Below are 144,179 nucleotides of genomic sequence, written 5' to 3'. Positions count from 1 at the left end.
TTGTGATGACCCGTCCTAATCCTCCTGGACGAAGTCATCAACATTTGGTCCCATTGCGATGATCGACTCCAAGTAATGTCCTTAAATTGAGCAAATGCACAGCGGAATACTTAATTCGTACCTGAGAATAAACATGCTTTAAAGTGTCAACCAAAAGGTTGGTGAGTTCATAGGTTTATCATAACAATCATTTCAATATTTTAATAGACCACAAGATTTCATAATCATAAACATAATACACTCGCAAGTGTATGTAAAGCATTCTAAGTGGTTGAGCACTTGGTAACCATACTTAACATTTAATCACGTCGCATATTCCCTTTATTATGAAATCTCACTACACCGTACCAAGTGTAGTCACCGAAATGAAGTACTGTGCAACCGTTGAATACTGGTCGTCCAGTCCGGTTGGGGTTGTCAGGCCCGATAGATCTATCAACAGAATTCGCGTTTACAATACCCATGTAAATAGTAGTTACCAAGCTACAGGGAAATATGCCAGTGGTACAACTCAACGTAGAATATATTTTTAAGTACTTGTGTCTATTTTGTAAACATTTATAAAAGCAGCGCATGTATTCTCAGCCCAAAAATATATATTGCAAGAGCAATTAAAAAGGGAGCAAATGAAACTCACGCAAAATCAGTTTTAGTGTTTGTATTCATTTCATAAAACATTTATAAAACAGTGCTTGTATTCTCAGCCCAAAAATGTAAATTGCAAAGCAATTAAAAAGGGAGCAAATGAAACTCACCATACTGTATTTTATAGTAAAAATACATATGACGTCATTGAACAAATATAGGGTTGGTCTCGGATTCACGAACCTATATCATTTATATATATTAACACATATAATTGTAGTCGAACGAATTTACATAGTGATATAATTGTTATTTGACAAAATAATATTGATAATAATAATAATTAAAAGTTATTTTATTTTACAATAATAATAATATTAGTTATTATGATAATAATATTGATAATATGAAAATAATAATATTAGTTTCAAGGTAATAATAATAATAATAATAATAATAATAATAATAATAATAATAATAATAATAATAATAATAATAATAATTTTGATAAATATGATAATCTTTCTAATAATGATAATAATAATAGTAATGATGATACTTTTAATATAAATGATAGTTTTTAATAAAAATGATACTAATAATATTAATGATATTTTTTTTTATATATAATCATTTTAATAGTAATAATAATAATAATAATAATAATAATAATAATAATAATAATAATAATAATAATAATAATAATAATAATAATAATAATAATAATAATTAGATAAATAACTACCTTAAAGAAGTCGCCCTAAAAATAATGCCCAAGTCCGGGTTTGAACCCACGACGTCCCGCTAAACCGTTAACACCTATCGTTATATCATTATTTGTAATGACCCGGAATTTTCCGACCAAATTATACTTATGAGATTAATATTTACATAAATTAAACCATACCAACATGATAAGCAATCCAAATTGTTGAGACTTGTGTTTTTGAAAAGAGCTTTACACAACGTTTGACCGTCCAATATGACCGATGATATCACGAACTATATAACATACGATAATTATACGTTTGTGTATATATATGTATTTATATATATTTAACATGATCTAAGGATTGTTTAACATCTCATTGTGTACTAATGACAATGAGTTATAAGTATATTTTGAAACTACTAACTTAAGTTTTCAAAACGATAACTATACGTAATATTCTTTGATATATATACTTATAATATATAATGCTTATACACGTATCGTATATATAAAGTATTTAATCACTTTTTAAGGACTTATATACATAAAACAATATAAGTATATTCACAAAAGATAGCTATATTTGAATTCTCGTTCCATTTCCTCAAGATTTCTATACGTATATCTAGGGTATATGTACCCATATCATACCCAGCTTCTATACGTATTTACTATTGGTATATACACATCAAATCAACATCCTAATCAACATTATTACTGCCCTAGATATGAGGTAACTAGGATTTGTCAAGTAGTATGAATTATTAGTAAGAAAATAAAATTAGGTATCCTTTTCTTTCTTTATAAACTAAAAACGTTTTTATAAATGAACACCATTTCTTCACTCCATTTTCTCATACCTACACCCTCATTTCTCTCTAAAAATACTCCTAACTTCATACTTGATCATCTCTAAGCATTTTCCCCATCATTTAGCTTCAATTACAAGCCTTAAACACCATAAGAAAACTCTTTCAAGAACATATCAAAATAACCACCCATTTGAAGAAGTTTACTTCCAACCTTTTGATCTAACTTTACCACTCTTTGATTCCAAGATTATTTCTTATCTTTTGCAGTAACTTTGTCCAAGTAACTTGAGGTAGTAACCTTGTTCATAATCTTATTCAATTCATATTCATATAGCCATCTTATTTTGTGGTATAAAATTTTAACAACAAGAACATAGTTTGAATGATTTCAAACTTGTTCGAAAACTAAATAGATCCTTCTAACTTGACTTTTAAAACACTTCAAGACCTGTAATATATCATAATGATATGCTAACCTAACAAGATATAACTTGGTTTTACAAAGAACATCTTAAAAACTGAATCTACGTCGTCGGAGTGCAACTGGAGGCTGTTTTGGGTTGGATAATTAAAAACCATCTTGAACTTTGAATTGGAAGTTCATGTTCTGGAAAAATGATATTTCTTATGAATATGTTAACACATAAAAATTTCATGGTTTAACTCAAAGTGTAAGTATTTTTAGAAAAATGATCATTAAATGTTGTTTTTATGATGGAAAATGATCACTTTCATAAGTTTCACCAAAGTTTGACCTATAACCTATGATTTCGAATACAAACTAAGGTATTTTTAGTTCATATTCTTAAAATTTGACTCGATCCAAGGAAGTGGCAAGTTGAACCAACAAAAACGGAGTTGTAATGAAGAAACTACGACTAAAACAAGATTGGGTATCCGAAGCTAGTTTAGCTACGAAAATATTTGGAGAAAAAGTAAATTAATCATATCTTTTCTAATTATTATGATATTTTATATATAATTACTTATGATTTGATTTTATATATTTCAGGACCACCCGTAAACAACACGAGAAGATTAATCATAAGACCTCATGATTGTACGCAACACGTCATTTGACAACACGGTACTTTATGTACGCAACACGTCATTTGACAACATGGTACCATGGGTCGAGATTAATTCTGATCAATACGAATACGATGGGGTCTTTATTTATTTTATTTAAGCAACTAATTGTGGACCACTAACATCGGACTGCTAACTACGGACTAAGAAAATATTAAAAGTATTAATAGTATATATATATGTAACGATTACTTAAAAAAGAAAATATGTTGATATATTATATATATGGTTAGGTTCGTGATATCTATCGGAGACCAAGTCGAATTAAATACCTTCAAAGCAAAAGTGAGTTTCATTTGCTCCCTTTTATATATATTTTTGGGACTGAGAATACATGCGCTGTTGTTATAAATGTTTTACGAAATAGGCACAAGTACTAAAACTAATTCTACGTGGGTTTAAACCAGAAATATACCCTTAGCTTGGTAACATTAAACTACTTGTCTATGTACGGTAGGCGCGAATCCTAAAGATAGATCTATTGGGCCTGACAAACCCCATCCTGACTATGGGATGCTTTAGTACTAAGAGGTTATTTTAAACACACCTGATCTGGTGTACTTCAGAGGGTAAAACATGAACGTTAAGGCTTGTTACCGGGTGCCTACAACTTATAGAATACTTTTATACACTTGCGAGTGTACATATATTTATAAACGGAAATCTTGTGGTCTATTAATATATTGAAATGATTGTTATGATAAACCTATGAACTCACCAACCTTTTGGTTGACACTTTAAAGCATGTTTATTCTCAGGTATTAAAGAAATCTTCCGTTGTGCATTAGCTCACTTTAAGGATATTACTTGGAGTCATTCATGGCATATTTTGAAAGACGTTGCATTCGAGTCATTGAGTTCATCAAGATTATTATTAAGTCAATTATAGTTGGATATATTATGAAATGGTGTGCATACCGTCAATTTTCGTTGTAAAGAAAGTTTGTCTTTTAAAAACGAATGCAATGTTTGTAAAATGTATCATATAGAGGTCAAATACCTCGCGATGTAATCAACTATTGTGAATCGTTTATAATGTATATGAACGGGTCCTTTCAGTTGGTATCAGAGCGGTGGTCGTAGCGAACCAGGTCTTGCATTAGTGTGTCTAACTAGTAGTTGTTAGGATGCATTAATGAGTCTGGACTTTGACCGTGTCTACATGTCAAAAGTTTTGCTTATCATTTCTAGTCGGAAATCATCTGCTTATCATCCTTAGGAAATTACCTGCTTATCATTCATAAGTCTAGACACGTTTTACTGCATTTACTGCATTGATAGTGTATAGACAAATTCTTATCTTAGCATATATGTTATTGCGAACTTTGACTGATATCTTTTCAAAGATTCTTCGTAATTTACGGGATTTTGGTATTATATATACATATGTAAATTATGTATTGAAGAGTACCAAATCTAACTCCTATAATCTATTCCATACCAAAAATTCATTTTCCCCATTATACAAGATGGATTCCGCATCTAGTTCGAATTCTTCAGATTCCGACAGTTATGCCGATATGGATTTCCATTCGGGCTCCGAAAGCAGCGTCACCGGAATGGATCAACCAATTTCCCATCATCTATTCTGGATGAATTGGGGATGGGTTCGTAATATACTAAATCACTGGAGACAAGAAGAAGGTGATCCATTCCATCCACCAAATTGCCCTCTTGGCGATGAACCTGAAGCACTTACTGGCGAACCTATTCGAAATACCATTTTCTCTCTCATTTCTAGAGTATCTCGTCACGATTATATACTATCCCATATTACAAATCTTTTTCATTCGCTCGCTCCAACCGCCAATCATCCTGGTGTACTAGCAGAAGTTAACGAACTTCGCGCTCGCGTGACGGCTTTGGAGAACATGGTGCGAAGGTTGCAAACACCAGCAGCAGTACCAAGAGCATAATCAGCACCACCATCAATAACATCAACAATACCATCATCACCACTAACAAACAACATCCGCATCACACGTCTCGACATCATAATCTGTCCCACAAACATCAACATCATACGCACCATAGATACCAAGGAGTACCAACAATAATGAACGATGAAGTATTGATCCATAACTTCATTGATGTTCTGCGAAGAATATGTGGTTTCAAAAAGTTTTAGAGATTTCTTATTTTAGCTCAAACCGAAAAGCAAATGAGATTAATATCATATTAACTCATTAAATTCATGATTTCATCTGAAGAAAATATATATGTATATATGTTTTCATAAAGATTGTAATTAAAAGTTCTTTTATACAAAATATTAATGGTGAAATTTTTTTTTAACTGGTAGGTAATACCCGAGGAATAATTAGATTTCATCTTAATAAGTTACATTGTACATTCGTCGAAGCTGATTCAACAGTCATTTACTATCCTACTTACAATCACCGATATACGTATCCGTTCACCGCAGAATAACCATTTTCATTCAATTTCATATTTGGATTTTGACTTCCCAGAATCCAACAAGTGGCATATGAAGAAAACATATGACAAAATAAAATCTGTTAGAAACAAACAAATTAACTATGAAAAATTTTGTTAAGAATCCACGCTAACTGTTCCAGCTAACTGTTCCTAGCTAACTGATTACATTTTATTTATCGCAGTTTATTTATCGCAATTTAATTATCGTACTTTTATTTATCGTCATTTAATTTTTGTAATTATTTTACGCACTTTAAATATCGGGACACGTATACAATGTTTTGACATATCATATCGACGCATCTATATATATTATTTGGAATCACCATAGACACTCTATATGCAGTAATGATCGAGTTCTCTATACAGGGTTGAGGTTGATTCTAAAATAATATATATAGTTTGAGTTGTGATCGAGTCTGAGACGTATACGGGTCACGACACGTATTAATTAATTCGCATATTATATATTAAACTATATATGAATTATTGGACTGTTACTGTGGACTATCGACTGTGGACTAATGACATTGGACAATTAAAATGAATTAAAATATTGATTATAACATATGAAACTAAACATTTCTTCAAGATTGCCACTTGATTTCATCTTAAACCTCATTGTATCTCGAAGATTACAATCAGCGTTCAAATCTATCATGATTCTTAAAAACACCTCAATCGAGAGGATAAACCAACCACACTTCATCTACGGAAGAAAAGATTGATGTATATAGTTATGCACCTGAAAAATCCTCGGAAACTGAGTAAACGTTTGACACGTATCTGTTCTAGTTCCTTTGACATTGTTATTACCGAAGATCGTTTTGCAATCCCTTTCTAAAGTAGCTAATTTTGTCACAGCTCCAGCAAGTCAACTCCGACTTTTCATCCGAAACAACTTTATTATAACCGCGATATATATGCGTACTCTTTATTGTTACTGGGGAACCTTTTATATTCCACAATATTACCATCAGCGATTAATCATTCTAAAAACACAATTCTCCTGAAACTACCTCGGTTTGATAACCGATGACCCAGATCAGTTAACTTTGAAAATGCTGACGAAGCAGCATGTTGTAGATGATCTTAATGGCCAAAAGTTTGATGATAAAGAAAGGAGTGTTAGGAACGCTCGATAGAAAATTTAGTACCGAAAAGATTATGCGAAACTATGAAGAAAGCCGTGGACAAATCACAAAGAATAAGTTTGCCTTCAAAGAATTCAAATGATTCTGTGCCTGCTGAAATCGTTAGCAAACATCTTATTTCTCATTCTAAACCTTCACAGACAAATATTCTTCATCATCCATTGATATTAGAAATTCTAAGATATTCTCGTATGTTCTATTATAAATATCCTCCATATTTCTGGCGATATTTTCACAACTATTCTTATCTGAGATCATTTATCTCTCTGTAATATCTGCAACATAAAAGAAACTGTGTTAGTTTCTAAATTCTGAAACCTTCGAGTTTAAAATATGAATGTTTTGAAGTAGTGTTGGGAACTGAAGCATGGATTAGTATAATATAATGACACTTGATCAACGTCATTATATTACAGTAAGTCATGCTGAGTTTCTAATGAAGCATGATGATTCATAGTACCGTCATCATGTGCCATTTACACGACTCTTACATTCTATCTAATCTCTGAACATATCAAGAGAATATTTTTCTGGATGACTCGGTCTTCTCCAGGGTATTATGGTAATTTAACGAATCAAAATCGTTCTATTACCATTTTCTTCTTAGAGCATTAGCTATGTTCATTCTGAATTTCATATCTACGAATTCTGGACCATTACTCGCTTGACTCGAAGTCAGGAAGAGAAAACGAAAGCATGAAGCTCCGAAAAATAATGAAGAATATAAACTCTGATAATAACCTCGAAATTACAAACCTTGTATATCGATGCAGATAGCAATATAGAGACACGGGAGAATTAGAAACACTATAAACACAATAGTATAGTAGAAGTAAATAGATTCTTCTGGTGGTAGATGAAAAAGAAGAATGACAGATATAAAAGTTAGGAGTATATCAAAAATCAGGACTGGATGGAGCATATTGATGAATGCTTTAAAGTAAGAATCAAGGGAGAAAGAATAGAAGGTGTGAGTCGTGGAAAATAAGGAAACGAAGGGGTGAATTTATAGTGAAATATCTGACAGAGCAATCGAAACAGATTATTGTATATAATCAAAGAAGATCCTGATTTCCTTAATCACCAAAGAACCAAATCTTGTTACGTAATATTCTCTTTAAATCCCTTAAATCCCTGAAATCAATCATAACTACGTCATCGGTTAAGACGAATATATTTTACTCATCTCACTTTTTTACGATAGTCTCATTTATATTCTTCGCATAATCGAATCATTTTATCTACATTACTCAATGATGATAAAACTCCATTATCACCTTATATTTGTCATGAAAACCTTCTTATTGTTATCCATAACAACCTCTATCAAATTTCGGGGACGAAATTTCTTTAACGGGTAGGTACTGTAATGACCCGGAATTTTCCGACCAAATTATACTTATGAGATTAATATTTACATAAATTAAACCATACCAACATGATAAGCAATCCAAATTGTTGAGACTTGTGTTTTTGAAAAGAGCTTTACACAACGTTTGACCGTCCAATATGACCGATGATATCACGAACTATATAACATACGATAATTATACGTTTGTGTATATATATGTATTTATATATATTTAACATGATCTAAGGATTGTTTAACATCTCATTGTGTACTAATGACAATGAGTAATAAGTATATTTTGAAACTACTAACTTAAGTTTTCAAAACGATAACTATACGTAACATTCTTTGATATATATACTTATAATATATAATGCTTATACACGTATCGTATATATAAAGTATTTAATCACTTTTTAAGGACTTATATACATAAAACAATATAAGTATATTCACAAAAGATAGCTATATTTGAATTCTCGTTCCATTTCCTCAAGATTTCTATACGTATATCTAGGGTATATGTACCCATATCATACCCAGCTTCTATACGTATTTACTATTGGTATATACACATCAAATCAACATCCTAATCAACATTATTACTGCCCTAGATATGAGGTAACTAGGATTTGTCAAGTAGTATGAATTATTAGTAAGAAAACAAAATTAGGTATCCTTTTCTTTCTTTATAAACTAAAAACGTTTTTATAAATGAACACCATTTCTTCACTCCATTTTCTCATACCTACACCCTCATTTCTCTCTCAAAATACTCCTAACTTCATACTTGATCATATCTAAGCATTTTCCCCATCATTTAGCTTCAATTACAAGCCTTAAACACCATAAGAAAACTCTTTCAAGAACATATCAAAATAACCACCCATTTGAAGAAGTTTACTTCCAACCTTTTGATCTAACTTTACCACTCTTTGATTCCAAGATTATTTTTTATCTTTTGCAGTAACTTTGTCCAAGTAACTTGAGGTAGTAACCTTGTTCATAATCTTATTCAATTCATATTCATATAGCCATCTTATTTTGTGGTATAAAATTTTAACAACAAGAACATAGTTTGAATGATTTCAAACTTGTTCGAAAACTAAATAGATCCTTCTAACTTGAATTTTAAAACACTTCAAGACCTGTAATATATCATAATCATATGCTAACCTAACAAGATATAACTTGGTTTTACAAAGAACATCTTAAAAACTGAATCTACGTCGTCGGAGTGCAACTGGAGGCTGTTTTGGGTTGGATAATTAAAAACCATCTTGAACTTTGAATTGGAAGTTCATGTTCTGAAAAAATGATATTTCTTATGAATATGTTAACACATAAAAATTTCATGGTTTAACTCAAAGTGTAAGTATTTTTAGAAAAATGATCATTAAATGTTGTTTTTATGATGGAAAATGATCACTTTCATAAGTTTCACCAAAGTTTGACCTATAACCTATGATTTCGAATACAAACTAAGGTATTTTCAGTTCATATTCTTAAAATTTGACTCGATCCAAGGAAGTGGCAAGTTGAACCAACAAAAACGGAGTTGTAATGAAGAAACTACGACTAAAACAAGATTGGGTATCCGAAGCTAGTTTAGCTACGAAAATATTTGGAGAAAAAGTAAATTAATCATATCTTTTCTAATTATTATGATATTTTATATATAATTACTTATGATTTGATTTTATATATTTCAGGACCACCCGTAAACAACACGAGAAGATTAATCATAAGACCTCATGATTGTACGCAACACGTCATTTGACAACACGGTACTTTATGTACGCAACACGTCATTTGACAACATGGTACCATGGGTCGAGATTAATTCTGATCAATACGAATACGATGGGGTCTTTATTTATTTTATTTAAGCAACTAATTGTGGACCACTAACATCGGACTGCTAACTACGGACTAAGAAAATATTAAAAGTATTAATAGTATATATATATATGTCACGATTACTTAAAAAAGAAAATATGTTGATATATTATATATATGGTTAGGTTCGTGATATCTATCGGAGACCAAGTCGAATTAAATACCTTCAAAGCAAAAGTGAGTTTCATTTGCTCCCTTTTATATATATTTTTGGGACTGAGAATACATGCGCTGTTGTTATAAATGTTTTACGAAATAGGCACAAGTACTAAAACTAATTCTACGTGGGTTTAAACCAGAAATATACCCTTAGCTTGGTAACATTAAACTACTTGTCTATGTACGGTAGGCGCGAATCCTAAAGATAGATCTATTGGGCCTGACAAACCCCATCCTGACTATGGGATGCTTTAGTACTTCGAGGTTATTTTAAACACACCTGATCTGGTGTACTTCAGAGGGTAAAACATGAACGTTAAGGCTTGTTACCGGGTGCCTACAACTTATAGAATACTTTTATACACTTGCCAGTGTACATATATTTATAAACGGAAATCTTGTGGTCTATTAATATATTGAAATGATTGTTATGATAAACCTATGAACTCACCAACCTTTTGGTTGACACTTTAAAGCATGTTTATTCTCAGGTATTAAAGAAATCTTCCGTTGTGCATTAGCTCACTTTAAGGATATTACTTGGAGTCATTCATGGCATATTTTGAAAGACGTTGCATTCGAGTCATTGAGTTCATCAAGATTATTATTAAGTCAATTATAGTTGGATATATTATGAAATGGTGTGCATACCGTCAATTTTCGTTGTAAAGAAAGTTTGTCTTTTAAAAACGAATGCAATGTTTGTAAAATGTATCATATAGAGGTCAAATACCTCGCGATGTAATCAACTATTGTGAATCGTTTATAATGTATATGAACGGGTCCTTTCAGTTGGTATCAGAGCGGTGGTCGTAGCGAACCAGGTCTTGCATTAGTGTGTCTAACTAGTAGTTGTTAGGATGCATTAATGAGTCTGGACTTTGACCGTGTCTACATGTCAAAAGTTTTGCTTATCATTTCTAGTCGGAAATCATCTGCTTATCATCCTTAGGAAATTACCTGCTTATCATTCATAAGTCTAGACACGTTTTACTGCATTTACTGCATTGATAGTGTATAGACAAATTCTTATCTTAGCATATATGTTATTGCGAACTTTGACTGATATCTTTTCAAAGATTCTTCGTAATTTACGGGATTTTGGTATTATATATACATATGTAAATTATGTATTGAAGAGTACCAAATCTAACTCCTATAATCTATTCCATACCAAAAATTCATTTTCCCCATTATACAAGATGGATTCCGCATCTAGTTCGAATTCTTCAGATTCCGACAGTTATGCCGATATGGATTTCCATTCGGGCTCCGAAAGCAGCGTCACCGGAATGGATCAATCAATTTCCCATCATCTATTCTGGATGAATTGGGGATGGGTTCGTAATATACTAAATCACTGGAGACAAGAAGAAGGTGATCCATTCCATCCACCAAATTGCCCTCTTGGCGATGAACCTGAAGCACTTACTGGCGAACCTATTCAAAATACCATTTTCTCTCTCATTTCTAGAGTATCTCGTCACGATTATATACTATCCCATATTACAAATCTTTTTCATTCGCTCGCTCCAACCGCCAATCATCCTGGTGTACTAGCAGAAGTTAACGAACTTCGCGCTCGCGTGACGGCTTTGGAGAACATGGTGCGAAGGTTGCAAACACCAGCAGCAGTACCAAGAGCATAATCAGCACCACCATCAATAACATCAACAATACCATCATCACCACTAACAAACAACATCCGCATCACACGTCTCGACATCATAATCTGTCCCACAAACATCAACATCATACGCACCATAGATACCAAGGAGTACCAACAATAATGAACGATGAAGTATTGATCCATAACTTCATTGATGTTCTGCGAAGAATATGTGGTTTCAAAAAGTTTTAGAGATTTCTTATTTTAGCTCAAACCGAAAAGCAAATGAGATTAATATCATATTAACTCATTAAATTCATGATTTCATCTGAAGAAAATATATATGTATATATGTTTTCATAAAGATTGTAATTAAAAGTTCTTTTATACAAAATATTAATGGTGAAATTTTTTTTTAACGGGTAGGTAATACCCGAGGAATAATTAGATTTCATCTTAATAAGTTACATTGTACATTCGTCGAAGCTGATTCAACAGTCATTTACTATCCTACTTACAATCACCGATATACGTATCCGTTCACCGCAGAATAACCATTTTCATTCAATTTCATATTTGGATTTTGACTTCCCAGAATCCAACAAGTGGCATATGAAGAAAACATATGACAAAATAAAATCTGTTAGAATCAAACAAATTAACTATGAAAAATTTTGTTAAGAATTGATATTGCTCAATAACATCATATATATCTATCGCAATATCACTAAAAACGCTCTAGAATCGAAGATAATGAAGGTGATCTACAAGTGATAAGCCAAGATGCGCGAATTTGTATTGGAAGAATGATTTGCAAAGAATTTTGATGATTTATGACATTGGTCAATCCCGATACGAGTTAGGGTCAAGATAGCACTCTAAAATGATAAAACAAGGCTTCCGATATGTTAGGGTTCGTCCAAATGAAGTAATATTGAAAAGAAAACGTAACAGTCAAAATTGGCACAACAGGACGCCGTCCTGGAAGGTGGGACGACGTCCTGCCCTTTGTTCTGGGATGCCGTCTAGGTTTATCGGGACGCCGTCTAGCTCTGTTTAGTGGGACGCCGTCCTGAATTTTGGGACGACGTCCCGTAGTAGGTGTAGCCGACTTTTTGGCTTTTTACCTACTCTCTCCACTTTAAAACTTCAGTTTTTGAGGGACTGTTTAATCAGAATACGAACCAGAGAGTTTAGAGGCGATTTTCAGGAGCAAATTGGAGAACTCCAACCTCTTTGAAGAGGCTCAACATCAAGGCATCATCCATCAGAACCTTCTTCATCCAAGAACTCTTGTTCTTGTAGGTTATTTACTTGTTCTCAGCAATGATTTCAGTTAATAATTTGATTGTATTGTTGTCTGTTACCATGATTGTTGGCTAGTTTCTATAATGTTTGTCTAGATTAATAACCAAGGTATTGGATGTAATCTTATTGATTGAATGTATTATGCGTGATAGATTGAAGCTTGAATTAAGAACCATGCTTATTGTTGTTAAAATCATTTGTATCTAGTTAATTGATATGTTGTTGATAAAGAGAACTCTTGTTGATGTATCATATTGATTTACAATCAACTTGTCTTAGATTGATTGTTTGCTAAACCGGACCAAGGGGGTAAACTAGATTAAAACGGTTAAACAAAATAGGAATGAATTGTGTAGAGCGAACGCAAAGACAATTGTTATTCAAGTCTTTGATCTTGTTGATCAACTAGTCACAAACGAAAAGGTCTAAGTAATAGGGAACCCTCGCTTAGTAATTCTAGTTTGAGTACTTGCTAAAGAGAACTCTTGGCGAGTCGATTTAGGTGATTAGCATGCTTATAATTATTTGATTACAAATACAAGAACCATAGTGAAAAGGGAACCCTTGATCTTGTTATTGTATTTGCGTGTTTATCCGAGAGAACTCTTAGTGAACCTATTAGATAACTACACACATAATTATTCAATCAGGACTTAATATCTAAAAATACATCCAATACCGAGGGTAAAATATCTAGATAAACATTTCATCTCTTTGATTTAATTCAAAACTATCTTACTTGCTTTATTTGCATTTATTATCATTTCATAAACTTAAAAGACAAAAATATTGTTTTTACATTTAACCTTCTTTGATTTGGCTAAATCGTTAAATAGCCACCAAAACATAAAACTTGTACTTTTAACTTTCATTCACTTAGTTAATCATAATATAGTTTCTAATTTTAGTTTGACTGATATAACTGTCCTTGGAACGATACACGGAACTAAACCAGTTACTATACTACTACACGATCGGGTACACTGCCCGTTAGTGTGTAGCAATCTCTAAAACCGGTATTTTCCATACGATAATTCATATACCACTTTTCGCACATCAAGTTTTTGGCGCCGCTGCCGGGGACAGTTTTGTGTCAAAATAGAATTATTAACTGATTTGTGATTAAGTAGTTTCTTAACTATTTTAAATTTTTAATAATCTTTGATTTTTAAACTTATAGAATCGGTATGTTTAATAATTTTTATTAGTTGTGTGATTGACAGTTTATAGGTCGCATATGCCACATACCCGAAGTTCAGAATCTCCATTACTTACACCGTTTACAGAACCTGATAGAAAGCTTGGTAGGATTTCAAAAGAAGTACTTGAAATTTTTGAATCTTCATCAAAGCAAGAAACCTTTGATTCAGAATCAAGTACGACCAAGCCTCGATATTCAGACTTTGGTAAACCCGTTCAACCCCCAAATTTTGAAATGGAAGGAGAAAGACCGTTGGTACCACGACAATCAATGGCAGCAAAGATGAAAGCAACCCGGACCGGACAAGGTAGTGCTATTACTCCACCTACTGGTGAGGTAACTTTTGAAATAAAAGGACCTATTCTTCAAATGATTAATAACAGGTGTCAATTTGGTGGTGGTCCGAATGAAGATGCAAACGAACATATTCGTCTCTTTCAAGAGATATGTCTTCTATTTAAACTTAAACCAGAAACTGACCAGGCCATATTATTAAGACTTTTCCCTTGGACACTCCAAGGGGAAGCACGAAGTTGGTTAGATTCATTGGCCGAGGCTACGATAGAAACGTGGGATGGTATGTTGGAAAAATTTCTTGAGAAATATTTTCCAGCATCCAAGTCCGCGAGACTCCAACACGAAATTACCCAATTCTGTCAAAAGCCGATGGAAACCCTGTACGAAGCATGGAATCGATTTTCCAAAATGCTAAGAGGTTGTCCAAACCATGGTTTGGATACCTTTCAAAAGGTCCAAATCTTTTACAAAGGTTGTGATGTAGCAACCCGAATTTCAATTGACCAAGCGGCCGGTGGTTCTCTTATGGACAAAACCGAGCAAGAGGCTTATGAGATAATCGAGAAACTAGCCGATTATTCTCATGAGTGGCATCAAGAACGCCCAATTACTCGAAATGCTCAAGTCCAAAGCGCCGGTGCTTATGATGACTTAAGCTCCCTAGGTGTAAAAATAGATGGTGTTGTCCGAAACATGGACAAAATCACCAAGGAAATCCATAGTATGAAAGTAGGTTGTGAATACTGTGGAGGTCTCCACTTAGGAAAAGATTGTGATGCCGGGTTAACCATGGCTCAAAAAGAAGAAGTGGCTTTCATAAGCCAAAGAAATAATAACCAGTTTTAGGGAAGAGCCCAATTTAACCGGAACTTTAACAACCCCTACAACCCTCAAGGTCAAACTTCCAATTTTCAACAAGGGTCAAATAGTGGGTTCCAACAACAAACTCCGGGTTTTTACCAAAAACCCCAACAGGAAGAGAAAAAGTCAAATTTAGAGAGTATGTTGGAAAAGTTAATTACATCACAAACTCAGCTTGTCACAAATATAAACCAAACCAACGAGAAAAACGAACATCAATTTAGAAACCAACAAGCATCAATTCAAAATTTAGAAAAACAAATGAGTGGTTTAGCCAATTTACTGAGCGAGAGGAAACCAGGTAGTTTACCGGGCGATACCAGTAAAAACCCACGAAATGAGCACGCAAATGTTATCACCACAAGGAGTGGTCTAGCATACGATGCTCCAAAAATGCCCGAAAATTCTGATTTCAGGGTTCCATTGAACCAAAATGATGAACCGATTAAGGAGCCGGAAAAAGTGGTTGAAAAGGAAGAACGGGAAAAACCCGTAGTGAAACCATATCAACCACCGCTCCCATACCCAAGAAAACAACAACAAGAGAGGCTAGAGGCCGAAAGGTCGAAATTCCTAGATATGTTTAAACAAATTAACATAAACATGCCTTTCATTGATGTAATCTCAGGTATGCCCAAGTATGCTAAGTTTTTAAAAGACTTACTTACTAATCGGAAGAAAATGGAGGAACTTTCATCCGTCACCATGAATGCTAATTGTTCAGCAATTTTGATGAACAAAATACCGAAAAAGTTAGCTGATCCTGGAAGTTTTACCATACCATGTCTCCTGGGAGATTTGGAATGCATTAAAGCATTAGCGGATTTAGGGGCTAGCATAAATTTAATGCCTTATTCATTATATGTTAAGCTAAACCCCGGGGAATTGAAACCAACTCGAATGGCAATCCAACTAGCAGACCGCTCTGTTAAATTCCCTCGTGGAATTTTAGAGAATATGTTAGTAAAAGTAGGTACCCTAGTATTTCCGGCTGACTTTGTAATTCTAGACATGGAGGAGGACACACGTGTGCCTCTTATATTAGGTCGACCTTTCCTCAATACCGCTAGAGCTATGATAGATGTTCATGGGCAGAAATTGACCCTTAGTATTGAGGATATGAAGGTTACCTTTTCCGTTGACCATGCCTTGCAATACCCCGAGTCTACTGATGATCAATGTTATTATTTGCAAACCGTAGACACGTATTCGGAGTTATTGCAGGAATTTCCAGAATTGCAAGGTACAGGAGAATGCATTTTTGCGGAAGGTGATGATGAAACAATGGTGGAAGAAGTGGAGATGTTGACCACTTTGATGGCTAACGGGTATGAGCCAAATGATGAAGAGTACAGAAAGTTGGATTTAGGGAATGAATACCGATGTAAAACATCGATTGAAGAACCTCCCATTTTGGAACTAAAGCCACTTCCAAATCACTTGGAATATGCTTACCTACAAGAAGGTTCTACTCTCCCGGTGATCATTTCATCCGAACTCTCTGTAAGTGAGAAATCTAAGCTTGTTTCCATGTTAAAAGCCCATAAAACGGCTCTAGCATGGAAAATTCATGACATCAAGGGTATAAGTCCCTCTTATTGTACACATAAGATATTAATGGAAGATAACTATAAGCCGTGTGTACAAAGACAAAGGCGACTCAACCCCAATATGCAAGAAGTTGTTAAGAAGGAGATTGTAAAACTCCTAGATGCGGGTCTTATTTATCCAATTTCGGATAGTCCTTGGGTGAGTCCGGTCCAATGCGTGCCCAAAAAGGGTGGCATGACCGTTGTCACAAATGAAAACGACCAATTAATTTCTACCAGGACTATCACGGGTTGAAGGGTTTGCATTGACTACAGGAAATTAAATGATGCTACCCGAAAAGACCATTTTCCCCTTCCTTACATTGATCAAATGTTGGAAAGATTAGCGGGAAAGAATTTTTATTGTTTTCTTGACGGTTTTTCTGGATATTTCCAAATCCCTATAGCACCCGAGGACCAAGAGAAAACGACCTTTACATGTCCTTATGGTACTTTCTCCTATCGGCGTATGCCTTTTGGCTTATGCAATGCTCCTGCTACCTTTCAAAGGTGTATGGTAGCTATTTTTCATGACATGATTGAAGACTTTATGGAAGTATTCATGGATGACTTCTCAGTCTTCGGTGATTCTTTTGACTCATGTCTTAAAAATCTTGAGCTTATGTTGATTAGGTGTGAAGAATCAAATCTTGTACTAAACTGGGAAAAATGCCATTTTATGGTAAAAGAGGGAATTGTATTGGGTCATAAAATTTCTTGTGCAGGTCTTGAGGTGGATCGGGCTAAAGTGGAAGTAATAGCCAAATTACCACCACCAACGAATGTGAAAGGTGTTAGAAGTTTTTTGGGGCACGCCGGTTTTTACCGGCGGTTCATTAAATATTTTTCCAAAATTGCAACCCCCATGAACAAACTTCTTGAGAAGGACGCTCCATTTGTCTTTACGGACGAGTGTCTTACCGCCTTTAATCTTCTTAAAGCAAAGCTCACGCAGTCACCGATTCTCATATCGCCGAATTGGTCAATACCATTCGAACTTATGTGTGACGCCAGTGACTTTGCTATTGGTGCCGTCTTGGGGCAAAGAATAGAAAAACATTTCAAGCCCATTTACTATGCTAGTAAGACACTGCAAGGAGCCCAACTTAATTACACTACCACCGAGAAGGAACTCCTTGCAATCGTCTTTTCGTTTGACAAATTCCGATCCTATTTAGTGCTAGCAAAGACGGTTGTCTACACAGACCACTCGGCATTAAAGTACTTGCTTTCTAAGCAATATGCTAAACCCCGTTTAATACGTTGGGTCTTGCTTTTGCAAGAATTCGACATCGATATAAAAGATAAAAAGGGTGCCGAAAACCTAGCTGCCGATCACCTTTCTCGACTTGAGAACCCGAATCTTGGGGTTCTACATGAGACAGTTATCCAAGATAATTTTCCTGATGAAAATCTCATGAGAGTTGAGAAAATTGATGATCCATGGTTTGTAGACATTGCCAACTATCTTGCGGGTGGATTCCTAGAAACCGGTATGTCACACCAGAAAAGAAAGAAATTCTTTAGTGACTTAAAATACTATTTTTGGGAACACCCATATCTCTTTAAACAGTGTCCCGATGGGATAATCCGTCGGTGTGTTTCGGGGAAGGAATGCACCGAAATTCTGCTTGACTGTCACCTTGGTCCAACAGGTGGGCACTTTGGTCCCCAAATCACGGGGAAGAAAGTTTACGAGGCCTGTTTCTATTGGCCTACCATATTCAAAGATGTCTACGCTGTCTGTAAAGCTTGTGACGCGTGCCAACGGGCCGGTCAAATAACTAAACGGGATGAAATGCCTCAACAAAGCATCCAAGTATGCGAGGTGTTCGATGTTTGGGGAATTGACTTTATGGGCCCCTTTCCAAAATCTCATTCTTACCTCTACATACTTGTCGCCATAGATTATGTTTCTAAATGGGCGGAGGCAAAACCTCTACCAACAAATGATGGCCGAGTAGTGGTAAACTTTTTGATGGAACTTTTCTCTAGGTTCGGCACACCAAAAGCTCTTATAAGTGACCGGGGCACCCACTTTTGCAATAAGCAATTGGAAAAGGTGTTGAAAAGATATGGAGTAATCCATAAAATTTCGACATCTTATCATCCCCAAACGAGTGGGCAAGTAGAAAACACCAACCGGTCATTAAAACGCATACTTGAAAAGACCGTTGGTGCCAATCCAAAAGAGTGGTCAACCAAGTTAAACGATGCATTGTGGGCCTTTCGCACGGCCTACAAAACACCGATTGGAACAACTCCTTTCCGTATGGTATACGGAAAAGCATGTCATCTCCCGTTGGAGATTGAACATAAAGCACATTGGGCACTAAGGGCATGCAATTTGGATTACCAAGAAGCGGGTCGGTTACGTTTGACCCAACTAAATGAATTAGACAAGTTGAGGCTTGAAGCCTATGACAACTCTCTAATTTACAAGAAAAAAACCAAACAATGGCACGACAAAAGATTGAAACGTCCAAAGGAATTCATGGAAGGCGATCGTGTCCTTGTTTATAATTCCCGTTTCAAGTTATCAGCCGGAAAGCTTAAGTCCCGATGGACGGGACCGTTTGTTGTTAGAAAGGTGTACCCTTATGGTACAGTCGAAATGGAGAACGGGAAGGGTGATATTTTTAAAGTGAATGGCCACCGGGTCAAACACTATGTTGATGGTCCCCTAGAAATTGAGGATGAGGTTAGCCTCAACTTCAAGAAAAACGCCTAAATCTAAATGGGGACGAGTTTGGTGAACGACTCGTAAAAAAAAAAAAAAAAAACTGGTTCACAATTGTAATTAGGTTTGTATTGTGTGCACGATAAATTTTAGTTTGGTACAAAATGATTAACGTATGACCTCTAAACACGCGCGACTCAGAAAATCTGATCAGTGAGTTTTAGTGAAACAGGACGCCGTCCCAAAACCCTAGACGCCGTCCCACTTAAAGAATCGAGACGCCGTCCCAAAACGCTAGACGCCGTCCCACATTACTGTAGTGACCCGAACTTTTCCATGTTTATATATATTAATTGAGATTTATATTTACATGATTAAATGTTTCCAACATGTTAAGCAATCAAACTTGTTAAGACTTGATTAATTGAAATATGTTTCATATAGACAATTGACCACCCAAGTTGATCGGTGATTCACGAACGTTAAAACTTGTAAAAACTATATGATGACATATATATGGATATATATATATAGTTAACATGATACTATGATAAGAAAACATATCATAAAGTATATTAACAATGAACTACATATGTAAAAACAAGACTACTAACTTAATGATTTTTAAACGAGACATATATGTAACGATTATCGTTGTAAAGACATTTAATGTATATATATCATATTAAGAGATATTCATACATGATAATATCATGATAATATAATAATTTAAAATCTCATTTGATATTATAAACATTGGGTTAACAACATTTAACAAGATCGTTAACCTAAAGGTTTCAAAACAACACTTACATGTAACGACTAACGATGACTTAACGACTCAGTTAAAATGTATATACATGTAGTGTTTTAATATGTATTTATACACTTTTGAAAGACTTCAATACACTTATCAAAATACTTATACTTAACAAAAATGCTTACAATTACATCCTCGTTCAGTTTCATCAACAATTCTACTCGTATGCACCCGTATTCGTACTCGTACAATACACAGCTTTTAGATGTATGTACTATTGGTATATACACTCCAATGATCAGCTCTTAGTAGCCCATGTGAGTCACCTAACACATGTGGGAACCATCATTTGGCAACTAGCATGAAATATCTCATAAAATTACAAAAATATGAGTAATCATTCATGACTTATTTACATCTTAATATTCGGGAAGACGGAACCCGGTATAGGGCTGAAAGGATTTGGGTACCAAAATTTGGAGATATGAGAGAAATGGTACTTAGAGAAGCTCATAAAACCAGATACTCAATACATCCTGGAACGGGGAAGATGTACAAGGATCTCAAGAAACATTTTTGGTGGCCGGGTATGAAAGCCGATGTTGCTAAATACGTAGGAGAATGTTTGACGTGTTCTAAGGTCAAAGCTGAGCATCAGAAACCATCAGGTCTACTTCAACAACCCGAAATCCCGGAATGGAAATGGGAAAACATTACCATGGATTTCATCACTAAATTGCCAAGGACTGCAAGTGGTTTTGATACTATTTGGGTAATAGTTGATCGTCTCACCAAATCAGCACACTTCCTACCAATAAGAGAAGATGACAAGATGGAGAAGTTAGCACGACTGTATTTGAAGGAAGTCGTCTCCAGACATGGAATACCAATCTCTATTATCTCTGATAGGGATGGCAGATTTATTTCAAGATTCTGGCAGACATTACAGCAAGCATTAGGAACTCGTCTAGACATGAGTACTGCCTATCATCCACAAACTGATGGGCAGAGCGAAAGGACGATACAAACGCTTGAAGACATGCTACGAGCATGTGTTATTGATTTCGGAAACAGTTGGGATCGACATCTACCGTTAGCAGAATTTTCCTACAACAACAGCTACCATTCAAGCATTGAGATGGCGTCGTTTGAAGCACTTTATGGTAGAAAGTGCAGGTCTCCGATTTGTTGGAGTGAAGTGGGGGATAGACAGATTACGGGTCCGGAGATTATACAAGAAACTACCGAGAAGATCATCCAAATTCAACAACGGTTGAAAACCGCCCAAAGTCGACAAAAGAGCTACGCTGACATTAAAAGAAAAGATATAGAATTTGAAATTGGAGAGATGGTCATGCTTAAAGTTGCACCTTGGAAAGGTGTTGTTCGATTTGGTAAACGAGGGAAATTAAATCCAAGGTATATTGGACCATTCAAGATTATTGATCGTGTCGGACCAGTAGCTTACCGACTAGAGTTACCTCAACAACTCGCGGCTGTACATAACACTTTCCACGTCTCGAATTTAAAGAAATGTTTTGCTAAAGAAGATCTCACTATTCCGTTAGATGAAATCCAAATCAACGAAAAACTTCAATTCATCGAAGAACCCGTCGAAATAATGGATCGTGAGGTTAAAAGACTTAAGCAAAACAAGATACCAATTGTTAAGGTTCGATGGAATGCTCGTAGAGGACCTGAGTTCACCTGGGAGCGTGAAGATCAGATGAAGAAGAAATACCCGCATCTATTTCCAGAAGATTCGTCAACACCTTCAACAGCTTAAAATTTCGGGACGAAATTTATTTAACGGGTAGGTACTGTAGTGACCCGAACTTTTCCATGTTTATATATATTAATTGAGATTTATATTTACATGATTAAATGTTTCCAACATGTTAAGCAATCAAACTTGTTAAGACTTGATTAATTGAAATATGTTTCATATAGACAATTGACCACCCAAGTTGATCGGTGATTCACGAACGTTAAAACTTGTAAAAACTATATGATGACATATATATGGATATATATATATATAGTTAACATTATACTATGATAAGAAAACATATCATAAAGTATATTAACAATGAACTACATATGTAAAAACAAGACTACTAACTTAATGATTTTTAAACGAGACATATATGTAACGATTATCGTTGTAAAGACATTTAATGTATATATATCATATTAAGAGATATTCATACATGATAATATCATGATAATATAATAATTTAAAATCTCATTTGATATTATAAACATTGGGTTAACAACATTTAACAAGATCGTTAACCTAAAGGTTTCAAAACAACACTTACATGTAACGACTAACGATGACTTAACGACTCAGTTAAAATGTATATACATGTAGTGTTTTAATATGTATTTATACACTTTTGAAAGACTTCAATACACTTATCAAAATACTTCTACTTAACAAAAATGCTTACAATTACATCCTCGTTCAGTTTCATCAACAATTCTACTCGTATGCACCCGTATTCGTACTCGTACAATACACAGCTTTTAGATGTATGTACTATTGGTATATACACTCCAATGATCAGCTCTTAGCAGCCCATGTGAGTCACCTAACACATGTGGGAACCATCATTTGGCAACTAGCATGAAATATCTCATAAAATTACAAAAATATGAGTAATCATTCATGACTTATTTACATGAAAACAAAATTACATATCCTTTATATCTAATCCATACACCAACGACCAAAAACACCTACAAACACTTTCATTCTTCAATTTTCTTCATCTAATTGATCTCTCTCAAGTTCTATCTTCAAGTTCTAAGTGTTCTTCATAAATTCCAAAAGTTCTAGTTTCATAAAATCAAGAATACTTTCAAGTTTGCTAGCTCACTTCCAATCTTGTAAGGTGATCATCCAACCTCAAGAAATCTTTGTTTCTTACAGTAGGTTATCATTCTAATACAAGGTAATAATCATATTCAAACTTTGGTTCAATTTCTATAACTATAACAATCTTATTTCAAGTGATGATCTTACTTGAACTTGTTTTCGTGTCATGATTCTGCTTCAAGAACTTCGAGCCATCCAAGGATCCATTGAAGCTAGATCCATTTTTCTCTTTTCCAGTAGGTTTATCCAAGGAAATTAAGGTAGTAATGATGTTCATAACATCATTCGATTCATACATATAAAGCTATCTTATTCGAAGGTTTAAACTTGTAATCACTAGAACATAGTTTAGTTAATTCTAAACTTGTTCGCAAACAAAAGTTAATCCTTCTAACTTGACTTTTAAAATCAACTAAACACATGTTCTATATCTATATGATATGCTAACTTAATGACTTAAAACCTGGAAACACGAAAAACACCGTAAAACCGGATTTACGCCGTCGTAGTAACACCGCGGGCTGTTTTGGGTTAGTTAATTAAAAACTATGATAAACTTTGATTTAAAAGTTGTTATTCTGAGAAAATGATTTTTATTATGAACATGAAACTATATCCAAAAATTATGGTTAAACTCAAAGTGGAAGTATGTTTTCTAAAATGGTCATCTAGACGTCGTTCTTTCGACTGAAATAACTACCTTTACAAAAACGACTTGTAACTTATTTTTCCGACTATAAACCTATACTTTTTCTGTTTAGATTCATAAAATAGAGTTCAATATGAAACCATAGCAATTTGATTCACTCAAAACGGATTTAAAATGAAGAAGTTATGGGTAAAACAAGATTGGATAATTTTTCTCATTTTAGCTACGTGAAAATTGGTAACAAATCTATTCCAACCATAACTTAATCAACTTGTATTGTATATTATGTAATCTTGAGATACCATAGACACGTATACAATGTTTCGACCTATCATGTCGACACATCTATATATATTTCGGAACAACCATAGACACTCTATATGTGAATGTTGGAGTTAGCTATACAGGGTTGAGGTTGATTCCAAAATATATATAGTTTGAGTTGTGATCAATACTGAGATACGTATACACTGGGTCGTGGATTGATTCAAGATAATATTTATCGATTTATTTCTGTACATCTAACTGTGGACAACTAGTTATAGGTTACTAACGAGGACAGCTGACTTAATAAACTTAAAACATCAAAATATATTAAAAGTGTTGTAAATATATTTTGAACATACTTTAATATATATGTATATATTGTTATAGGTTCGTGAATCAACAGTGGCCAAGTCTTACTTCCCGACGAAGTAAAAATCTGTGAAAGTAAGTTATAGTCCCACTTTTAAAATCTAATATTTTTGGGATGAGAATACATGCAGGTTTTATAAATGATTTACAAAATAGACACAAGTACGTGAAACTACATTCTATGGTTGAATTATCGAAATCGAATATGCCCCTTTTTATTAAGTCTGGTAATCTAAGAATTAGGGAACAGACACCCTAATTGACGCGAATCCTAAAGATAGATCTATTGGGCCTAACAAACCCCATCCAAAGTACCGGATGCTTTAGTACTTCGAAATTTATATCATATCCGAAGGGTGTCCCGGAATGATGGGGATATTCTTATATATGCATCTTGTTATTGTCGGTTACCAGGTGTTCACCATATGAATGATTTTTTTCTCTATGTATGGGATGTGTATTGAAATATGAAATCTTGTGGTCTATTGTTACGATTTGATATATATAGGTTAAACCTATAACTCACCAACATTTTTGTTGACGTTTAAAGCATGTTTATTCTCAGGTGAATATTAAGAGCTTCCGCTGTTGCATACTAAAATAAGGACAAGATTTGGAGTCCATGTTTGTATGATATTGTGTAAAAACTGCATTCAAGAAACTGATTTCGATGTAACATATTTGTATTGTAAACCATTATGTAATGGTCGTGTGTAAACAGGATATTTTAGATTATCATTATTTGATAATCTACGTAAAGCTTTTTAAACCTTTATTTATGAAATAAAGGTTATGGTTTGTTTTAAAAATGAATGCAGTCTTTGAAAAACGTCTCATATAGAGGTCAAAACCTCGCAACGAAATCAATTAATATGGAACGTTTTTAATCAATAAGAACGGGACATTTCAGTTGGTATCCGAGCGTTGGTCTTAGAGAACCAGAAAATTTGCATTAGTGTGTCTTATCGAGTTTGTTAGGATGCATTAGTGAGTCTGGACTTCGACCGTGTTTTCTTTAAAAATGATTGCTTAACATTTTTGTTGGAAACTATATATTTTTTTAACATATGAATATTATGTGATATATTAATCTCTTAACGTGTTTGATATTATGTGATAGATGTCTACCTCTAGAACAAGTCCCATTGACTCACCTAATAATAATGAAGAGTCAAATGTAAATTGGAATGATTTGTGGACTGATTCACAAGTTCCCGAAGAGGAACCGGAAGAAGAGTCGGAACCGGAAGAAGAATCGGAACCGGAAGAAGAATCGGAACAGGATGAAGAAATAGAACCGGTGGGGGAAATAATAAAACGGTTAAGTAAAAGAAAATCCTCAACCAACCGACCAAAGTTAATTATGGTCAATGGTGTTTCCGCCAAGGAAGCAAAATATTGGGAGGATTACCAATTCTCCGATGAATCGGATTCCGACGAGAATTCCGATGATGTTATAGAAATTACCCCAACTGAATTTAAAAAGGCAAAAGAAAATAATAAGGGAAAGGGCATAAAAATAGAGAAATCTAATTCCAACCCCGATGAACTTTATATGTATCGTCAACCCCCGAAGTCCTTAAGTTGTAACAATGACCCGGGAACCTCTAAACCACCAGGTTTTTCTAAACCAATGTGGACAACGACGGCTCGTATTAGGGGAACATCATATATCCCTATAAACTTGGCAAAACGAACCAAAACCGAAGAAGAAGAAACGAGCGAGTCGGAATAAGATAGTTGTATTCGTGTGGTGTAATATATGTAATATAGTGTTCTTATGCTTTATGATATATGTAAAAATTGCTTGTATTAATAAGTATTTTTTTTATGAATCTAACTCTTGTCTATTTTACAGTTTAAAAACACAAAATGGATAGACAACCCAATATTTTAAGAGACCTACCCGGAGACATGATTGATGAAATCTTGTCTAGAGTCGGCCAGAATTCTTCGGCACAACTATTTAAGGCGAGATCAGTTTGTAAGACATTCGAAGAACGTTCCAAGAATGTCTTGGTTTATAAGAGACTTTCGTTTGAAAGATGGGGGATATCACATTGGAAAACCCATAAGTTACGATGTGTTTACTTTGACGCATATATTGCGGGGAACCCAAATGCTATTTTACGCAACGGGTTAAGAAATTATTTTGACTCAATATATCCGAATATTGGACTTCGTGATTTAGAAAAAGCGGCTAACATGCAACATAAAGAAGCATGTTATGCTTACGGATTAGTAATGTTCGCTTCTCACCAAAGTGAGAACAAGAACATCGGGCTACAACTATTAAACAAAACGTTTCCACAAGTGACGGAGTCGGTAATTGGGGTAAGAAATGAGGTTTTTAGATTATTACGGGACTGTTGGACATTACGTAACCCTCGTCCCTTTGATGACGTTACAACACGCTGTCTTATCAACGGCCATAACGGTTATGTTGCACAAGACCAAGGATGGGAAGTAGTCCTAGTAAAACCAGAATGCATGACTTGTTTCTGGACGTATGAATTACGTGTCTTTATTGCCTTTGCTGAACGACTTGTGTACTAGCTAGAATTGTCTTCACAACTATGTTGTATCAAAGTTATTGTGTGCTATATTTCATGCTTTATGTAAAATAAGCGGTATTGTAAGTTTGTAAAATATTGTATAAAAGTTTGAACGCGAAATATTATTATAATCAGTTTTTCATATAGAATTGTAGTAGTTGAATTGTATATTAGCTACTAAGTATGAACTTAACGGGTAGGTACTACCCGAATTTAAACTTATAAAACGCTAATATGAAGAAAAAGCTTTTATAAATGAGTTCATATTATGCTACGAAATACTATTAACTACTCTTAATATTCTGTACGATTAACTTGTTCCATTTAACTATTTTGAAGGAAATGGCACCGACTACTCGACACACCGTGAATATGAATGAAGAGGAATTCCGTACTTTTCTAGCTTCAAACATAGCCGCAGTACAGGCTGCGCTACATACCAACCATAACCTTGGATCTAGCAGTACAGGAAATCGTGTAGGATGCACCTACAAAGAATTCACTGCCTGCAAACCTTTGGAATTTGATGGAACCGAAGGACCGATCGGATTGAAACGGTGGACCGAGAAGGTTGAATCGGTGTTTGCCATAAGTAAGTGTACTAAAGAGGACAAAGTGAAGTACGCTACGCATACCTTCACAGGTTCTGCGTTAACATGGTGGAATACCTATCTAGAGCAAGTGGGACAAGATGATGCGTACGCACTACCGTGGTTAGCATTCAAGCACTTGATGAACGAGAAGTACCGTCCCAGAACCGAGGTCAATAAGCTCAAGACAGAACTTAGAGGGTTACGAACCCAAGGATTTGATATTACCACGTACGAAAGACGATTCACAGAATTGTGCCTATTGTGTCCGGGAGTATTCGAAGATGAGGAAGAGAAGATCAACGCGTTTGTGAAAGGATTACCGGAAAGAATTCAAGAAGATATAAGTTCACACGAGCCCGCCTCCATACAACAGGCATGTAGAATGGCTCACAAACTAGTGAACCAGATTGAAGAAAGAATTAAAGAACAGACTGCTGAAGAGGCCAATGTGAAGCAATTCAAAAGAAAGTGGGAGGAAAACGGTGATAAGAATCACCAATACAACAACAACAGCAATTACAACAATAATCGCAACAATTATCCCAACAATCGCAACATCAATCGCAACTACAACAAACGGCCCAACAACAACAACAACAACAACAACAACAACAGCAACTACAACAATCATCCCAACAACAATAATAACCGCAACAACAACAACAATCAGAAGCAGCTATGCCAAAGGTGTGAAAAGAATCACTCGGGGTTCTGCACCAAATTTTGCAACAAGTGTAAAAGAAATGGTCATAGCGCGGCGAAGTGTGAGGTCTACGGACCAGGGGTTAATAGAACGAAAGGAACAATTGGTGTCGGAACGAGTAATGGCGGAGCAAGTAGTGTCGGAGCAAGTTATGCCAATGTAGTTTGTTATAAATGTGGAAAACCAGGCCACATTATTAGAAATTGCCCGAACCAGGAGAACACGAATGGACAAGGCCGTGGAAGAGTTTTCAATATTAATGCGGTAGAGGCACAGGAAGACCCGGAGCTTGTTACGGGTACGTTTCTTATTGACAATAAATCTGCTTACGTTTTATTTGATTCGGGTGCGGATAGAAGCTATATGAGTAGAGATTTTTGTGCTAAATTAAGTTGTCCATTGACGCCTTTGGATAGTAAATTTTTACTCGAATTAGCAAATGGTAAATTAATTTCAGCAGATAATATATGTCGGAATCGAGAAATTAAACTGGTTAGCAAAACATTTAAGATTGATTTGATACCAGTAGAGTTAGGGAGTTTTGATGTGATAATCGGTATGGACTGGTTGAAAGAAGTGAAAGCGGAGATCGTTTGTTACAAAAATGCAATTCGCATTATACGAGAAAAAGGAAAACCCTTAATGGTGTACGGAGAAAAGGGCAACACGAAGCTACATCTTATTAGTAATTTGAAGGCACAAAAACTAATAAGAAAAGGTTGCTATGCTGTTCTAGCACACGTCGAGAAAGTACAAACTGAAGAAAAGAGCATCAATGATGTTCCCATTGCAAAAGAATTTCCCGATGTATTTCCGAAAGAATTACCGAGATTACCCCCACATCGATCCGTTGAATTTCAAATAGATCTTGTACCAGGAGCTGCACCAATAGCTCGTGCTCCTTACAGACTCGCACCCAGCGAGATGAAAGAACTGCAAAGCCAATTACAAGAACTTTTAGAGCGTGGTTTCATTCGACCAAGCACATCACCGTGGGGAGCTCCTGTTTTGTTTGTCAAGAAGAAAGATGGTACATTCAGGTTGTGTATCGACTACCGAGAGTTGAACAAACTTACCATCAAGAACCGCTACCCACTACCGAGAATCGACGACTTATTTGATCAACTACAAGGCTCGTCTGTTTATTCAAAGATTGACTTACGTTCCGGGTATCATCAAATGCGGGTGAAAGAAGATGATATTCCAAAGACTGCTTTCAGAACACGTTACGGTCATTACGAGTTTATGGTCATGCCGTTTGGTTTAACTAATGCACCAGCTGTGTTCATGGACCTTATGAACCGAGTGTGTGGACCATACCTTGACAAGTTTGTCATTGTTTTCATTGATGACATACTTATTTACTCAAAGAATGACCAAGAACACGGTGAACATTTGAGAAAGGTGTTAGAAGTATTGAGGAAGGAAGAATTGTACGCTAAGTTTTCAAAGTGTGCATTTTGGTTGGAAGAAGTTCAATTCCTCGGTCACATAGTGAACAAAGAAGGTATTAAGGTGGATCCGGCAAAGATAGAAACTGTTGAAAAGTGGGAAACCCCGAAAACTCCGAAACACATACGCCAGTTTTTAGGACTAGCTGGTTACTACAGAAGGTTCATCCAAGACTTTTCCAGAATAGCAAAACCCTTGACTGCATTAACGCATAAAGGGAAGAAATTTGAATGGAATGATGAACAAGAGAAAGCGTTTCAGTTATTGAAGAAAAAGCTAACTACGGCACCTATATTGTCATTGCCTGAAGGGAATGATGATTTTGTGATTTATTGTGATGCATCAAAGCAAGGTCTCGGTTGTGTATTAATGCAACGAACGAAGGTGATTGCTTATGCGTCTAGACAATTGAAGATTCACGAACAAAATTATACGACGCATGATTTGGAATTAGGCGCGGTTGTTTTTGCATTAAAGACTTGGAGGCACTACTTATATGGGGTCAAAAGTATTATATATACCGACCACAAAAGTCTTCAACACATATTTAATCAGAAACAACTGAATATGAGGCAGCGTAGGTGGATTGAATTATTGAATGATTACGACTTTGAGATTCGTTACCACCCGGGGAAGGCAAATGTGGTAGCCGATGCCTTGAGCAGGAAGGACAGAGAACCCATTCGAGTAAAATCTATGAATATAATGATTCATAATAACATTACTACTCAAATAAAGGAGGCGCAACAAGGAGTTTTAAAAGAGGGAAATTTAAAGGATGAAATACCCAAAGGATCGGAGAAGCATCTTAATATTCGGGAAGACGGAACCCGGTATAGGGCTGAAAGGATTTGGGTACCAAAATTTGGAGATATGAGAGAAATGGTACTTAGAGAAGCTCATAAAACCAGATACTCAATACATCCTGGAACGGGGAAGATGTACAAGGATCTTAAGAAACATTTTTGGTGGCCGGGTATGAAAGCCGATGTTGCTAAATACGTAGGAGAATGTTTGACGTGTTCTAAGGTCAAAGCTGAGCATCAGAAACCATCAGGTCTACTTCAACAACCCGAAATCCCGAAATGGAAATGGGAAAACATTACAATGGATTTCATCACTAAATTGCCAAGGACTGCAAGTGGTTTTGATACTATTTGGGTAATAGTTGATCGTCTCACCAAATCAGCACACTTCCTACCAATAAGAGAAGATGACAAGATGGAGAAGTTAGCACGACTGTATTTGAAGGAAGTCGTCTCCAGACATGGAATACCAATCTCTATTATCTCTGATAGGGATGGCAGATTTATTTCAAGATTCTGGCAGACATTACAGCAAGCATTAGGAACTCGTCTAGACATGAGTACTGCCTATCATCCACAAACTGATGGGCAGAGCGAAAGGACGATACAAACGCTTGAAGACATGCTACGAGCATGTGTTATTGATTTCGGAAACAGTTGGGATCGACATCTACCGTTAGCAGAATTTTCCTACAACAACAGCTACCATTCAAGCATTGAGATGGCGCCGTTTGAAGCACTTTATGGTAGAAAGTGCAGGTCTCCGATTTGTTGGAGTGAAGTGGGGGATAGACAGATTACGGGTCCGGAGATTATACAAGAAACTACCGAGAAGATCATCCAAATTCAACAACGGTTGAAAACCGCCCAAAGTCGACAAAAGAGCTACGCTGACATTAAAAGAAAAGATATAGAATTTGAAATTGGAGAGATGGTCATGCTTAAAGTTGCACCTTGGAAAGGCGTTGTTCGATTTGGTAAACGAGGGAAATTAAATCCAAGGTATATTGGACCATTCAAGATTATTGATCGTGTCGGACCAGTAGCTTACCGACTAGAGTTACCTCAACAACTCGCGGCTGTACATAACACTTTCCACGTCTCGAATTTAAAAAAATGTTTTGCTAAAGAAGATCTCACTATTCCGTTAGATGAAATCCAAATCAACGAAAAACTTCAATTCATCGAAGAACCCGTCGAAATAATGGATCGTGAGGTTAAAAGACTTAAGCAAAACAAGATACCAATTGTTAAGGTTCGATGGAATGCTCGTAGAGGACCTGAGTTCACCTGGGAGCGTGAAGATCAGATGAAGAAGAAATACCCGCATCTATTTCCAGAAGATTCGTCAACACCTTCAACAGCTTAAAATTTCGGGACGAAATTTATTTAACGGGTAGGTACTGTAGTGACCCGAACTTTTCCATGTTTGTATATATTAATTGAGATTTATATTTACATGATTAAATGTTTCCAACATGTTAAGCAATCAAACTTGTTAAGACTTGATTAATTGAAATATGTTTCATATAGACAATTGACCACCCAAGTTGATCGGTGATTCACGAACGTTAAAACTTGTAAAAACTATATGATGACATATATATGGATATATATATATATAGTTAACATGATACTATGATAAGAAAACATATCATAAAGTATATTAACAATGAACTACATATGTAAAAACAAGACTACTAACTTAATGATTTTTAAACGAGACATATATGTAACGATTATCGTTGTAAAGACATTTAATGTATATATATCATATTAAGAGATATTCATACATGATAATATCATGATAATATAATAATTTAAAATCTCATTTGATATTATAAACATTGGGTTAACAACATTTAACAAGATCGTTAACCTAAAGGTTTCAAAACAACACTTACATGTAACGACTAACGATGACTTAACGACTCAGTTAAAATGTATATACATGTAGTGTTTTAATATGTATTTATACACTTTTGAAAGACTTCAATACACTTATCAAAATACTTCTACTTAACAAAAATTCTTACAATTACATCCTCGTTCAGTTTCATCAACAATTCTACTCGTATGCACCCGTATTCATACTCGTACAATACACAGCTTTTAGATGTATGTACTATTGGTATATACACTCCAATGATCAGCTCTTAGCAGCCCATGTGAGTCACCTAACACATGTGGGAACCATCATTTGGCAACTAGCATGAAATATCTCATAAAATTACAAAAATATGAGTAATCATTCATGACTTATTTACATGAAAACAAAATTACATATCCTTTATATCTAATCCATACACCAACGACCAAAAACACCTACAAACACTTTCATTCTTCAATTTTCTTCATCTAATTGATCTCTCTCAAGTTCTATCTTCAAGTTCTAAGTGTTCTTCATAAATTCCAAAAGTTCTAGTTTCATAAAATCAAGAATACTTTCAAGTTTGCTAGCTCACTTCCAATCTTGTAAGGTGATCATCCAACCTCAAGAAATCTTTGTTTCTTACAGTAGGTTATCATTCTAATACAAGGTAATAATCATATTCAAACTTTGGTTCAATTTCTATAACTATAACAATCTTATTTCAAGTGATGATCTTACTTGAACTTGTTTTCGTGTCATGATTCTGCTTCAAGAACTTCGAGCCATCCAAGGATCCATTGAAGCTAGATCCATTTTTCTCTTTTCCAGTAGGTTTATCCAAGGAAATTAAGGTAGTAATGATGTTCATAACATCATTCGATTCATACATATAAAGCTATCTTATTCGAAGGTTTAAACTTGTAATCACTAGAACATAGTTTAGTTAATTCTAAACTTGTTCGCAAACAAAAGTTAATCCTTCTAACTTGACTTTTAAAATCAACTAAACACATGTTCTATATCTATATGATATGCTAACTTAATGACTTAAAACCTGGAAACACGAAAAACACCGTAAAACCGGATTTACGCCGTCGTAGTAACACCGCGGGCTGTTTTGGGTTAGTTAATTAAAACCTATGATAAACTTTGATTTAAAAGTTGTTATTCTGAGAAAATGATTTTTATTATGAACATGAAACTATATCCAAAAATTATGGTTAAACTCAAAGTGGAAGTATGTTTTCTAAAATGGTCATCTAGACGTCGTTCTTTCGACTGAAATGACTACCTTTACAAAAACGACTTGTAACTTATTTTTCCGACTATAAACCTATACTTTTTCTGTTTAGATTCATAAAATAGAGTTCAATATGAAACCATAGCAATTTGATTCACTCAAAACGGATTTAAAATGAAGAAGTTATGGGTAAAACAAGATTGGATAATTTTTCTCATTTTAGCTACGTGAAAATTGGTAACAAATCTATTCCAACCATAACTTAATCAACTTGTATTGTATATTATGTAATCTTGAGATACCATAGACACGTATACAATGTTTCGACCTATCATGTCGACACATCTATATATATTTCGGAACAACCATAGACACTCTATATGTGAATGTTGGAGTTAGTTATACAGGGTTGAGGTTGATTCCAAAATATATATAGTTTGAGTTGTGATCAATACTGAGATACGTATACACTGGGTCGTGGATTGATTCAAGATAATATTTATCGATTTATTTCTGTACATCTAACTGTGGACAACTAGTTATAGGTTACTAACGAGGACAGCTGACTTAATAAACTTAAAACATCAAAATATATTAAAAGTGTTGTAAATATATTTTGAACATACTTTAATATATATGTATATATTGTTATAGGTTCGTGAATCAACAGTGGCCAAGTCTTACTTCCCGACGAAGTAAAAATCTGTGAAAGTGAGTTATAGTCCCACTTTTAAAATCTAATATTTTTGGGATGAGAATACATGCAGGTTTTATAAATGATTTACAAAATAGACACAAGTACGTGAAACTACATTCTATGGTTGAATTATCGAAATCGAATATGCCCCTTTTTATTAAGTCTGGTAATCTAAGAATTAGGGAATAGACACCCTAATTGACGCGAATCCTAAAGATAGATCTATTGGGCCTAACAAACCCCATCCAAAGTACCGGATGCTTTAGTACTTCGAAATTTATATCATATTCGAAGGGTGTCCCGGAATGATGGGGATATTCTTATATATGCATCTTGTTATTGTCGGTTACCAGGTGTTCACCATATGAATGATTTTTATCTCTATGTATGGGATGTGTATTGAAATATGAAATCTTGTGGTCTATTGTTACGATTTGATATATATAGGTTAAACCTATAACTCACCAACATTTTTGTTGACGTTTAAAGCATGTTTATTCTCAGGTGAATATTAAGAGCTTCCGCTGTTGCATACTAAAATAAGGACAAGATTTGGAGTCCATGTTTGTATGATATTGTGTAAAAACTGCATTCAAGAAACTGATTTCGATGTAACATATTTGTATTGTAAACCATTATGTAATGGTCGTGTGTAAACAGGATATTTTAGATTATCATTATTTGATAATCTACGTAAAGCTTTTTAAACCTTTATTTATGAAATAAAGGTTATGGTTTGTTTTAAAAATGAATGCAGTCTTTGAAAAACGTCTCATATAGAGGTCAAAACCTCGCAACGAAATCAATTAATATGGAACGTTTTTAATCAATAAGAACGGGACATTTCAATTACAAACCGGGACGCCGTCCCAAAACGCTAGACGCCGTCCCAACTCTTAAACCGAGACGCCGTCCTGTTGGCCGAGACGTCGTCCTGAACCCCTGATTCAGAAAATAATACGCGTTTTATACACCTACCCACTCATTTCTTATCCACAAAACACACTCTTCTCTATTTTTCTCTGCCCTAACACGAACCACTCTCCAAAAACCCTAATCTCTACCTCAAATTCGCGATTTCTTCTTCAAATTCAAGCTTCAAATCATGAACTTTTTGGTATGGATACTCCATTTTTACACTTTTCTTTATCAATTACTTGAATTGTATGTCTATATCTATAAATTGGTGAAGGATAAGTGTGGGGTGTTTGATTTGCATGATTATTGTTAAGATTAACATACCTTAGTAGTTTAATTGCCCTTAATGTGTTTATTTTGCAAAGATTACATGTTTTTAAGGGTTTGATCATGATTCTAGGGTTTGTAGAAATTAAATCCGAATTTGGGATGCTTAATTTATGATGTTGAGTTTATGTATGATGTTTATGATTCTTGTGAAGTATATGATTGTGTTGGTAATGTTGATGTCAACTTGGCCGGGTCATTTTTGAATGTTAGTGAATTTCTAAGCATATTGTTGAATTGTAATGAATTTATGAAATGTGTATGCTTGTTTTTCATTTGTAAGGGCCTGTTGAATCAAATTAATGGAATGGAATGCCATAATGTATGATGTTAAGATGGTCATTTGAGCTAAAAATTGTGAAAATTGTATTATGATTTGTGATGAATATGATTAGAATGCAAAGTTAAATATTATGACCTATGACACAACATACTTGAATCTTTGAGTCCTAAGTTTGTGCTACATTGTGAAGTTATGATTTTCATTTTTTTTGAAGGTGTATTAACGAATTCATGTTGACTTTGGTTGACTTTGGTTTAAAATTGTGAACATGCACTTTCGTTTAAATGAATCATAATGCTTTTGAACTAGGAATTGAATGATGAAGTTCTCCTGCTACTCGGTTATGTTTTTAGCTAACATTAACACAACGGTTTCTATGTTCTTTTGGTTTGGTGTATAATGTTTTGCAGGGACAATCAAGCAGAGGAGGACCGACAAAAAGAGGAAGGACAGCAGGTTTGGCTCCTCCACGACAACCACCACCACCACAACAACAACATCATTCATCATCGTCTTCCGGAGAAGAAGAGGAGGAGGATCTAAACGATCCTCGAGTTTGGTTAACACAGGTTCAGAACGACGAAGACTACACCGAAACGTTTGAGAGAATAAACCGCAGGCCGATTAATGCCACTTGGTATTTTTTCTGGGGGCCATTGGAAGAAGCGGGCATGCGCCGACATGTTTCTAATTTACTCGCCATTCCTTACGGTAGAGTAGTCACCCACGTTTGGGAACAGGTTTTTAGCATCAATGAACCAATCTATCCGGTGCTGCTTAAAGAATTTTACTCTACCATGCGGTTTAACAATGTCAGCGATTATTTATCGAATGAGTTTCTACGGTTTCGTCTCGGGGGCCAAGATAGGGGTATAAGCAGTTTACAGCTTTGTAGAGTTCTGGGAATTTTTGAGGAATTCACCGATAATCAGTTAGGTGAATATTTGCGGGCTTCTGATTACGTTGGCCGGCATGTTTTTGATGACACCTCTTATTTGCGCAGAATTTGTAAGCCAAATATTGCGCCTGCACATTTTAGATCAAGCAAGCACAGGTACAACGAAATCGCAGCCCGGGATGATAAGCTGCTTCATCGACTCATCGCATGCACGTTTAATGCGAGGATTGAGGGTAATGAGAAGGTGAAAACATTAGATTTGTGGATTATGGATCAAATCAAGCGGGGTTCCTATACCGACATTCCTGGGCTAATCGGTAATTATTTCCTTGCCATTGCGACTGAGACACGGCTACAGAAGCCACTTCTGGGAGGCCACTACATCACCCGAATTGCCCGACATTTTAACATTGATTTCAGTAGATTACAGGAGTACACGAGCGTAATGAAACCATTAAAAAAGGTTTTTTATATTAATGCTGAAATCATTATGAAAGATAGAAATGGGCATTTGGTGCCTTTTGTGGCAGTTGGTGCAGGTGACGCAAGTGGCAGTGGTGTTCAGCAAGAGCAGCGGCAGGAAGAGGAGGCGGAAATGGAGGCACAGACTAATGTTGGTGAACAGGTTCCGTGGCATCCGTCCCAATCAAGTTGGGACAGTTTGGTTGGTAGTGTTAATAACACGAGGTTGAGCCCGAACGAACAAAGGATGCACAACGATCGAATGTGGGATAGTCAGCAGCGAATGGAGCAACGACAGATTGCTCAAGTGCACGATCAGGGATGGATGAGTTATGGTATTGATTGGAATAACCATAACTCAGAGTTGTTTTATTCCAACCCCGAGCAGTACTATGGGACGACACGTCTGACACCCCAATATTACACGGATCCTCAAAACCCACCTCCGCCTCACCCGATTTATGATAATACCGCTGCGTTGCAGGATGCTCGGAACAGATTTGAGCAGCAATATTCACAGGGACGCCCGTACAGAGATGGTTCGGGTAATTATTTTTGGCCGTTTGATAACTAGGCCTGCGTGCCTTTGATCATTTTGTACTTTGTTTTGAGACAATTTAATTTGTGTGATGTGTTTTGAGATAATTTCGGTTTGTAATAATGTACTAATGGTGTGGTTTGATAAACGGTTGTGGTTGTAAAAACACCGTTATTTTTATTGTGATTTGTGTGGTTTGTTCATTTTTGCAGCATGTTTGAACTTCAAAGACTGGCATTAAGTTCAGCGACATTTGATATTATGATATGTGTATGATGATAATCGCGGAATGGACGATGCTCTTATGCTGGCAGTAAGTTCAGCGGCATCCGTCTACATGTTCCACGATTTACAGGTTAAAAATTGAAAATTTCTACAATCACCCTATCACTTTGCCCTCTAAATTTAATCCTTTTTTCTGATTTCATGCAATGAGGGCTTTGCATGATCTGAAGTGTGGGGTAGGGAGTAGAAATTTATCGGGAACTCGTTTCACTAAAATTAAGGCGTTTGGCGTTTATTATAAAAATTTTAAAATTTTCATGTAAGCCTTAAAAACGATTAAAAGTCCAAAAACAAAACCATGTCATATGCATTGTGATTTTAAAAGAAAATAAATGTTGTTTTGCATTTTAAATTATTAATAGTCTTTGAAGTTGCTCTATCATTCAATTATTTGAATGAAAATCCTACTAGTTTAGTAAGCTAACTTGTAGGTCACTTGTACCAAAACGAGTGTAAACCGTGAGAGAGCGGTGATTGTATAGCGTGGTCGGAAACCGGATCTCGCGCCAGATCGAAAACCTTAAGGACAATCCTCATTGTTTCTCCTAACAAGGACAATGTTGTGTCCGACCACCTATTATGACCAATAGGATGTATCTATTCCATCCTCAAGGAAGTAAAGTCTTCCGAATGACACACTTACTGATTCAATTCAGAAGATGTAGTCCAGACCAGTTGTAGGGTGACAAAAAACTCTTGAAAAGTCATTACTAACATCGACTGGAAATCTACCAGGCCTCAACGTCAAACAGGGAAACTGGTAGTCAAGGTTTGTCTCAATGAGGGGGATTAACTAGTAAAACGGGGGGGCACCATGTATACACAAAATGTTAGTGATTTATCAGATCCCCGGAAGGATAACCTCCAGAAAGGTAATATATCAGCTTTTAAGCCTGATGAACTTCAATCTTTATGACTGACTTAACGGATTAGATGATTACCTCATGATTATCAATGATATCCGGACGTAATGTGTATCCTCCTAAGCACATTATTTTCTACCGACATCTCGCGATGTTAGGTACCGTGGGAGGGATTGGCTTGACCAATAGCGGGAAACCCGCACTCATTTTTCAAAATTCAGAAAATCCGACAAAATCGAAAAACGTGTCTAGTATTAAAAACCAGCATGATATTTTCAAAACCATAAAACGTTTTCATCAAGGTCCTGATTTTCCTAGGATCAAATTTTTTGGATACTTGGCTCTAATCTACCAAAAATGTGTGTGTGTGTTTCCATTGTGAATATAGCGTGCGTGTGATTTCAATAAAAGTGTACTGTACTTAAAGCGTGTGTTTCATATAGTGTGAGTTGTGTTTCATATCAACGTGTGTGTTTCGTGTGCTTCGAATGATTCATGTAATGTTTGTAATATATATTGTGTGATTGTATTTGATAATTGTTCCACTTTGTAAAGAAAGAATTGCTTGAGGACAAGCAAGGTTTAAGTGTGGGGTGTTTTGATATTGCTCAATAACATCATATATATCTATCGCAATATCACTAAAAACGCTCTAGAATCGAAGATAATGAAGGTGATCTACAAGTGATAAGCCAAGATGCGCGAATTTGTATTGGAAGAATGATTTGCAAAGAATTTTGATGATTTATGACATTGGTCGATCCCGATACGAGTTAGGGTCAAGATAGCACTCTAAAATGATAAAACAAGGCTTCCGATATGTTAGGGTTCGTCCAAATGAAGTAATATTGAAAAGAAAACGTAACAGTCAAAATTGGCACAACAGGACGCCGTCCTGGAAGGTGGGACGACGTCCTGCCCTTTGTTCTGGGACGCCGTCTAGGTTTATCGGGACGCCGTCTAGCTCTGTTTAGTGGGACGCCGTCCTGAATTTTGGGACGACGTCCCGTAGTAGGTATAGCCGACTTTTTGGCTTTTTACCTACTCTCTCCACTTTAAAACTTCAGTTTTTGAGGGACTGTTTAATCAGAATACGAACCAGAGAGTTTAGAGGCGATTTTCAGGAGCAAATTGGAGAACTCCAACCTCTTTGAAGAGGCTCAACATCAAGGCATCATCCATCAGAACCTTCTTCATCCAAGAACTCTTGTTCTTGTAGGTTATTTACTTGTTCTCAGCAATGATTTCAGTTAATAATTTGATTGTATTGTTGTCTGTTACCATGATTGTTGGCTAGTTTCTATAATGTTTGTCTAGATTAATAACCAAGGTATTGGATGTAATCTTATTGATTGAATGTATTATGCGTGATAGATTGAAGCTTGAATTAAGAACCATGCTTATTGTTGTTAAAATCATTTGTATCTAGTTAATTGATATGTTGTTGATAAAGAGAACTCTTGTTGATGTATCATATTGATTTACAATCAACTTGTCTTAGATTGATTGTTTGCTAAACCGGACCAAGGGGGTAAACTAGATTAAAACGGTTAAACAAAATAGGAATGAATTGTGTAGAGCGAACGCAAAGACAATTGTTATTCAAGTCTTTGATCTTGTTGATCAACTAGTCACAAACGAAAAGGTCTAAGTAATAGGGAACCCTCGCTTAGTAATTCTAGTTTGAGTACTTGCTAAAGAGAACTCTTGGCGAGTCGATTTAGGTGATTAGCATGCTTATAATTATTTGATTACAAATACAAGAACCATAGTGAAAAGGGAACCCTTGATCTTGTTATTGTATTTGCGTGTTTATCCGAGAGAACTCTTAGTGAACCTATTAGATAACTACACACATAATTATTCAATCAGGACTTAATATCTAAAAATACATCCAATACCGAGGGTAAAATATCTAGATAAACATTTCATCTCTTTGATTTAATTCAAAACTATCTTACTTGCTTTATTTGCATTTATTATCATTTCATAAACTTAAAAGACAAAAATATTGTTTTTACATTTAACCTTCTTTGATTTGGCTAAATCGTTAAATAGCCACCAAAACATAAAACTTGTACTTTTAACTTTCATTCACTTAGTTAATCATAATATAGTTTCTAATTTTAGTTTGACTGATATAACTGTCCTTGGAACGATACACGGAACTAAACCAGTTACTATACTACTACACGATCGGGTACACTGCCCGTTAGTGTGTAGCAATCTCTAAAACCGGTATTTTCCATACGATAATTCATATACCACTTTTCGCACATCAAGAATCCACGCTAACTGTTCCAGCTAACTGTTCCTAGCTAACTGATTACATTTTATTTATCGCAGTTTATTTATCGCAATTTAATTATCGTACTTTTATTTATCGTCATTTAATTTTTGTAATTATTTTACGCACTTTAAATATCGGGACACGTATACAATGTTTTGACATATCATATCGACGCATCTATATATATTATTTGGAATCACCATAGACACTCTATATGCAGTAATGATCGAGTTCTCTATACAGGGTTGAGGTTGATTCTAAAATAATATATATAGTTTGAGTTGTGATCGAGTCTGAGACGTATACGGGTCACGACACGTATTAATTAATTCGTATATTATATATTAAACTATATATGAATTATTGGACTGTTACTGTGGACTATCGACTGTGGACTAATGACATTGGACAATTAAAATGAATTAAAATATTGATTATAACATATGAAACTAAACATTTCTTCAAGATTGCCACTTGATTTCATCTTAAACCTCATTGTATCTCGACGATTACAATCAGCGTTCAAATCTATCATGATTCTTAAAAACACCTCAATCGAGAGGATAAACCAACCACACTTCATCTACGGAAGAAAAGATTGATGTATATAGTTATGCACCTGAAAAATCCTCGGAAACTGAGTAAACGTTTGACACGTATCTGTTCTAGTTCCTTTGACATTGTTATTACCGAAGATCGTTTTGCAATCCCTTTCTAAAGTAGCTAATTTTGTCACAGCTCCAGCAAGTCAACTCCGACTTTTCATCCGAAACAACTTTATTATAACCGCGATATATATGCGTACTCTTTATTGTTACTGGGGAACCTTTTATATTCCACAATATTACCATCAACGATTAATCATTCTAAAAACACAATTCTCCTGAAACTACCTCGGTTTGATAACCGATGACCCAGATCAGTTAACTTTGAAAATGCTGACGAAGCAGCATGTTGTAGATGATCTTAATGGCCAAAAGTTTGATGATAAAGAAAGGAGTGTTAGGAACGCTCGATAGAAAATTTAGTACCGAAAAGCGGATTATGCGAAACTATGAAGAAAGCCGTGGACAAATCACAAAGAATAAGTTTGCCTTCAAAGAATTCAAATGATTCTGTGCCTGCTGAAATCGTTAGCAAACATCTTATTTCTCATTCTAAACCTTCACAGACAAATATTCTTCATCATCCATTGATATTAGAAATTCTAAGATATTCTCGTATGTTCTATTATAAATATCCTCCATATTTCTGGCGATATTTTCACAACTATTCTTATCTGAGATCATTTATCTCTCTGTAATATCTGCAACATAAAAGAAACTGTGTTAGTTTCTAAATTCTGAAACCTTCGAGTTTAAAATATGAATGTTTTGAAGTAGTGTTGGGAACTGAAGCATGGATTAGTATAATATAATGACACTTGATCAACGTCATTATATTACAGTAAGTCATGCTGAGTTTCTAATGAAGCATGATGATTCATAGTACCGTCATCATGTGCCATTTACACGACTCTTACATTCTATCTAATCTCTGAACATATCAAGAGAATATTTTTCTGGATGACTCGGTCTTCTCCAGGGTATTATGGTAATTTAACAAATCAAAATCGTTCTATTACCATTTTCTTCTTAGAGCATTAGCTATGTTCATTCTGAATTTCATATCTACGAATTCTGGACCATTACTCGCTTGACTCGAAGTCGGGAAGAGAAAACGAAAGCATGAAGCTCCGAAAAATAATGAAGAATATAAACTCCGATAATAACCTCGAAATTACAAACCTTGTATATCGATGCAGATAGCAATATAGAGACACGGGAGAATTAGAAACACTATAAACACAATAGTATAGTAGAAGTAAATAGATTCTTCTGGTGGTAGATGAAAAAGAAGAATGACAGATATAAAAGTTAGGAGTATATCAAAAATCAGGACTGGATGGAGCATATTGATGAATGCTTTAAAGTAAGAATCAAGGGAGAAAGAATAGAAGGTGTGAGTCGTGGAAAATAAGGAAACGAAGGGGTGAATTTATAGTGAAATATCTGACAGAGCAATCGAAACAGATTATTGTATATAATCAAAGAAGATCCTGATTTCCTTAATCACCAAAGAACCAAATCTTGTTACGTAAGATTCTCTTTAAATCCCTTAAATCCCTGAAATCAATCATAACTACGTCATCGGTTAAGACGAATATATTTTACTCATCTCACTTTTTTACGATAGTCTCATTTATATTCTTCGCATAATCGAATCGTTTTATCTACATTACTCAATGATGATAAAACTCCATTATCACCTTATATTTGTCATGAAAACCTTCTTATTGTTATCCATAACAACCTCTATCAACTTTCGGGGACGAAATTTCTTTAACGGGTAGGTACTGTAATGACCCGGAATTTTCCGACCAAATTATACTTATGAGATTAATATTTACATAAATTAAACCATACCAACATGATAAGCAATCCAAATTGTTGAGACTTGTGTTTTTGAAAAGAGCTTTACACAACGTTTGACCGTCCAATATGACCGATGATATCACGAACTATATAACATACGATAATTATACGTTTGTGTATATATATGTATTTATATATATTTAACATGATCTAAGGATTGTTTAACATCTCATTGTGTACTAATGACAATGAGTTATAAGTATATTTTGAAACTACTAACTTAAGTTTTCAAAACGATAACTATACGTAACATTCTTTGATATATATACTTATAATATATAATGCTTATACACGTATCGTATATATAAAGTATTTAATCACTTTTTAAGGACTTATATACATAAAACAATATAAGTATATTCACAAAAGATAGCTATATTTGAATTCTCGTTCCATTTCCTCAAGATTTCTATACGTATATCTAGGGTATATGTACCCATATCATACCCAGCTTCTATACGTATTTACTATTAGTATATACACATCAAATCAACATCCTAATCAACATTATTACTGCCCTAGATATGAGGTAACTAGGATTTGTCAAGTAGTATGAATTATTAGTAAGAAAACAAAATTAGGTATCCTTTTCTTTCTTTATAAACTAAAAACGTTTTTATAAATGAACACCATTTCTTCACTCCATTTTCTCATACCTACACCCTCATTTCTCTCTCAAAATACTCCTAACTTCATACTTGATCATCTCTAAGCATTTTCCCCATCATTTAGCTTCAATTACAAGCCTTAAACACCATAAGAAAACTCTTTCAAGAATATATCAAAATAACCACCCATTTGAAGAAGTTTACTTCCAACCTTTTGATCTAACTTTACCACTCTTTGATTCCAAGATTATTTTTTATCTTTTGCAGTAACTTTGTCCAAGTAACTTGAGGTAGTAACCTTGTTCATAATCTTATTCAATTCATATTCATATAGCCATCTTATTTTGTGGTATAAAATTTTAACAACAAGAACATAGTTTGAATGATTTCAAACTTGTTCGAAAACTAAATAGATCCTTCTAACTTGACTTTTAAAACACTTCAAGACCTGTAATATATCATAATGATATGCTAACCTAATAAGATATAACTTGGTTTTACAAAGAACATCTTAAAAACTGAATCTACGTCGTCGGAGTGCAACTGGAGGCTGTTTTGGGTTGGATAATTAAAAACCATCTTGAACTTTGAATTGGAAGTTCATGTTCTGGAAAAATGATATTTCTTATGAATATGTTAACACATAAAAATTTCATGGTTTAACTCAAAGTGTAAGTATTTTTAGAAAAATGATCATTAAATGTTATTTTTATGATGAAAAATGATCACTTTCATAAGTTTCACCAAAGTTTGACCTATAACCTATGATTTCGAATACAAACTAAGGTATTTTCAGTTCATATTCTTAAAATTTGACTCGATCCAAGGAAGTGGCAAGTTGAACCAACAAAAACGGAGTTGTAATGAAGAAACTACGACTAAAACAAGATTGGGTATCCGAAGCTAGTTTAGCTACGAAAATATTTGGAGAAAAAGTAAATTAATCATATCTTTTCTAATTATTATGATATTTTATATATAATTACTTATGATTTGATTTTATATATTTCAGGACCACCCGTAAACAACACGAGAAGATTAATCATAAGACCTCATGATTGTACGCAACACGTCATTTGACAACACGGTACTTTATGTACGCAACACGTCATTTGACAACATGGTACCATGGGTCGAGATTAATTCTGATCAATACGAATACGATGTGGTCTTTATTTATTTTATTTAAGCAACTAATTGTGGACCACTAACATCGGACTGCTAACTACGGACTAAGAAAATATTAAAAGTATTAATAGTATATATATATGTAACGATTACTTAAAAAAGAAAATATGTTGATATATTATATATATGGTTAGGTTCGTGATATCTATCGGAGACCAAGTCGAATTAAATACCTTCAAAGCAAAAGTGAGTTTCATTTGCTCCCTTTTATATATATTTTTGGGACTGAGAATACATGCGCTGTTTTTATAAATGTTTTACGAAATAGGCACAAGTACTAAAACTAATTCTACGTGGGTTTAAACCAGAAATATACCCTTAGCTTGGTAACATTAAACTACTTGTCTATGTACGGTAGGCGCGAATCCTAAAGATAGATCTATTGGGCCTGACAAACCCCATCCTGACTATGGGATGCTTTAGTACTTCGAGGTTATTTTAAACACACCTGATCTGGTGTACTTCAGAGGGTAAAACATGAACGTTAAGGCTTGTTACCGGGTGCCTACAACTTATAAAATACTTTTATACACTTGCGAGTGTACATATATTTATAAACGGAAATCTTGTGGTCTATTAATATATTGAAATGATTGTTATGATAAACCTATGAACTCACCAACCTTTTGGTTGACACTTTAAAGCATGTTTATTCTCAGGTATTAAAGAAATCTTCCGTTGTGCATTAGCTCACTTTAAGGATATTACTTGGAGTCATTCATGGCATATTTTGAAAGACGTTGCATTCGAGTCATTGAGTTCATCAAGATTATTATTAAGTCAATTATAGTTGGATATATTATGAAATGGTGTGCATACCGTCAATTTTCGTTGTAAAGAAAGTTTGTCTTTTAAAAACGAATGCAATGTTTGTAAAATGTATCATATAGAGGTCAAATACCTCGCGATGTAATCAACTATTGTGAATCGTTTATAATGTATATGAACGGGTCCTTTCATTATTATCATGATTTCATATCATTATCTACTCGACATCATCATCAATATCATAATCCATCATCATCTTCATTCTTAGGTATCATAATCATATTTAAATTATCATTAACACCATTGAATCGCCATCTCCATCTTTAATCTCGGTTATCATTATCAATTTACTACTCATCATCATAATACCGAACCCATTATCATCATCTACGATCCTATTTATTATCATAACACCACTTTCATTGTCATCAAACGTTTACAGTTATCACCATAACCTATATCATCATCTTCACTCCTTCGCTAAGCATCATCATATGTAACTTCACATATCATCATCGTTTATCTATAAGTCTAACAACAAAACAGAAATTGGGTCACGGCCTATGAGGCAACCCAAATCCTCGGCCCAAAAATAAACAAGTTGACGGTCCTTTAAGCAAAAATAAATCCTCAGTCCGATGTAACCATTATTACTTGCGACCTAATAATAGAAATAGGGGTCCAATAATATTTTACTAGTTGTTTGCATATTATGGGATTAAGTTGACACGTGTGGAAGGAAAATAGCTGTAAAGGTTTTTCTCTTCCTATTTTATAGCCGACAACATGAATCATGTGGTATGGTGGGGTTATTGGTAGGTATGTAAAAGAAAAGAGAAAGCACGCCACTGAAATTATTCCATCCATTCCATCGTTTTTTTTTTTTTTTAAAAAAAGTGGCATACCAAGAATTTAACAAACAATCTATTATGGATTGAAGTATTATGGTTTGGTTATAGGAACAACCCACAGCAGCCGTTCACGTTCGTTTTCATCATCAAAATCGTGGTTCATCATCTTCATAATATCATAATCATGTAACAGTGATGGTTGTATAGATTTGTTCGAAAGAAAAATGGATATGGAAAGCCTATTAGCTGCAGTCGACAGTGAGTTGTAGATTGCGGTGTTGATTCGATCATGGCTAAACAGAAGGAGAAGAGGTAGCAGTGGTGGACATGGTGATGGATTGCATGAGGGTCTCGGTTCTTGCTTGGTTCGAACAAAATTAATAACGAGCTTAAACAATTCGGGTTGTAAAGATTGATGATTAGCGAGAAGGATGGAGGTGAGTATGTAATAACTTTAACTCGAGATGTTGGAGTGGTGATGAAGATTGCTCAATCAGAACAGTAACAGCAGCAGTATAGTGGTAGGAACGATTCGATGGTAGTGGTTTACAAAGATGACGGTGAACAGTAGTGGGTGTTTGATAATGGTGGGTTTTGTGTTAGGTGGTTCGAATGGTAGAAGGTGAAGGTTGATGGAAGGTGGTTTGGTTGTGAATGCAAGAGATGGTAAGGTGATGATAGTTTTCGAAGGAGAATAGGATTGGGTGTGTGCTTTTTAATTTCATGTATATGTATATATGAGTGTATATATATAAATAAGGATATGGGTTTGGTGATATTGTTATGTGTACTTTACACATGTGCAAATAATGTTATACCGTTTTCAACACTGGAGTAATGGAAACAAATATGTTAAAGTAGATGCAACAGTACCAAATCATGTTCAATCAATTACCTAATTTTTGTCTGCCACTAAGTTGCAATTTGGTTCACTTGCTTAATCTAATAATGTGATACTTATTACTATACTATATCGCAAGTTGAATTAGTTGTAAACATGTACTTATCTTTTTCAATTTGTTAGTGTTTAAAGCTTTTGGGTTCAAGTACGTAGGCACATATGTGGTTATATAATGTTAGGTGACATTAGTATCCTAATAAAAGGAAACAACAAGCACATTAGACAAAAGTATATCTATATTTTTAAATATATATGTATCTATTTACAAATAGTTGTTCATGAATCGTCGAAATTGGTCGAAGGTCAATTGAATATATCAAATAGTTCAAAATTTTTGAGATTCAACCTAACAGACTTTGCTTATCGTGTCAAGAATATTAAATCATATCGAGAGTTTGGTTTAAAATTAGTCGGAATTTTCCGGGTCGTTACAGTACCCACCCGTTAAAGAAATTTCGTCCCCGAAATTTGATCGAGGTCGTCATGGCTAACAATAAAAATGTTTTCATGACGAATATGAGTTGATAATTAGAGTTTTATCATTTTAGATTAAAATAGATAAAACGATTTGATCATGTGAAACGTACGAGTGAAGCTATCACAAAAGAGTGAAAAGTTTCGTCTTAACTTTTGACGTAGTCATGGTTGATTTCCAAAATTCAAGGAATTTAAGAAAATCTTCTAATCAGAAAGAAAATGTAATCGCACGGTTTATTAGCAGATTGTCGGAGTTACGGAAGGACAGCAATATCAAGGAAATATTTCCTTGATATGCTTAGAAATTAAGTAGAATGAAAGAGTCATGTAACATGGCACATGATGAGGGTAAGATCTGTGAACCATCATCACGTTTCATTAGAAATTTAGCATGACTTACTGTAATATAACCACGTTGGCCCGGCGTCATTATATTATACTAACTCATGCTTCAATTCCCTACACTTCTCAAAAAAAATCATCCATAATTTAAACTCAGATTTTATAGAAGGATAGAAACTGAAACAGTTTCTTTTGTGAGATAACACATATAGCACGAGAAGATAGATAATTTCAGACAAGAATATTTATGAATATACCTTCAGAAATATCGGAGATATTTTTGACGATATTTTGGAATTTCTAAGATCGAAGGTTGATGAAGAAAATCCTTCCGCAAGGATTTAGAATAAATAGAAACAAGATATTCGTTTAAAGATTTCAGCAGATACTAAATCATCTGGATTCGTTAAGTACAAGTTTAGTGTTTGGGATTTGTCCACAGTCTCATTCATGGTGTGCTCAATCCGATTTTCAGTACCAAATTATCTATCGAGCGTTCCTAACACTTCCTTCTTTATCATCAACTTTTGGTCATTAAGACCATTTAGAACATGTTGCTTCGTCAGCATTTTCAAAGTTAACGGATCTGGGTCATCGGTTATCAAACCGAGGTGTTTTCAGGAGAATTGTGTTTTGAGATGATTAAATGCTGATGGTAGTATGGTGGAATATAAAAGGTTCTCTGGTAACGATGGCGCAAGGACAATTTATATATATCGAGGTTATAATAAGACTAGTCTTATTGAGAAGTCGAAGTTAACTTGCTGGAGCTATGACAAAATTTGGCTACTTTGAAAAAGAGTCATAAGGTTGTTTTTGCTAATAAATGATAAAGAGTTCGAAGCGGTACGTGTTAAACTATGACTTTGGGTTCGAGAGTTTTTCAGGTGCATAACTATATGCATCAATCTTTTCTTTCATAGATGAAGTGCGGCTGATTCATCCTCTCGATCGAGGTGTTTTCAAGAATCATGAGAGATTTGAACACGGATTGGAATTGTCAAGATACAAATGAAGTTTAAGATAAAATCAAGTGGCAAACTTGAAGAATTGTTTAGTTTCACATGTTATAATCAATATTTTAATTCATTTTAATTGTCCAATGTTATTAGTCCACAGTCGATAGTCCACAGTTAACAGTCCAGTAATTCATATATATTTTATTATATTATATTCGAATTAATTAATACGTGTCGTGACCCGTATACGTCTCAGACTCGATCACAACTCAAAGTATATATATTATTATAGAATCAACCTCAACCATGTATAGAGAACTCGATCATTACTGCATATAGAGTGTCTATGGTAATTCCAAATAATATATATAGATGCGTCGATATGATATGTCAAAACCTTGTATACGTGTCCCGATATTTAAAGTGCGTAAAATAAATACAGAAATTAAATGACGATAAATAAAATGCGTAAAGTAAATAACAGAAATTAAATGATGATAAATAAAATTTCGAGAATGTAAATTGCGATAATTAAATTGCGATAAATAAAGTGTAATCAGTTAGCTGAGAACAATTAGCTAGGAACAGTTAGCGTGGATTCTTACCAAAATTTCTCATAGTTAATTTGTTTGTTTCTAACAAATTTTATTTTGTCAAATGTTTTCTTCATTATGCCACTTGTTGGATTCTGATAGGTCAAAATCCAAATATGAAATTGAATTTGAATGAAAATAGTTGTTCTTTGGTGAACGGATACGTATATATGTAGATTTAAGCAGTATTGTTAATGACTGCTGAATCTGAGTTGAAGAATGTATAGTGTAACTTATTAATGTGAAATCTAAATATTCCTCAGGTATTACCTACCCGTTAAAATATTTTTACCATTAACATTTTGTACAAAAGAATCTTTAATTACAATCTTTATGAAAATATATATACATATATATTTTCTTCAGTTGTAATCATGGATTTAAGGAGTTAATATGATATTAATCTCATTTGATTTACCGTTAGAACTAGAATGGATAATCTCCACAACTTTAGAGATTACTTAATCGCCATGTCGAACGGGGATAAATGATGTAGAACATCATGTAGAACGATGATTATACTCGAGGTACAGAATGAGATGTCGAAGCTGGTGACGCGGATGTTGTTGTTGGTTGTACTAGTGCTGCTGGTGCTGAGGCTGGTGATGTTACTGGTGTTGGTGATACTGATGTTGGTGGTACTGTTAGTGCCGGTGATGTTGTTGAAGCTGGTAAATCTTGCACCATATTCTCCAAATTTATTAATCGAGTGCGAAGCTCGTTGACTTCTTCCATTACTCTAAGATGATTATCGGTCAGAACGGACGGATGAATAAGATTTAGAATTTTAGATAGAATATAATCGTGGCGAGATATTCGGGAAATGAGTGAGAAAATAGTATCTCGAACAGGTTCGCCGGTAATTGCTTCAGGTTAACCGCCAAGAGGTGAATTTGGTTGATGGAAAGGATCACCTTCTTTTTGTCTCCAATGATTAAATAGGCTACGAACCCATTAGATGAATTGGTTGATTCATTCTGGTGACACTGCTTTCGGAGCTTAGGTGAAACTCCATATCGGAATAGCTGTCGAAATCCGAGGAATTCGAACTGGTTGAGGGATTCATCTCGTACGATCATATGAAGGATTTCGATAAGAAATAGATTATAGGATGTAGATTAGTACCCTGCAATACATAATTTGCATATGCATATATAATACTAAAATTCCATAAGTTACGGAGGAATCTACGGAAGCTGTCAGGCAAAGTCTACAATAATAGATACGCTAAGATATGAATTTATCTATACGCTATCTATCAAATAAGTGCAGTAAGTCGTGTCTAGACTTAGGAATGATAAGCAGGTAATTTTCCACTAGGAATGATAAGCAACACTTATAATATGCAGCTAAGGTCGAAGTCCAGACTCACTAATGCATCTTAACAACTATCAGTTAGACACACTAATGCAAGACCTGGTTCGCTAAGACCACCGCTCTGATACCACCTGTGATGACCCGTCCTAATCCTCCTGGACGAAGTCATCAACATTTGGTCTCATTGCGATGATCGACTCCAAGTAATGTCCTTAAATTGAGCAAATGCACAGCGGAATACTTAATTCGTACCTGAGAATAAACATGCTTTAAAGTGTCAACCAAAAGGTTGGTGAGTTCATAGGTTTATCATAACAATCATTTCAATATTTTAATAGACCACAAGATTTCATAATCATAAACATAATACACTCGCAAGTGTATGTAAAGCATTCTAAGTGGTTGAGCACTTGGTAACCATACTTAACATTTAATCACGTCGCATATTCCCTTTATTATGAAATCTCACTACACCGTACCAAGTGTAGTCACCGAAACGAAGTACTGTGCAACCGTTGAATACTGGTCGTCCAGTTCGGTTGGGGTTGTCAGGCCCGATAGATATATCAACAGAATTCGCGTTTACAATACCCATGTAAATAGTAGTTACCAAGCTACAGGGAAATATGCCAGTGGTACAACTCAACGTAGAATATATTTTTAAGTACTTGTGTCTATTTTGTAAACATTTATAAAAGCAGCGCATGTATTCTCAGCCCAAAAATATATATTGCAAAAGCAATTAAAAAGGGAGCAAATGAAACTCACGCAAAATCAGTTTTAGTGTTTGTATTCATTTCATAAAACATTTATAAAACAGTGCTTGTATTCTCAGCCCAAAAATGTAAATTGCAAAGCAATTAAAAAGGGAGCAAATGAAACTCACCATACTGTATTTTGTAGTAAAAATACATATGACGTCATTGAACAAATATAGGGTTGGTCTCGGATTCACGAACCTATATCATTTATATATATTAACACATATAATTGTAGTCGAACGAATTTACATAGTGATATAATTGTTATTTGACAAAATAATATTGATAATAATAATAATTAAAAGTTATTTTATTTTACAATAATAATAATATTAGTTATTATGATAATAATATTGATAATATGAAAATAATAATATTAGTTTCAAGGTAATAATAATAATAATAATAATAATAATAATAATAATAATAATAATAATAATAATAATAATAATAATAATAATAATAATTTTGATAAATATGATAATCTTTCTAATAATGATAATAATAATAGTAATGATGATACTTTTAATATAAATGATAGTTTTTAATAAAAATGATACTAATAATATTAATGATATTTTTTTTATATATAATCATTTTAATAGTAATAATAATAATAATAATAATAATAATAATAATAATAATAATAATAATAATAATAATTAAATAAATAACTACCTTAAAGAAGTCGCCCTAAAAATAATGTCCAAGTCCGGGTTTGAACCCACGACGTCCCGCTAAACCGTTAACCCCTATCGTTATATCATTATTATCATGATTTCATATCATTATCTAGTCGACATCATCATCAATATCATAATCCATCATCATCTTCATTCTTAGGTATCATAATCATATTTAAATTATCATTAACACCATTGAATCGCCATCTCCATCTTTAATCTCGGTTATCATTATCAATTTACTACTCATCATCATAATACCGAACCCATTATCATCATCTACGATCCTATTTATTATCATAACACCACTTTCATTGTCATCAAACGTTTACAGTTATCACCATAACCTATATCATCATCTTCACTCCTTCGCTAAGCATCATCATATGTAACTTCACATATCATCATCGTTTATCTATAAGTCTAACAACAAAACAGAAATTGGGTCACGGCCTATGAGGCAACCCAAATCCTCGGCCCAAAAATAAACAAGTTGACGGTCCTTTAAGCAAAAATAAATCCTCAGTCCGATGTAACCATTATTACTTGCGGCCTAATAATAGAAATAGGGGTCCAATAATATTTTACTAGTTGTTTGCATATTATGGGATTAAGTTGACACGTGTGGAAGGAAAATAGCTGTAAAGATTTTTCTCTTCCTATTTTATAGCCGACAACATGAATCATGTGGTATGGTGGGGTTATTGGTAGGTATGTAAAAGAAAAGAGAAAGCACGCCACTGAAATTATTCCATCCATTCCATCGTTTTTTTTTTTTTTTTTTTTTTAAAAAAGTGGCATACCAAGAATTTAACAAACAATCTATTATGGATTGAAGTATTATGGTTTGGTTATAGGAACAACCCACAGCAGCCGTTCACGTTCGTTTTCATCATCAAAATCGTGGTTCATCATCTTCATAATATCATAATCATGTAACAGTGATGGTTGTATAGATTTGTTCGAAAGAAAAATGGATATGGAAAGCCTATTAGCTGCAGTCGACAGTGAGTTGTAGATTGCGGTGTTGATTCGATCATGGCTAAACAGAAGGAGAAGAGGTAGCGGTGGTGGACATGGTGATGGATTGCATGAGGGTCTCGGTTCTTGCTTGGTTCGAACAAAATTAATAACGAGCTTAAACAATTCGGGTTGTAAAGATTGATGATTAGCGAGAAGGATGGAGGTGAGTATGTAATAACTTTAACTCGAGATGTTGGAGTGGTGATGAAGATTGCTCAATCAGAACAGTAACAGCAGCAGTATAGTGGTAGGAACGATTCGATGGTAGTGGTTTACAAAGATGACGATGAACAGTAGTGGGTGTTTGATAATGGTGGGTTTTGTGTTAGGTGGTTCGAATGGTAGAAGGTGAAGGTTGATGGAAGGTGGTTTGGTTGTGAATGCAAGAGATGGTAAGGTGATGATAGTTTTCGAAGGAGAATAGGATTGGGTGTGTGCTTTTTAATTTCATGTATATGTATATATGAGTGTATATATATAAATAAGGATATGGGTTTGGTGATATTGTTATGTGTACTTTACACATGTGCAAATAATGTTATACCGTTTTCAACACTGGAGTAATGGAAACAAATATGTTAAAGTAGATGCAACAGTACCGAATCATGTTCAATCAATTACCTAATTTTTGTCTGCCACTAAGTTGCAATTTGGTTCACTTGCTTAATCTAATAATGTGATACTTATTACTATACTATATCGCAAGTTGAATTAGTTGTAAACATGTACTTATCTTTTTCAATTTGTTAGTGTTTAAAGCTTTTGGGTTCAAGTACGTAGGCACATATGTGGTTATATAATGTTAGGTGACATTAGTATCCTAATAAAAGGAAACAACAAGCACATTAGACAAAAGTATATCTATATTTTTAAATATATATGTATCTATTTACAAATAGTTGTTCATGAATCGTCGAAATTGGTCGAAGGTCAATTGAATATATCAAATAGTTCAAAATTTTTGAGATTCAACCTAACAGACTTTGCTTATCGTGTCAAGAATATTAAATCATATCGAGAGTTTGGTTTAAAATTAGTCGGAATTTTTCGGGTCGTTACATCTATTGTGATTTTTTAGTAATAATGCTAAACGTAATGCAGTCAAAAACAGTCAATTATCAAGTTCAAGATTAGTCAAAAATGAAAAAAAAAAAAAAAAAAAAAAAAAAAGAAAAAAAAAAAAAGAAACTGAAAAGACAGTTTAAGCCTCTTTTATGTTGTGATATGCTAATGCTAATGCAGTCAATTATCAAGTTCAAAATTAGTGAAATAAGTCAAAATAGTAATAAAAAAAAAAATTTGTGATATGCTAATTCTAATAATGTTAATACTAACTAATACTAATGCAGTCAATAACAGACAATTATCAAGTTAAAAATTAGTAAAAAAGTCCAAAAGGTCAAAATAGTATAAAAAATTCAAAAAATAGTTTCAACCTCTTTTATGTTGTAATATGCTAATGCTAATGGTCCAACTGTATGACTGCATAATGTGTTGAAAAACAACATAAATGGTTCAATTATGGTGACTACATAGCTTGTTAACAGGGCCGGATCTGGTACTAGGCGAAGTGTGCAACCGCACTGGGCATCACAAATTTGGGGGCATCAGAATTTCGATTCAATACACCTTATATTAGACGATTTTCGAACTATTTTGGTATTATGATGAATGTATTATGTTTTATGTAAAGGTTGAGCTACTATATAAGTTAAAATAAAGAAAAAATAAAGTTTCGATTACAGTGTTTTAATGGAGTTTTATGGTGTGAAGAACAGAAAAGAAGAAGACGATTAAAAAAAAGGGTGGGGGGTCCACATTTATGATAAAACGTACACTGCATTTCATTTTTATAATTTTTATAACCTTATTTACAGTAAAAGCCCCTATAGTTAATCTATTATTTCATACAGACCCTTAAGCATTACTAATTTTATTAGTTTGACTCTACATTTATATATCGAATTTATGTATCTAGTTTAGGACGTTTGGCCATACTAAAACGAATAAAGTATAATATTGTATACAAACACAATTGTTAGTATTAGTTGATTTATCTAACAAATAACAATCAAGAGCTCTATTTATCTACTAAATTCCTAGTATTAGTTAATTTATTTAACAATCAAAAGCTCTATTTATCTACTATACTCTCATAAATTTTAACATGTTCCTTTATTATTATAGATAACTAACAATTTGTTTTGATTAAATAACAAATTAATATTATTAATTATTAGTTAATAATTCTTAATGGAACCTTCTCACTATTATATTAATATTCTATTTTCAACAAAAAAGTTCTATGACTCACAGAATATAGAATTTAATATTATAAGCATTACATTAATAATAATTAATAAAGATGATTAAAATTTCATAGGAAAAGTCAAAAGGTAATAAGAGCCTTCAAAATTTTTATGATATCGAGTTTAAATAGTTTGTTATTTGTTTGAAAATTGTGATAGGGGCATAAATAAATGTTTCGCACTGGGCATCATATTACCCAGGATCGGCCCTGCTTGTTAAGTTCATATTTTGTAAAAAATGGTCAACATGTTTTAACTTCAGGATGCAAAACCACTAATTATGAGAAAAAAGTATTCCTTTAGCTGTTCTATGCCTAAACATCCCATCCGTAACTCCATGTCTCTCCTGATTTCTTCCCATCACTGTACGAATCTACTCGCCTTCAAAAAGGAAAAATAGTAAGAAAAAAAAAACTTAAAAATCAGTTTCAACCTTTTCTATTGTGATTTTTTAGTGATAATGTTAATCGTAATGCAGTCAAAAACAGTCAATTATCAAGTTCAAGATTAGTCAAAAAGGTAAAAAAAAAATAATAATAATAATAATTGAAAAGACAGTTTCAGCCTCTTTTATGTTGTGATATGCTAATGATAATGCAGTCAATAACAGTCAATTATCAAGTTCAAAATTAGTGAAATAAGTCAAAATAGTAATTAAAAAAAAAGTTTCAACCTCTTTTATGTTGTGATATGCTAATTCTAATAATGCTAATACTAATGCAGTCAATAACAGTCAATTATCAAGTTAAAAATTAGTAAAAAAATCAATAAAGTCAAAAAAAGTCAAAATAGTAAAAAAAATTCAAAAAATAGTTTCAACCTCTTTTATGTTTTGATATGCTAATGCTAATGGTCCAACTATATGACTACATACTGTGTTGAAAAACAACATAAATGGTTCAATTATGGTGACTACATAGCTTGTTAAGTTCATATTTTGTAAAAAATCGTCAACATGTTTTAACTTCAGGATGCAAAAACACTAATTATGGTCCAACAATTTTTACTTCAGTTCAACTAAACATAAACTAACTTTGTATCTAAAAATTTGGTAATTGAACAATTCGCAGAAGCTAAAATTGGACACAACATACTATACATTCATCTCATTTGGATCTGTTAAACCTAGTTGATGGTTAACATTACATGGAAGTATGCTAATTAGATCTTTATGCAAGTGTTAAAATGATATCACCCATTTTATGTTTAGTATTATCATCAGTTGTCTACATTAATTTTTCTTTAGATGACTGAAAGTACACAATTATAAAACTATTATATGAAAGCTGAATACCTTTTGTATGAAACTCCATTGATAGATTATCTACAACTCTAGCTTTCTATGCATTCCATGCCTCAATGTGGAATAACAACCTGCCAATTTTTGAAATCTATTATATTTACTATTAAAGAAGATGAACAACCAATACACGACATGAAAATATGTAACACAAACCAATATATGATCCTTTACTACCATTGAGTTGAAAGGAAAAATCATAAAGTTTAATAGCATATCTTAAACAAACTGAATAATGAATTCGTAGCCATTAAACAAACCTCCAAAATAGATCAAGTGCATATAATTGGTACCATAAATCGATGATTATCACATTCACTCATATAAATTCTACGAATTAAAAAAATTAAACAGTTAACTTAATGATTTTGAGTATCTCTAATAATAACTATTATAAACACAATTTCATACTTAATGATATGAAATTGACCAAATAAATAAATAATCAGGTGCAGAAAGATAAACAAATCCATATATAAAACAGTTTTTCAAATCGTTAGACATATACGCTACAAAATTTCAAATTTAATATGAGTGAAAATTCTATCAAAATTGATTTAGAAAAACAGTTTGATTTCTTCATAAGAAAATAGAATGCAAAAAACTGAAAACAGCTATAAAATCACCATAAAACAGAATATAAAAATGGAAATACCTTAAACCTCCTGCTAGAATCTGAAAACGTAAGCATAAGGTATCGACCGTTTGAATTAAACCCTAAGGCATCGACCGCCGCAAGGACGGGTATAGAAGCGACGACGATGGTGGTTTGAGTCCAACCACCTCAAATCGGATGTATGATGATGAACATTGTTTGATGATAAAGATGATGAACATATACTTCGATGTAATCGGATGTAGGTAGAGATAGAATATTTGGGTATTTAGTGAACCCTAATTTTGAACGAACCAATTGAAGGTTTTGAATCGGATGTTTAAATTGGATGATAAATGCTCCGTAAAAATATTGAGGAGAATGAAACTGTTAACCCTAATTCAGTGGCTAATTATAGATGATTGTGAACACGCGTCATAGGTAGAAAATTAACGATTTATTTAATTCAAAATTATAAGATAAAAGTATTTCCTGAGCATGAATGTGGTTGCTACATGTGAATTTATGTTACCGGATTAGTAATACATAGAAGATATATATATATATATATATATATATATATATATATATATATATATATATATATATATATTCAGTCCGTATTTGTTTTTTATAAATATACTTCCTTTATTTTTCCGGTGGTGTATAATGTTTTAGTGACAGATGCATTTTTTTGTGTTTTGTTGTTGTGTTTATGTAATACGGTTAGTTTTTAACAACTATATTTATATTTATATTTACATGTATAGTTATGGTTACTGTCAAATGGTTACAGAAAGTTGGGTTAAAAATAAGGAACAATGATGATTTTGTCAGTGAAACCTTCACCTCTTCCACAAACCTATGCATATGGAATGTACGGTAAACTAGTAAACGTTTCTTGTGTTGGTGAAAAGTACCAAACTGAAATCCCGTCACTGATAATGAATTCCGAGTATCTTGAATACATCATGAACCCAATGCAGGAAGGAAAAAAAAGATGGAGGGAGTGTTGGTCCGGTTAAGGATTGGTCCGGTTAAGGATCAAAACAACCATTAACGAACAAAAATCAAAGACGGAAGAAATAAACGCGATGAATCAAACATAAATCAATATATTTAATATAAACGTTGAACTTACAATTGATTTAAACACAGAAACATCGGTGGCCAGGGGAGATCGAGCATGATCTCCCCTATGCACAGGATCGCCGAATGCGGCTCTCCCAAATTAGGGTTTAGACTCCTGATCTCTTAACCCTAAAGACACACATAAACTGATATATATAGACGACCTAGACTTAGGTTGCCCTAATGGGCCTATCGACATGAATAGCCCAACAGTTACATATGCTCCTATAACTGATCAGTTTCACGCGTGTATATAAACTAGGTGTACAATGTAAGAATAGACGTTATTCGCCCAGTGACGGCCATACAAAATATGCATCAACAATTTCCCCCTTGGACGTTGCTGGCGAATGATTGTAAACACCTCTTGCAATCTTCAGTCAATCTCTGCTGTAGTACCATAAACTTGTGAATCACAAGCTCCATCAAAAGTCTTCCAGAATACATGAAAACCCAAACTTCGAACATCAATGTTTCCGCTCATTGAGGTCGAAATGCTAATTGTCATCCTGTAGTTTCTTTTAACTCGTACGTGTTACCCATAGTACCAATGCAGCAAGATTCCCCCTAAGACTGAGTTGAGATCCCTATCGACATCTCTGATAAAATCTTCAAACAAACTGACTCTCTCAGAATCATAAACTGTAGAATATTCCCTCTCACTGTTAGCTGTATCCTATTAAACATCGTAGCACTAACGTTCATCCTGACTTGCTTCTTGTAAAGGCAAAATACGTAGAGGAGTCCGTTCCACAATTAATAACTCAAATAAGTCTTTATTGCCATCAAACTACCAAAGAAAATCAAATAGGTACCTCATGATCGCGAAACATCAACCTCAGTTCCTTCTTCAAGAGGAACTGGAACAAACATATTCCTTCTATAAAGCGAAATCTCGAGAAGTGCGGAATAATAAACGTTGTTGGCCCATAAATAGTCGTATGCTCCCGACTACCCCCATAATACTTGTCAAAAAACAAGTGTTCCCGTACTAACTTACTAAATAAGTCTTAACGGACAAGGAGGTTGTCCACTAAACTTATACATCAATACTTCAGTGAATAGATTTCAGAAAGGTTTCGTGTGGAAATAGTGAATAATAAATATTAAGGATCGTGAGTGAATAATTAACAAAAGTTAAGGACCAAAGATGTAAAAAATGAAAGTTCAGGGACCTAACTTGTAAATATTTCAAACTTCAGGGGCTGAAAATGAAACATTCAGAAATATGAGGGACTGAAAATGAAAATTCTAAAAATCTCACGAAAACTTTGCACCGGTAGTCCCTGAAGTTAACAGCCATTAGAGAATTAACGAAGAAAGTTAATGGCTGTCAACTAATATTTAGAAATGATATGTTAAAAGAAATGTCGTGGGACCTACTAGGAATAGTCAAAGCCTTTATGCGTAAGGTATATCTTCTAAAATAAAATGCAGTAACCATTCCCATATTTTTAGGAGATGGGTCCACATTTAATTTTATTTAATCAATTCTTATCTTTTTTATTCCATCGTGGGGTCCACCACATCTTTTTGCCTAGTTTTTTTTCTCCCTTTTTTTTTAAACCGTACGCTTATATTAATATCAATAAAAAAAACATGGTACCCGTACGTTTTACTCGCCACTCGTATTGTTCTTCGTTTTTGCAGAATCCGGCGAGTTCAGAGGCGGTGGCTATGGTGGTTGTGTGGTGGTGGACGGCGGCAAGCATGGAAAACACATCAAGACACCACCAAAATTCACCAAACATTGCAGATCACTGCGCTTCTTCATCCTAAACACAAACCCATTGATAGAATTCACAAACTCATAACCAAAATCGAGCTAGAGTTCGATTTCAGTCACTATTTTTCAAAAACAAAAACTTCTCAGATCTCGAAGCTTATAACGAATTAGATTCTGAAACTTTGAAGAAGCACTCACGAGATGATTTCCAACCTTTCTATTTAAACACTTTTCTTCAATTCGATCTAGATCTCAAAAATCCATAAAAGTCAATAAAAGTCAACAGTGAGATCTAAAACGATTTTTCAGCAAAATTAACGTCTTTTACCTTCGGTTCAATCACGAGCTCGGTTGTACCAGCTCTGATACCAATTTGTTGGTCCGGTTAAGGATCAAAACAACCATTAACGAACAAAAATCAAAGACGGAAGAGATAAACGCGATGAATCAAACATAAATCAATATATTTAATATAAACGTTGAACTTACAATTAATTTAAACACAGAAACATCGGTGACCAGGGGAGATCGAGCATGATCTCCCCTATGCACAGGATCGCCGAATGCGGCTCTCCCAAATTAGGGTTTAGACTCCTGATCTCTTAACCCTAAAGACACACATAAACTGATATATATATAGACGACCTAGACTTAGGTTGCCCTAATGGGCCTATCGACATGAATAGCCCAACAGTTATATATGCTCCTATAACTGATCAGTTTCACGCGTGTATATAAACTAGGTGTACAATGTAAGAATAGACGTTATTCGCCTAGTGACGGCCATACAAAATATGCATCAACAGGGAGTAAAAAGCGAGTTCTTGATTTTTACCGAGATGATGAATATAAATAAAAGATGGTCAGATTGTAGGAAAAGTAGAGGTAAAAAGTGTGTATTTTGTGGATTAAACGTAACTTTATATATGTTTTATACATTTTATTTTTTTCCCCTTGGGAATTAACCTTTTTAGCGATTTAGTATGATTTGCTTGAACATTAGGATTATATTTAGGTATTTTTTCGAGTTTAACTTTTTTTTTTTTTTTTCACCTAGTTGATTTTTACTTATCCTTGAGTGTCGAAGGGTAAAGGATAATGTACATCGTTTGATGGATTGATGAAATATGGTCATGAATCATGTCTCATATCAATTATAGATTTGCTGTTAATTATTGTAGTAACTAAAGACAGTTGTATTTAAGAAATATTTTGCTTGCACGAGGATGGCACTCAGAACAACCTTGCGGGTACAATTATGCTGCAAACGGGGGAAACATTCATTGGTTTTCTTGATGCCTGGTGTTAAAGGAGAGGGTTATTTGGATTCGGCAAACGATGTTTTAAACCGAGTTGTGTTGGACACCCACAACTTATTGAACTTGATTGTGAAGTAAAACGAGAAAAAATCAAAGTGAAATTGGAAGTAAAAGAAGAACGCGGGTTTCCTGAAAAACGGAAAAAAGTCACTGTTATCTTCAACCGCTGCCCCAACTCCGAGAATTGGGTCCCACAAGATGATGAAATTTACAGCGAGTTTGTTTCTAATAATGAATCAGAAACAAAAAAGCGTGTTAAGAAACAGAAAGTGTTTGATGACAGAAAAAATATCCAACTGGGTTCAGATGAGGGTCCCCCACAAAGAATGTTATGAAAGACAATCTGAGTAGGAAGTTCGAATAAGAAATTTCAGGGAATCGTGCAAAAAGGCGTAGGAGATTAACGGCGTGCAGTCGGGTCGAAACCATGACTGGGTGTAGCTTGGAACAACATACATGTGTTCATCAAATTTAAGTTTGAGAGGAGATGGTGAAATTGACAAACAGTAAAAGTTGTTGAGATTTGTATATGTCGCAGAGTTGATGACTAGAATCCTCAAAAGTTTCGTCTTTTGATGACGACCCGTTGTCAAAAATATCTTGGTATGATCACTGGGCTAAACAAACACAAATGGTCAAAAATATCCAGTGTTAAGCGTGATCAAGTCTCTAAACTTTGTTTTGTACGATCAGACCGAATAGAAACGAGTCTAAAACCTTCTACGGGTCACATTCGATAATCTAAGTTACACAAAGTCTAAAGTGCTATATTAACTAACCAAAACGTGGATGGATCAGTTAACAAACCCTTACATTGACTACCACAATATTTAGGTTGGAATAAGTTACAAAGTCTAGCCACACAACACAGAAATATAATCCATACGACACATATCACATAATCATTAATACATAAACTCTTAAAGTTTAACTTTGACTGCAAATACTTTTCAAGCAAATGGGATCTCAATCTCTTCTTTGTGGTCATGATTCTCTTCTTCTTCTTCAGAGAGCGGGAAGACAATGGTGATTTCGCCCTTTCCTTTCATTGCGTAAACGTCACAAGTCTTGAACTTTATCGTCGGGACCATCGCCATACTGTTCTAAATAAGAAGTAATCATCTTACTCAAATATTCAATTTGACAAAGGCCATAATCAATCACAAAGGAGCGAACATAATCGCTATCGAACCAATCATCCGCCTTATCCAGGCCTTTAGTGGATAATTCCAATGCTTTCTCAGCTGAAGCATCAAGCAAGTTACGTTCTCTTTTTTTTTTTTTTATTCCAAGCCAACAACGCTTTACGTTCTCTTATAGATAGACCCCCAACTAAAAGTAGATTAATACCTGGAAAAACAAAAGAAATGAAGAAATTTTTCGCATTTGGTTCTTACTTCTTAGCAACACTTTAATCTATTTTTACAGAACCCTAATTTTTCACTGCTTGTAAATGGTTATAGTGGGCTTGAGCCCATACCTACATTAAATAGTAGACTGGACTTCAAACAACAAAAACTCATAAAGATAGGCCCATTCATTTACAAAATATCCTTCAACGAGTTTTACAGATATCAAGTTTTATAGATTTTCACAGAAATAAAGGCCCATTATCATGGTTTATGGCTTAAGATTATAATTATAATTATAATTATAATTATAATTATAATTATAATAAAAAACACACAACAACAAACCAAAATACATCCTTCTTATTAGATTATCTCTTTTAACTTTATTTATTTAATTTATTTAAACATTAGAAAAGAATCATTATCTCTCTTAACTAAAAAACCAAACCCCTTTATGTAACCTTGAATCTTAATAATCCATTTAAGGTATTAACTAAAAAATTATTAAAAGAGAATCATCATCATTATTCAAATATAATTATCATCATTATTATACATAATAACAATATCCATCAATCATCAATAGATACATAATATACACAAAAAGAGTACATAAATAGATATATCATACGGACTAAGTAATACGGCTAATAATAGGATCTCGTTGTTGAGAAAGTGAATATAATTACATCATTTAATCAAGTTCTTTATGTATCAAAAGCAAAGATCGTATCACCAACATTAAACCTAATTTTTGTTGGGATTTAACAAGTTCATAATATACTTAAACCATTTTAAGAATTAAGAAAGCGGAAGCATGTTAATTACCAATTCTAGACTTGTTAAACTTTAACCAATTAAAGTTAAATCCCAATAAGGATCAAGTTGTGAAACATACTTACAAACTACAAGATAGATAAGAGATTATACCTTCTCCAAGCTATGTAGTTGATGATGAAGATGATGATGAAGAATAGAGCTTCAAATGGATGAAACCTCAAGTAGTTATACCCCAAACTTATGCACCAACACCTAGCCTTTGGTTAGGATTTTATTACACTTGATTATAGACTTGCAAAATTGAATTTAGAACCTCCCTAATGGCACCAAAAGGCCACGGCCTACTGCTCTCTTATGAGCTGAATTCTGCAGTTTTTTTTATGTCTATTTTTGCATGTATCACTTGAGAGAATAAGTGCCTCACTTGGTAGAAGTGTAAGCATGCTTATATGGAGTTGTGTAGAATTGAAAGTAACAAAAAAAGAGCATGAGATGCTCTCTTGGAGACCCCAAAAACTGCCAATTATCATGGGGTTTATTTTATATATAAGTGTTTATTTTATAAAACAATTTATATACAAACCCATGAATTTATTTTGTTACTTGCATATTTTATAAAACCTTTTATAAAATATAACACAATATAATTATTTAAACTTATAAATAATTAAATCCTTATTATGTAAATTATCCAAATAATTTATCTCAAGTGATAATATTTTAGAAAATCGATTTTCTAAAATCCAAGTGTCGCGTATTTATTTAACGATCCAACCGTTAAGATTAAATACTTGTAAAGTGTTGGTAAGCTTGTTATTGGGTATGACCCGACTTGGATCATAACACATTAGCCACATTAATTTAATATGTCTCTCGGGCATACAAAATACCTTCAATCTCCCACTTGCACGTGAAACATAAGAAATTAATGCAAGTGATGGATACCACCTAACGACCGTCCATCACCCCCAACATGTTATGACTTTGTGCCATTCAATAACATCATCCCTTTCGAGTTCCCATCTCGAATATGAATAGGTGAATCTTTTCATTACATCCTTTTATCCTAGATGTCATGTTAAATCCAAGAGATACAGAGTGATCACTCTCCTTTAGATTTAACTTTATCAGGCCTTAGACATCTGACTCTCAACGAATAAGAGGGACAAATTCCATCTTGACTACATATGTCCTAAATATATACCTTGCATTATACCTGAGCTCCTCCTTATGAACTACCATATTTCAGAATAGCGAAGGAAAGAATCAAGGCACAATACTTGACAAATATCTGAACCCAATATGTATCTTAGGTCAGAGGATACAATGATATTCGCCTTTACTCAAGATTACATGTGATCAACCACAAAGGCTCCATTTAGTGAATCTTGAAAGCGGGCCTTCCAATATTTGTATCCCACAAATATCTATGAACCTTGGTAGCAACCTTGCCCCACATTCAGTCCGTGAATGTATACCAATCCAGGTTCATAATAGTCTAAACCTCACACTTGTTCCCACAAATGTGATCAACTACGGAATTTAGAATAATTGCTTATTCATGGATATAATATGCAAAATAGGAACTTAACTCAAAATAAATTAAACCATAATTATATTAATGAGTTTGAACAATTTCGTTCCGTTACAATACTTAAAACAGATCATGACCAATCACTAGAATATCGAAGCCCTAATGCACAAACATGTCCTGCATGTTTTGATCCATGTAAGAGCTTCGTGAGAGGATCCGCTATATTAAGATCTGTGTGAACTTTGCGAATACATATCTTTCCCTTTTCAACTTCATCCCTTATGTAGTTGAATCTCCGCTCAATGTGACGGGTCTTTTGATGAGCACGAGGTTCCTTGATTTGTGCAATCGCACCTTCGTTGTCACAAAAGATCTCAAGAGGGTCCTGAATGGAAGGGACTACTCCTAAGTCGTCGATGAATTTCTTCATCCATGCAGCTTCCTGAGCTGCCAATGATGCGGCGATGTACTCTGACTCTGTAGTGGATAGAGCAACAACATCCTGTTTTGAACTCTTCCAAGAGACTGCACCTCCATTTAACGTGAAGACATAACCGGATTGTGATCGAGAATCATCTCGATCAGTTTGGAAACTCGCGTCCACGTAACCTTTTACAGCGAGTTCCTCCTCACCAGACCCATATATTAGAAACATATCCTTAGTCCTCCTAAGGTATTTCAATATACTTTTAACAGCAATCCAATGACTGTTTCCTGGGTTATTCTGGTATCTGCTTGTCAGGCTAAGAGCGCATGACACATCCGGTCTAGTACATATCATTGCATACATGATTGACCCAATGGCAGACGCATATGGGACTTTCTTCATTCTCTCTTGTTCATCTTTCGTGGTGGGGCACTGAGATGAACTAAGGAGTGTTCCTCTTTGAATAGGTACCAAACCTTTCTTAGAGTTCTCCATCTTGAACCTTTTCAAGATCTTTTCAATGTATGCACTTTGATTCAAACCTATCAGTTTCTTGGATCTATCCCTGTAGATCCCAATCCCCAAAACGTATTGTGCTTCTCCAAGATCCTTAATGGAGAAGCATTTACTTAGCCAAGTTTTAACTCTTTGCATTTCCGGAATATCATTTCCAAATAACAATATATCATCCACATATAGTACAAGGAACATGATAGTGCTCCCACTAGCTTTCTTATATACACAAGCTTCATCACCATTTTTAATGAAGCCAAATTTCACGGCTTCCTCATTAAAACGATGATTCCACATTCTAGATGCTTGTTTCAATCCGTAGATTGACTTCTTTAACTTGCATACCTTTTTAGGATATTTTGGATCAACAAAACCCTCAGGCTGAACCATATAGACATCTTCCTCAAGATGTCCGTTTAGGAAAGCGGTCTTGACATCCATCTGCCATATTTCATAATCATAATGAGCAGCAATGGCAAGTAATATCCTAATAGACTTTAGCATTGCCACAGGCGAAAAAGTTTCATCATAGTCAACCCCTTGAGTTTGAGTGAAACCTTTTGCTACAAGTCTAGCTTTATATGTATCCAAGTTTCCATGTATGTCGGTTTTCATTTTGAAAAGCCATTTACAATCAACTAGCCTTGAGCCAGCAGGTTGTGTAACAAGTTCCCAAACTTGGTTGTCATACATGGATTGCATCTCAGCGTTCATGGCTTCCTGCCATTTATCTTTATCAATCCTTGATAAAGCATCTTGGTAGTTTATTGGTTCATCCAAATCAACCACATAGCAACCATCCATGAGAAACCCATATCTCTCAGGAGGATTACTAATCCTACCAGATCTGCGAACGTCTTGTGTATTTTGATCATCCATTTGATCATCCTCAACATATTCATGTTGAGTGCTAGTGTCAACCAATTGTGTATCATCTACTTGATCTTGAACCTCCTCAAGATCTATTTTCCTTTCACTATTTCCTTCCATTAGGAACTTAGTTTCAAGGAATTCCGCCTTCCGAGCAACAAATACATTCTGCTCGGATGGATCATAGAAATAATATCCCATATCATTCTTGGGATATCCTATGAAGATACACTTTGTGGATCGAGCATTCAACTTATTAGGGACGTAACGCTTAGGGTAAGCTTCACATCCCCATACCTTTAAGTATGATAGAGATGGAGGTTTTCCAAACCACATCTCATGAGGTGTTCGTTCCACTTTCTTGGTTGGGGCCATATTTAAAATACGAGCCGCGGAGCATAGACAATAACCCCAAAATGATAGAGCTAACGAGCTTCTAGCCATCATAGATCGAACCATATCCATTAGGGTTCGGTTCCTCCTTTCGGAAACTCCATTTAGTTGGGGTGTTCCAGGAGGAGTGAGTTGCGAGATAATTCCACAACTTATAAGATGATCTTGGAAAGCATCGCTTAGGTATTCACCTCCTCTATCGGTACGAAGTACCTTAATTGTCCTATTGAGTTGATTTTGTACTTCGTTTTGATATTCTTTGAATGCTTCAAATGTTTCGTCCTTGTGTTTTAATAAGTAGACATATCCGAAACGACTAAAGTCATCAATGAAAGTAACAAAGTATCTTTCACCATTCCTAGTCATGGGTTTAAAGGGTCCACATACATCCGAATGTATTAATCCCAATAAATCCTTAGCCCTTTCATAAGTCCCTTTGAAAGGTGCTTTAGTCATCTTGCCTTGTAAACAAGATTCACATACATCAAACGAATCCATTTCATTTGATTTCAAAAGTCCATTCTTTTGAAGTGTATGCATTCGGTTCTTGTTTATGTGACCAAGGCGACAATGCCATAAATAGGAATCACTCAAATCCCTTTTGAGTTTCTTGGTGCTAGTATGGTATATAGAGCTCGATGATGCGTCATCATGAACCAATTCATAAATTCCATTTGAAGGCGAAGCCTTGAAATAGAATACATTATCATTAGAAACATGAATATCATCATCAATAAAATTAACAACGTAACCACATTGTTTTAAGCGAGAAATAGAAATAATGTTTCTACACAAATCCGGAGCATACAAAACATTTTCTAAAATAAGTTCCAATCCGCTTGGAAGCTTCAAAATAAAATCTCCTTGAGCTTTAACATGCACCTTTGCACCATTGCCCATATAGAGACTTGATGTTCCCGCCTTATGATCACTTCTTTTGAACCCCTGCAAAGAATTGCAAATATGAGTTCCACATCCAGTGTCTAATACCCATGTATTAGAAGAAGTAATACTAAGCTCTATATATACCATATATATATTACCTGAGGTTTGCCCTGCATCCCTCTTGTCCTTCAACTCCTTAAGGTAGACCGGACAGTTTCGTTTCCAATGACCCATCTCACCGCAACCGAAACATGGGTCTTCCTTGGGGTTTGCCTTCTCGGCTACCTTTTGCTTCTTAGCCTTGTTGATGGTTGGGGTAACCATCTTCCCCTTCCCTTTGCCTTGATGGGCGGGTCCTTTTCTCTTAGCCACCTTAGGCTTAGAGGTGTTACCTTTGGATCCACCTTGATCGATTGCTAACACAGGTAAAGCCCTTTTACCCATGCTAGTTTCCGCCGTTCTAAGCATACCGTGGAGCTCACCTATGCTCTTATCCATCCCATTCATATTGTAATTAATTACAAATTGATCAAACCTTTTTGATAGGGAGTTAAGGATAAGATCGGTGGCTAACTCATTAGATATGTTTAGGTTAAGACGGTTAGCACGATCGATAAGGCTTTTCATCTTAAGTACATAAGATGAAACCGATTGGGTATCGTCCATACGATAAGCATGTAGCGCCCGAACCGTTTCGAAGCGCTCGACACGCGCTTGTTGAAGGAACATCTCCTTCAATTGCGTTATCATGTCGTATGCACTATGGTGCTCAAAATCCTTTTGGAGTTCGGGTATCATAGTCCCAAGCATTAAGCATGAGACTTGAAGGGAGTCGTGGCAATACTTATCGTAAGAGGCCATTGCCTCCACATCATTCTCATCCGGTTGATCGGGAATGGGGTCCTCAAGTACATACGCTTTATCCTCTTGTTTGAGGACAATCCGAAGATTGCGGAACCAATCCATAAAGTTGGTATGGTTGAGTTTGTCTTTCTCGAGGAGAGACCGTAACGATAGGTTGTTCATGTTAAGTGGTGCGTTTTGCATGTTGTTGTTATTGGCGGCCATCTACAAAATTCAACAAGGTTCTTTTAAGTATCGATTTTAAATTTAATAAACAATACCCTTTTATTTTTAATTTTTTTATTAAATCTTAGAATCCAACGGTAAATCAAATTTCGGTTAGGTGACCTTTATCCCGTCATTTGATTTAGCTAGGTAGTCATTTATGTGACAATTGCAATCCTTTTGCAACTTCTAAGTTATGGGATCATGCAATCCTTTTGCATGGCATATTTATCCCATCAACGCCTATTTGTTCCTCATGCTTCGGTGACCCTAAGTTCATGATTCCTAAATCAAGTCGTCCTACTTGTGCAAACATGTAAAATTAACATACAAGTGGTTAGGTGACCTTTATCCCACAAGCATGCGAATTTTACCTTAAGCATATTAGTTAGTTCATAATGGTTAGGTGACCTTTATCCCATTATGAGTTCCCTACTATGTTCAAGTGTTCTCACAAAAGGATGGCGTTAAACTTGTTTACCTTGTTTTAGTTAAGGGATTTTAAGTTTTCATTAATTCTAGTTTGAGAAAACTTTTATGCCATACACTAACATGCATTTAGTGTATGGTTCTTATGAAAATCCATTTTCATGTCTATAAACCATTTTATATATATGATCCTAATCATGATCTTAATAACCGTTTATTAATGTCCTTTTAGCCATTTTTAATTTAACCAATTAAATTGTCGTTTTGCATGTTGTTAATTAATGTATAATTTAACCAATTAAATTTCCATTTTGCTTGTTGTTAACTTGTGTGATTAACTTGTAGCATACAAACATACAATCCACATAATCATACAAAACAACCACTCATGCAAAATCGTATGTTCACAATCAAGCCATATTGGTAGACATTTGTTTAGCCGAAAACAAATGCCACCGGATAAGGGGTAATTACACAAAGTAGGAGATTTCAAATCTCCCACTTAACCTTGCATCCAAATGCTTCTTCATGTGTTCTTCAAGTCTTCATCATTCTTCATCATTTTACAAAATATATCCTAATACATTTTGTCTAAAAAATGAAATTACAACCTAATCTATTTTACATACCAAATATAAAATAAATTACATAACCAAATGAATTATTACATGCCAAATGAATAAATATTATTACAAACCAATTGAATAAATATCAATCAACCATGCATGCAACCAAACACAAGGTCAAGGCTTAGATTGTGAACATTAACTACACAAGTGATAGGCAATACAGAATCACAAGTGATTGGAAACACAGAATCACAAGTGATCTGCAACACAGAATCACAAGTGATTGGCAATACAGAATCACAAGTGATTGGAAACACAGAATCACAAGTGATCTGCAACACAGAATCACAAGTGATTGGCAATACAGAATCACAAGTGATTGGAAACACAGAATCACAAGTGATCTGCAACACAGAATCACAAGTGATTGGCAATACAGAATCACAAGTGATTTGCAGTACAGAATCACAAGTGATTTTGGCCAAAAGGACAAACCACCCAAAACCGAAAATTTTACATTCTACTTCATGCATGTTCATAGAATGCAAAATTATAGTGGGTTTAATAACCATCTCGAAGCATATTTCAACAACTTCGGCTCTAGATACCATTGTTGGGATTTAACAAGTTCATAATATACTTAAACCATTTTAAGAATTAAGAAAGCGGAAGCATGTTAATTACCAATTCTAGACTTGTTAAACTTTAACCAATTAAAGTTAAATTCCAATAAGGATCAAGTTGTGAAACATACTTACAAACTACAAGATAGATAAGAGATTATACCTTCTCCAAGCTATGTAGTTGATGATGAAGATGATGATGAAGAATAGAGCTTCAAATGGATGAAACCTCAAGTAGTTATACCCCAAACTTATGCACCAACACCTAGCCTTTGGTTAGGATTTTATTACACTTGATTATAGACTTGCAAAATTGAATTTAGAACCTCCCTAATGGCACCAAAAGGCCACGGCCTACTGCTCTCTTATGAGCTGAATTCTGCAGTTTTTTTTATGTCTATTTTTGCATGTATCACTTGAGAGAATAAGTGCCTCACTTGGTAGAAGTGTAAGCATGCTTATATGGAGTTGTGTAGAATTGAAAGTAACAAAAAAAGAACATGAGATGCTCTCTTGGAGACCCCAAAAACTGCCAATTATCATGGGGTTTATTTTATATATAAGTGTTTATTTTATAAAACAATTTATATACAAACCCATGAATTTATTTTGTTACTTGCATATTTTATAAAACCTTTTATAAAATATAACACAATATAATTATTTAAACTTATAAATAATTAAATCCTTATTATGTAAATTATCCAAATAATTTATCTCAAGTGATAATATTTTAGAAAACCGATTTTCTAAAATCCAAGTGTCGCGTATTTATTTAACGATCCAACCGTTAAGATTAAATACTTGTAAAGTGTTGGTAAGCTTGTTATTGGGTATGACCCGACTTGGATCATAACACATTAGCCACATTAATTTAATATGTCTCTCGGGCATACAAAATACCTTCAATTTTAACATCGGTTATACGGACCGATCAAACAAACCCCCCAAAAAATTGGTCAAATAATTTCTCAAAATTTTATCTACTGTATTTAATATAATATTTTATTATAAAATAAATCATCATCAATAAATACATAATTACATCTAAGTAATACGGCTAATAATAGGATCTCGTTGTTGTTAAGCAAGTGAATAAAATTACATCATTTAATCAAATTCTTTATGTATCAAAAGTAAGATTGAACCTAATTTTAACATCGGTTATACGGACCGATCAAACAAACCCTCAAAAAATTGGTCAAATATTTTCTCAAAATTTTATCCCACTGTATTTAATATAATATTTTATTATAAAATAAATCATCAATAAACTTTACGTACCGGGGGGAACTAAAAACTCTACGACGCCATTGTCGCTGATGAACGTTCCAACATCTACCCAATCCACCTGTTTAAGTAACGACATCATCTCTGTAGCTCCTATTGATACCACAGAGGGAAGTAGAAGCTTTCTTCCTAATCGCAGTGAGGGGGGAAGTGTCTTTTGTTGCTGATTTTCAGAGTTCTTCTTAGTATCACCATCGACATTTGGTTTAGGGTTTTGGTTTTGTGTTTTGGTTTCTTCTTTGGATTTGGTTGCAAAACAACGTAAGTGAGTAAGTTTTGGGTTTAGATAATTTAATTTTGCATTAAACTTAATCATTTTAAACATTTTTGCTTGAAACTTTAATGATTGTTAACATACCCTTCAAACTTTAATGATTGTATATTTTATAAATAAATTTGTATATTGATATTGATATTGATATTTTACAAACTTAATACTACGTAGTACTATAATACTCTAATGTTTGTTCAAAGTAAAAAAACTGATATGGGAAATTGAATTCGGTTTTAATCGAAACCGAACTGAATTTAAATTCGGTTTCGGTGATTATATAAATAAATTTCAAAACCAATGAGACCGAACCTATGAACACCCCTACAACTGGAAAAAGAAAAAAAAAAAAAAAAAAAAAAACACGTTGTCTTGTAGACGGCCTATTATATGTGCAGTAGATGAATTAGCGCGTGAAGCTTTGCGGTTTATTTTTGTTCAACATAAATTTGTTGTTTTATGTATTAATGTTGATGTAATTGTAAAAAATTCTATTTATATTGTCACAACTCGCTAGTCGCGCGTTGTTGTCGGGGTTTGTAGATAGAATCCGGGTTTTTTTTAGGGATGATACAGAAACACGGGTTCTAACACCAAAATCTTCTATTATTGTCGTTTTGTCATTTACACATTGTCGTTTAACGTTGCTCCAAATTGACATTCGTATAAAATCAAGTTAGAGAACATAAAGTGACGTGGCTGCAATGCTTAATTGGTTTATAGAAAAGTTTAAAAAGGATGCTCATTAAAACATGCAGCATGCCCGGGTTTAAAAAATTTGCCGAAGATATGCTTTCATTTACAAATACACTTACACTATAGATATTAAAAGGTGTACGTTACTGAAAAATGGAGTTGTGCCCTCAGCCCTCTGCAACTTAATTCCTGCTCAGTTCTGTTTTGCACTCCCATTCAGGGTCATTTTCATATTTATGTTTTAGTGGTGTTGCTTCATATTGAATAGTGGGCAGGGGTTAATTCATGCAGCCCCCTTAGTAGTTTTATTTGTAAAATGTATGTATGGCTAATGTCATGCTCGCTCTTGTTGTACACTGTAACTTGTGCTGTTCTTAATATCTACGGAGTAGGATATATGATGATTCCTTAATGTGTTCCCCGGTGACACGCTAGTATGTCTAAATTCATAAATTGTACATATGAATGAACGCCGCTACATGACACACTAGTTTAAGTATAATTAAATATACTTGGATCACTCCCTAATGGTGGTTGTGGTTTAATATGGTTCTTTTATTTACTGCATATAACTAACTGATGATATGAGTAACTGTAAATTAAGTTTTGCTTATTGATGCAGCCTTTGAGTAACTGTAAATTTCAACAGGAGCAAGCTCTAAGTTATGTTCTGAATGCTTTGAGGGAAAGCAACATCGTGAAGTATTTCAAAAGATGAGCACATTTAGAGCCTTTCAACCACTAGCTGCAGCTGGTTCACTCTGATATTTGTGGATCAATCACTCCTGAATCAAACAGCAACAAACGGTAATTGTATGTCTAAAGCCTATAGAATGTTTGATTCAGTTTCACATAAAGTAATTGTAAGTCGCGATGTTGTATTCGATGAGGAAGAAAGTTGGGATTGGCAGAAGAAAAATGGCGCAGATGCCATTCTCAGGTGTGACGATAATGATGAAGGTATAAGTTCAGAAACAAATGGAGAGGAAATTGCAGCTGCAGATGAGTTGTATGTTTTGTTGTTTGGGCTAATTTTGTGTCCCATTGTATGTTTCTCTGTCATGGGCTTTGGGTATGTCGAGCCTTGTATGTTGTTTTTGATTAATATATTTCTTCTCTTTGCCTAAAAAAAAAACAACTATCATCACAGCCATATATAATCAGCAAAAGTCATATAGTAATAAAACTCTAGAAAAATCACACATAAAGGCCAACTCCACATACTGCAGCATAATTAAAAAGAGTGTTGCAGTTTTGGCAAACGAAATCCAACTAATAAGTTATGATTGGATCACAAATGATTGAAGAATTTAAGCTTGGAGTGGAATAGTTGGCTTATTTCTCCTTATGCTTTTGTTTGCGCTCTTGTGAATCGAAGTGGCATTGGTTAATATTCTTGTATTGTATTCTTCTTTTGGCCTCTCTGTTATATTCTGTAGCAGAGGTCTGCTCCTGATCTCCTTATACGCGCCAAAGAAAAAGATATAAATGGGTTGGTTACGGGTCACTTTGTTGCAGTATTTTCATCATTGTTTCTTTTAGCCCCCCGGCTTGTTTTAAAGTGAGATCTTGAGCCTCGGTGCTTATGTCGGGAGGTTTGGTTTGCACTTTTATGTATCTTGTATATCTCGAGTCTTGTACAGTATTTTAACTTAATAAAAATTTTCTTGCCATTATTAAATACAAGTACATATACTTGATTCAATAAATCAAGATCATTACAAGTTAGCAAACCATATCTTAATATGTTTGACTGTAATTCCATATGGTTTGGTCTAGTTACGATATATATTTAGGCACATACATCTTGCTCTATCAAAACGTCAACTAGTCACAAAAATTAATGTAACACGTGTATTAGGTAAGTGCATTTTCCTAATGGAACTTTGTGACCTTCCTAAAATGTCTATGTATATTTTAAGAAATTTGAAAACACTTAAACACTTGCGCCTTTTATTTCTTCATACTTAACCAAAACGTCATTAGGCGTTATTAATTATGATTGTGATGGTTTCCAGTGGTTTTCAGCCGTCATCTAGATGGCTCTGTTCCAGCTGCCATCTAGATGTTCAACGTTTCCAGCTTTGAACAACTCATACGGAAGTAGCAAACTTGAACACGATGACGGCCGCCAACTTCCGCCAACCTTCTTCGTTCACACCATTCACCGCCATAGAATTTTTGCTATAAATAGAGATGCAAACTTTCATTGTAAATCATCTCAAATCACTCAGAGAAGTGTAATCACAACCTTGAGAGTGTGTGTGAGTTTTGAGAGTTTTTTTTTGTAAGAGTTTTGTAATACTCTGTAAATCTATTCTTGTGAGTAATAGAGTTGTTTTTCTCTCAAATTTGTATCTCCCAACGTCCAGGCGATCCTCTCTTCCTAACAAGTGGTATCAAGAGCTTGGTTAGAGACGTTGGTTGAGTTTTTTGGGTCTTCTGAAGTTTTCTCAAAATTCAATTTTGAGTGTACCATTGGATTCTTCTCGTCGAACTGAGTCCAACGCAAAAAACGGCGACTTAAACGGAGTTATAACGATCCCAGAAAACGCGGTCAAAGTTTGGTCAACTCGCCGGAATCTCGCCGGAGAAGACGACCGGTGCCGGAATTTTCGCCGGAGAAGACGATCACTGTAGCAATTCACTGTAGCAGTACTGTAGTGGTACTGTAGCAATTCTGAAATTTTACAATTTGGTCCCTGAAATTTTCAGAATTTCATTTTTTTGGTCCCTGAAGTTTATAAAAATTATAATTTTGCCCCGTAAGTGGAATTTAAGCCGCGAAGTGTCTATTCCACCATTTTCAACCGTTCCGGACGTAACGATGAACTCTGTTTTCTACAATTCAACCCCGTTTGTGTTGAAAAATTATTTTTAAGGTGATAATGTCCACAGAATAGTCAACATCATCTTCCGGAGCTATGATTATGCTCACAGCAACAAACTACACGCTGTGGAAATCTCGGATGGAAGATCTCCTCAGCTGTAAGGATTTGTTCGATCCTATTGAATTGAAGGGTATAAACCCTGATTCTGCCAAAGAGAAAGAGTGGAAGAAATCAAACCGAAAAACTATTGGTCAGATCCGTCAATGGATTGATCATAGTGTCTTCTACCATGTTGCACAAGAGACAGACGCATATGTCCTCTGGAAAAAGTTGGAGGACATGTACCAGGCCAAGACTGCTCGGAATAAAGCCCTGCCGATGAGGCGTTTAGTCAACATGAAGCTCAAAAGTGGAACTTCAGTTGCCGAGCATACCAGTGAGTTCCAGAGCTTGGTCAACCAGTTATCGTCTGTAGAGATGCCGCTTGGCGATGAAGTTCAGGCGCTACTGCTACTTAGTTCCCTTCCCGATAGTTGGGAAACGCTGGTAGTAACACTCAGCAACTCAGCCCCGAATGGCAAACTTACCGTGTCAATGGTCAAGGATGCCCTATTCAGTGAAGAGGCAAGGAGAAAAGACATGGGCACAGATCAGACCCATGCCTTTGTCACAGAGAATCGGGGGAGACAGCGAATGAGTAGCAAAAATAAATGGAGAGGCAGAAGTAAGAGCAGGGGCAGGTCAGCTGATGGCAGAAAACCAACATATAAATGTCATCATTGTGGATTAGAGGGACATATGAAGAAGAACTGCTATAGATTAAAAGAGGAACAAGGTCAAAGCAGTTCACAGCCGAAGAATAAGGGTGGAGAAACATTAGTTGCTATCACAGGTGATGTAGCTTATTGTCCAAACCATGATGAGACATGCCTTCACGTATCACGAGAAGACACAGAATGGGTGGTAGATACTGCAGCTTCCTACCACGTGACTCCATACAAGGAATACTTCACAACATACAAAGCTGGTGACTTTAAAGTTGTGAAGATGGGAAATTTCAGTTCCGCTGAGATTGTCGGAATTGGAGATGTCAGGATAAAGACAAGTTCCGGGAGCACGATCACTCTGAAGGATGTCCGCCATGTGCCAGATCTTCGGCTGAATTTACTTTCTGGGATAGCTCTCGACAAACAGGGCTATGATAGTCATTTCAGTAAAGGCACATGGAAATTGTCAAGAGGCGCTATGATAGTCGCTCGAGGACATATTTGTGGCACACTGTACAAGACTCATGTGAAGATCTGCACAGACAGTATTAATGTTGCAGAAAAGGAGGCTTCACAAAATTTATGGCACCAGAGACTCGGTCACATGAGTGAGAAAGGGTTGTCTACCCTAATAAAGAAGGAGCTTATCAATGTAGACAAGGACGCTGCACTAGATCCTTGCAATCATTGTCTGTTTGGTAAGCAGCATAGAGTCTCATTTAATTCCTCTTCAACGAGAAAATCAGAGTTACTCAGTCTGGTACACTCTGATGTTTGCGGTCCCTTGAAGGTTGAATCAATTGGCGGCAACCGATACTTTCTGACATTTATCGATGATGCTTCTCGAAAGGTGTGGGTATATTTCTTGCGGACGAAGGACCAGGTGTTCGATTAATTCAAACAGTTCCATGTCATGGTAGAACGTGAGACAGGAAAGAAGTTAAAGTGTCTTCGATCCGACAACGGCGGTGAATACTCTTCCAGGCAGTTCGATGCCTATTGCTGATCATATGGCATCCGACATGAGAAGACGGTCCCACGTACCCCTCAACATAATGGTATAGCAGAAAGAATGAACCGAACAATCATGGAACGTGTTCGGAGCATGCTCAGTATGGCTAATCTGCCAAAGCCATTCTGGGGAGAAGCAGTCAGAGCCGCTTGATATTTGATCAACCGATCTCCATCAGTACCACTGAATTTTGAAGTTCCGGAGAAACTTTGGTCTGGAAAGGATCCATCATACTCTCACTTAAGAGTATTTGGATGTTTGGCGTACGCACATGTATCCAAGGAGCTCAGGCAGAAGCTGGATGCAAGGACCACTCCATGCATATTCATAGGCTATGGAGATGAAGAATTTGGATACAGATTATGGGATCCAAAGGAGAAAAAGGTGATCAGAAGTAGGGACGTGGTGTTCCATGAAATCCAGACAATAGGAGATATTGAAAAGCCCACAATATCTCAGAAGTCAAATGTTGCTGCTCAGGTGCCAGAGGCAACAACGGAATCATTCATGAGAAATGAATTTTCAGTGCAAGAAGAAATGCCAGAAGTAGAAGATAATGAGGAAAATGACTGTGATGAGCAGGGGGAGCCACAACCCCATCTGCCAGACGTTCCAGCACCATCACAAGGTCAAGATGATGGTGGATCTCCTCAGAATGTTCCAGAAGTTTGTAGATCTGAACGAGGTCGGATTCCATCGAGTAGATATCCAGAATCCGAATACCTTCCACTTACTGAAGATGGAGAACCGGAGAGTTTTCATGAAGCAGTAACTCATAAGGATAAAGAAAAATGGTTTCTCGCAATGCAGGATGAGATGGATTCTCTGCAGAAAAATCAAACTTATGAGATGGTAGAACTTCTACGTGGGAAGAAGGCACTGAAAAATAAATGGGTGTTCAAGCTGAAAAAGGATGGTAGTGGAAAAGTGGTGAAATACAAAGCACAACTTGTAGTCAAAGGATTCCAACAGAAGAAAGGGATTGATTTTGACGAGATATTTTCACCAGTAGTCAAGATGACTTCAATTAGAGTCATACTTGGATTGGTCGCAAGTATGAACTTGGAGCTTGAACAGATGGATGTAAAGACAGCTTTTCTTCATGGAGATTTACATGAAGAAATTTACATGGAGCAGCCAGAAGGTTTTGAGGTTTCAGGAGATAATCTCGTATGCAAGCTGAAGAAAAGTTTGTACGGTTTAAAGCAGGCACCTAGGCAGTGGTACAAGAAGTTTGACTCGTGCATGGTGAGTCACGGGTACAAGAAAACTGCAGCAGATGAGTGTGTCTACATTCAGAAGTTTTCTGAAGGAGATTTCGTTGCTCTTCTACTATATGTAGACGATATTTTGATCGTAGGGAAAGACGCAACGAAGATCAACCAGCTGAAGAAGGAACTCTCTAAGTCTTTTGACATGAAAGACTTAGGACAGGCTCAACAGATTTTGGGAATGCAGATAACCCGAGACGGGAAGAATAAAAGGTTATGGTTATCTCATGAGAAGTATATTGAATGAGTGCTTTCACATTTCAATATGAACAATGCCAAACCTGTTAGCATTCCATTAACCAACCATTTCAAGTTAAGCAAAAGTTCTTGTCCCTCATCCAAGGAAGAGATCAGGGAGATGTCGACAGTACCATATTCTTCAGCAGTTGGAAGTTTGATGTATGCAATGGTGTGTACAAGGCCCGATATTGCTCACGCAGTGGGAACAGTGAGTCGTTTTCTCTCGAACCCCAGGAAAGAGCATTGGGAGGCGGTAAAATGGATTCTCAGATATCTTAAAGGTACAAAGAATCTATGTCTTTGTTACGGGGGAGCTGATCCAATCTTGGAAGGCTATACAGATGCGGATATGGCCGGAGATCTTGATAGTAGGAAATCTACTTCAGGATCCATTTACACTTTTGCAGGGGGAGCTGTTTCATGGCAGTCAAGACTACAGAGGTGTGTTGCATTATCCACAACTGAAGCAGAGTATATTGATGCCGCAGAAGCTGGAAAAGAAATGTTGTGGTTAAAGCGTTATCTTTAAGAATTTGGAATCAAGCAAAAGGAGTACAAGGTATATTGTGACAGTCAAAGTGCTATAGATTTGAGTAATAACTCCATGTACCATTCTCGTACAAAACATATTGATATTCGCTATCATTGGATACGCGAGGTAATTGATCGACAACTGTTGAGACTAGTGAAGATCCATACAAAGGAGAATCCTGCGGATATGTTAACAAAGGTGGTGACTCGAGAAAAGTTGAAGTTATGCAGAGACATAACTGGAATGTTCGTGGATTCGGCTGGAGGGGGAGAATTGATGGTTTCCAGTGGTTTCCAGCCGTCATCTAGATGGCTCTGTTCCAGCTGCCATCTAGATGTTCAACGTTTCCAGCTTTGAACAACTCATACGGAAGTAGCAAACTTGAACACGATGACGGCTGCCAACTTCCGCCAACCTTCTTCGTTCACACCATTCACCGCCATAGAATTTTTGCTATAAATAGAGATGCAAACTTTCATTGTAAATCATCCCAAATCACTCAGAGAAGTGTAATCACAACCTTGAGAGTGTGTGTGAGTTTTGAGAGTTTTTTTTGTAAGAGTTTTGTAATACTCTGTAAATCTATTCTTGTGAGTAATAGAGTTGTTTTTCTCTCAAATTTGTATCTCCCAACGTCCAGGCGATCCTCTCTTCCTAACAGATTGTTCGGAATTGTCGAAACTCATTTGAATATCAACGGGGCATCTATATTAAGCATATCAAAAGAAGTTACGACAATTAAATCAAAAACGTCCTGAAGTAATACATAATTATATATATGGAAAATCAGGCCAGGGATCCTGCGGTCGAAACCTCGGTTGATTGTAGTTCCTGGTTTCTAAAAACGACATTGTTTTTGCTTTTTGGACGTTATACGTGTTGGTCGTTTTCTATAGAAAGTATAAGCTTGTGAACTTGTATCATTTACAATATGTATTAGCGTTTAAGCCAAGTATCGTAACATTTAAATGTTAACGTTGGATCATTAACCACAACAGTATCCTCTATGTTGTCAGGTGATGCTTAGCGTTATGCCCGAAGGTACTGCAGCTTATTCATAGAGATTCCGATATGCCCGGAGACATTACGATATGCCCGGAAGCATTGCGATCTGCCCGGAGGCATTGCAATCTGCCTATAATCGCTGAGATCTGCGCTAGAGAGTGCTCGGATACTCGCACTGCGTTGCTCAGTATTGATGTTTAGTCTGTGAATTAGTGGTACTATAGTCGGCAATGGTTTTTATATTGCCTTCACCGACATATGCCGTCGCAGATACCAATTATAATTCCCCAAATTATTTGCAATTGGGTCGTTTAAATCTACAACCAACCATCGTTTAACTATGCCTCAAAGATTTCAAGCAGCAGTTGGTTGTAAACACAATTATAATGACCCACATCACATAATGACTAATTGAGAATTAATAAATTATTGTGAGGTCCGACGCATATAAAAGCTACGACTAAAAAATAAAAATAATACTCCGTAATAAACATCAATAAAAAGAGCAGCTTATAACCAGATCTGATGATGCGAAAGTGAGTATTGATCGACTCTTAATGAAAGCACCAATTGATCAAGCATATTTCCGCCTAGGATAGAAACACGCTTGAGTGCAATAGAGGAGGGTTTTATTAGTTCAGTGGCGTTAACCTCCGGTCCGGTTACCGTGATAACCCTAGCCGAGATGACGATCTCGGGAGGGTGGCTAAGGGCTGACCGCCGGCTGATGGAAGCCGCTCCAATTGGCGGTGAAGGGAAAAACCCTACCAAGAGTGGTAGGTAAAAACCCTAGAGAAGAATGTGTATTGAATGCCCTAATTGATTGGTGACCCCTCTATTTATAAGAGGGAATTAGGGTTTAGGAGGAAGACTTGACCGCGGCCCATGGACCAAGCCCAATTACTCGGCCCAATGGGCTCCGCACATCATCAAGTCCCCCAAGTTCGGTGTGACATATTAATGTCATATCGAAGTTACAAATATGCCACCGCAAATAAGTCATCACATAACCCGCACCGACTACGAAGTCAAATGCATAACGAATCCACATAGTAATGGGATGATGCGATGTAATAATTCCGCATGCCATGAAGTCATGGGGCGAGCGGGGATCTGTAGGGTGGAGCCCTGCACAGGACGGCCTATACATCATAACTATGTGCGACACAGTCTCGCGCATTGCAATCATGCGTGATACGACCAAATGTGACGCATGCATGTTAACCACAACTACTCGCGATGCATCCTTGCGCTTAACGCAATGCAGCGATGTGAGCATGCTAACTTCCACTACCATCCGCAATGCACAAAGCAGCGATGTAGTAAAAACAAAACTGAAGAGATACTGATACTATACCATCACTCCCCCAGTTCGGTATGAAATGTGAAAGCATGTCATGGCGAACTATAAATAAGACCACGTCAAAATGACATCCTGGAACAACTAGCGTATCAGAACTTGTAATTGTATACAAGGCATCTCAGACTTGCGGAATCCGATCTCAAAGTCATATTGAGGCATCCCTACCACATTCGTGAGGGATATCAAGTAACCATGCGCTTACGCAGCGTAATCATGGACATTTATGCATTTGATTGTAATTGCCTATCATCGCGAATTAAGAAAATTCACACAATGTGTGCATAAGTTAACCAAAACTTATGCACAGTTTCAGGCGCTGCGTAAAATAAACCAATATTTTAACAAAAAGCCCGTGTGCGAGTCCGCACGAAAAAAGTTTATACTCATAAGTTACAGCATCACTTGCTCTGTCACGTACTAGGGGTACACTTAGTTGTGTGGTAAGGCAATGCTAACTAAAAACAAACCCATGTTATTATACTTAAGAGTTTCCCCAAGTGAACCAATACTTAGGATAATTTAATATGCACAAGCAAACCAATGCTCGTATTTTAAGTCGACTTTGCAGCCTTCTAGTCTGCGTGGCTCTTGGCTAGGGGAAACCCAATTCCCTTCACCTGCCGTTATATTCTAGCCTTGTAACCAAACAGGATTCTGTCGCGCGGGGGCTAGAGGACACCCCTTAAGTAGGCAGGAACCGCACACAATAAACTATTGATAAAATATGTGCGAGAGATTTATTGGCATTTGAAAGTTATTATATCCGCGGCGCGTTTAATCTTGCCATGAACAATAGAATTTTAAGGACAACAGAATTCCACTCTTCGGTTCGTAAACCGTAGACCATCCTAGCAGGATTGTGAGTAATGTGGGGTTTAAGGATCTTAGAATTTAACTCTCCGGTCCGGCTACCGTGAATAACCCAGATCGATATGATGATATCGATGGGGTGGTTAAATGTTAAGTCCACCATCGATAACGTTCGTTGATCGATGGCCCCTGTGAAGGTTGTAGGTTACCGTCGTGCGAGACTAACCTGCTAACCTTAACCACGAATGATGATAGTGATGGTTTACGTAACCCCTGCTATCGATTTGATAAAGTATAATCTACGTAATGTTGTGCCTTTCGTCGAATGATTTTAATCATGTGACGAACTAGGGAAACCCGTACAATTAATCATACAGTTAAAACCTGAAAACCAATCATGAAAATGATTGTAGGTAAGGAAGTAGGCGAGAAGCCATAAGAAGAAGAGGTGTATCGTGGTCGTAAAGAACATAAGCTGATAATTTGGGTGATCAAGTCCAACTAGCTATATATTACCTCTTTAATGTCGCCGCATGCCAAATGAGGTGTGGCCATGGGTTTACGCAGAGCCACCATGGTCTTAAGCAACGTGTGAAATGCACAAATGAAATACCGCCATGGGCTTACATGGAGCCACCTTGGCGGAAAGTAAAGTGCGCGCAACACATGCAAAGTGTTGCGCTACGCACAAATAATCATGCGATCATGGACTTATGTGAAGCCGCCATGATGCAAAGAAAAAGTGCGCGCAGTACACACAAAGTGTTGCGCAATGCACGAATAATCTTGCGACCATGGCCTTACGTGGAGCCGCCATGGCACAATACAAAATGCGTAAAAGTGTTTTAGGCATAGGGTCGTCGCCAAAGGAAACAAATCTTCCCTATCAGTTAAAGCCATATATCCATATATCCTGGTGGCCCCCATTTCAATACTACTAAGTATTTTGTGGTGTTGAAATCCAACATTAAGTTGGCACCACCTTCAAGGGTGATACATAAATGCGCATAGAAATTCTAATAGAAAAGAACTGCGCAAAGCATTACATAAAGAACTACGCTCGAATGGGCGCGCAAAAGGGGCATAGAGAAGACCACGCATTGCGTTGTGCAAAAGAGCCTGCACAAATAATCGCTCAAAGAACTATGCAAGGTGCGCGAAGTAAAACTGCGACCATGGGCTTATGCGAGGCCACCATGGCGCAATGTGCGCGGATCACAGAAACTGCGGTCATGGACTTACGAGGAGCCGCCATGACGCTAAGAAAAGTGTGCAATGTGTTGTGTGTTGCAACTCGCACGCACAAATTGCAGCCATGGGCTTATGCGGAGCCGTTGAGGCGCAATGTATGGTTGATCTAAGCATGTACAACGTACAATAGAGTCGCGAGAAGCGCGAATGGTGCTATGCGGGCTTAATGCCATAAGTGACACTCAACGCGTAAAAGTAGTATGGAAAGATACCGTGTATTGTTGAAGCGTGTTGCAGAATATTTGCATCATAACTCCATGCCTTTACCATAAAGAAGGTAATGAAGTGCGTCAGTTCTGACAAACTAGTATAGTCAACGACGACACAACGAAACATGAAACGGGAGCGACCCGGTGTTATATAGAGGCATAATGATGCTCCTCCCAAAGGGGAGATATTCCTAAGAACACATATTGTGCAACTGGCCACTAAAAATAAGTTGTACGGCCGCACATGACAATGGAACACATCTTTCCCACTACTAACCTAGCACAATGCTAGCCCCCATTTCAATATTACGAAAGTATTTTGTGGTGTTGAAATCCAACATTAAGTTGACACCACCTTTAGGGGCAATAAACGCGTATGGAGTTTAAATAGCAATCAAAATACTACAATTTACCATTGTAGATTGATGGGAGTGTACTAATGACCGCGTAATACGATGCCTAAAGAATTGTGCAAAGAACCACGAATGTTAATGCGCAAAAAAACGCGTAAAGCACTACGCAAATGAGTGTGTAAAGAACTGCATAGAGTGCCACACCTATTATCTACGACGTACCGTACCTATACGCAAAGGTTTACAAAGGACTGCGCATATCAGTTGTGAAGGCTGCTACAAATCAGCAGCGAACTGATGCGAATCAGCTGCGGAATGTACTGCAAATTAGCCGCCAAGAGCAATGCAAATTAGCCGGGAATGCTTCTACAAATCGCTGCATGGAGTATTGCGATAAACTGCGATCATGCCCTTACGCGAAGTTGCAATGACGCAAATGCAACGTGTACGTAACACATAATAAGTGAGACACATTGTACCTTGCGTAACATATTGCTCGCTATAACTAGCCCTCATACCAATATTAATTATAAAGTATGAATGTGCTATCAGAAGGAGGTATGAGATGTTGATATATATTATTTTGACATATATATCATGTGTATGTTAGACGCAAAATTTTAGGCGTAACCGTGTGTCTTCCCACTAAAATAGTATGCGGTTTTTCAATTCTCCTCCATATATAAAATGTGGCTTAAAGTAAAGGGATACAAAGCTGATAAATATTATCAACCTTTACTAATGGAATGAGAATAAACAAATCGATTAAATGACTGAGTAATTTGTGAAATAAGTCACGTATTCTTATCATATGAATATGATTTTTTAAACCCGAAAGACGTCGACTTCATAACATAATATGATAATTGGTCATGATATATAATTAGCTAATTTGTTTTTAATTCATCATGAGACTTATAAACATATCCCACTTATGTTTAAATTGATGGCTAAATATGATATATATATTTTTCATAAAAAAAGGATTATGTGGTGCGTAATTCTCGGCCAAACCACGTATTATGTGATTCACATAAATTTTATCAGATACCCTTCCCTGGCACGAGTTTCTCGTACACCCCTACTACGGTATTAATTGTCACCATTATAAAAAAAACAACAATTAACTCATAAAGTATAGGAACAAGCAGATGGAAAGAATCAATAAGGGTACCTTCAATAAGAACATGTGTTTAGAAATATCATACATGGAGCTCCAATTTTAGGCCATGTTGAGATGATTTCGGATCTTCCTGGATGTGCTACAATCAGCCCGGAGTTGCTATGAAGCTGTTTATAGGCGTTACGGCCTACCCGTAGACAATACGACTTGCCCGGTGTCTTTGCGATATGTCCAAAGTCGTTGAGATCGATGTTATGATGGAGGCATTAAGATATGCCTGTGAGCGTTGAGGTGATCTGCATGAAAGCGCAAAGAGCTGTGCAAAGGACGCACAAATGGGCGTGCAAACAGCTCCACAAAGGAGCCGTGAAAACAGGCTCGTAAAAAGCAAAATATTGCACCACGTAAACAGACGCGCTAAGAGCCACACAAAGGCCCGTGAAAAGGATTATGCGTCTTCATGCGTAAAAAAATTGCACCAAGGACAGCGCAAACGTCCATGTAAGGACCGCGCTAAACACGTACCACAAAAGTCACCGCGCCAATAACCATGTTAATTGATCCGCCAAGAGTTGCACAAAGGTGCACAGAGTGTTGTGTAAACGTCGCACAAAGAACCACAACAATTTGCAAAGGACCATGTGAATAGGCGTGCAACGAGCTATGCTGAAAGATCCGCTCAAATGGGTCTTACAAACACCCCCGCAAAATGTTGCGCAAACTACTACGCAACAACATGCCCAAACAAGCTCGCAAAGTGATGCAAAAGACTGCACGAATGTGATGACCCGGAAAATTTCGACTTATTTAAACCAATTCTCTATATGATTTAATATTTTCGACATGATAAGCAATGAATTTTGACAAGTTTTAAAACTTTTGAAAATGATTTTTTTATATAACGGTTGACCACCCTGTTTGTCCAACGATTCATGAACGTCATAACATGTATTATATACATATTTTAATAAATATAAGAGTTTTCGATATATACGGAATCATGCGAATAATATTTATATACGAAATGATTAAAAATTTACTATTATACGATGCTATTTCAAATTAAAAATTTTACGTATTAAGTCATTTTATTTTTATGATATAATTTTTGTATTTTTTTTAAGAAACGAAGTTAAATTAATAATGTACAATTTGTAAAGCACAACGAACAATGTGTAGCTTAAATAGTTGAATTTAAATTAATTCATTTACTATTCACATGAAAACGACATGATAGAAATTATTAATTATAAGTTACATAGAATACCCCTGAAGTATTTAATAAATACGACTTTTTAAAATTTTAAATTCGATTTACGTATTATATTAATATGTCGACACGCTAGTTAACAAACAAGATGTGAGCTGGAAAATGATGCCATGCGATCGCATGGCAAAATGCCCATAAGCCCATGCGATCGCATGGGCAGGTGGGACAGGTCTGGTCCTATAAATATCGAACGTTTCTGTTTTTCTGTATTCATCTATCTCGCATCTATCTCTCAATATATATTATATTTATATTTATTATTATTATTATTATTATTATTATTATTATTATTATTAATCTTAATATTATTAGTAGTATTATTATTAATTAGTATTATACATAAAATACTACGACGAGGTCATGAGCGTGTCACTTTCAAAATATGTTTTCGAGCGGGATAGAGCTAAGGAAATTATGGGCTATTGCCAAGGAGGTTATGGGTAATGTTCGGGAGTATATTTATGAACCAAACCTAGTATTTATCATCTCCATTACGTCTACGTACTTTTCTACAATATTGAATCTCAATATTGATACGTAAGCACTCATATTTTATCTTTTATATATTAATTGTGTATCCATGTCTAGTGCTCGAGTATATATATTTATACATAAGTGTATGCTAAATTTCGTCGTTAAACAGTTTATAATGAATCACGAATTAAATACATATATTACTGGTAAAAGGTATATGATATACATGTTTTTGGAAAGCTGGCGAAAAATCAATAACTTTTCATTTAGGAATCACGTAATTTCGATGAACGAATTAAAAGATATGGACAACTGAATTATGATTAACGATAATTGGAATTGCTTTTGAATCTGCAATTAATATTTAAACAACTTGTTTGTAAGATTGATAAATTGGATTTTTGAGTATTACCAACTGAGTAAATGAATCCTTATATAAGGTACGTCTCGTTTTGTTGAACTATTGTCAAAATTGACTTTTTGAAATGACTTTGGATAACTTTTGTATGTCGATCTCGAGCATTAGGATTGTGATACACTATGACCTGACCTAGCTTGATAGACATTTATTGACCAACATATGTTCTCTAGGTTGAGATCTACGGTTATTTGGTAATCCGAATTTCGATCACATTTTGGTGAACGACTTTATATGCTGCTAAGGTGAGTTTCATTGATCCCTTTTTAATTGCTTTTGCAATATATATTTTTGGGCTGAGAATACATGCACTTTATTTTAAACGCAATGGATACAAGTACATACTAAATTCTACACTGAGTTTGAACCGAAAATCCCTTAGCTTTGGTAAACTGCCAGTTATAAGAACTGGTGGGCGCGAGTAGTAGTATATGAATCCATAGGGCTTGATATCCCCGTCCGAGCTAGAGCACTAGCCTTTTAACGGACGTATGCTATTTGAAAAGCGTACACGTTGGTTTGCGTGTATTATTAAGATGATTATACAAAGGATACAAATTATATATACGTTAAGTTTAGTTACCAGGGTGTTCAATTTCGTAGAATATTTTGATAAACGTTTATGGGTTGAACAACTGAAATCTTGCGATCCACCTTTATATACAGATTATGCGCAACATTAAAACTATGAACTCACCAACCTTTGTGTTGACACTTGTTAGCATGTTTATTCTCAGGTTCCCTAGAAGTCTTCCGCTGTTTGCTTATATGTTAGACAAGCTATGTGCATGGAGTCATATATGGCATATTTTTCAAGGAAACGTTGCATTCACCAAATCATCACCATGTATCTTATTTTGACTGCATTGTCAACGGAAGTATTATTGTAAATTATTATATTATGGTGATTGTTTATATGTAGAAATCATCAGATGTCGAAAACCTTTGATTTAAATATTCATTTATGGTGTGCCTTTTCAAAAGAATGCAATGTTTACAAAACGTATCATATAGAGGTCAAATACCTCGCAATGAAATCGAAGAATGGCGTGTTCGTCCAAGTGGATTTAGAGCGATCGTCACAGTTGGTGTCAGAGCATTGGTCCTAGCGAACCAGGTCTTGCATGAGTGTGTCTAACTGATAGTTGTTAGGATGCATTAGTAAGTCTGGACTTCGACCGTGTCTGCATGTCAAAAGTTTTGCTTATCATTTTTGTCGAAAATTACCTGCTTATCATTCCTAGTCTAGACACGTTTTACTGCATTGATTACATAAATAGTGTATAGACAAAATTCATATCTTAGCGTATCTGTTACTGTAAACTTTTCCTGACATCTTTCGAAAATTTCTCCGTGATTTATGGAATTTGGTATTATATATACATATGTAAATTATGTATTGAAGAATACCAAACTAAATTCTATAATCTAATTCATATAAAAAAAAATCATCTCCCTAATTATACAAGATGGATCCCGTATCTAGTTCAAATTCCTTAAACTCTGACAGCTATTCCGATATGGATATTTACCTGAATTCCGAAGAAAGTGTAACCGGAATGGATCAACCAATTAGCCATCATCTATTCTGGATGAATTGGGGATGGGTTCGTAGCCTACTTAATTATTGGAGACAAGAATAAGGCGATCCCTTCCATCCACCACATTGCCCTCTTGGCGAAGAACCTAAAGCACTTACCGGCGAACCTGTTCATAATACCATTTTCTCTCTCATCTCCTGAATATCTCGTCATGATCATATACTCTCTCAAATTCTGGATCTTATTCATCCGCTCGTCCGAACCGCCAATAATCCCGGTGTAGTAGAAGAAGTCAACGAGCTTCGCGCTCGGGTAGTGGCTTTGGAGAATATGGTGCAAAGGTTACAAGCACCAGCAGAATCTCCGGCATCAACAGTACCACCGACAACAACACCAACAATACCATTACCACCACCAACAACATCCGCACCGCAAGCCTCAACATCACAATATGTACCTTGAACATCAACGTCATACGCATCGTAGTTACCAAGAAATACCAGCAACAATAACCGATGAAGTATTAACTTATTTCCCCTGAAGAAATTTTATGTATATTTAATATATATGAATTTTGAAATCAAAATAAATCTTTTCGTACTAAGCTATTACGTGTGAATTTAAGTGTGAATCTTAATTGGTAGGTACTACTCGGTTAGTTCATATTACTAATATGCAATGATGTACATCCTTCCTTAACAAATTAACCATTGTTAACTACATTCTCTGTTTCAACTTAATGAATTCCATTTCATAATAAACCAAGTGTATTATTCAATTACATAATTGATTTTGCATTTTCAATTTCGATGTACTCGAAACTTTTCAGAAAACATCATCTGTGCCTTGTAAGGTTCACAAAGATTCCACAAGCATCAACATCCTTCACCGAGAAATAAGAATAAATAATGAAGTATCGATTACATTAGCGAAATACTCCGCAAAGATTATGTAATCTTTAATGTTTTAGAGATTAATCATTTCTAAGTCAAGCCGAAAATTAAATGAGCTTAATATGATATTAACTCATTAAATATGTGTTACATCTGAAGAAAATATACATACACATATTTACATAAAAACGGTAATAAAAATTCTTTTGTACAAAGTATTAATTGTGAAATCTTTAACTGGTAGGTAATACTCGGGAAATATATAAGTCGCAATTAATATGTTACACTGTACATTCTTCAACTTTGATTCAAAAATTATTAACAATGCTCACAACGATATACAATTGTTTTCATACAAATTCAATTACATATTCTGATATTGACGGATCAGAATCCAAGTCAAGATTTAACGGGTGACATCATTCTTAGATCTCTACATTTTTCAAAGCTATACTTTGACTTCAAAAATGTGAAAGATCCTTTAGCGTTGTTTTTACAGAAAATAATCTTGCAATCCCTTTTCAAAGTATCCCGTTTTATCACACTTCCAACCAGTCAACTTCGATTTTTTTTTTCAGATTAGCCTTATTGTAATCTGGACATATACGTTCTTGTTACCGGGGAACCTTTCATGTTCCACCACATTAGCAGTAAATTTACCAACAACTTCATTGATCTTTGACCTTCCAAAAAATCATAATACTCATTGAAACCCTATCATTTACTCATTTGCATCTTGTAATGAAAATTGCCATACGAATTATCGGGAATTAGTAATCAGTATTTTGAAATCTTGCAGCACGTCTATGCCAGCAGTTATATGTGTACATATAACGTCTACCTCATGGACTTACATACTTCGAATATGAAGTTTCTGAAAAACACCCCAAACTGCGAAACTAGTTCTCCGAATTTTGGAAAAATGCTAATAAAGCAGCAAAAACTGTAAACGACTTTAATAGTCGAAAGTTTGATGGTAAAGTGTAGTGTGTTGGAAAAGCACAGAAAAATAGAAAATTTGGTACTGGAAAACGAATTGAGCAAACTATGAAGGAGGCTGTGGACAAATCACAAAGACTAAACCTGCCTTCAAAGAATACAAATGATTCAGTATCTGCTGAAGTCATTAATGAATACCTTGCTCCTAACTCTAAACCTTCACAGACAAATCTTCTTCACCATCCGTTAATATTAGAAATTCTAAGATATTGTCATATCTTTCATTATAAATATCTTCGATATTTCTGAAGATATCTTCATAACTATTATCATCCGAAATTATTTATCTCTTCACGATATCGGTGTTACATCATAAAAGAAACTATTTTAGTTTTTAAATTCTGAAATCTTCAAGTTTAAAATATGAATATTTTGAAGTAGTGTTGGGAACTGAAGCATGAATTAGTATAATATAATGACACTTGATCAACGTGATTATATTATAGTAAGTCATGCTGAGTTTCTAATGGAACGTGATAAAGGTTCACAGATCACACCCTCATCATGAACCATGTTACATAACTCTTTCATTATATTTAACCTCTAAATATATCAAGAAAATATTTTTCTTGATGATTCGGTCTTTTCCAGATATTCTGGTAATTAGACAAGTTAGATTGTGCTATTACCATTTCTTTCTTAGAACATTAGTTATGTTCATCTGAAACTTCATACCTACGAATTCTGGACCATTATCCGCTTGACTTAAGGTCTGGAAGAGAAAACGAAAGCATGAAGCTCCGAAATATAATGGAGAATATAAAGCCCGATAACAACCCCGAAATTACAAACCGTGTATATCAATGTGTATAGCAATATAAAGACACGGGAGAATGAAAAACACTATAACCCCAAGGTAATAATAGAAGAAAATAACTTCCTCTGGTGGCAGATGAAAAAGAATAATGAAGGATACGATAGCCAGGAAAATATCAAGAATCATAACTGGATTAAGCATTTTCACAAACTATTGGGATGTATGAAATAAAAAAGAAGATTATAGGAGTGGTGAAAATAAATGAAACGGAAGAGGTCAATTTATAGCGAAAAATCAGACATAGCAATCGAGGCAGATTACGCATTTAATCAAAGAAAATCCTAATTTTCGCAAATTCCGAAGAATCAAATCTTATATAGATTATGAAGATTTTATATTCCTTAAATTCCGAAAATCAATCGTTAATACGTCAAAAGTTAAGATGAATCTCTATTCCCTCATTTCACTTTATTACGATAACTTCCCTCATACGCTTCGAGTAATTGGATTGTTTTATCCATATTATTCAACGGTGATAGAAATTCTATTTATCAACTCATATTCGTCATAAAAACATTTTTATTGTTAACCATGACGACCTCACTCAAATTTCGGGACGAAATTTCTTTAACGGGGAGGTACTGTGATGACCCAGAAAATTTTGACTTATTTAAACTAATTCTCTATATGATTTAATATTTTCGACATGATAAGCAATGAATTTTGACAAGTTTTAAAACTTTTGAAAATGATTTTTTATATAACGATTGACCACCCTGTTTGTCCAACGATTCACGAACGTCATAACATGTATTATATACATATTTTAATAAATATAAGAGTTTTCGATATATACGGAATCATGCGAATAATATTTATATACGAAATGATTAAAAATTTACTATTAAACGATGCTATTTCAAATTAAAAATTTTACATATTAAGTCATTTTATTTTTATGATATAATTTTTGTATTTTATTTTTAAGAAACGAAGTTAAATTAATAATGTACAATTTGTAAAGCACAACGTACAACGTGTAGCTTAAATAGTTGAATTTAAATTAATTCATTTACTATTCACATGAAAACGACATGATAGAAATTATTAATTATAAGTTACATAGAATACCCCTGAAGTATTTAATAAATACGACTTTTTAAAATTTTAAATTCGATTTACGTATTATATTAATATGTCGACACGCTAGTGAACAAACAAGATGTGAGTTGGAAAATGATGCCATGCGATCGCATGGCAAAATGCCCATAAGCCCATGCGATCGCATGGGCAGGTGGGACATGTTTGGTCCTATAAATATCGAACGTTTCTGTTTTTCTGTATTCATCTATCTCGCATCTATCTCTCAATATATATTATATATATTATATTTATTATTATTATTATTATTATTATTATTATTATTATTAAGATTAATATTATTATTAATCTTAATATTATTAGTAGTATTATTATTAATTAGTATTATACATAAAATACTACGACGAGGTCATGAGCGTGTCACTTTCAAAATATGTTTTCGAGCGGGATAGAGCTAAGGAAATTATGGGTTATTGCCAAGGAGGTTATGGGTAATGTTCGGGAGTATATTTATGAATCAAACCTAGTATTTATCATCTCCGTTACGTCTACGTACTTTCCTACAATATTGAATCTCAATATTGATACGTAAGCACTCATATTTTATCTTTTATATATTAATTGTGTATCCATGTCTAGTGCTCGAGTATATATATTTATACATACGTGTATGCTAAATTTCGTCGTTAAACAGTTTATAATGAATCACGAATTAAATACATATATTACTGGTAAAAGGTATATGATATACATGTTTTTGGAAAGCTGGCGAAAAATCAATAACTTTTCATTTAGGAATCGCGTAATTTCGATGAACGAATTAAAAGATATGGACAACTGAATTATGATTAACGATAATTGGAATTGCTTTTGAATCTGCAATTAATATTTAAACAAATTGTTTGTAAGATTGATAAATTGGATTTTTGAGTATTACCAACTGAGTAAATGAATCCTTATATAAGGTACGTCTCGTTTTGTTGAACTATTGTCAAAATTGACTTTTTGAAATGACTTTGGATAACTTTTGTATGTCGATCTCGAGCATTAGGATTATGATACACTATGACCTGACCTAGCTTGATAAACAGTTATTGACCAACATATGTTCTCTAGGTTGAGATCTACGGTTATTTGGTAATCCGAGTTTCGATCACATTTTGGTGAACGACATTATATGCTGCTAAGGTGAGTTTCATTGATTCCTTTTTAATTGCTTTTGCAATATATATTTTTGGGCTGAGAATACATGCCTTTATTTTAAACGCAATGGATACAAGTACATACTAAATTCTACACTGAGTTTGAACCGAAAATCCCTTAGCTTTGGTAACTGTTAACTGCCAGTTATAAGAACTGGTGGGCGCGAGTAGTAGTATATGGATCCATAGGGCTTGATATCCCCGTCCGAGCTAGAGCACTAGCTTTTTAACGGACGTATGCTATTTGAGAAGCGTACACATTGGTTTGCGTGTATTATTAAGATGATTATACAAAGGATACAAATTATATATACGTTAAGTTTAGTTACCAGGGTGCTCAATTTCGTAGAATATTTTGATAAACGTTTCTGGATTGAACAACTGAAATCTTGTGATCCACCTTTATATACAGATTATGCGCAACATTAAAACTATGAACTCACCAACCTTTGTGTTGACACTTGTTAGCATGTTTATTCTCAGGTTTCCTAGAAGTCTTTCGCTGTTTGCTTTTATGTTAGACAAGTTATGTGCATGGAGTCATACATGGCATATTTTTCAAGGAAACGTTGCATTCACCAAATCATCACCATGTATCTTATTTTGACTGCATTGTCAACGGAAGTATTATTGTAAATTATTATATTATGGTGATTGTCTATATGTATAAATCATCAGATGTCGAAAACCTTTGATTTAAATATTCATTTATGGTGTGCCTTTTCAAAAGAATGCAATGTTTACAAAACGTATCATATAGAGGTCAAATACCTCGTAATGAAATCGATGAATGACGTGTTCGTCCAAGTGGATTTAGAGCGATTGTCATAAGGAAGTGCCACGTGAATAGGGGCAAAAAGAATTGCCAAGGACTGCGCATACGTCTTCCAAGGGACCGCAAAACAGTGTGAACCGAGCCACGAAATGAATCATACAAAACATTGTAAATAGTCGTGCAAAACGTCGCGTAAAGAACCGTGCAAATATCCATGAAAAATGCGTAACACACATAATATGCAGCGTAGAGCTTAGCAGAGCCGCCATGGCACAAAGATTGCAAAGCGCGAAGCCGGCATTTGCACAATGTACAAGTCAATATCTATGCATACTTAGTAAAGAAAATAAATTGCAGCCATGGTGCTATGTGTGCCATGTACGCAATGAAGCGCTATCAAAACTTGCCCTCAAATTCATTATTAATGATCATCTGTATAACGAATGTATGAGAGTTTCGATATATATGTGTTTATAGATGAAAGAGATAGGTCGAACACACAAAACAGAGTATAAGATCATGTTATCAATGATCAGTTAATAAACCTATCCCCATCTTGGTATGTATGCCAACCCGTTAAATAATTTAAATCAGTTAACGAATTTAAATTACGTAACAAATCCGGATAATTAGGCATGGAATTAAATTGATCAAGTTGTAAAGTTTGTAACTTTAACCACAAATAATAAAACCTAACAATTTTGAATAAACATGGAATAAACATGGAATTAATATGCCTGTCAATTTTGACTGAAAGTTCTCGTCTCCTTTACCAATAAAAAATTGAATATGGATTTATTTTAAGAACAAATTCTTATCATCCCTCAATTATAGTGAGATTCCATATACAACCGAATAATTGGCTGAGAGATCTTTTTAACATAATAACCATATTTGTTGCCATCTTGTGGTACGTGTTTATTATACCGTCATAATCAAGTTGAGTAATAAACTAACCGTGTACAAACTGTGACCACACAATCGTGTACAAACTGCCAGAATGCATTACGATCTACCCGAAGATGTTATAATCTGCCCGGAGACATCACGATCCGCCCGGAAGCGCTGCAACCTGCTCAGAGACATAACGCTAGCTATGCACGGAGACGTTATGCCCGAAGGTACTGCAGCTTATCCATAGAGATTCCGATATGCCCAGAGACATTACGATATGCCCGGAAGCATTGCGATCTACCCGGAGGCATTACGATCTGCCTATAATCGCTGAGATCTGCGCTGGAGAGTGCTCGGATACTCGCACTGTGTTGCTCAGTATTGATGTTTAGTCTGTGAATTAGAGGTACTATAGTCGGCAATGGTTTTAATATTGCCTTCACCGACATATGCCGTTGCAGATACCAATTATAATTCCCCAAATTATTTGCAATTGGGTCGTTTAAATCTACAACCAACCATCGTTTGACTATGCCTCAAAGATTTCAAGCAGCAATTGGTTGTAAACACAATTATAATGACCCACATCACATAATGACTAATTGAGAATTAATAAATTATTGTGAGGTCCGACGCATATAAAAGCTACAACTAAAAAATAAAAATAATACTCCGTAATAAACATCAATAAAAAGAGCAGCTTATAACCAGATCTGATGATGCGAAAGTGAGTATTGATCGACTCTCAATGAAAGCACCAATTGATCAAGCATATTTCCGCCTAGGATAGAAACACGCTTGAGTGCAATAGAGAAGGGTTTTATTAGTTCAGCGGCGTTAACCTCCGGTCCGGTTACCGTGATAACCCTAGCTGAGATGACGATCTCGGGAGGGTGGCTAAGGGCTGACCGCCGGCCGATAGAAGGCGCTCCGATTGGCGGCAAAGGGAAAAACCCTACCAAGATTGGTAGGTAAAAACCCTAGAGAAGAATGTGTATTGAATGCCCTAATTGATTGGTGACCCCTCTATTTATAAGAGGGAATTAGGGTTTAGGAGGAAGACTTGACCGCGACCCATGGACCAAGCCCAATTACTCGGCCCAATGGGCTCCGCACATCATCAGTTAGCTTTGGTTATTGTTCTTTGGTTTTGTGCGGTTTGGGTAGAGTACTTTTTTTTTAATACCAGTTTGGGATATGTTAGTTGGTTAAGTAGTTTAGCCTTGTTTGTTGTCTTTTCTATCTTGATGTATGCTCCTTTTTTGTTGTTCGATCCGGCTAGCCTCTAGATAATTTTAGTAGGTTAGGTTGTTAGTTTCTTTGAATGTTTTCTAGTCGCGAGGCTAGCTATAAAGGTTGTATTGTTTTTTTGAAGGGTTCATGAAAAAAGAAACAAACCTTGTGATTAAACTGTAAATATGTGTATATAAATATAATGTATTAATCAAGTATCAAAAGGCTTTTATGATGAGTTTTAATTTTAATTTGATATTATATACATAGATTGCATTCTTAACTATAATGAACGCTAACTCACATAAATAGTACGTAGCAGTGGCGGATCTTGGACAAGTTTTATAGGGGGCCAAAAATATTCAAAAAGTAAAAAATTCGATTCACAAAAATTTCGATAAATATCAACGATTTTATTCTTAAAAATTTGTAGCCATTGAACATAATATTAGTATATATATTTTTAACTTTAGTCTCACTATTAAATCGTTTAAATAACTCTTCTAACAAAGTAACAGGTTAAAAAATTATTTTTTCACACGTTGTTCGTAATGTTTGTTATCCTTTATTGTACTTGCTTTATTTACATTTCAGTTTAGAATGGATACCATATCAATAGTTTAAATTTATAGGGTAAAAATTGTATTTCTTCGGAAAGTTAAGGAGGTTATGTTAAAAGAAAAAGAGAAGTATATCTGATATGTTATCTTGTTCCTGGAACTCGGGCTTTCACCCAAAACTCCATTAAAATAAAACTTACAGCTTCATTTTTTCCTCGAGAACGTATGAACAATTTACACTACTTGTTCAAAATCTTGGAAGGGCCATGGCCCATCCATACCCCCCAAAGATCCGCCCCTGGTACGTAGTATATGGATGAGAATGAGAATAATGTTTCTAACGATTAGTATTTAGAACTCTCGTTAATCGTATTAACGAGGGTAGTGGTGTACGCTGGATCAATAGTTAGGATGAATGATAATGTATATGTTCTTTTTCTTATAAGACTATATGCAGTGGTTAGGGGCGTGGGTTGAAGGCGTGAGTTGCTTTTTGTACTTTTTAAGACGTGCGGGTTGTTTTTGTGGAGTAGCGATGGTGTCGATTTTTTGTGTTAGTTAGAAGTATTGTGATAATGTGTTAAAATATAATTTGGTTAAATATTAAAAGAGGATAAAAATAAAAATTTTAAAATAATAAAAAAATAAAAAAACCAAACAACACCCGTTGCCAACCAACGCACACCACCATTTTTGCCCAAGGTACAATGCCTTGATACTTGGGTTGGGGGGCATTGCTTTTTGCCAAGTAAGCATGCAACGGCGTGGGGATATACCGCTACAAGTAGTCTAATTATATATATCAATACTACTATACTATTATACGAACACAGTATTAAATTAGATAAACAGATACTCCGTATGACATGTTAATACGGAGTAATAAATTTGATTAGGTACTAATGCATGATTCTCTTTTTGTTCATATTTTTATACGAATATATCAATTGTCAAAAAACAATTGACAGTAAAGTAGGAATAGCACCGGCCGGCGACGGGTACGAATCCTTTAAACTCGAGATTCCTCTGTCGTGAATTTTTCTTTACCCGTCAGGATCAGTGTACGCGCTAGCAGGTAGGACTTTTTGTTCATACCCTCGACCCGTGATACACGTGACCTGCTAGCAACACGGGGATTTCAAAATAATTAACTTTAACTACTTTTTACAATCCAACACAACAACAAAATCTGATAAATACCTATTGCTATAGTTAGAAAAAATTACTTGAGTGGTCACTGTGATTTACCAATGTTACGTGAGTAGTTCCTGACGCTAATGGCCGCTAACAAAGTTCGTCAAGTGAATACTTTGGTAGTCTGTGACGCTAAAGAAAATTAATCGTTTCGGTTCCGCGCTTTAGTTTCGCGTTTTGATTTTGCGTTCAAACCACAAAATCGAAACGCAAAATGGAAACGTGGAACCCAAACGCGAAATCAAAACAAGGAAAGAAAATGCAAAAACGAAACGCGGAACCAAGACAAGAAATCGAAAGACGGAACGAAAATGAGAAAATCGAGACGCGAAACTTAACTGCCAATCCCAAACCCGAAATCGAAACGTGGAACCGAAAGGCAAAAACGAAACACAAAAAATGGAACGCGAAAACCGAAACTCGAAACCCAAAAGCAAAACTGAAACTCGACACTGAAATGAAAACAGAACGCAGAACTGAAAGAATAATATTTGTTAGCGTCAGGGACCATTTAACACCCCGCCAAATTACCATCTGACGGCGTATTAATTCCGGTCCCACAGTTAACAGTTACGCCCTCTATATGAGACGTTTAAAGCAATCGCATTTAATTTTATTTAAAAATATTAACTTTCAAAAACATAAGTCAATAATCCCAAAATAGAAACACTATTGTGATCGTAACCACAAGCCAACAGTATTTAAACAGTATAAAAGTTTTAAATGCGAAAGTAAATAATGTTCTTTAAAATCAAATACTGACTCCACGTCCAGTCATGCAGCAAACAAAGCGGAAGCATACCTCTTAAGGACCTGAGAATAACAACACGCAAAAACAGGTCAACAAATAATGTTGGTGAATCTACAGGTTTAAAATAATGTAACAGTTTCTGAAAAAACAGTTATCAGAAAAATAGTTTGATTTCCTTGACCACGAGATTCTATCGCCTGCATACACCGAGCACCTGAATACTAGCAATGACCCGAGTATAGATGCCACTATACCCGCCTTTACCCCCTAAAATGCTATACACCTGTACGAGTGTATCTAATGTTCAAAATAAATGCACCACTGCTTTTATAGTGGATGAGGTTGTCAACCTAACGGATCCATCCATCTAAATTGTGATTACACCGATGGTATTAAAAGTATTCAAGCTAGAGGTTTTGTGTACAAACTCAGTATGCATATGTGTAGTACTTATGTCAATATAAAAGTAATTGAAAATGTAAACATAATAGCGTGTATTCTCATCCCTGAAAACATGTAAAAAGCGGGACTGTAGACTCACCTTCGAATAAGCTCGGAATGAAAGACAAATGACTTGTACGGTTTAGACCCGAGTAATGTAACCTAAGTATACGTATGTAGGTTGGTCAATATATGTATCTTAAATAAGTGTGGTTTCATAGTGTACGTTGTCTTATTGCTCGACTCGACTCGACGAGTTTCAAAGTAAAAGTCACTATATCATGCAAGTCAATCAAAGTCAACCGAAGTCAAACCGAAAGTCAAACTTGGTCAAAGTAGTCAACTAAAGTCAACATCAGTAGGTTCATGTCAAATATTGGTCAATAAGTCAAACCTAAGTCAAACAATACGTTTCAGGTCATGAATGATCATTTTCACAATTTCAGTTTATCATCATGCACAAAATTTATGAACACGTAGCATACTTAGCACATTATCTCATAGTAAAAAATTCAAGTAAATATGAAAAACTTCAGATCATAAATAGACTTAAAATCAATTCCAAAAAGTCCGGCCAGGGACTCATACGACAATTAAAAGTCAGGAATCAGAAGGGATACATTTGGGGTTTGCCAAGTCAGTTTCTCACCGCGCACTGATTTCTTTTCGGCTATAACCGGAGTTAGGAACATGAAATTGATACAAGACCAGTGGTTATAGTTCAAGGACAAACCAAAGTAACACATATCAAAAATCTAGCAACTTTTGTTTAGCCAATTTGTACAGTTTATTCGTGCAAGTTGATCATTCAGTTTTCAGCTCAAATCAAAATTCACATAAAGTATGGCTCTATTGTACTCAATGCATAAGGTTTCAGAGATGACATAAAATAAAAATAAGTCACATATCATATTAATTTTCATTTTACAGAAGCATACATGCTCAATCAATATACAAAATTCACAAAGTACAAAACCGTGTTCAATTTACAGATTCGATTCCCATTTCGTTAGTCACATTCGCATACGATTATCCGAAGATCTAGATACAATTAACCTATGATATCTACATGAAAGATGAATTAATTTTCGTCTACTTTTCAAATATACAAAGCTTTAATCACAGAAATTTCCACATTTTATTATACAAGGTTATTTTTATGCAAGTGCTGTATAAAACTACATTTACACTAATTCTAGCATATCTAGGGCTATACATAAGTAAACGACATTATATCCTAGTCTAACTTGAGTGTTTTTAAATTATCTTTCCAGTGGTATAAGTCTCACATTCCAGTTCGTTTTCTATCAATACCAGTTTTCTGATCAAGCAACAAAAACACAACGATAATTCAAATCGACATAACTTAATCATACGGAAACGAAATCAAGTGAATCCAAAGCCTAAACTCAATAGTTTTTCGCAAGGAATCTGATTATATCATAATAATTAACATTTGAAAAACTTAATTTTTCTGATCAAATAATTACAAATTCGTTTTTAAACCCTAGCGCATCAAACAATCAAAATAACGATTACAATTAACACGTACGCGTATAGACTTGAGCAATTGAGAACATAACTATGAAACTTTATAAAAATCAGACTTTTAAGAATTAGGGTTCATGCAAATATACCTTTGATCGCTAAATTAAATACACCAACGCGTAGAGGAGATCGAGAATTGCAACTTTCGTGTTCAAGGTTTAATCTAAAAATTGAAAATTGATGGTATGGTGGTGGTGATGATGTCGACGGCCAAAGGAGCCAGGGAGAGAGAGATCGACTGTATTTTTAGGTTTTGGGAAAGAATGCAAGTTACTAGTTAATTTATACATGGACAAAATACCCCTAATTGCAATTAAGTCCCTCCATTAAATTAAAAATTAACAAATAAGGGGGTGGGGAGGGGGGTTCGGCCGAATATGGCCCACAGGGAGTTCTGGGGTTCTCGTTTTGCAAAAGCGCGTAATCGTGGTCCATTTTAAGTGTCGTTTTGTCATACCGAAGGCCCGGTACGCTAACCCGATCGTTAAACGCAACCAATTTGTCTAATTTATTAAAAACCCAATAAATTAAATATTTTAAAAAGTTAATAATTAATAAAATTAATTATTAAAATAAACCCGAGCGTTTCGTTGCTCAAAAAGCTATTATCAAAATCGTATCGTTTTTATCGTATTTCATTATTCGAAATATTTATTTGAATTAATATCAACCCATATCAATTATTAAAACCCTCCGAAGATCAAGTACGCATTTAATACACGTAAACGCATAAAAGTTAAATAATCGCCGTTAAATAAACTAACGGAAGGTTAATGAAAGTAACGGAAAAATCAGGGTTGTTACATTACCCACCTGTTATTGAAAATTTCGTCCCGAAATTTTAGTGATCGTCCGCTGAAGTAGTCTTCTCGGGAAACAGTTGCGGATATTTCAGCCTCATCTGGTCTTCACGCTCCCACGTGAACTCTGGTCCTCTTCTCGCGTTCCACCGAACTTTAACGATAGAAATTCTGCTTTGCTTCAACTGTTTGACCTCACGGCCCAAGATTTCAACAGGCTCCTCAATGAAATGAAGTTTGTCGTTGATACGTAGTTCCTCTAAAGGAATAATCAAATTGTCATCGGCTAGGCACTTCTTTAGATTAGATACATGGAAAACGTCATGAATACCGATGAGTATTTGTGGCAGTTTTAATCTGTAAGCTACTGGTCCAACTCTTTCAATTATCTCAAACGGTCCAACATATCTAAGAGTCAGTTTACCTCATTTTCCAAATCGTACAACACCCTTCCAAGGTGATACCCTAAGCATAACTTTGTCTCCAACTTGGAACTCTATGTCTTTCCGTCTAACATCGATGTAACTCTTTTGACGACTTCGAGCCGTTCTCAATCGTTCCTGAATCTGTAGAACTTCCTCAGTTGACTCCTGAATAATCTCAGGACCCGTCAACTGACTATCTCCCAACTCGCTCCAACAAACGGGAGATCTACACTTCCTTCCATACAATGCTTCAAATGGTGCAGCTTTAGTGCTCGCATGGTAGCTGTTATTGTATGAGAACTCAGCTAGTGGTAAATACTTATCCCATCCATTTCTAAAATCAATGACACACACTCTCAACATGTCCTCAAAAGTCTGAATAGTTCGTTCGCTCTGGCCATCCGTCTGGGGGTGATATGTTGTGCTCATATCTAAAAGAGTCCCCATTAATTTCTGCAGTGATTGCCAAAACCTGGAAGTAAATCTACTGTCGCGGTCGAATATAATGGATATAGGCACTCCATGTCTAGAGACGACTTCCTTAATGTATATCTGAGCCAACTTCTCCATTTTATCAGTTTCCCTTATCGGTAAGAAGTGTGAAGTGTGCGGACTTAGTGAGACGATTCATCATAACCCAAATAGTATCGTGACCTCCCACCGTTCTCGACAGTTTCATGATGAAGCCCATGGAAATACCTTCCCACTTCCACTGGGGAATCTCTGGTTGAATCAGTAATCCTGATGGCTTCTGATGATCAGCCTTGACTTTAGCGCAAGTCAAGCACTTCCCGACATAAGTAGCAATGTCAGCTTTCAAGTTCGGCCACCAATAAAATGCCTTCAAATCTTGGTACATCTTATCTGATCCCGAAGGAATTGAGTATCTCGACTTGTATGCTTCCTCCAACACTAGTTCTCTCAATCCACCAAACTTTGGTACCCAAATTCGGTTAGCAAAATACCGTGTTCCGTCCTCCTTGATATCAAACTTCTTATCCATTCCCCTGAGAAATTCAACATCAACATTTTCTTGTTTCATGGCTTCTTGTTGTGCTTCGCGGATTTACGATGTGAGATTCATACAAACAACTATGTTGAGAGCCTTAACCCTAAGAGGTCTATTTCACGCTTTTCTACTTAAAGTATCCGCCACAACATTCGCCTTGTCCGGGTGGTATTGAAGTTCGCAGTTATAATCGTTAAGTAGTTCCATCCAACGTCGTTGTCTCATGTTGAGTTGCTTCTAATCGAATATGTGCTGTAAACTCTTATGGTCGGTGAGGATAGTGAACTTGGTTCCAAACAGGTAGAGTCTCCACATTTTAAGTGCAAGACAACTGCTCCTAACTCAAGGTCGTGCGTAGTGTAGTTCTGCTCGTGAATCTTTAACGGAAGCGATCCATAAGCAATAGCTTTGTTTCGTTGCATAAGCACGCAACCCATTCCTTGATGTGAGGCATTAAAATAAATAACAAAATCTTCACTTCCCTCGGGTAGAGACAATACTGGTGCAGTTGTCAACTTCTCTTTTAACAACTGAAATGCAGTCTCTTGCGGTTCTGACCACTCAAACTTCTTGCCCTTATAAGTCAATGTGGTTAATGGTCGGGCGACCTTAGAGAATCCTTCAATGAATCTCCGATAGTAACCAGCTAGACCCAAAAATTTCCTAATATGCGTTGGCTTCTATGGAGTTTCCAAATTCTTAACTGACTCAATCTTTGCTGGATCGACCTGTATTCCATTGGCCCCTACAACATGGCTAAGAAATTGTACTTCTGGTAACCAAAAGTCACACTTATAGAACTTTGCATACAACTGCTCTTCTCTGAGCATAGTCAATATCGAACGTAGGTGCTGTTCGTGCTCTTCTCTGTTCTTGGAGTACACCAATATATCATCAATGAATACGATGACGAATTTATCTAGGTATGGCTTACACACACGGTTCATGAGGTCCATGAACACTGCTGTTGCATTCGTCAAACCAAACGACATCACTGTAAACTCATAATGTCCATAACGTGTTCTAAACGCTGTCTTCGGAACATCAGCTTCCTTGACTCTCAATTAGTGATACTCGGATCTCAAATCGAGCTTCGAATAACAACTGGATCCTTGTAGCTGATCAAACAAGTCATCACTACTCGGTAGCGGTTACCGATTCTTGATTGTCAACTTGTTCAATTCTCTGTAGTCGATACACACTCTCATCGACCCACCCTTCTTCTTAATAAACAGGATCGGAGCTCCAACTCTAATGCATTTGGCCATGTGGTTGCCTCCTTGCGTAATTCATAGATCTCACATGATGGCCCTAATGTTCCTCACCATTTGGGGTGTTCCTTAGTGCAAAATAGCATAACGTGCTAGTGTCGATGAAACAACGTTATAGAAATAAACCAGAAATGAGTGGTGATTGAATCGACTAGGAGTGAGGAATAGTGTTGAATAGCGATTGACAATGATATATAGTAAGGAGTTGCGACATGAGATGATGGGTATGTTCAATATATATCAACAAATGATACGTAGTAGCAAGTGGGGGTCATTAGTGATGAGTGGTGGTATGTACATATATTATTGATGGGTTAACAAAGAGTATTATGTTTATTTTATGAGCAGTGAGAGTTTGAAAAATTTCTTTGACTAGCCTCCCATTCCTTATGTCATGCTGTCGAAACTTCCCTATAAGTTACCGTAATATTATCCCGGTCATTATATTACGCTGACTTATACTTTCATTTTGACATTACTTCACAAGTTCAGATTAGCAAAACACGTACGGTTAATCCATTGCATGTAACGAGAATCTATGTGTACTTTAACCCCTTGGAAGAATTACTAATAAATTTAGACCCAAAATTCACCTTCGCATGACTTTTCTATGACTTTATAAAAATTGACAAGGCTCCTTTTACATTAAATAAGTGCTGTAATGTTTCAGAAATTCAATCATGTGAGTTTTAATTCAATGCGACTTTCCTTTAAAACGTTAGGGACGGTTATGTGGATAAGTTATAAGGGATTTTATTACGAAATTTTTGACGGGTATTTCAAGCAAACAGAGCGGTACTTATATTATAAGAAGAAAATTTCCAGAGTTGACTATACGCTATACTATACCAATATGTAAAGAAAGTGTGTGACGCTCGTGTTTTAGTTCAAATCAACGTTAGTGTAACTGCCCAAATGACATAACCTTAGTGTAAATAAATAGTAGTAATAGTATGATCAACTTTCAACGACACATGCACGAATAAGATAGAAGGAATAGCACTCAAAGTATGAAGGTACAATAAAAGGTCTCGAAGTGATTGAATATATCTCACAAAACAAATACTGAAACATGTTTGCTAGTCTTAACACGAAATGAGGTATTATAGGTAACGCACGTTAAGATAAACTCGATCTCACTCGGAGTTATCTTCATCTGGAAATTTCCACTCTAAACGGAGAAAACTTGGTCCGACACGCTCTTTGAATGCGGCCAACTCGTCGTGCAGGTCAGCATACTTTTCGCTAAGGCGTTCATAGTCTTCTTGGATGGCTGTTGTGGCTTTTTGTTCCTCTTCTAGCACTGAAACTCTGGCTACCAAACTCCTAACAATCTCCTTTAACTCTCGAATTTCATCGGTAGGGGATGATGAAGGCTTTGCAACACTAGTAGTTGGTATATTAGAACGGTGACGAACAACACGAGGTAGGGGAGTACTTGAGCCATAGTAGCATGTAGTATCATTGTCATGAGAACTAAATGTAATCTTACGCTTACGGGAATTCTTGGCGGGTGGCAATATACGCGATTCGGTAAGGGTAGTAGGTGTAGTGATAGGTATAATCGGATCATGGGGTCTTGGTTTAGTAACGAGCAGTTTCTTAGACTTTTCTTCACCCTCGGAATCCTTTTTCTTCTTGGATCCCTTTTCATCATTAGAATCTTCTTTATCAGAACCTTCCTCATTCCCGGGTTCCTCTTCTTCATCGGAATCCTCTTGGTCGAGAAAATCAAATAAAGGGTTATCCTCAGCATTGGAATCTTCCTCGTCCTCTTTGGTCTCAGGCTGACCAGCAGTTTCAGACAATCTTTCTTCATCAGTACAAGGTGTAAGAGTGCCCCGAGCAGTCACGGAAGTATCGGACTCGGTATCCGCATCCCAAGCACTTAAATAAACATCATGAAGATACTTCATCTGGTGTCAGCATGGAAGCACATTCACATTAGAACATTCAATATATAATAATAGTAGGCATTTATATATATAAACATATATGATATACTAAGCAGTAATAGAATCAAGTAAGTAGTAAGTAGTGTAACTACAGTCTACGTAGCTTATCTAGTCTATGGTTACAGTCCAGACGCACTAGTTGTCCTAGCGTTCGACTCTCTAATGCAGCCTAGTCCTAGGTAACCGTTTAGCTCTGATACCAACTTTAACACCCCGCCAAATTACCATCTGATGGCGTATTAATTTCGGTCCCATAGTTAACAGTTACGCCCTTTATATGAGACGTTTAAAGTAATCGCATTTAATTTTATTTAAAAATATTAACTTTCAAAAACATAAGTCAATAATCCCAAAATAGAAACACTATTGTGATCGTAACCACAAGCCAACAGTATTTAAACAGTATAAAAGTTTTAAATGCGAAAGTAAATAATGTTCTTTAAAATCAAATGCTGACTCCACGGCCAGTCATGCAGCAAACAAAGCGGAAGCATACCTCTTAAGGACATGAGAATAACAACACGCAAAAACAGGTCAACAAATAATGTTGGTGAATCTACAGGTTTAAAATAATGTAACAGTATCTGAAAAACAGTTATCAGAAAAATAGTTTGATTTCCTTGACCACGAGATTCTATCGCCTGCATACATCGAGCACCTGAATACTAGCAATGACCCGAGTATAGATGCCACTATACCCGCCTTTACCTCCTAAAATGCTATACACCTGTACGAGTGTATCTAATGTTCAAAATAAATGCACCACTGCTTTTATAGTGGGTGAGGTTGTCAACCTAACGGATCCGTCCATCTAAATTGTGCTTACACCGATGGTATTAAAAGTATTCAAGCTAGAGGCTTTGTGTACAAACTCAGTATGCATATGTGTAGTACTCATGTCAATATAAAAGTAATTGAAAATGTAAACATAATAGCGTGTATTCTCATCCCTGAAAACATGTAAAAAGCGGGACTGTAGACTCACCTTCGAATAAGCTCGGAATGAAAGACAAATGACTTGTACGGTTTAGACCCGAGTAATGTAACCTAAGTATACGTATGTAGGTTGGTCAATATATGTATCTTAAATAAGTGTGATTTCATAGTGTACGTTGTCTTATTGCTCGACTCGACTCGACGCGTTTCAAAGTAAAAGTCACTATATCATGCAAGTCAATCAAAGTCAACCGAAGTCAAACCGAAAGTCAAACTTGGTCAAAGTAGTCAACTAAAGTCAAAATCAGTAGGTTCATGTCAAATATTGGTCAATAAGTCAAACCTAAGTCAAACAATACATTTCAGGTCATGAATGATCATTTTCACAATTTCAGTTTATCGTCATGCACAAAATTTATGAACACGTAGCATACTTAGCACATTATCTCATAGTACAAAATTCAAGTAAATATGAAAAACTTCAGATCATAAATAGACTTAAAATCAATTCCAAAAATTCCGGCCAGGGACTCATACGACAATTAAAAGTCAGGAATCAGAAGGGATACATTTGGGGTTTGCCAAGTCAGTTTCTCACCGCGCACTGATTTCATTTCGGCTATAACCATAGTTAGAAACATGTATTTGATACAAGACCAGTGGACATAGTTCAAGGACAAACCAAAGTAACACATATAAAAAATCTAGCAACTTTTGTTTAGCCAATTTGTACAGTTTATTCGTGCAATTTGATCATTCAGTTTTCAGCTCAAATCAAAATTCACATAAAGTATGGCTCTATTGTGCCCAATGCATATGGTTTCAGAGATTGACATAAACTAACAATAAGTCACATATTATATTAAGTTTCATTTTACAGAAGCATACATGCTCAATCAATATACAAAATTCACAAAGTACAAAACCGTGTTCAATTTACAGATTCGATTCCCATTTCGTTAGTCACATTCGCATACGATTATCTGAAGATATAGATACAATTAACCTATGATATCTACATGAAAGATGAAGTAATTTTTGTCTACTTTACAAATATGCAAATATTTAATCACAAAAATTTCCTCATTTTATCATACAAGATTATTTTCATGCAAGTGATGTATAAAACTACATTTACACTAATTCTAGCATATCTCGGGCTATACATAAGCAAACGACATGATATCCTAGTCTAACTTGAGTGTTTTTAAATTATCTTTCCAGTGGTATAAGTTTCACATGCCATTTCGTTTTCTATCAATACCAGTTTTCTGATCAAGCAACAAAAACACAACGATAATTCAAATCGACATAACTTAATCATACGGAAACGAAATCAAGCGAATCCAAAGCCTAAACTCAATAGTTTTTCGCAAGGAATCTGATTATATCATAATAATTAACATTTAAAAAACTTAATTTTTCTGATCAAATAATTACAAATTCGTTTTTAAACCCTTGCGCATCAAACAATCAAAATAACGATTACAATTAACACGTACGCATATAGACTTGAGCAATTGACAACATAACTATGAAACTTTATAAAAATCAGATTTTTAAGAATTAGGGTTCATGCAAATATACCTTTGATCGCTAAATTAAATACACCAACGCGTAGAGGAGATCGAGAATTGCAACTTTCGTGTTCAAGGTTTAATCTAAAAATTGAAAATTGATGGTATGGTGGTGGTGATGATGTCGACGGCCAAAGGAGCCAGGGAGGGAGAGATCGACTGTATTTTTAGGTTTTGGGAAAGAATGCAAGTTACTAGTTAATTTATACATGGACAAAATGCCCCTAATTGCAATTAAGTCCCTCTATTAAATTAAAAATTAACAAATAAGGGGGTGGGGAGGGGGGTTCGGCCGAATATGGCCCACAGGGGGTTCCCGGGCTCTTTTTTTGCAAAAGCGCGTAATCGTGGTCCGTTTTAAGTGTCGTTTTATCATACCGAAGGCCCGGTACGCTAACCCGATCGTTAAACGCAACCAATTTGTCTAATTTATTAAAAACCCAATAAATTAAATATTTTAAAAAGTTAATAATTAATAAAATTAATTATTAAAATAAACCCGAGCGTTTCATTGCTCAAAAAGCTATTATCAAAATCGTATCGTTTTTATCGTATTTCATTATTCGAAATATTTATTTGAATTAATATCAACCCATATCAATTATTAAAACCCTCCGAAGATCAAGTACGCATTTAATACACGTAAACGCATAAAAGTTAAATAATCGCCGTTAAATAAACTAACGGAAGGTTAACGAAAGTAACGGAAAAATCAGGGTTGTTATAGACCACCAAAGTATTCACTTAATGGACCTTTTTAACGCCTGTTAGCGTCGGAGACCACCCAAGTAACATTAATATATCACAATGACCACTCAAGTAAAAAAAAAATTGGGAATCCGCTTGAAATTTGAGGTAAACACATGTACTACTCAAGTAATTTTTCATATAAATATTAACAATTATAGATGATGACTTGATTTAAATAGTAATCGTAAACACAAGCATTTATTGTACACAAACATTTGATTTACACAAACAAGTATATGACTTTTTTGTGTCGTCGGTCCCTCCATTATACACCAAATAGTGAACATCGTCTCTTTAGTTTTTTTTCTGCTTACAGCATTCCTCCATTATCACATTTAAGCATACCGAGTCCCTCCGTCAACCATCCGTTTAAATTGGACGTTAAGTGTCATCTTGTGTGTTGCATGTGAGGGTAAATTCGTCTTTTAAACCTTCATCTGAATCAAAATTTGGAGCCTTGCTCTTGCTCAAGTTGTTCTTCCCCAAAATTATAAACCCTAATTTATAAACCTATACAAATTTGTGTTGATTCAAATCACAAATCCTAAAAAACAAACACAATTTCGTTTACTGATTTCTTTTTTCTTATCATTCAGATTCAAACTCAGAAAATACAAATTATTCAGAATCAGATTGCTGCAACAGTACTGTTACGAGTTCATCCACATCAAACTCAAAATATCAAACACTTCAATGATGATCAACAACATGAATTGATGACATAAAAACATTCCTAATCACACACCTAAGCTTCGATGATCATCAATTTAGAATAACAACAACAGATTTGAGCAGATTCGATCTGTGTTCTTTGTTTTTGTCCGAAAAATGAAGATCGATCACTTTTGAGCAATCTAATCCAACATATTACGATCTTAGAATTGTTTTGGATTCCTCACAACTTGTTTATGCTACCTGATGCATCAAATCATATGGAGAAACAACAACAAATTCACAGAATCAAGGTCAAACTTATAAACAATTCGGTCAACGTTTTGCTTTGTAAATTTTAGTATGTTTCTGGATAGTCTGTTGATTGGCGAGTGTTATATGGATAATTTCAAGCACTTTTCATTAAGGAATCGATTTTAGAAACACTCTAAATTACAAGTTTGATTTTCAAGTTCTTCATATGAAAACCGCAATTGTTCATCAATTGATTCATGTTTCTGTTGATGTTTTGATGTATAATTCTTCAACAAAAGTCTTAATTGCTGGTTAAGGAATCACTTGAAAATTATTTGAGGTTCTAATTCAATCTATTGCAGGTTGCGGTGATGGTGGATATGGCGAAATCGGTGATGGCGGCGGTAGGGCTACCGTTGATGTTTAACGGCGGTAGTGCGCTGTCGTTGCTAATTTAGAATGTATCAAAATCAAATTTAGGATTACAGAAACATAAGGGTTAGGATTTAAGTATTAGTATATGATTTAAGCTAACAAATTTATGGTTTTAATAATGGGATTTAAGATTGGATTAACTTTGACCCATTTTAACTTAAGGTTTAGTGAAGAACAAGGCTAAAAAGACAATTTTATCCTCACATGCAAGTCACATGACAAGGGTTAACGGAATTTTTTAACGGAAAGTTGATGGAGGGACTCGGTATGCTTAAATGTGATAATGGAGGGATGCTGTAATCAGAAAAAAATGAAAGGGACGATGTTCACTATTTGGTGTATAATGGAGGGACCAACGCCACAAAAAAGTCCAAGTATATATGGTGACTTAGGCCACTTGCAATGGTTCCAAAGTTTAACACAATTTTTCTGCGCTACATCAGCGCCACATCAGCACAAACACTTTAACATTCTTTTCACAATCCTTTTACTAAACCCTCACAATCTTACACTTCATCTCAAACTTTAACTAATTTTAAATTATTATTTAAATACAATAAATAAATAAATACAAATAATAAATACAAATAATATTTTACTAAAAGAAATAACATTTTTAAACTCAAATAAATAAAAATAAATTACATAAAATAAAAATACGATTACATTAATATAAATAAAATTACAATTACATTAAATTAAACTACGATTACATAATCGATAACATAAAATTAAACTACGATTACATAAACTAAATACAATTAAATTAAAAATACGATTAAATTAACTAAATACCGATCAATCGGTATAATCCATCCTCACTACGAGCAGTTAAGTCAGGGATATCGTCCCAATGTTTCGTATACAACACGACATTAGTCGAGTTGATTATGGCGGCTCTGATTAGCCAAGCCCATTTATCATTATCCTCGAGCCACTCGAACACCTTCTTTTCTTCATTTCAATAGGCAAAATGGGAAGCCTCGTCGCAATTAGCGGTTAGCCTAAGATGATCGAACAAATCACTAACGTAAAGGCCGGTAAATGTAACATCCCGTCTTTTTTTGTTTACTTTTCGTTTAATTAATTTAACGTCCGTTATTTAGTCATAACATTTCTCGTTTACTCTACGTATTTAAGGTAATTCGTTTGGTTAATTCACGCACCCGCTTCGAAACTTGAGGGACTAAACTTGCCAAAGGATAAAAGGTTTGACTAGGTCAACTAGTCAAACCCTTCTCCTCCACTCAACCATTCACCTCCCATCTCATCTAATACTTTAACTTTTTTACTCTGAAACCTTCAAACAAAGAATCATCACCTATTTCCGATATAGCAAGTGTTTCACAAAACAAATTACATATTTGGAATTATTACATCTTCCTCTTCAATTCCATATTGATTTCATCTCTTTTAGGTAACTTTCTAAAAACACTAGATTCTTTGTTCTTGATGTTTTTAACTTATAAAAGTGTTAATTAGTGTCTATAGCTTAAGTCTAACATGAATATATGATTTATATGCTTGATCTTGTCATTTTGATGTAACTAGTTTGAACTTGAAAAGTGTGTGCTTAATCTTGTGTTTTGAATGATTAAATGTTGTTGTTGTGTTGAAGTGCATGTATTAAATGTGTTACTAGCATCACTAGCTTCACTTTGATGTGTAGATTGATTAAGAAAACTTCATAAACATGGTTATTGAAATTATGATTTTGAGTTAGGGTTTGATAGAAGTAAAATGAACTTTCGATGCATCAAATTCTATGAAATGTTGTTTGTAAATGTTTAGTTGCAATGTATGTTTAAGCACCTTCGAAACGGCATATCATACATGTAAATTGGTTGCCCGAATCATGAAACGCATTTAATGAACTTGAATGTAATAAATGATGAGCATTTAATGCGGTTTTGGTTGTTATAAATGATGTATTGATTGATGAAATGTACTTAGTTGTTTTCCTCGTCAAAATACCTTTCCAACGGTGTATGATACATGTTTTAAGTGTTTTCGGTTCACAATTTGTGTTTGTTTGAGTTTTGGTTCGAGACTTGTGAAATTTTAGCAAACTGCGACTGCCCAGGTGTTTGGACGCCGTCCCAACCTTTGGACGCCGTCCAGGCCTTCACAACTGGACGCCGTCTAAATGAACTATTTGGGGCTGTCCAACTTGGTCATTTCACAAAAAATTCTAACTATGCTACGCACCTCCGATTACCATGTAACTTGTTCTAACATGCTTATATATGATTAAAAACCTCAGAAAAATAGTTCGACCCGACCCGAATGTGTTGACTTTTTCGTTGACTTTGACCCGACTAAAGTTGGCTTTTATTCAAACTTAACCGAATACTTATGCAATCGTTCTAACATGCTTTTATACTTATATCTTGCATGAAACTTGACAACGTGACTCACATGTTGTATAGTCGAGTCGTAACGAGCCATAGGACTAATTGAACGACTTTGACCAATCGTGCTTACCGTTATTGATACGACCTACTTGTTTAGGTCAAGACTAGCATTCGTTCTTGCACACGTTACTTTGTGAAGTACCTTATTTACTCGTGCACTCAAGGTGAGATCATAGTCCCATCTTTCAACAACTTTTATACTTTTAAATCATGGGATGAGAAACATATACGTATCATACTTTTATGCTTTGAACACAAGTACGAAAACAAACATTCCACAGCGAATTAGAACAAAAAGCCTCAATTCAATTATCATTAGTTACACTTGCAGGGTGTAAACGTGAACTTATGTTATGTGATCACATGGGCTTGACGAGCCCTCATTCGGACGGTTCGCTACCGTTAGCGGATGAAATATATTTTCGAGTATAGTGTATGTTCTAACACTACGTAACAGGGTACAAAACAGTTAAGTTTTGATAATTGGGTGCTCGCGAACGTGCAACAACTTTTGGAATGCAAACGATTTAGATAATCAACTTTATGGAAATATTAAATCTTGTGGTTCAAATACAACGTTTACTAATACACCTATGATTTCACCAACGTTTTCGTCGACAGTTTTCTATATGTTTTCTCAGGTCCTTGAACGCTTTGTGATACATGCTTCCGCACTCTTTTTGATACTTGCTTGGATGTCGAGTATACATGCATACGTGGAGCGTCTTTTGACTTTACTTAAATTTGTGTCGCATAGGTTTCATTTGTACTTGAAACGTTGTAACTTATTTAGTCTTGAAACTACTTTGTAAACTTGAAACATCCTTACATTTGAAATGAATGCGACATATTTTTGGTCAAACGTTATTTTAAAGACGTATGACCACGTAACGGGACCTAAGTAGACGGCACCGTTAATGACGATTTTGTCGGGTCGCTACAGTAATCGCCTCATATAAGATATCGACCCTCCCACCGTCGAGTCAAGGAAAATTTTTCTCTTTATCCTTATTCCGTATCATGATTAGTATTATTGAAAATACTAATCAACGATATTCTTGTGTCTTGAAGGAACAATGCCTCCTCGCCGGGTACCACGCAATGAAACTCCCGAACAAGCTCTACAACGAATGATAGCCACCGCCGTGGATGCGGCCATGGCCGATCACTCCTCCAACAACAATAACAACAACCACAACAACAACAACAATCATGAAGCCGGTAATTCAAGCGAAGGGTGCTCCTGCAAGAACTTCATGGGGTGCAAACCTCACACTTTCGATGGAACCGGGGGACCGGTTGTGCTCACCCGATGGTTTGAGTAAACGGAAGCCGTCTTTAGCATAAGCGGTTGTCAAGACCAAGACAAGGTCAAATACTCCACTCACACTTTCGCCGGTGTCGCTCTCACTTGGTGTAACACCTATGTGCAATCGGTGGGTACCGATGAAGCCTACGCAATCACTTGGGCCTATTTAAGGGGAAAGATGATCACCGAATACTTCCCACGTGAAGAGACTCGCAAGCTTGAACAAGAGCTAAGAACTTTAAAAGCGATCGAAAATGACCTCAAAGCTTATAATCAACGGTTTGCCGAGCTCGCCTTAATGTGTCCGGCTCTCATGACTCCCGAGTCCCTAAGAGTTGAACTTTACACGGATGGCCTCCTTAAGAGCATCAAACACGGGGTAATGTCATCCAAACCCGCTAATCTATAAGAAGCTTTGAAGATGGCCCGCCAATTGATAGAAATGGTGGATGAAATCGAAGTACTGGCACCTAAGTCGAGGATAAATCGAGTGGCAACAAAAGAAAGTGGGAAGCCTCCCAATCAAACAACTACAACAACAACAACCCCGCCAAGAAGCCTTTCACCTCCGACGGTAAGAAAAGTTATGTCGGAAATAAACCTTTTTGCAACAAGTTCCACAAACATCATTATGGTGAATGCGACAAGTCATTTTGCCACCGGTGCCAAAGAAGTGGTCATGTGGCCAACAATTGTAGAAGTACCGCCCCCGTATCTCAAAAGGGGCCCAATGCACCAAAACCAGGTGTTTGTTTTGAATGTGGCCAATCGGGTCATTATAGAAATGCAAGTTCGAAGAAGAAAACCAACCCCAACGCACGTGGCTGAGCTTTAAACATCAACACTGAGGAAGCCCGAGATGACAATGAACTAGTCACGGGTACGTTTCTTCTCAAGAACTCTTATGTTTCATGTTTATTCGATTCGGGTGCCGATAAATGCTTTGTATCCAAGACCTTGGCTCATACACTTAGCACTCCACCACTCCCCCTAGATACTACATATGTCATTGAGGTGGCCGACAGGAAACTATTAAGTGCCAACACATATCTCCGGGGGTGTACATTAAACTTATTGGGTAATGAGTTTGAAATTGACTTGATACCCATGGAACTAGGGAGCTTTGATATAATAATCGGTATGAATTGGTTAGTCAAAATGAAATCTCACATCCTTTGTGATCTAAACGCAATCCGAATTCCTATCGAGAATGGTGAACCCTTGATTGTCTATGGCGATAAGAGTTGCACCGAACTCAACCTCGTTTCGTGCCTTAAAGTTAGAAAGTTATTTCAAAAGGGTTGTTTTGCGATCCTAGCTCACGTTAAGAAAGTCGAGACCGATGAAAAGCATATCGATGATGTGCCAATTGTTAGTGACTTTTTCGATGTATTTCCCGACGAATTGCCGGGTCTTCCACCTCATCGACCGGTTGAATTCCAAATCGATCTTATTCCGAGAGCTGCACCCGTAGCACGTGCACACTATAGACTTGCTCCATCCAAAATGCAAGAACTGCAAAGTCAAATCCAAGAACTACTTGACCGTGGTTTTATCCAACCTAGCCATTCACCATGGGGCGCTCCGATTTTGTTCGTTAAGAAGAAAGATGGATCCCTACGAATGTGCATTGATTATCGTGAACTAAATAAATTGACGGTTAAGAACCGATATCTTCTTCCTCGCATCGATGACCTCTTTGATCAACTACAAGGGTCTTATGTATATTCAAAAATCGACCTCTGCTCGGGTTATCATCAACTAAGGTTTAAGGGGGAAGATGTCTCCAAAACCGCTTTCCGGACTCGTTATGGTAGTTATGAATTTCTTGTAATGCCATTTGGTCTAACTAACGCACCGACAGTGTTCATGGACCTTATGAACCGCGTGTGCAAACCAAATCTTGACAAATTCGTTATCGTGCTCATCGATGACATTTTGGTCTATTCTAAAAGCGAAGAAGAACACGAACAACATTTCCGACTCGTGCTTGAACTCTTGAGACAAGAACGACTCTATGCCAAATTCTCCAAGTGTGAATTTTGGTTGAAGGAAGTTCAATTTCTCGATCATGTCGTAAGCGACCAAGGTATTAAGGTCGATCCATCAAAAATCGAAGCTATTAGTAAATGGGAAACTCCTACTACTCCTACTCACATCCGCCAATTCTTGGGTCTCGCCGGATACTATCGTAGATTCATCAAAAATTTCTATTTGGTTGCTCCTCCTATAACTGCATTAACTCACAAGGTAAAGAAATTCATTTGGACAACCGAACAAGAGTCCGCGTTTCAAATCTTGAAGACAAAGCTAACCACCGCTCCTATCTTGTCACTTCCCGAAGGCAATGATGATTTTGTTGTATATTGCGATGCCTCGAAACATGGTTTTGGGTGTGTATTGATGCAATGAAATAAAGTCATTGCTTATGCCTCTCGACAATTAAAAATTCACGAACGGAACTACACGACACATGATCTCGAACTCGGAGCCGTTGTCTTTGCACTCAAAATGTGGAGACACTACCTTTATGGAACCAAGTGAAATGTCCCGTTCATATTGATTATAAACGTTCCATATTAATTGATTTCGTTGCGAGGTTTTGACCTCTATATGAGACGTTTTTTCAAAGACTGCATTCATTTTTAAAACAACCATAACCTTTATTTTATCAATAAAGGTTTCAAAAGCATTACGTAGATTATCAAATAATGATAATCTAAAATATATTGTTTACACACGACCATTACATAATGGTTTACAATAGAAATATATTACATCGACATATGTTTCTTGAATGCAGTTTTTACACAATATCATACAAACATGGACTCCAAATCTTGTCCTTATTTTAGTATGCAACAGCGGAAGCTCTTAGTATTCACCTGAGAATAAACATGCTTTAAACGTCAACAAAAATGTTGGTGAGTTATAGGTTTAACCTATATATATCAAATCGTAACAATAGACCACAAGATTTCATATTTCAATACACATCCCATACATAGAGATAAAAATCATTCATATGGTGAACACCTGGTAACCGACATTAACAAGATGCATATATAAGAATATCCCCATCATTCCGGGACACCCTTCGAATATGATATAAATTTCGAAGTACTAAAGTATCTGGTACTTTGGATGAGGTTTGTTAGGCCCAATAGATCTATCTTTAGGATTCGCGTCAATTAGGGTGTCTGTTCCCTAATTCTTAGATTACCAGACTTAATATAAAGGGGCATATTCGATTTCGATAATTCAACCATAGAATGTAGTTTCACGTACTTGTGTCTATTTTGTAAATCATTTATAAAACCTGCATGTATTCTCATCCCAAAAATATTATATTTTAAAAGTAGGACTATAACTCACTTTCACAGATATTTCCTTCCTCGGAAATAAGACTTGGCCACGGATCGATTCACGAACCTATAACAAATATGTACATATATATCAAAGTATATTCAAAATATATTTATAACACTTTTAATACATTTTGATGTTTTAAGTTTATTAAGTCAGCTGTTCTCGTTAGTAACCTACAACTAGTTGTCCAAAGTTAGATGTACAGAAAAAAATTGATATATATTATCTTGAATCAATCCACGACCCAGTGTATACACGTCTCAGGCTAGATCACAACTCAAATTATATATATTTTTGGAATCAACCTCAACTCTGTATAGCTAACTCCCACATTACTGCATATAGAGTGTATATGGTTGTTCCAAATAATATATACACATGGGTCGATATGATATGTCAAAACATTTGCATACGTGTCTATGGTATCCCGAGATTACACAATATATTAGAATATATGTATAATACAATATAAGTTAGCTAGGATATGATTAATATAGATTTGTTACCAATTTTCACGTAGCTACAACAAGAAAAATTATCCAATCTTGTTTTACCCATAACTTCTTCGTTTTAAATCCGTTTTGAGTGAATCAAATTGCTATGGTTTTATATTGAACTCTATTTTATAAATCTAAACAAAAAAGTATAGGTTTATAGTCAGAAATATAAGTTTGTATATGAGTATTACCTTGATTTAGAATGATATCTTACTGTAAACAACAAGGATTTCTTGAGGTTAGATGATCATTTTACAAGATTGGAAGTGAGCTAGTAAACTTGGAAGTATTCTTGATTTTATGAAACTAGAACTTATAGAATTTATGAAGAACACTTAGAACTTGAAGATGGAACTTGAGAGAGATCAATTAGATGAAGAAAATTGAAGAATGAAAGTGTTTGTAGGTGTTTTTAGTCGTTGGTATATGGATTAGATATAAAGGATATGAAATTTTATTTTCATGTAAATAAGTCATGAATGATTACTCATATTTTTGTAATTTTATGAGATATTTCATGCTAGTTGCCAAATGATGGTTCCGACATGTGTTAGGTGACTCACATGGGCTGCTAAGAGCTAATCATTGGAGTGTATATACTAATAGTACATACATCTAAAAGCTGTGTATTGTACGAGTACGAATACGGGTGCATATGAGTAGAATTGTTGATGAAATTGAACGAGGATGTAATTGTAAGCATTTTTGTTAAGTAGAAGTATTTTTATAAGTGTCTTGAAGTCTTTCAAAAGTGTATGAATACATATTAAAACACTACATGTATATACATTTTAACTGAGTCGTTAAGTCATCGTTAGTCGTTACATGTAAGTGTTGTTTTGAAACCTTTAGGTTAACGATCTTGTTAAATGTTGTTAATCCATTGTTTATTAAATCAAATGAGATATTAAATCATTACATTATCATAATATCATGATGTATTAATATATATTAATATGATATATATACATTAAATGTCGTTACAACGATAATCGTTCCATATATTTCTCGTTTCAAAATCATTAAGTTAGTAGTCTTGTTTTTACATATGTAGTTCATTGTTAATATACTTAATGATATATTTACTTATCATAATATCATGTTAACTATATATATATATATATATATATATATATATATATATATATATATATATATATATATATATATATATATATATATATATATATATATATGAAACCTATTTCAATTAATCAAGTCTTAACAAGTTTGATTGCTTAACATGTTGGAAACACTTAATCATGTAAATAACAATTTCATTTAATATATATAAACATGGAAAAGTTCGGGTCACTACACCAAGAGTACTATCTTCACCGATCATAAAAGCCTTCAACACATCTTTGATCAAAAGCAACTAAACATGAGACAACGAAGGTGGATTGAAACTTTGAACTATTACGATTGCGAGCTTCGTTACCATCCCGGGAAGGCAAATGTAGTAGCCGATGCCTTAAATCGAAAGGAAAGGATGGTCTCTCCGTGTCCGAGCCTTAAACATCCCCATTCACACCAACCTCTATAGCCAAATTCGTGCAACCCAAGATGAGGCTCTCAAGGATGAAAACATCTCTCTTGAACACTTGAACGTTCTCGTTTCTCGATTCAAAGTTAAGGAGACCGGACTCCGATATTTTTCCGGAAGCATTTGGGTACCTAGTTATGGGATTTTACGAAGCCTTATCCTTGACGAAGCCCATAAGTCAAGGTATTCGATTAATCCCGGTGCCAATAAGATGTACCACAACCTTAAAGAACAATATCGGTGGCCGAACATTAAAAGGGACATTGCTACTTATGTTGCAAGGTGTTTGACTTGTTCCAAAGTCAAAGCCGAACATCAAAGACCGTCCGAGTTACTTCAACAAACCGAAATCCCACAATGGAAGTGGGAAAGAATAACGATGGATTTCATCGCAAAACTACCAAAAACGGCGGGCGGTTACGACACCATTCGGGTTATTATTGATCGTCTCACCAAATCCGCCCATTTCCTCGCTATGAAAGAAACGGACAAAATGGACAACTTGCACAACTTTACATCAAAGAAATTGTAACCCATCACGGTGTACCTTTATCGATCATATTCGACCGAGATGCTCGTTTCGTTTCTAGATTTTGGCGTGCCTTACAAGAAGCCTTGGGAACGCGTTTGGACATGAGTACCGCTTCCCATCCACAAACCGACAGACAAAGCGAAGGCACAATTAAAACTTTGGAAGATATGCTACGGGCTTGTGTTATCGACTTCGGAAAAGCTTGGGAAAAGCATTTGCCACTAGCCGAGTTCTCTTACAACAATAGTTATCATGCGAGTATTAAAGCCGCACCTTTTGAAGCGTTATATGGCCGCAAATGTCGTTCTCCTCTTTGTTGGGCCGAAGTAGGTGACAAGCAAATTACCGGACCCGAACTCATTCACGAAACAACCGAGAAGATCGTTCAAATCCGAGATAGGCTCAGGACGGCCCGTAGTCGTCAAAAGAGCTATACCGACAAAAGACGTAATGATCTCGAATTCTAAGTCGATGACCGCGTAATGTTAAAAGTCGCACCTTGGAAAGGTGTAATCCATTTCGGAAAACGCGGGAAGCTAAATCCATGATAAATTGGTCCTTTCGAAATTTTGGAGCGTATTGGACCCGTTGCTTATCGTTTGGATCTCCCGACTCAATTGAGTTCTGTTCATCCTACTTTCCATGTGTCAAACTTGAAGAAGTGCCTTGCCGAACCCGATGTCGTCTTCCCTCTCGAAGAGCTTACTATTGGTGACAAATTTCACTTCGTAGAAGAACCTGTTGAAATTGTGGACACCTCCGTCAAGACGCTAAAACAAAGTAGAATCCCGATCGTTAAAGTTCGTTGGAACGCCAAAAGGAGACCCGAGTTTACTTGGTAAAGACAAGGTCAAATGCAAAGGAAATACCCTCATTTATTTGTGGACTTGGAAACGCAAGTTCTCGAGGAAGAAACAACGACTACTACGCCTACTTAAATTTCGGGACGAAATTTCTTTTAAGGAGTAGGTAATGTAACATCCCGTCTTTTTTCGTTTAATTAATTTAACGTCCGTTATTTAGTCATAACATCTCTCATTTACTCTACGTATTTAAGGTAATTTGTTTGGTTAATTCACGCACCCGCTTCGAAACTTGAGGGACTAAACTTGCCAAAGGATAAAAGGTTTGACTAGGTCAACTAGCCAAACCCTTCTCCTCCACTCAACCATTCACCTCCCATCTCATCTAATACTTTCACTTTTTTTACTCTCAAACCTTCAAACAAAGAATCATCATCTATTTCCGATCTAGCAAGTGTTTCACAAAACAAATTACATATTTGGAATCCTTGCATCTTCCTCTTCAATTCCATACCGATTTCATCTATTTTGGGTAACTTTCTAAAAACACTAGATTCTTTGTTCTTGATGTTTTTAACTTATAAAAGTGTTAATTAGTGTCTATGGCTCAAGTCTAACATGAATATATGATTTATATGCTTGATCTTGTCATTTTGATGTAACTAGTTTAAACTTGAAAAGTGTGTGCTTAATCTTGTGTTTTGGATGATTAAATGTTGTTGTTGTGTTGAAGTGCATGTATTAAATGTGTTACTAGCATCACTAGCTTCACTTTGATGTGTAGATTGATTAAGAAAACTTCATAAACATGGTTATTGAAATTATGATTTTGAGTTAGGGTTTGATAGAAGTAAAATGAACTTTTGATGCATCAAATGCTATGAAATGTTGTTTGTAAATGTTTAGTTGCAAGTTATGTTTAAGCACCTTCGAAACGGCATATCATACATGTAAATTGGTTGCCCGAATCATAAAACGCATTTAATGAACTTGAATGTAATAAATGATTAGCATTTAATGCGGTTTTGGTTGTTGTAAATGATGGATGGATTAATGAAATGTGCTTAGTTGTTTTCCTCGTCAAAATACCTTTCCAACGGTGTATGATACATGTTTTAAGTATTTTTGGTTCACAATTTGTGTTTGTTTGAGTTTTGGTTCGAGACTTATGAAATTTCAGCAAACTGCAACTGCCCAGGTGTTTGGACGCCGTCCCAACCTTTGGACGCCATCCAGGCCTTCACAACTGGACGCCGTCCAGCCAATCTAGACTCCGTCAAAATGAACTATCTGGGGCTGTCCAACTTGGTCATTTCACGAAAAATTCTAACTATTCTACGCACCTCTGATTACCATGTAACTTGTTCTAACATGCTTATATATGATTAAAAACCTCAGAAAAATAGTTCGAGACCCGACCCGAACATGTTGACTTTTTCGTTGACTTTGACCCGACCAAAGTTGACTTTTATTCAAACTTAACCGAATACTTATGCAATCGTTCTAACATGCTTTTATACTTATATCTTGCATGAAACTTGACAACGTGACTCACATGTTGTATAGTCGAGTCGTAACGAGCCATAGGACTAATTGAACGAGTTTGACCAATCATGTTTACCGTTATTGATACGACCTACTTGTTTAGGTCAAGACTAGCATTCGTTCTTGCACACTTTACTTTGTGAAGTACCTTATTTACTCGTGCACTCAAGGTGAGATCATAGTCCCATCTTTCAACAACTTTTATACTTTTAAATCATGTGATGAGAAACATATACGTATCATACTTTTATGCTTTGAACATAATTACGAAAACAAACATTCCACAGCGAGTTAGAACAAAAAGCCTCAATTCAATTATCATTAGTTACACTTGCAGGGTGTAAACGTGAACTTATGTTATGTGATCACATGGGCTTGACGAGCCCTCATTCGGACGATTCGCTACCGTTAGCGGATGAAATATATTTTCGAGTATAGTGTATGTTCTAACACTATGTAACAGGGTACAAAACAGTTAAGTTTTGATAATTGGGTGCTCGCGAACGTGCAACAACTTTTGAAATGCAAACGATTTAGATAATCAACTTTATGGAAATATTAAATCTTGTGGTTCAAATACAACGTTTACTAATACACCTATGATTTCACCAACGTTTTCGTCGACAGTTTTCTATATGTTTTCTCAGGTCCTTGAACGCTTTGTGATACATGCTTCCGCACTCTTTTTGATACTTGCTTGGATGTCGAGTATACATGCATACGTGGAGCGTCTTTTGACTTTACTTAAATTTGTGTCGCATAGGTTTCATTTGTACTTGAAATGTTGTAACTTATTTAGTCTTGAAACTACTTTGTAAACTTGAAACATCCTTACATTTGAAATGAATGCGACATATTTTTGGTCAAACGTTATTTTAAAGACTTATGACCACGTAACGGGACCTAAGTAGACGGCGCCGTTAATGACGATTTTGTCGGGTCGCTACAGTAACCGTCACATATAAGATATCGACCCTCCCACCGTCGTATCGGTCCATGTCATCGGAAAAAAAAATCCTCTGTCGTGAACCTCGAACGTAACCGTGTTTGTGTGCACCATGATTGTGTAAAAATTGAGAGTAAAAAAATGTATGTGTGAAAAAAAATTGAGAGTGAAATGGTATGGTTTAGGTTAAGTGATGGTATATATATATATATATATATATATATATATATATATATATATATATATATATATATATATGAAATGAATTGGGAAAAAAGTCAACGGATCAAATTTAAAAATTCAAAAGTTGAAGTGGGCCCAACAATTCATCCGTTAGAAGCGTTGCAGCAGCCACTGGCTGCTGGTGATGGTGGTGAGGCGGTGGTTAACGGGGTGGGTGGTGGAGCCACTGCGAGTGGCCTTAGTGTTATCGTGGATTAACTACTTATCAGTGGATACAAATATATACAAAGAATTCGCTAAATTGAGAATCAACAAGAATATAAGGTCAAGATAGGTCGGTAGAAATTTTGGATTTTACTGTTATTTAACGTTACTGTTAGTGGCGGAGCCAGAATTTAAGAAGGTTGGTGTCACAAAATAATAACGAAATTTACCGAGTTACAAGAACTTAATTGACAAACTAGGATTAAAGTATAAACATAAGAAAAACAAAATTAAGTCACCAAATGACATGTACCATTTTTTTCTCCTTAATTAAGTATGAGATTATGAATTACCTTGATTAAATTATAAATAAATGGGTAAAAGTTTTGATAAGCGTGTATTAAAAAGTAGAAAAACAAATATATGTACATTAAATATTTGAACCTGAGTGTGGGACTTGAAGTAAAAATCTAACAACCAATTACATATGTTTCTATAAAATCTATTACTCCGTATTATATATTACTCCGTATGATTTTTCGTTGGGGTCAATTGACACATAGCTCTCCATATAGCTCCGCCACTAGTTAGTGTAAACTCTTTACCATAAATAGTAGGATACTGCATCTAGTACAACAAGAGTTCACAATGTACCTAGGGATGACAATGGATGTCTGATCTATCGAATACCCATCCGATCTGATCCATTTAAATAGATATGGATGATCTAAATGGATGATAAACAGATATAGATATGGATATGGATGATGTGAAAAAGTAGTAGATCGGGTATGGATAATAATTTATTATCCATGGATCATCCATGGAATTCACCTTCATTCGGTTCGATGCCCGGTGTGCGATAACGATGTGGAGACAATAGAACACTCTTTAATCTTTTGCAACTTAGCTTTCGATATATGGACACGGGTTTACAAATGGTGGGGCTTAGGTGCTTACACAAATCTAAGCATTACCGAATCTTTCGGTGGTAATGCAAACTCTACAACAACCGATCTCGGATCTAAAATATGGCAGGCGGTTGAATGGACGTGCGAGTATTTGGTGTGGAAAAATCGAAATAACAAAGTTTTCAAGAACAAGGTATGGAGCAGCCCTTCGGCTCTAAACGAGATACAAATTTTGAGTTTCGATTGGATATCACGTCGTGTTAAAGGTTTGCAACTTGATTGGCATACCTGGCTCGATAACCCAAAAGAATACCTTCTTGCCAAATGACTTTTATCACTTCTTTTCGAGGTCTCAATGCTACCTCAGCATGGTTTTGTTCGAATCATATGTAATTAGCAAGCATGCAAGTTAGACTGTTGTTTTGATAGTCTGAGCTCACCTAATTGTAATAGTTTGGATTGTCTTGTATTTCTTCGTGGTTTTAATAATAAAAATTCTGTTGCCTATCAAAAAAAAAAAAAATACCCAGAAATACATATATACAAATAAATATATACATATTCACTTAAATACATGCGTTTACATTATATATTCTTACATATGTACACTATAAAGTATAAACTATAAAAATGTTATCGAAAATATAGTTTGTGAAGATATAATTATGTGAATAGTATTAAAGTCGCATATCTTGCATATATTACATATATATGTTAAAAATACTTTGATGATTTCATTTCATAGTAGGAATATTTTCAGAAAAATTTAACATCCAACGGATATCCATTTACCCGCTTCATCCAACGGATATGAATATGGATGAATGAATAATATTTAAATGGATATGGATATGGATATGATGTCTAAAAGTTAAATGGATATGTATATGGATATAGGCTCACCCGATCCATATCCGATCCATTGTCATCTCTAAATGTACCTATTAAGAATAAGGGGTATACACACGGGTTACTCAAACGGGTAATAAAAATACACAGGGTGGATTTCCCGCAAGGAATATAATATATTTGCGACCTACTCATGACACGCAAATGGGTTCAAAATTTTACCGTTACCCTACTCGCTGGTGAAATTTTTAGAAACTACACGCCCATCACGGGCAGGGTATCTGCGGGTCATGAGTTTTTATCGCTCATCGATTCCTAAGGTAAAGCATTTATGTACGCCTTACATTAATTGATGATGGATTTAGTTTAAGATAACGTGGTAGAACTATATTAAAAATAATTTCTATATTATTGTTCACTAGTTTTTTTGTGATATTGAAAATTAATTTTTAACTTTCATAATAGATGATAATAATTAGAAAAGTTACATTATATCCTTAAAATACGCACATACGACAAACTAATAAGGAAAATTAAGAGGTAAAACTGGAAAATTAACAAATAGTAGAATGTCAAATATGACATTTTCTTAAACTATATATTTATTGTCTAGTGACAATAAAGTTTAGACGAAGAATAAAATTGAGATGGAGGGAATAGTTATCTATGAGCAAGGTTACAAAATTCGATATTCGGGATTAATCGGTCGGGACTTTGTAATGATTAATCGGCAATTCGGGGATTAGTCCGAGATTAATCGATTGTACTTTATACATTTAAATATTAAATTTCAAAATTTGTACGTATAAATATAGAAGAAAGTCATAAACATAAACATGAACTTTAACATAATTGTCTAAAATTGTTCATTTTATTCAGAAACTCTAAAATCTCTTTATCTCTTTATCTCTTTATACTATAATAACAAAACCAATAATAGATCATCTAAATTTTAAGCCACTAATCATAGCCTTCCATTATCATTAACATCTATAATATACACCATCCATATTTTATAATTAACATTATGACCTCATACTCAATAGTTGTTTGAAGACTAAATTACCCTTTTAACTAACATTTGGCGGAATAATACTCACAAAAAGGGGTCGTCCATCTATTTATATAGCATTTGAAATCACACAAAAATTAAAACCTATTTCCTCTCATTCTGAAAAAACGCGAACTGAATAGAAATTAGGGGTTCTCTGCAGATTCAAGCCAATTACGTGAAGAAGGCGACTGAAAAATAAGGCTTCAATTCAAGCCAATTATATGTCAATCATCATTTTGTTACTTCCGTTTCAAATTGTACGGTACCCAAAAAAACCTAGAATATAATCGATGAAGAAGGTGACTGAACAATAAGGTTTCAATTCGGTTATCTACATTATTTCATCGTCATTGTCACGATTGTACGCTACGAGAATCACAGTCTTCTTCTTCAAGATTATAAGGTTTTACATCAGATCTCTTGAACCAATTCTGATTTCTAGGGTTTTGCTATTTAATTTCAAGTTTCCAACTTTAATTATTTTAAATTAAATTAATATATCTATATTGTACTACAGAAATATGTTCTTGAGCAACGGGCCCGTTGTTGATGCTGATGGAGGGAAACTGCTAAACGAAGAGCATGTTATCTTAGATCCGTTAGTTTTGTATCTTTACATAAAGTTATATTTGTATAAAAAATTAGCCACTTGAATAAATTTTTATGTTCTTCATGCAGGTTCTTCAATATCTGTTGGATGATGTCTCTGAGTTTCTTACATCATATAACTTTGATATATATGAGAATGATAAAGTCATTGAAGGAAAATGGTGTGTAAATGTACTTCAAGCGTTCATAGATTTTATATCTGAACGAGAAACAGAAAATTTTCGCACCAGAAGGCATCCTAATAATCATGGTGTTACTCTTACTACCATTCATCAGGTACATTATTTAATCATTGTGTAAACAATTGAATTATTGAATTTTATAGTTTTTTTTTTTTTAATTTCATTCTTATGTTGCTTGGTAGTCAAAACGATTGGAGTGGGACACTGTCTTCATCCTGAAGGTACTGATACACTTTTAGTTATGCTTAAAGGTAGCTAGATGGGCGGGTCCAGTTAAGGGTCAAATGGGTCTGGGTATGTGTGAATTTACCAGCAAACACCTTTTAAACCTCCTTATTAAAATGTTAATATCAAATAACCAATATATCAGTTATAAGTATAGGTATACAAAGATATGAGAGGTTCTGTTTGTATGCATAAAAACAATACACTCTAGGTAGCTATCAACATCTTTGAACATTTATAAGAGGAAAGGCGCTTATTATATGTGGCAATGACTCGTGCAAGAAAGAAACTTTTTGTATTCTATATATCGCAATGGACTCAAATTGGCAGGTAAAGCAAAATTACCTCGAGGTGTGTCATATATTTACTAAAGTTATATTGTTCAAATGATAAGGGTAACCATTTTTTACGTCTTTTGTTATATTAATGTACAACAGTTATTTTCAAATGATCATTGACATTTTCTACGTTTAATGGCTATTATATACTTAATTATGACGTGGATTGCTTTTTACCCAAAGTTTCATACATCTCGAGTTGAGAAAGAAAGACGTGCCATATTATCGGAGCTGCAAATGATGAACACAATTGAGTACCGTGTTGCTTTCCAGGTAATTTTTATCTGCATTGTGAAGTTTGTTGCTGTTGCCAATATTTCTAATCCTTTTGTTGTTCCGTAAGCACAGTTGTTGCAACTTTTACATTCCGAGAATAAGCTGAAAAAGGATTTCGAATTGGACTTAAAGAGCAAATTAAGCTTCCCTTTTATATATATATATATATATATATATATATATATATATATATATATATATATATATATATATCTGAGAAATTTCTAATGTATTTATCTGATATTTTCTATAATCTATTGAAGTTGCTAACATGATTGTCATTTGATATATTTGTGTGAACAAGGTTCAAACGTATAGTGATTTGCGTAATTTTTAAGTAAAGAGGATTTTCCTTTTGATTTTATATTTTCGAATCAACTCAAGATACAAGGTGATGTATATGCACAATATTCAACCAACTGTCTAACACATTCATATTAATGTTTTTTTTATCTGTTTTAGTGATGTTGATACATAATTTAAAACACCCTTAGTTATGCATGGAAATGTTTATCTAATTAGGATTTCATTGTAGAGTTCTAGCCCTCCATTTACATCCATTGATTTGGATCATAGTGATTCGAGAAGATAACGATGCACTACTCTTACAGTAAGCGCTGAACCGAAGATTTGGCAAGGTGCTAAAAAATGACGTGTATTGTACAACATATTCTCTTACTTTTGCCTGTGCATGTTTATTTTATTTTTTTTTTTTTTTTTTTTTTTGCCAGGAATAGCTGATGTATCTTATTTCAAGACAATGGATAGTGGTAAGCTTCTGAGCATGTTTCTTAGAGCTAGGAACCCGAAGATCTACATGGTAAGATTCTGAGCAAGTTTTAATATACTGATCGTATCTTTGTGTTTATATAATACATCCAATTTCGAGTTCTAATTGTACTAAAAATAGTGAGGATAGAAGAAAACATGCGGGCGCTGTTCGTGTATAACAATTGGTTTGTTAATTTTTTTAAGCTATTTGTTTTTAGGTAGATTTAGCTGTATTTGTTGCGATTACTATGCACCACTGTTAATTTTATATAACGATAATTGTTTTTAGGTTGATTCACAATTTTAAGATATTTGTTTGTAAGTACGCTGTCAATCAACATCAACATAATAGATAATAGAGCAATGCAAATATGTGGAATCATGGTCTTAGATCTATAAACTTTTTTATTGTCTGAAACATGCAGAATAATGTTTATGATTTTTTTTCATAATATCTTGATGATGAAAAAAAAATTTACATTACTATCTATGCGATTATAAGTTTTGCTTATGAACTCTAGGTAAGAAAGCTTTCTTAAAACATTTTTGTTATAAGCAGTTAACATGTGGAATATGATCAAAATAAATTTGTTCAATAAGAAAGTATGATTTTAAAATAAATCAAACGTATTTTTTGTCCTCTACTCAAAAGATGATGGTCTTTGAGAGGTAGTAGGATTGAATCTTTTTTAGTAAACGAGTTGAATCAGGTCATACTTTCTTTTTAAAGGGTTATCGTGTACCATGTCAATACATTTTAGTTTGTATCTAAGGTCACATTGTCTTTTCGGAATAAAGACCATAGATATGTAGACAGCTGCTGAGAAAGGACCCTAAATAAATGGGTCTGAATATTTCATTAGTTAAACTTATGTTAAACTTTGTAACACACTAAATAAATGGGTCTGAATATCCCATTAGTGATATGATTAAAGTGTGGATATACGTTCTAGAGATTGTAACACAAGCTTCTGAAACATTGAAATCACTCAAGGTATGCATAACTTCCTTATTTACTTGACAAGTTCACATATTTGAAATAGATATAACTAACATTGTCGAATTTCTGGATGTAGTGATTCTAGATGGTGACATTTACTTGAAGCCTCTCAAATGGGATAAGCTAATGGTTATTAAAGGTGGCATATAGGTTGATATTACAGTCTATCTCAAATGGGATAAGCTAATGGTTATTAAAGGTGGCATATAGGTTGATATTACACTCTATCTCAAATGGGATAAGCTAATGGTTATAAAGGAATGGTTCAAATGGGCCGAGATTGTTCAAGTGTATTCAAATGGATAATAAGCTCGTGGGTTAACCTAACCGCAAAAGTTCCGTCAGTGACCTATTACCCGATCCACTTGGAAAATCTCCACCATCGCTAATTGTAATGTGTGAATATTTAAATTTAGCTGGTTAAATTGGTTACATTGGCTATAGGAAACACTAAATTCATATCTGCACATGTGAATGGAGTTGGACAAGTGTGCATAGGTATGAATTATTATGTTTTTTACATTGCGTATTTGTGGGAAACTTGACTAAAAAAATTACAATGTCACTGACGGGTTATCATCAATATTATGTTTTTCAACTTCATGTTTCTTCATTTTCCCGGTTGTAATTTTATTATTATTATTATTATTATTATTATTATTATTATTATTATTATTATTATTATTATTATTATTATTATTATTAATTCAATAGTACTTTTGATATTGTTTTCGTTTCTATTCCACTTAACAAATACAGAGTACTATATAAAATCGTATTAATGTGACAATTTAATTTTTGATTCGTCCCTTCAAAAATCCCGTGATGTTTATCAATGTGTAAAACTCATATTTCTTTACAAATTTAACTCTCAACTAATATCTAATAAGGAGTATCTAATAGTATTACAATAAACGACATTAATAGATTATTATTCTATTTTCTTTTGAAATGTAATAGTATTAAGCTAGTTCTAGTTTAAATTCAAGTTATAATGTTGACCAATTTTGACTTTAATCGGCTTTGATGGGTCAAAATTCGATTTTGACCCATCCATTTACGTTGACCGAGTAATTAAACAGATTTTAAAAAAACGGAATGGACTGCTCTTAAAAATGAGTAATCGGGGATTAAATGGATTTTTTACAACCCTGTCTATTATGAGTATCGAGTATCATTTGAAGTATATACTAGCCACATACAAAACAACTCAACTTTAATTCAAATAAAAAATAAAACAATAGAATGATGGGGGCTAGTTGTGACAATATCCCTATTTTGATGTACCTTCTGTTTCATGTATTGTATTTGCATTTAAATAAAGAATCACAAACGGACAAAAGAAAACAATACTAGTAAAATGACAGACTTGACCAATAGAAAAGAGTTCTATTCGTTCCCTGAATCCCTGCAAAAATGATTTTCAATTTTGATCTTGTTTAAACCCAAGGGACACCGGACACAAGTATATAAAGACAAAAGAAACTTTCCATTTTGTCCGTTTCAGAACTTATTGTTTCCGAGAAATATATGTTTATGATGAAAATGAACTAATTTTTGTACAGTACTTGAATATTGTTTTTTGAATAATATTAGTTGGGCGACCTGACTTTGCGCCAGTTCTTCATCCTTGATTAACATTAATTACATACCTAATTATTGAAAAGTAATTATTTATCATTTTTTTATTTTTCATTTTATCGAGGAATGACCAAAAATAGTTATATGTTTGATTTGTAATAAGCGTGAAAGTAATTATTCATCATTTTTTGTTTTACTTTTCGTCTTGTCGAGAGAAAAGACCCAAATGCTCAATCAATAAAGTGAGACGTACATCAACGATTGGTACAAACTATTTAATAAAATAGGAAAAACTATATATAATAACAATAAAACAGTTATTAAACAATGAGTTACGTAGTTAATTTATAATAAGAAAAAAATTTAAACAATAATTAAGTGAAAAATTATGTGATTGATTTAATATGGAGTAGTAAAAATTATATGGTCAGTTTATAATGGAAGAGAAGTTTAATGGTCAAATTATGAAGTATGAAAAGTTTGTAGTGATTTTGGAAAAGTTATAAAGGTAACTATTATAAAGGGTGTGGGTGAATCGTGAAAAATAAAAATAATGATAATGAGTAGTTATGGAGTAGTGAAAATTAAGTGGTCAATTTATAGTGGATGAGAAGTTTGACGGTCAAATTATAAAGTGTGAAAAGTTTGTGGTGAATTTGTAAAAGGTGTAAAGTTAATTATTAGAAAGGGTGTGAGTGAATTGTAAAAAATAAAAAGTTTGGTGTGTAATTTGTGAAGGGTTGGAAGTTTACTATTCATTTTGGCTATGCCATTTAGATATATAGGGTAATATCATTTCTGGTGAAGATTAATTAACTTTTGCCAACAGTTTAAATTTTGTTCCTATCATTTCTGATGAAGATTAAATAATTTTTTTTATGAATTTAAATAATATTCTTGAAAAATACACCATTTCTAATAAAGATTAACTAATTTTTACCAAGAATTGTCGTTTAATATAAATTACCGGAAATTTAACTATTGCTTCGGAACAAAATGTCAATTTTTTTTGGTAAAGTTTTTTTTTTTTTTTTGGGTAATCAAGTCCCCCAAACGCGAGATCTGATACCGGGTGAATTGCGCATTATGCGCACCCTCTTGTCATACTCCCTTTTTGAACAATTTAGCATAGCCAGGAACTGAACCCGGGTGGTATGCTTCATTGGAAAACTCGGTGGCAACTCAGTTAAGCCTGAATGGTTAACAAAATGTCATTTTTAATGAAAACTAAATAATTTTTGTCCAAAACGAATATAATTGGTGGGATAGATGAATCTAGTCTTTTTGGTTTAAAAGAAGTTGTTCAACATTGTTATGACTAATAATGAGGAATATTCATTTATTTGGGCAATCGGTAACAATGAGTTTACTTTTAGTGCTACCAGAAGATATACTGATGATCGTTCTCTCCTTCGGTGCACCCTTTAACTAGATGGGAAAGAATACGTTGCCAATTAAGATTAATATTTTTATTTGGTGTGCTGCTTTTGATCGTCTTCGTCTAAACCTTCCAAAACGTGATTTGGAGATCATGGAAATTCGTTGTCCGATTTGTTCTAATGATATTGAATCGCTAGATCATCTTCTTTTTGCTTGTCCCATCTACTGAAGTATGGCATAAAGTCAGAATCTGGATGGATTGTTGGTTTCCTATTTGCATCGGCTGAGGTGATTTGGTTCAGTAGTTTGATATTTAGACCACTTCAAGATCTAATAAGTTGTGCTTTTATTCCATTGTTTCGGCCTGTTTGTTGTGGACTCTATGGAGATATAGGAATGGAGTTGTGTTCGCGGACGTAAAGATTAGAAAAGAAGACATTTATGATATGATTCGTTCTATGTCTTTCTTTTGGTTAAATCATGGGATAGTTAAGCAGAAAGACTAGATTAATTGGAACGTGACATCTATCGAACGTGTTAATTGGAACACTTGACTACTTAAGCAGTGTAATTTGTTGTATGTTGTATGTTTTCCTCTAGTTTCTTACTAGAGGCTTATTAATAATATTATGTTGCCGTTAAAACAAAAAAAATTATATATTTAAATAAAATCAAGGGACCGTAAAAATTTAAAGCTTTATAATATAAAAAAGATAAATATACGAGTATTTGTCAACGAGTAAATGGTTCAAAAAGCTCAAATGTATTAATAAATGCTTAGTAATTTGAAAAAAAAAAGAGTTGATATATTCACGATCATAATTACTCTTTATATCATTAACTATGCATTAATAAGTTGTATTGTACAACTAAATAATACGTATATTTGGTGGAAAAAGTAATTTAATTATTGGATATCACTCGAAACCAACTTATGGTCGTATGTTTGTGTCAACTAGCATTTTTGGTAGTTTTTTTTCGTATAATATAATATTATAAAACAACAATAACATGTACGATACTACTATGTATAGAGAATGTAATAGACGTGGACAAGTTATTCTGGATTTTGCAATGGTTCAATCTCCATGTGACCAAAAAAATTAACCTTTTTGGGAAAGAAATATAGAAGGTCGACGTTGAAATCCAAAATAACTACATCGAAAAATATCCATCGACAAACAGACAACATCAGCCGAAAAAATGACCAGACGACCCAACAAGAAACCGATACACTAACCCAAATCGGAAGAGTTCCTAACAGAACTCGCCGCCTGCGTACAATCGTGGAAATAAACCGAAATGGGTCGTCGACGTACAAAAACGAAAGTGGACAAACAAACTAAACCCGATGAAAAAGCAAAAAAGTTACATGGAAGCTTACACATGAGCGCAACAGGAAAACAAAAGGTAGATGAGAGGACACCAAACTTTCGCCGTCTACTGGCCGGAGCAAAAGAGAAAGTCGACCAGATTCAATTGTCACCGAAGCAACGATGAAGATGATAGATCTAAAAAAGAGAAGCAAAAAAATAAATCGTCAGACCTCCGATAATAGTAGATTTATACCATTACACCATACCTATTTACCTATAAATATTCGTACAAGATATTTTTTCAAAAGATATACTCCGTACACCACTCACAACCATGTCACCTTCCTCCTATCACACACCGTCACATAAGCACCACATCAATCTTTTCTCTCCATTTCCTCTCCATCACATGGATATCACATACCCCACTAAATTAATTAATTAAACAAGTTTACAATTGTTAAAACTATGAGTACAAATAACTATGACACAAATCGATAAATATGAATGAGTTTGTGTTGCAAATTGTTTTTTGATGAGAAGAATCGGGGCGAAGCTTGAGAACATAGTGTTAATAATTTTAGTGTCATATAATAATCATTTTAGGTATTCCGATTTACTTGAAAGCATGAGTTTTTCTAGCAATACTTAATAACGGGTTCTGAGAGTGTAAAGTGCACATACGTAAGAGTTTATTAGACACCACCGTGTTGCCCCCATACAGGGTTCAAGGGGTAGCGCCCATGGTCCAAGGGGCAGCGCCCGAAGTCCAAGAGGCAGCGCCCTTGGTTGGGGTTCCCCTCCCAAGTGAGCGAGTGGGGGTTGAGGGGCCAGGAAATTTTAGGTACTATACAATATTACCAAACATCAAATCCCAACGGGTATTTTCGCCAAAAAGTCATAATGATTCAGTAAACGATTTTTTCTGCCAAAATAAAGAGTTGCACCTTTCATTTTGAACCACCAATTATAACTAAATATTAAATTTGTTTTTGGCATGTTGCTTTCATAACATATATAGAAAGTTCACATTCTCATTAATACTATAATTTGAATTGTTCTTACCTACACTCAAATTGATTTATTGTCTTATTTCAGTTAAAAACTCATGCAACTTAAAGCTTTTAAGGGTTAAAATACTTAATTTGAAAAATGTTTAACGATTTTAAAAACAATCAAGGATTATTAAATTACAACCAGTTTTTTTTATCACACAACGAGGACAAGCCTCATCACAAGGCATTGCCGACGGTTTCCTCAAGGACAAACCGAAGACAAGGCTGAGCACGACGCCCGTTGGCAATCCACGTATGGAGTTGTTATTTATTACCGGTAGAAATGCAAATTGAAAATAGTGGTGAAAAATGAAAATGTATTTGTCAGAGTAAATCATTCAAAACGCTCGAATGCTACGCTCGAATGCTTCAATAAATGTTTGAAACACCGGGGGATGGTGGTATGTTTGTGTCAACTAGCATTTTGTTAGTTTTATTACTGTATTAATTAAGACAAAAATTACGTCGATAGTACCTGTGGTTTGTTATGTTTTTCACCACTGTACCTAAAGTTTATTTTTATCTTGGTTGGTACCTATGGTTTGATTGTATTTCACAGCTGCTACATGTTACTAACTACTGTCAAAACTCTAAAGGCAAGCCCTCACATGTGGCACACATGTGAGGGCATATTCGTCACTCCAGCCATATAATTTTACTCTATATTGATAGGGTTTCACATGTTCAATCCCAGTATAAAACAAACGTGTAATTAGAAACCCAAATTCCCAATTCGTACCCACCCACCTGTTACGCTAAAAACCCTAATCTACTCAAACCCAAATTCCCAATTCGAACCCCTATTCCCCAATTAGGACGCTAATAATGGTCGATTGCAGGTGTGGAGGAGCTGCTGTTGTACGATGTTCATGGAGCGAACTAAATCCTGGAAGACGATACTATTCTTGCCCTACTAAGGTAATTGCAACACCAAATGGTCGAATTGCCCATTTGTTGTGTGGATTGATCCACCTATGTCACCTCGTTCGGTTATTGTTATAAGAGGGTTGCTGAAATCAAAGAATAAGCTTGAAGTTGAGGTCAAGAAGCTGAAAATTAGAGAATTGAAGATGAAGCTGTTTTGTAGTTTTGATTTTCTTATTGTTAGTTATTTATGCAGTTTTAGTAGGCTAGAAGTAGTTGAAGTCAATGGTCTGCTATCTTCTGCGATATTATGGTCTCTTTGTTTTTTTTTTTATTTTTTTTATTTTCAAGTTATGTAATTGGTGAATGGAATTGCAATCAGAGTTTGGTATTCGATTTGTAATCAACTTGAAGTAATCAATGAATGGTTATTTTTATTATAAGTATTCCATTGTTTAGTTGTTTTGGTACTAATCAACTTGATGTAATCAACTTTATGAAGATTTGAGTATTGCATAGCACTTTTAGCAGCCATTACTTTGACAGTTTGAGTATTCACCAAATGTTAGCTACAAAGGCTAGATTGAGCAGCTTGTTATTGCATGGTTTGATGTAGTTATTGCATACTAAATGACAAAGTTATTGCAAAGTTTGGCAGAGTTATTGCATACCAAATGACAGATTGTTATTGCCAAATGACAGATTGTTATTGCATACCAAATGTAACAGGGTTATTGCATACCAAATGTAACAGTGTAACATATGCAGTTTAATTATTTTGACCACTGTGTAACATATGCAGTTATTTGACCACTGTGTAACATATGTAGTTTACCCAGACCTAGTGATTTTTTGACCCATATGCAGTTTAATTATTTTGACCCATTTTGATTATAAACAGTTTGATCCAATGGTTTTTTTGACCCAATAAACAGTTTTTTAATTCAAACCCATTAAAACACTTTAGTAATTAAAAACCATAAAAACAGTGGTCATTTGGGACAGAAGGCATAACTGGCATGTGAAACTAAACCTACTTATGGTTTATCATCTTCTAAAGTTTACAACCACCAAACCCTAGTGTTTTTTTTGAATCGTTTACAATGGAAATACAAAACTCTCTGACCACTGTTTATATTCTAGGGTTTTGGTAAATACTGTTTTAGACCTAGTAAAGAAAACTCATATTTAAATAATAATAATAATAATTTGCTAACAATAAAAATTATAATTATTATGGACTGTTTTGTAAAAGATTGTACAGTTTATTTTTAAGTTTGTACATATGATCATGGATGTGTTCTATCATAAGGATGTACATAATGCTTTAAATATTGTACATATCGTCATGGAAGTATTTTACAATAACGTTGTACATAATGCATCAAATATTGTATATATGGTAATGGAGGTGTTTTATCATAAAGTTGTACATAATGCTTCATATATTATACATTTAACATGTTAATATTTTTTATTAAATATAATTAGTTATTTTAATGACATCATCACGGAGCTTAGAATTTTTATATTTTTCTTTAAGTTTAGATAATTTTTATTTATGACATTATCATTTTAGAAATTTATTAAAAATTATAGATAGATATCAGTTTTAAATAAATGTTATTAACCCAAACTTTTATAAGTAATTATAAGAGTGCTCTCAATGAAGTAATTCCTCCCTTCTTAGTCCTAGATGTCATATCAGCACTTCCTTCCCAGGACTAAACACTCCCAACAGTGACAGTTCTTCCTTCCATTTTTTTTAATTATTTCCGAAAATTAAATATTTATTTAAATAAAACTAAACTTTTATTAAAAATTAAAAACATTGCAATAATTAAAATTAAAACATAGAGTTAAAAATAAAATTACATAAAAATTTAAAAATTATTCGTCTTCGTCTTCTATCGTGAACGTGTGAAGGTCATGTGATGTGCGTTTATTATACTTATAAAAATGGGACAAAACGTTTAATTTACTAATGTTAGGATTTAACATGTTTCGAAAACTTAAAACCCATTTAAGAAATAAACTTTGCGGAAGCGTGTAAAACCGATTACAAACATGTTATACTTTAACCGATTAAAGTTAAATCCCAAATAGGATCAAGTTGTGAAATATGCTTACAAACTACAAGTGAGTTAAGAGATTATACCTTCTCCAAGTTAGGAGGTAATGGTGAAGATGATGATGAATGAAAGCTTCAAAAAGATGAAACCTCAAGTAGATATAACCTAAGCTTAGCACCAACACCTTCTAGTTTTGGTTAGGATTTTTGACACTTGAATATTGCCTTAAAAACTCAAGAACACCCTTTCTTCCTACTTGGAAATTTCAGCCAGCAGCAAGCAAAAGGAAGGAGAGAGTTTTCTAATGCTTGATATGTGTATTTTGCATGTCTTGATAGTACCCAAAGTGCCTAGGTACTTATGCATATGGAGGGTGGGAAGCAACCACATTAAATGACCAATTAAATATGTCTAGGACATGCAAACTTGCACTCTCAATGCTACTCCCACTTTATAAAATAGTTTTTACAAAAAAACATATTTTATAAACTTTCATATTATTTGTTATGCACACTTTATTTATAAAACCCATTTTATAAAATGTAACATAACTTAATTAATTATTTAACCAATAAATAATTAAATCTGAGATATAAATTATTCCATAATTTATATACATATCAAGTGATTTAAGAAAACCATTTTTCTTATAATTTAAGTGTCGTGTATTATAATCAACGAACCAATCGCTAAGATTAAATACAAATAAGGTGTCGGTTAGCTTGTTATTGGGTATGACCCAACTTGGATCAAAACATATTAGCCACATTAATTTAATATGTCTCTCGGGCATACGAAATACCTTCAATCTCCCACTTGCACGAGAAACATAAGAAATTAATGCAAGTGATGGATACCACCTAACGACCGTCCATCACCCCCAATATGTTATGACTTAGTGCCATTCGATAACATCATCCCTTTCGAGATCCCAACTCGAACATGAATAGATGAATCTTTCATTACATCCTTTTGTCCTAGATGTCATGTTAAATCCAAGAGATACAGAGTGATCACTCTCTTCTAGATTTAACTTTATCAGGCCTTAGACATCTGACTCTCAACGAATAAGAGGGACAAATTCCATCTTGACTACATACGTCCTAAATATATACTTTGTATTATACATGAGTTCTTCCTTATGAACTACCATATTTCAGAATAGTGAAGGAAAGAATCAAGGCCCGATACTTGGTAAATATTCGAACCCAATATGTATCTCAGGTCAGAGGATACAATGACATTTTGCTTTACTCAAGATTACATGTGATCAACCACAAAGGTTCTGTTCAGTAAATCTTGAGAGCGGGTCTTTCAATATTTGTATCCCATAAATATCTATGAACCTTGGCAGCAACCTTGCCCCACATTCATCCATTTGAATGTATACCAATCCAAGTTCATAATAGTCTAGACCTCACACTTGTTCCCACAAATGTGATCGAGTACGAAATTTAGAATAATAGCTTATTCATGGATAAAATATGCAAAATAGGAACATGACTTAAAATAAATTAACACCATAGTTATATTAATGAGTTTGAACCTCTTCGTTCCGTTACAATACTTAAAACATATCGTGACTAATCACTAGAATATCGAAGCCCTAATGCACAAACATGTCCATCATGTTTTGCTCCATGTAAGAGCTTCGTGAGTGGATCCACTATATTAAGATCTGTGTGAACTTTGCGAATACATATATTTCCCTTTTCAACTTCATCCCTTATGTAGTTGAATCTCCGCTCAATGTGACGGGTCTTTTGGTGAGCACGGGGTTCCTTGATTTGAGCAATCACACCCTCGTTGCCACAAAAGATCTCAAGAGGGTCCTGAATGGAAGGGACCACTCCTAAGTCGTCGATGAATTTCTTCATCCATGCAGCTTCCTGAGCTGCCAGTGAGGCGGCAATGTATTCTGACTCTGTATCCTGTTTTGAACTCTTCCAAGAGACCGCACCTCCATTTAACATGAAGACAAAACCGGACTGTGATCGAGAATCATCTAGATCAGTTTGGAAACTCGCATCCACGTAACCTTTTACTGCAAGTTCCTCCTCACCAGACCCGTATATGAGAAACATATCCTTAGTCCTCCTAAGGTATTTCAATATACTTTTAACCGCAATCTAATGATTGTTTTCAGGGTTATTCTGGTATCTACTTGTCAAGCTAAGAGTGCATGACACATCCGGTCTAGTGCATATCATTGCATACATGATTGACCCAATGACAGATACGTATGGGACATTCTTCATTCTCTCTTGTTCATCTTTTGTGGTGGGGCACTGAGATGAACTGAGAAGTGTTCCTCTTTGAATAGGTACCAAATCTTTCTTAGAGTTCTCCATCTTGAACCTTTTCAAGACCTTTTCAATGTATGCACTTTGATTCAAACCTATCAATTTCTTGGATCTATCCATGTAGATCCCAATCCCCAAAACGTATTGTGCTTCTTCAAGATCCTTGATGGAGAAGCATCTACTTAGCCAAGTTTTAACACCTTGCATTGTCGGAATATCATTTCCAAATAATAATATATCATCCACATATAGTACAAGGAACATGATAGTGCTCCCACTAGCTTTCTTGTATACACAAGCTTCATCACCATTTTTAATGAAGCCAAATTTCTTGGCCTCCTCATTAAAATGATGATTCCACATTCTAGATGCTTGTTTCACTCCGTAGATTGACTTCTTTAACTTACATACTTTGCTAGGATATTTTGGATCAACAAAACCTTCAGGATGAACCATATAGACATCTTCCTTAAGATATCCATTTAGGAAAGCGGTCTTGACATCCATTTGCTATATTTCATAATCATAATGAGTAGCAATGGCAAATAATATCCTGATAGACTTCAGCATTGCCACAGGTGAAAAAGTTTCATCATAGTTAACCCCTTGAGTTTGAGTGAAACCTTTTGCTACAAGTCTAGCTTTATATGTATCCAAGTTTCCATGCATGTCGGTTTTCTTCTT

General features: G+C 35.0%; 1 long non-coding RNA gene across 1 annotated transcript; it reads right to left on the bottom strand.

Moving 5' to 3' along the window:
• Nucleotides 1-57,001: 57,001 nt before the first annotated feature.
• On the bottom strand, nucleotides 57,002-58,741 carry LOC139891336 (uncharacterized). The gene is made up of 3 exons (XR_011773619.1): nucleotides 58,664-58,741; nucleotides 58,003-58,082; nucleotides 57,002-57,089 (listed from the first exon to the last, which is right to left on the bottom strand). It is a non-coding gene; the product is annotated as an uncharacterized lncRNA (long non-coding RNA).
• Between the last annotated feature and the right edge of the window lie 85,438 nt (nucleotides 58,742-144,179).

The sequence above is a fragment of the Rutidosis leptorrhynchoides genome, chromosome 2, assembly GCF_046630445.1.
Source record: "Rutidosis leptorrhynchoides isolate AG116_Rl617_1_P2 chromosome 2, CSIRO_AGI_Rlap_v1, whole genome shotgun sequence".
NCBI classification, from domain to species: Eukaryota; Viridiplantae; Streptophyta; class Magnoliopsida; order Asterales; family Asteraceae; genus Rutidosis; species Rutidosis leptorrhynchoides.
This window is presented reverse-complemented; position numbering and strand designations above follow the sequence as displayed.